Source organism: Chroicocephalus ridibundus, chromosome Z, assembly GCF_963924245.1.
Source record: "Chroicocephalus ridibundus chromosome Z, bChrRid1.1, whole genome shotgun sequence".
Classification (NCBI taxonomy): Eukaryota; Metazoa; Chordata; class Aves; order Charadriiformes; family Laridae; genus Chroicocephalus; species Chroicocephalus ridibundus.
Genome location: NC_086316.1, coordinates 52,443,957 through 52,588,135, shown reverse-complemented (window position 1 = coordinate 52,588,135; position 144,179 = coordinate 52,443,957). Strand labels below are relative to the sequence as shown.

The following is a 144,179-nucleotide window of genomic DNA, read 5'->3' as shown; positions in this document are numbered from 1 at the left end:
TGTGCTGCTCTTCTATCTGTGTCAAAAGGTTTGTCAAAAAAGGACAGCTGCACTTTACAGCCCAATCAGTAGACCTGTTGTTAATTTCATCAAAACCCTAGCTTTGTTTTTTAAGTAGTTCATGAAGCCAAAATGACCATGAAAGTATTGTGCCTAGCAGTTTCACAAGAACATGTGAAAAATTGCCATAAAGTCACAAGATTGAACCCAATGTTCAGTCCTACTCTAGTTATCTATTATTTGTGGAATAGCTGCTACAATGAAGTGTGAAATGCAGAGCTAACAATAGCTCCAGATTTAGCCATAACACATTGGAAATAACCCTGTAGTAAGCCTGTTAACAAAACTTGAATTACATATGTATTAACCCAAAACACTGAGATCAGGTCTTCCCACAGCAGCATTGCATCAGCAGTACATACCGGTCACTTGAATTGCGTCTTTCTAATTTGCAAGGACAGCAGTATGTTTTTAATGGCTTGGTTCAGTTACAGGAATTAAATAATAGGGTCAACTAGCTAATGTGTAGCAGGCACTCTACATTTAACAGCAGTGAATTTGCTTCTAATACACAGGCCAAACCTTCCGCAGCCAGAGGCTACTGACTGTGGTTTGCTTATTTGTATGGTTTTCGTATGAAATTACAGATATGTTTCAATGCTGCTGTGCTGATACATTAAAACCCAACGTTAAATATCCTTGCTATACTGTCTCCTTCACCCTATGATTTGCATTATATACAAGGGAAGAAAATAAGGGGTTACTGTTGTCTATTACAGAAATCAGCATGTGCATGTTAGAAGAGAACCTTATGCGGTGGTAATTTCTGGGCTTGTCACCGTGTCTCCCGGTGCAAAGCAGCATTGTACTTCATACAAAAATGCAACTGAAATACCAGGAGTAAAACAGCCTTGGTCTTTGTGCAGCCCCCTCACTTACAGCTGGAGCACATGCTCTTTTCTCTAGTAGCTCTTCACCCACACAGCAGAGCATTGTCTGGGAAGGCCAGAAGAAATGAGATGCCCCCATGGAGCTTTCATCCTTGCAGAATGAAATTTGTATTGATTTTAAGTGTTTATTCCACATACAAAGTTTTTAACTGCATCCTGCAGAAAGTTTTGGAGTTGTTAATTTAGTCTAGTTTGTCTACCCACTTTTCCTTGTGCTTTGATTCTGCAGCCTACAGCCTAGCACTTAAATGCCCATTCTTCTTTCAATGCATTTCAGTAGTTTGCATTTTTATGTGTAAACAAATATGTTTGATACAGTAGCTGGAGGTTGGGTTTTTTCTCTATCATCCAGGCTTTCATACAGGGCAGGGCCTCTATCATAACAGGGTTCTCCTTTTCCATAGCTCTGCAGTAATAGAGATTTTATAAATTAGCAAGGGTAATACCACTACAACACCCCACCTGGCACACAGGACACTGGCTAGTGAATAACTTCTTAATTTGTTAACGGTAAAATACCATTTCTGCAAACTCAATCTGCTATCTGACATTTCAGAAAAGGGGTAATTTGAAGACTAGCTATTTGCTCTGCTTAAAAATATTTTAAAACATGATCATTTTGTAAATCCTGGCAAGAGATGTCTCTAAGAATGTTGTGCCTGAGATAAAGACGGCAGACCTGAGATGCAAATCCAAGCACATTTCTCCATTCTCATTTTCTCTCCCATACAGAGCTTCTTATCTTTTTTTTTTAAGCTCAATAAAATTAATTTTTTTTAATGTCAGGAAAATATTCAATTATTTTCACTGAAACAGGTCACTGTGTTCCATTATGCCTGTCTGCGACCAAAAATTTACAAGCTCGAGGTCATCAGCAGGACACAAGATCATCAGCAGGAAAAAGACGTGATACATAATAGAACCATAAAAATACAATTCCCTGTTGCTGTAGTGACAAGACAAACAGAAACGAGGCACTGAGAAACACTTTCAGACTGAGATTCCTGTCCAAAGTACACAGGAGGTTATTTGGCAGCTGTCTTATCATTGGGGCGCTCTGAGTGCGGCGGGAGCCTGAGCAGCCGCTGCTCACAGTGGCCGCACAACAAACAAATTACTGCAGCCAGCAGCCTCAGTGCCTTACAGTCACAATCAACAGCTGCAGGTAGCCAGGGCGATGAAATCTGTGCGCAGTCAAGAATTAGTTTGGATTTTGGCATGCAATAGCGAGGAAAAGGAGGCTGAGATGGAGTCCTGCAGTAGCTTGCCTTGCAGTCAAAACGGTTCGTCTGGTGTAAATACCTCTGGGAAATCAAATTTTCCTGATTTTCTTTCCCTTTTTTTTTTTTTTTTTAACAATTTAATTATCAGTGATTTGATTTTGCCTAGTTTGAAATAAATGGTGAAGACAGTGTTTAAGCCAAATTTTCCTTGTACACCTTGCTAATTGACTGATCACCAGTGAGTACCTGACACAGATGGTGGTTTGTTTTTTTTAAACTAGTCATGTGATCTGTTATCATTTTGTCCGGTAAAGTCACACTGAAATTGAATGCTGTCATTTTACTGCAAGCGAACTATTTCAATTTTAGCTTATTTTTACTTTATGTTTGTTTCTGCACTTTTAGAAGATTTGTCCTGGCATGCTTGGCTTACTTTGACACAGATGTCATTATAAAACTATTAAGAATAACTAGGTTTCAGTTACACCTAATATTAATTTACAGAAAACTTTATTTAAACAGAAAAAGGTATGTAAATCAACCTGGCTCAAAAAAAAAAAACAACCAAAAAAACTAGAGGAGTCTAGAAAACTTACGGTAGTGAGAATATGCTGGACAAGAAGGTTTTGCTTATTAAACCTTTGTCTCTGACTTAGTGAACATAAAAAGTCCTGGACTCATGCTAACAAGGTTCTCCCATCCAGCAAAAAAAGACCCTAATTAAGAGATTTGAGGCTTTCACAGATCTTCATATTCCCACATGTGCTATTTGATTTTTCAAAAGTGTGAGAAGCTGCTTCTATTATCAGTGTTAGAGAAGAAAAATGCACACAACAGTATATTCTGTGCAATTAATATGCAAAAAATGCACATAAAATACAATGGTATTGAGATAGTAGGTATATGTGAACTCTTATGAAATTACAAAATAAAAACCTGAAAGTTGCTCATTCTTCTTTTCTCTCATCTCTGTAATATTGCTGTTCTAACATTTCATGGTCAATTGCTATTTAAAAAAAGTGAGCCAACAGATCTTCCTGCTATTGCAGTCATTGCACTGTCTATTTTGAAGCGGTAATACAGAAAAGCACTAGCAAAAAAAAAAAAAATTAAAAATTTAAAACATGATAAATTTCAAGCCAATCTTTAGCACATGCTAAGTAATGGAGACTGTTTATTACCTTGTAATCCTTTCCAAATATTTTTTAAACTCAGGGCAGGAAATTTTAAAAGCATACTTTATCTATCAGTCATCTTAAAAAAATTACAGAGTGATAGAAAGGACCTATAAAAACAAATGGGAAAAATTCTAGCATTCTGGCCTCTCAGTTCAGAGAAGGTGACGGTGTGAAACAGACCCATCAAAATGAGTGGGGTCAGTGGCGTTCACACCAGCTTCAGAGAAAAAGAAAAAAACCCAGCAGCTTAGGGGAGGGCATGTCATCAATTTGGTGGCAGAACAAATAGCATGGAGAGTAAACATCCACCCGCATCCTGTTGTTGAGCGCAGCTGGTCAGGGGCTAACTGAATGCATGACGGTAGTTTCTCTGCTTGCCATTTCGTGGGGCCTTTGCCCCCCCTAGTTGCCTTCCCGTTCTTTCACTTGTGGGCAGATGTGGTGCATTCCAACCACTTCATCCGTTTGCATCCTCACTTGACCCACGCATGTGCCTTCCCCAGAGCATCACTTGCCACACTCCGTGGTCAAAAGACATTTGAGCTTTTGTCCCTTGGAGCCCCAAGCGTGCTCATTGTATTTGTGATGGAAACAAACTATCTGAGCTATCCACAACACTGATCTAATTAAAAGACAGCTCTGTTCATCAGAGACTTAAAAGTAGCCGTCCTGAAGTCCTATAAATTCAACAGACAGTTGTTGTAAAGTGTTTGTTTCAGTGCTCAGTTGAAGAGAAAAGTCAGAGCTGGAGCTCTAAATAGTTTCGAAACTAAGAAACCCATTTCTTCTAAGTTTTAGGTAAGAGTATGCAAATGCCCCAAAGTCAAAACACACCTTTCCTTTATATGTCAGATGCACTGTAATTTTTCTTTGTATGAGAGAAGAGGAAATAGAGTTGATTAAATTGCTGACAGTCCCTAGCCTGTACAATTGTGTTGCATTTCTTTCATAGACAATGTCAGAGATTAAATGGATTCTATCAGCAAACTGATTAGGACCTGATAGGATTCCCCTTAAGTAGCAAATCTGGTTTTAATGGAATAACTCTAACTTCACTGAAAGAAATTCTTAAAAATTACCTGGATTTCCTTTCATTCATATTGCTTAAACATCGCTCCCATGTTTTGCTCTCCATTGTTCATTTTGGTTCTGTTCCCTTGAAACCTTGGTTCCAGTGACAAATCACCTGATGAGCAGTTAGTAAAGCCTGCCGTAAAAGCACAGTATTAAGCACTATACTTCCCTTGGAAGAATTTTTTGTGAATGTTTACAAGCAAAGTTTTCAGTTGGGGTAACAACAGATTATTTTGTGGAATATATGTCAGTTTCCTGTAGTAAATCTGAAAAAGTCTAAAGTGGACTTTAAACACAAAGATTAAATGAAACGCAAAACAAAACAAACAAACTCATGTGATAAATTCAAACCAAATATTACCTTGATCCTATTTATTCACCAAGCCCGTGTACCACTGTTCTTAAGATACTATTATTTTTCAGTCCAATCCGTATATCTCTTTTCCATATCTCAACAGTCTTTCTTTCTGAGCACAATATGTTCTGAAAAATGCTTCCTTTCTTCACCAAGCTGTAGTTACGCTAACGAGAGCTGGTAAATCTTCGTGCAGTACCTATTGCCAACCTTCACTGTGTTTTTTTTTAAGGTTTGGTATAAAATTATCAAGTCGGAATTAATCAAAATGAGGTTCATTAAGATCAAAATATTGTCAGATGAGTAACCAATATATTTTTTTAACCTATTTAATGTACCATCAGGAACTCATATGCCATGTGAGTAAGAAAGGCTGGAGGGAAACATACAGCGGAGTGAAATAGCTCAAAGCAGTAAAAGGTCAGTCCACTCTCATTTTTAAACATTGTTAAGCTATTGTGACCATTTTCAGAAATAGCTGTATTGAAAAAATTAATGAGTTTTCCACTCAAAACTTGCATCTGCTCTAACATGCAGGCAGCCTTGCAGGTCCCATGTGTATATTTCGCACATAAACACGCCCCGTCACTACACACTCTAAATTAAGAAGATGACACAAATACTCAGAGTCTTTCATTGTCCTTAGTTGGTCTGTATAATCTAAAGGAATAAAAAAATTTCCTTTGCCAAAGTTGTGTGAACTTATCACAGACAACGCTGCCTTAAAATGAATTATTTTCTGCTTGAGAAAAATTGTCCCCTTTGATTTGCAGAGTCTTCCTAACATCTGCTTTTAGTGCAAAAATCTGTGAGCTAATTTGCCCCTTTCTTTCCTCACATTAAAATCTTTGATTTTCTCATGTTTATGCTAGCAGATGTTGAATCAAAAGGGTCTGGCAAGTTGTGTTATAGATATATCGTGTACATCTTCCAGTGCATTTTTACACTGAAGTCACTTTTTGGTACTAGCATCTCCTGGCAAACACCAAAAAGCCAATAGGTGCTCCTTTTCTGTATTCTGTGCAGAACACCGGGAGTGGGAAACTCTGTACTGCTGCACTCCACATGGATATGAACTCCCCTTTACAGTGTTTACCATTTGTGACATCGTGCATTCCTGAAAGCAAGAACAAAAATGACAGATTTCCCCACATACAATACACTCAATGAGTTTTTGAAAGCTGAATACATGAATCATACAGAGAGGAGATGAAACAACTCATGTGGAGCCCTTTTCCAACTAACAAGGATATACAGAGTTGCACCTTGCCAACTGAAGGTCTTAGGAGACATAGTGATTTAGGAAAGTGCAACGTTAACAGTCTCTTGAACCCATTTTGGAAGAAGACTGAGACAGACCATGGCTATGCCCACCTCCACGATGACAAGCCACTTACAGGAATATTTCAGAGAATCTCTGAGATCACAGTATCTGATCCACAAAGGCTTTTTGCAAGGCTATTCTCAATATTCTCAGTGATTTGGTAGGCCTTACTGTAACGGGACCTAACTTCATTTGCAAAGCCAAGGCCATCATGTCACGCAAAGCAGAACTCACGAGCAGAGGAAAACAGGAGGTACCAAGATGAACACATATTCGTGGTACCCATAATTATTGTTAGCACTCTCTTCACAGAGACAAAGTGTAGAAGTAGTCCTCATCTTTCAATTTAACAGGAAAACTAAAGGTGATATGAAATTCAACAGCTGTGTATCCAGCTGTACACAGGAAGTCTAAGGGCATAAGGAACTCGGATCAGCTGTTTCTGAGTGTTGGCCCAATATCTTGAGCATAAGTCCGTCATCTGTTCAATACATCCATTTGGTTACAAGTAGTAAGAAACAGATGTTTTTATTCCTTACAGAAACATTCCTATACCAACAAACAATCTTTTTGCCTAATGATGTCCCTTTCTAAGCAAGAACTTCGGAAAGAGAAAAGAAAGAAAAAAACCATCTTATTAACTTGGAAATTTGTTTTTTTATTTCATTTGCACATTTGAAGGAGATTATCCTGTGAATAATGGGAACCAGTATGATCACTTCAACTGAAGGAAAAGTGTAGTCGCTTCTTTACCAACTGCCATTTTTTGCCTTATATCTTGACTGTGGTACTTCATGTAATGACTTTTTATTTTTCCAAGTATTCTTATGCACCTGTGCAACAAAGTTTTCTATCATTCTCACAAACAAGTCCTCAGAAATGCCAACAGTCATTTAAATTAAAGAAAGGAAAACAAAGAAGTGTTAGTACATGTAAGCAGGAACTAACCAAATGAAACAGGTCGTTTCATAAAATTCCAGGAATAGAAGGGGTTAACAATTTTTGTTTCACTCACAATCAAGTCTAGAGCACAGTAAAAATTCTGGCAGGTACTCTCTCAAAGTGAGGTGGCCTTTTGCAGCCTGACTACTTTGTTTCTGTGTGTGTTGCCAATTAGTAGCTGCCTAAAATCAGTATTAATAGAATACTGCCCAAGCATTAAGATGTTTAGAGGCTGTTGTACATTTGCAGCCAAAAGCTGATTTCCACACTACAACACTCAAGGGTATTTTTAAGTCATCATTGCCCCTAGAGATGGCCATTTTCTGTTGTTATTTTGAATACACATGGTGATCTCAGCTCTTGGCTCAAAGATTGCTGCATTCTTTTGTAAGCTCCTACACAAAGGCCTTTGTGCTTTAAAACAGATGCCCAAGGGACTGTGTCATGTCCTCAAGAGGCTGGGCTAGAGAAATCCAGATGCCTGCAGAGACTGAAGTCCTGGTGATACGTGTGGAAGCTCTTCTGGAAATGTTCAAGGCCAGGCTGGATGGGGTTCTGAGCAATCTGGTCTAATGGGAGATGTCCCTGCCCATGGCAGGGTAGTTGGAAGTAGGTGATCTTTAAAGTCCCTTCCAACCTAAACCATTCTATGATTCTCGCAGATTCTGGGTAGTGTCTCCCTGTGAGCCACTGGCTGGGTGGTGGGTTCACACACAGGGTGTTTCCACCGCCAAGAACAAGTCAAGCAGGTTCCTCATCAAAGACTGCTTTCATGCATGCCCTTTGCCAACCAGTTATCCCATGTACTAGCAAAGAGAGCAAATCTTCTGAAGATTTGTAGTGATCTGGACAAACTGGGCCTCTAATCCTCTTTGTTTTAGAAAATTTAACAAATTTTAACTATTCATCTACTTTGGATAAACACATCACTTCTCACCTGGGTAGAAGGATTTTGGCTGGGCAGAGGAAAAGGTTTAATACCGCCAGGACTAGAAAGTGTTTTGGTACAGCCAAAAGGGAGACCTCCTCTGGAGGTGATTCAGTATCAATTACTACTTTTATCACAGAATTGTCACTTGCATCTAGTGAAATTACTGAGCTCCTACCAGTAAAATGGTCTTAGGCAGAAGAATATTTACCTTCAGGATGGCAGAGGAGAGTTTTGAGAACTCTCAGACAGTGAAAGGACACTCACACCGTTTCTCCCTCCTCCCACCACCACATAGTTTATATTAGCTGGCAAATCTGGTCTCCCAGTGAGTTTTACCTACATGTCCAGTTTTACCAGAATAAGGCTGGATCTGCCCTTTCAAGATTTGTTCACATGAGTAATATTGTTGTCAGCAGGACCATTAATAGAGATGAGCATTAGTCACACACACGCAAGATGTACTGGATTAGATCCTTACATGACAATACCGTGGAAACTCCAGTCTGGATTTGCCCAAATAAACACACTAAGGAAGAAATAGCTAGCACGAAAATAAGAAACAAAATAGAAAAAAAAAAAAAAAGCCACACGGTATTAGGTAGTGCTGGCAGGACATAGCTGCTATTTCATAACCCGCCTTCGCCCTCTCATAAATATTTGGTACCCTTCTCAAACCAAATATACACTGAATCCATACTGAACAGTTAGGGCACAAAAGCCAGTGGTTGCTGGTCGACTGTGCCTATGTGTAGGTACAGCTTTTATAAGTCCTAATAAAAAGTGAGCACTGTGGTCACCGCTGGTTAACTTTATGCAACGGCTCAGCACTCTCCTCACCCAGAAGAAAGCCTCATTTTATACTCCATTTGTGGCAACAGTGAGAACCCGGAACTGCTTTTTCCCACAGAATGAAGTTGTTTAAGATTCTTTTCTTTCTACTTTAAATGCACTTTACCCCAACCTAAGTTATTAAGCATGAACATATAATATGAACACACGTAAGTAGCATACTGTCAGAAATTTTCAAAGTTTTGGAGGGTAACGTCATCAGATATAGGTCAAACACAAGGTACCTGCTATTTTTTACCTTATTCCTTTTGTTTCTTATCAAAAGTTAGCATCTGCCAACATCTCCTAAACCCTGGAGATGCTTGCAGGTGTTCCGCAGCCAGCAGCCATTCACTGTCACCAGAAGGTAGTGATAGATCACAGAGCTTCGTCACCAATAACAATATCATCTTATCCCTACTTTCAGTACTGGAGAAGAATATTTGTTTGGACTACTGCGTGAAATGATCAGCCATACCATAATACGTAGCATGGTGCACTCTGGTAATTCTTAGGCCATTTTATTCAGTAATCATTAATTGGGTCATGACTTAGAAGCTGAGGAGAAAAATACTTTTGGTTAAATACAATTCCAGTTCCAAGCAAGAAGGTTCAAGTTCTTCCCAGTTTCCATAGGAATGGTCCTCACAGTAGGAAAAGCAAACCCGTAGCTTGCCAGAATTAACATCACCTGGTTGTCATCAGTAAAATTCAAAGATAAGCATGTGCACTGTTTTCTGCTACCAGTTTTTCAGGCCAGCTGCAGGATCGGGAAGACAACACTGCAGTGTGTCATATTTGGACATTTTCCCAAGGAACAAGGACAGGCAGAAAAGACACCTCTCAGGCCATGCCTAGTGAGGGAAATTTGAAAGCATCCTTCAACCACAAGATTAGCAGCAAGCCAAACAGCAGGGAAGGGCAAAGAAGCAGTATGTTCTGCATCAGCATTGGGAAGAAATTGAACTCGCTCTCTTTCCTGAGAAGATCTCTTCTCATCTGACTCCTGAATTCTGGTGTCACGTTTATTCAAATCCTCTGTGTGAAAGAGGAAGAAGGATAACAAATAAGGTCTCATCAGCTGGGTTTCAAATCACTCAATGGCCGTGCATTAATAACATGCATCAAGCGGATGCAGCCAAGGCCAGCAGAGAAAGGAGTTTGAACTAAATTCCTCTTGTGCCTTGAGCTTTGAGTCTGGCTCCCAAATGCTGGGGTGAAACACAGAGACCCAAAGCTGTGCTGCAAAATGCAGCGTGTTAAGAGATATTCCAAGAAACCTGTAGCATATTTTTTTGCCATGGTGCAAAGCCTCACAGAAATACCGCGTATTCTGGGCTGAGTCACTGCTGTATTTGACCTAACAAGGAGAAGCACCACCCTGAATCCAGAGTCTTGAGTGACATTTTCTTAACAGCACAGCGCAGAACACAGATAAAGTAATGTGTTAAATCACAAACGCCAGACTTTGTCCACACAAATATTGTCATTGCAGTATCTTTTTGTTTCGTGGGGTGGGGTGGACGGGATGGGGGGGGCATGGGGGCAGGGGAGAGGGTTCACTTCAATATGCAGGTATCCTACTGCACCTGCCAAGCAATAGAGAGTATAAGAGAAAAGTCCAGCAAATAGAAAGGGTGAAAGAGGCACAGCTCAAAGGCGTCCTGGCTGTAATCTGCAGTGACAGCTTCCTACTATGGACTTACAACAAATCATTGTCATTTCTAATTTACTAGTATATTTACAATTCCAGATTTTTAACATTCCTTGTGGGAGTACAGATACATTTTAAAAAGAAAAAAAAAAAGTTTTCCTGGGACGTGCTGTGGCAGATTGTCTGGTCAATACAGCTACAGTAATTTATATTAAAGATTTATTTCTTCATGCCTATGCTCTAATATACTCTACCATCTTTTTTTATCACAGGTATTGTATTTCAATTCAAATTTAGTCACCGTCATTTTTATGTTTTAGCAAATTTCTAAAAAACTGACAGTTCAACACATAGGATTCAGCTGAAAATATTCTGAACACATTAAAAAATCAGTGCACACGAATGCATTGTGCATTGCACTTCATTTTAAATAAACAAATCAATGGTGTTCTGTCTGTAACCTCAGCGTGAAAGGTAATTCATGTAGAATAATAAATCAATGTCCCCTGAATTTTTTGAAGGTTTAACTCATGCTCTCAAGGCAGATCACTGGCTTTGTTTTAATGGGAGGGATAACATAACATAACATAACATAACATAACATAACATAACATAACATAACATAACATAACATAACATAACATAACATAACATAGCATAACATAACATAACATAACATAGCATAACATAGCATAACATAACATAACATGTTTGCCACAATCAGTTGCAAACTAAGATAATGGAGCAATATTAGTATGCCTAGACACAAGACCCTAAAACAACATTGAGCAGGGAATAATATGTTCATTTAAACAGATGCTACGTTGAAATGAATATTTCATAGCCCTGATACAAATAGGTGTGCATATCCTTCCATAACTAATTTGTCAAATATAATTTATGTGGTGGCCTTAAGCTAAAGTACAACAGCCACCAGTAACGTGCTTAATTCTTTAAAAAGTGCTTGTTTCGTGTGATAGATGACTTTTCTTCTTTGTTGGCTTTGGCACTTATTTCATGAATCTTACTTTCAAAATCCATCAAGTGCAGTACCTGCAGGAAATAAATTCAGTTCCTAGAAGAAGAACAGTACTGTCCTTGCACTGCATGTGCGTGTTCACATGCAGGTATCACCATGCTACACGGGTGATCAAATAGTTTGACAGTAAAGCACGTAAAAAGATCCCAAAAATAACTTTGTTGGCCCAATTCACTAGAGGAAGAGGAAAACCTTTTATTGCTCTGGCTGATAAGATGTGACTGAGCCAAAGAAGGAAGGCGCAATTTCTTAATAGATACAAATTACCAGAAAATTTAAAGGCAAATGAAAACTCTTTTTTTCCCCAAAACAAAGGAAAAAGATCCATATCATGTCTCTCAGATGTCATTTGTTTCTTTAAGAATGAAACACGATATGAATAATTAGTTCAGAGAGAGGCAAATACATAGGTGTATATAGACATATATAGACATTTGTATATGTTTATGCACATGAAACAGGCATAAATCAACATTTTATGTGCTTTTCATTACTCAAAAACATCTGGTGGAGCTGAGCTGCAATTTGACATTGAATTGAAGGTTGGGGAGAATTTACAATTGATTCTACAAATGATCCGTGTTGCTGACAGGAAAGGAAAAATTGAATTCGTGTAATAGATTTTTGAAAGAGACTATGTAGAGAGCTGAATAATACAAATACAAAAGGCAAACCACGTTGATTGTTTGAAAAATGTATAGAGCCTACGCTAAAAGGAACAATCACCACAGCAATTAACCTACCACAACGGTATGAACAAACATTGAGCAACGCAAGCTGTAGGACAATGCCACAAGTCTTGAAGACAAGCACTGTCATTGAAATGCTTACCTAATAGAAATCACTTTTGAGAATTTCAGCAGTGCTTTAATGCTAAATACCTCCCTGTTCCCTTGGAAAGAAAAGTTATGTATATGCGAGGGCCTGGGGGGGAAATTTTCTGAGAAGTACTCCCGTCTGTCACCTACTAGTTACAGAGGTCGTGTTTAGAGAGTGTGAGCATGCCACTGATCGCAATGCGATCTGAGTCACGGACGTCATTGGAACTGCGTTTAGCAATATGTCATGTATCAACATTTTGTTTTCACGCAGCAGTGGGAAACAGCTCCTCAGAATGTCCAGGCCATTCAAGTTAGACTGAAACATCTGGAGCTGAACATTTACATGAACAGACTATGGTCCAAAATTAAAAGCTATCTTACTGAGCTGCTCTTTAACTTCCAGAATCTGAACCCAAGACCAACAGCTCTTGTTTTTTCTTCCTTGGCCTGTAAGAACAAAAAAGAAAAAGTTAGGCATACAGCATTATGAACAGGTCATGCTGAATTCTGAGAAGTGCCATACCAGAATTAATCTATGACTTCCTACCTATAAAACCCGAGCATGGAACCTTCCTTGGTGCAACAGTCTGAACTTCTGAGTCTGTATGAATGTAATATGTTTACAGGTAACATAATGCATCATTAGACAACTGTTACAAATTGACTGATGGAAAAAAAATCAAGCAAAAAGGAGAAGAAAATAAAAGTTATTTATAGCTGTAAATCACCAGGTTTCAAAAATATCATGAGGGACTGGTGAAGTCATACCAGCTGTTTTAAATACGTGAAGCTGGGGAAAGCTTGGTTAATAATTGATAAAGTAATAACAAAGAGGAGAGAAGGAGAGCATACTGAAGAATTAAAGAACCAAAAGAGAGGGGGAAAAAAAAAAAGGGGGGGGGAGAATATTTCCATAGAGAAATTTTTAAGTTACAAGGCAGTTATTGCCATATGACTCATTACAGAAGTTTGCCTATTAGCATAGTAAGAGATAACAACGCCAAACATATTTTTGCTGACCCGATGCGTTCTCTGTCGTTTCCACCCTGGAGCCATTTGTTACCAGCTTGCTTCAGGCAATGTGTTTTCAGCAGCCACTCAGTTCAGACATCCAGTGCATTCAGGTCCAGCAAAATTTTGTAAATAAGTATTGATTCCTTAAAAAAAGTTAAAATGTTTATTCACTTTGATATTTACTTTTTAAACTACCTTCTTCTGATGAGGCCAGTTGGGCCCCCTTAGCCATATGAAAGGACCCTGCAGGCAAGACAAACACAACAGAAAAATATGAAACAGCTGTTTCTCAATTGACGCACAAGAGAGGTAGGATTCAGATTTTCTTGCAACCCTGATAAAGCACTCAAACATCCTTTGCTGATGAGGCAAGCATCAGTGAATGGGAGAGAAGAGCCAGCGCCTGGAGCTCCCCAGGCCAGATCCTCAGTGCTGCTGAGCTGCCCTCTGCCACCAGCTCCATCCACAGGTCTCACGCTGGTGACTTAGTGACACCAGGCAGTCTTTAGATTAACCTCTCTGCTTTTCTTTAGACTTTACAGTTCTCATGTAGGTGTTTTCCCTCTTGGATCCTCACACACCTGATTATCCTGCACCAACAACCCTCCCTCTGGCTGTAAATCTTATCATCCTTATCTCTCTGCAGACATTCTTTCTAGTTGTCCTCACATCCTCTTAGTGCTCTCACTTCTCTGAGACAGGGTTGTGCAGCTGAGTTGGATCAGAGCTGGATCTTCGTCTACTAACAATCCCATGTCAACAGCAAGGGCTACTGTGTGCCAGGGCTCCTCATCTGCAGCAGGCACATATTCCCACAACACAGCACACTTTCCTTATGAATGTCAGTGGGCATGTATCCAGATATTTGCCTCCAGGAATCCTACCCGCAACTTTCTACGTTATCTCAGGGGAAGTGACAGACTTGGGAGCAACAGGAGAACCCATCGGTAAGAAAATATGAAGTGTCAGAAACCAGGCTGGTCTGCACAATGTTCTTACTGAGACAGAAGGTTGATGCCAGTGCTTGAATTCAGGTTTTAAGAACCGCAAAAGGAATGCCCCAGAAAAAAGGCAGACATTTTTTGCATAACACAATGTTATTATTTACTATACCTGGCAACCAAGACTGTATTAAAAAATTCAAATGATCTGTCTGGTTTAGAGATTTCAATACACAGTCAAAATGACTAGAGGTAGGAGTGGCTGTAGTTTCTTTCTACTGACTCATTTGACCGTCGCCACTTCCTTATTCCTGATTTTCTTTTTTTTTTAGTGGCTACACTGTCCCTAGACTCACAAGAAACTTAAATAAGCCAAAAGGAGAGAAGAAAATTAATCACCTGCCAAAGTTAAGACTTAAGAGCAATGAACTCAACAAGGCATACTGGTGCAAACCTAAATGTGTGAAGAGAGTTCAGCAAAGCTAAAGTGCTTCCATGAATTGCAGACAAATTTCCAGAACCTCAGGACGTTATTTAGGCATCTTACTACCCTTGAAATCAATGGAAAATCAGACCCTAAAAATGTTTTGATTTCCTTTATCTGCCAGCATTGCTGCTCTGAAATGTAGTTAGAAGCAGACAGATGCATTCACAAGCAACGTTCAGGATGATTTCTGTCCCCGAGGAACTGAGTAGGAAGCATCAATAGTTCCCTTTTCACAAGGCTTCCAGATTCTTAAGTGGAAGGCACAGCAAAGCCTTCTTGGACAAAACAAACACAGAAAACAAATTTTCTTGGGCTGAATGGTCTCTTCCACCCCAGTGGAGGTGTCTGAGATAAAGCACCTTAAATGACACTGAACAGTTGTGCTTAAGCAGCTCAGTTCCACCTGTACCTTTTTATCACTGATTTTCTGCCGGCCAGTGTATTTTTCCATGACTCGGAGGCAGGCAGCTTCTTTAGTTTGGGCTTAAGCTAGAAATTTCCAAAGCACTAAGACTTTCAGTTGAGAAAAGGAGAACAGACTCAGGACAAAAAGTTGTACTCAATTTTATGAGAGCCAGAGAGAGACAGAGAAAATCCTTTTATGACCTCTTTTTCAAAAAAACAGTGCAGTAGCTAAACATTAAATAACAGCTCAATAAATTTTCATCAATGCAGCAAAATAATTATCTGGGAAAAGTTATATAACCTCCAACAAACAAGGTCAGAAATCAAGATATTTTTATACGTGGTTTGTAAGAATCCATTCAAATAACTTCTCGGATAGAAAAAACTCTTCATCTTTACAGTGCTGGATGCAAATGACCTATTCTTTTAGCACCAATTAAGACTCCTTCATGCAGAGATTAATAGAGAAATTCATTATGCAATCCCATCGTTTATTCTACTTCTCTGCAACAGGTATATCCATAATTCCATCATGAACAACCAAACTGCGTCTTTCTTTATTTCAGAGGAGCAAGTTTAAGAGAGTTACTTTTTGCTCTTTATTTGAAGCAAAATACCAACAATCTGTTCCACTGGCTTGTCCTTTCTCTTTTTCCTGGAATGTGTAATTACCGCCCATTTAACAGAAGAGATACCAGCGCACAGTTAATCAAACCCACTGCTTAAGACCGATTTAGCAGCCAAAGATCTGGATGTGAACGAAGGGCTGAACAGCATGTCCTTGCAACAGGGGCGGTGAGTTTCAATTATTAACCCATCACAGATACTGCATTAAATAGATTGTTACTGTTCTCGGCAACCATAACCACGTCACCATCACATGACAGTTGTAAATGCAGCTTATCTGAGGGCTGCTGCTTACCTGACTCCACATCTTCAGGGTGGATACGGGAACAATTCTGGCACAATTTTCTCCTTCTTTGGAGTGTTTCAGCTGAAGAGGTTTTATTTTCCTCTTGCCGAGATATGCAGTTTCTGACCCTAAGCAATAGACTTCCCAGGTGAAATACTGCCTCTCTTAAAACCAGCCGGACTGTTGCAATGAGGTTCAGCGTGGTCGGAATTTATTTGGCTGAGCTTGGGACTGCCCATTTGTGCCGAGCAATAGGTGCTGTTGCATATCCCAGAGCTGAAGGACCTAGAACAAGGGGCTTTTTTTTTCAGTCTTTCAGAAGGCCTTTGCCAGGTTTGGGGCATCTCTGCAGGCTGCATGGATAATCCTAGTTTAAGCCTAGGGCTGTGAGCTGGCAGAAAGAAATGTTCCGCTGGCATGTTTCAGATGCTGTCCTGACAGTCATTTCCCACCACCTCCCTCCCAGCCCTCAGGTCCTGACAAAGAGTAGCTGCCCCTTGGGCTGGCAGTTTGGCCACGCTGGGAATAAAGGGTAACATGAAAAAATCCAAAATAAATAGAAAGATTAGGGCTCCCCCCACCACTGAAATTTGTGTGTTTACTTGAAGCATGAGGCCACAGGATTCAAGCTTAAGAACAGCTACAATGGAATTTTTAGCCTGTGTCTGTGAGCCATTTTCTACGCCAGCCACATCAAAACCAAATCCCACCTCAGTTTGTTAGCAGCTGCCCCAAAGTCTATGAGGACCCCAGATATGACCACCAATTTTTAAATTGTGCTTCAAGCTTCCTTGAATATTTTAACATTTGTCTTGTGATAACATTTTCAAGACGAAATACAACTTCCCTGGTCAACTCTGTATCAGATCCAGTATGTTGTTACAAAACTCTAACATTCTCCCACTTGAACCCTTTTATTGAATTACGTTGGCTCTGTTATTACAGATTTTCCAGTCCTATTTACTATTAATAGGGGAGAGCTGCATCCCCTTCCTCCACTGAACATCTTACAATAGCTTATATAGTTTAGGTCTGCTAAACAACTTACATAGCTTCGTAATTCCCTCTTTTACGTTATGTCTTTTACTCTACCAGCTGGTGGCCCAAAGAAAGTTTCAGTACTTTGCGTAGGGCAGGACCTCATATCCTTAAGGCAGCCACGAGCTGGTACCTCCCCTGGTACGTGCTCCCATGGTGCTTTTGGTAAAACAGCTCAGGGGCAGCCCTTTTCCTTACTGCGCTGGGAAGTAACATGTTCCTGAATGAAAACTGTTATGTGCCTACCCTGAGGAAAACATTAAAGATTTTAGATCCTGGGAGGAGTGAAGTTCATAGTCTAATTGGGGTGAGGGGTGAGGTGGTGGGTAAGATCTAAGAAAGCAGTTCAGTTAACTAGTGTAGATGGGCAGTATGTCCAAAAACTGTTTGTAAGCAGTCTGCTTGTGCGTGTTTGATTTTTGTACAGAGACATTTGGTAGTCTCACAGGATGTACAGTTAAAAAAGTATTTAGAATCCTGAGAGTGAGAGCTCTTCTAAGTTAAGAAAGTGCCATTTTGAATAAAATCCCTCCTTTAAAACATTCTAAATATATATATCTCTCTCTCTCCAAGAAATCTCTAAGCCAAATACTATACTGTCATACTTTCTGCAGCTAAAATTATTTTGGAGCTTCTTTGGTTGCTTTAGCTGAACCAATTTTTATTCTTTATTTTTTATTTTTATTCTTTAGTGGTCACTGCCATGTGGAAAGGATCTGCTTCTGTTGGCATCTTCCTGCACATCAAGCACGGCAAATGGTAATTTCTCACTTGTCCATGATAACTTTTGTTGAAATTGATGTTTTTAAAGGGGCAAGGGGAGTGGGGCCTGAGGGCCAATATAGTCTGCAATCAAGCTTAGATTTCTTTTTATCTCTACTGACAGGTCACTGGCCGTTTCCAGAATGCCAGCAGTCACTGCGTGGTGCTCTTCCAAGTTTGATGATGGCTCTGCTCTCAAATCCTCTCTGAACGAGCTGTCCCATAAGGTGGCAACCCCATGACACATTGCATGCTGCTTCTCACGCATCCTGGTGTGCCTGATCCGGCCCTGCCTGCTGCAGCAGCCCACTGGCGCTTGACCCGCCTTTCCTCTGCTGCGTCGTGCCACGCAGAGCGCCAGGGGATGGGATCTCTGCCGACACTGCGAAAACAATGCTGCTGATGGCAAACACGCACCATCTTATGGGCTAAACCAACTGCTGCAATTCGAGCTGTAAAGCCTTTTGAACACAAGCAAGGGGCCCGCACATCTTACCTGGCAAGCAGAGGCTATTATCTGATCCTTTTCATTCCCCTAAAGCAAAAAGTATATATAATATAGATTATAGGTTTTAAATTATCATTGTAATTTTTGAGTTGTCACAGTTCGTTAAAATGCAAGACTTGTATGCAGTAGAGTAAATAATGGCTATGTAATAAGACAAGATGGAGAATAGCTTTAATAACCTGCAAATATGTACCCATGGCATTGAAAAGGAAACTATTAAGATAGCTCCTGAAAGCAAACACTTTAAAGGTACTTGGGAGAAATTATTTGGAGTTTTGTAACAACAAAGTGTGTGAGGATCATTTGACTTTAAAGCATTGTGAGAACTAACTAACCCAGCTTGTGCTAAAGACACTTTATAATGAGACATTGCAATCTGCTTTATATGGGCTCATGCTCCTAAACATTGCATTGAATAGCAAGCAGATGAGGCTATGTGTATATATACACACTTATAGAAAACAATATATATTATATATGCTTTTATATAGAGAGATAGTATATAGATATACTATTATATATTACACATATTCTATATGTACACTGTAGTACGATACATAGTATACTATATAGTATATATAATACATATACATATATATAAATATGTATACTACATGTACACTAAATATACTCTATATACTGTATACTCTATAGGTATACCATATGTACACTAAATATATACACTATATATAGTGTATATTTATACTATGCATATTTAAATATCTTTCACACCTCTGATTCAAACACCTAATTCAGGATTCATGTATTACTATGTTAGAAATATTGAAGCGAAAACACAAAGAGTAACCTGTGGTTTTGTGAGCACTCACAGAGAAACAGCAGAAAGAAGAAAGAAAATCTATCCTCTTCCTACGATGTCTCTGTTAAATAAATGAAGCATAAGATGCAACATCAGAAGCTACTAATCACAAAAGCAGCAATCTAGTCAAGGTTGTTCCACTTCACTAGATCTTCCCTAAACCGCTCCAGCAGTGTCTCAGTAATATCTTCACAGCCAACCAGGGCAAGGTGACATAAAGAGATAAGAACCCTTGAAAAACTAACACTGCCCTGTGCAGCAGCTGCTAAAAAGCCCAGAAAAGAAGTGTAAGAAAGCCAAAATTTGTGCTAGCCTAGCAGAGCCGACTGGCCCTTGTCCCGCGTATCTGCAGTTTTGATTTGTGAAATGCGGCCCCACGTCAGCGTGCAAAGCCCACTGTCTGAGCAGGACATGACACCCAGTGTGTGGCAGGGCCAAGCGGGAGCACAGTGCTTCGAAAGTCCTCTCCCCCCGAGAGCGGCACGGCACCATTCCCTCCCAGAGAAACACACTGGGTTTCAGACTTTGGCAGCATTGACATCTGCACTACTTCTACCCAGTGTGGGCCAAACACTGCTGCCCACTTCATCTGCCTGAACCCTCTTGGCCATTCCTTCCCCATCGCTGACTTTCTGGCTAGAGCAGACGGTGTTGTTTTCAACCCACAAAGCTCTAAGTAAAATTTGAGGCTTTGCTGATTTTCCAGTTGTTGCTCCCTTTAGCACTGCAGCTTTCCTGGATACAGAAGACAGACAAGTGCACCTTCTCAGCAGTTCTACATTACAGTCTTGTATGTGAACCTCTTTCCCTGTATATTCCTTAAATAAACTAGAATTGTTGATGGACTCAGTGTAACTGGTACTAAGTATAGGTCCTAGGTCCAATTCAAAAAGGTGGTGATTAATTTTTGGCAAAGAGACAAGAATGCCACTTCCCAGATGCTGTTTATGATTTGTCATAGTGGCTTAATACATTAAGCTGAGGACTGATTTGTGAAACTGCAGTGGCTGACTAGTAACTTGGAGAGACAGACTCTACATGTTGTAGAGATATACATTTCAATGGCATTTCCTAACCACCATCTAACATTTCCTTCCTAAAACACGTGCACAGAAAAAGGATTCGTTTTTTATGGCCATAAAACATGGAAGCATCTATGTTGAGGACAGGACTAACGCACATATTTAAATCACATCACTCGGATGCTGTCCTGTGTAAGAACACACAAGCTTTACCCAAACCACAGCCCAGTTCCTACCTATTTGCATGCAACTTCTTACATGCAAACACATTCATTATGTCCTTCATTTGGAACAGGTTAGACTTGGACCTGAAGTGAACGCTACCTCTCGTTATCAAGGCATAAGATACCACAATAACAAATCTGTTGGTTAAAACAGTTTCTAAAAATTATAAAAAAACCTGATTGCTAACAACTACTACCTTGTGTTGTCAAAACTTTATTGAAAGTATATGTATTTTTGTCTGTGTTTCCCTGCATTAGCACTTCAGTCTGGGTCAGGAGTTTAATCCTAAAGTATGGTTTTGACCATACCAATTCACCTCATATAGTGGTTCACCCAAACTGAACACCTTTTGGAGGAGACTAAAGGTGACGCTGTACCACAAGAGCAGTCCACACGAGAATTAGTCGAGAATAACTACACTGAAAAATAAGTGGGATGGATATCTTCAGTAACAACAGTTCCACCCTCCAAATTCAGTTCTTTGAAACATGTACCTTGTAAATGCAGTCTCCAGTTTACCTGTGTCTCCAGTTGGAGTGCCTTTACAAGTCTCCTGGAATAATATAGTCATAACTGAACATCATTGTGGCAGATATAGATCTCAGCAAAGTCAAGCCATTGGAACAACGTGAACTGGTACCTGTGCCTATATTTAACTGTATGACTTCATAGAACCAGACATTTTTGCCTGACTTCCTCTTTGTTGGGATGCATTGCTCCTGAGCTTGGAGGAGGTGATCCTTGAATATTAACCAGCTTTCTTGGTCCCTTCTTCCCTCCAGGGCTTTATCCCACAGTACTCTACCAAGCAGATCCCTGAAGAGGCCACAGTCTGCTCTCCTGAAGTCCAGGGTAGTGAGCTTGCTGTGTGCCCTCCTTGCCACCCTAAGGATCTTGAACTCCACCCTCTCATGGTCACTGCAGCCAAGGCTGCCCTTGAGCTTCACATTCCCCATCAGCCCCTTCTTGTTGGTGAGAACAAGGTCCAGCATAGCATCTCCCCTTGTTGGCTCCTCTACCACTTGGAGAAGGAAGTCATCATCAACGCTTTCCAGGAACCTCCTGGATTCATTATGCCCTTCTGTGTTGTCCCTCCAACAGATACTGGGGTGGTGGAATTCCCCCATGAGGACCAGGACTTGTGAACATGAGGCTGCTCCTATCTGACTATAGAGGGCCTCCTCCACTTGGTCTTCCTGGTCAGGTCTGTAGCAGACCCCCAGTGCAATGTCACCTGTCCCGGCCCTCCCTTTGATTCTCACCCATAAGCTCTCAGATGGCTCATCATCCATCCCCAGGTGGAGCTCATGCACTCCAGCTGGTCATTGACACAGTGGGCAACACCCGCGCCTTGTCTCCCCTGCCTGTCCTTCCTAAAGAGCCTGTATCCTTCCATTTCAACACTCCAGTCACAGGAGCCATGCCACCATGTCTCCATGATGCCAATAAGATCACAGCCCTGCAGGTGTATGCGTTTCTCTAACTCCTCTTATTTATTCCCCATGCTACATGCATTTGCATAAAGGCATTTAAGTTGGGCTTCAGGTATCATCTTTCTTGAGGATGATACCTGAAACCTCTATCAAAAGTGAAATAAACTCCCAAGTTCCATCACACTGTCTGGAACAGCAGACAGTCCTTAACATATGGCAGGACTTTTCTGGCAATTTACGTCCTATTTGTCCCAGATAAATAAAAGTATTTAGTAAGGATTTTCTTTATATTCTGTTGGGGTATTTGAACAAGTTTCTTAACAAAGTTCATAAATTTATACCTTTAATGGGTGGAACTGTGTAGCTGGATTCACATCACAACTACACTTTGGCTTAAAAATATACATTTGGATGAAAAATGGGCACTTGCTCTGGCTCCTTGACGGCCAGGGAGCCCTGATGCCACCCACTGGACTGATCATGCCTTAAAGCATTTTGACCGTTTGTCAATTATTTTTCCATAACAGTAGTTCCAGGAGATGTTTGCAGCACGACTGCTGGAAACTTTCATTGAGCAGATGGTAAGGGTTGTGTTAGTTTTAGTTGGTTTGGCTACAAGGTAAATTTATGCTTTACAAATCTGATTCAGATCTGCCCTGCTTGATTTAATCACTAATGCAAAGACAGCTGCTTACTATAGTTCCCTTAACTCCAGTTACAGATTTTATCTGCTAAAGTAGTAATTATAGGTCTTTGGAAAAAGCAAGGAGGGAAACAATAATTATACAGATGGAGAGGGAAGACTTTCCAGCTGAAAGTCAGATTTATTTTCCCACCTTGCTTAGGAGCCTATCAATAAAGCATACAATACACATACTACTTCTCTTTAGAACTGAACTTGGCTTTAAACTTTAGCTGTCTTTCAGACTGCCTGCTGCTTGCTTTCAGCTCGCCTCATCTCTCCCTTGAATGCCACAGCCTAACCTGGAGACAGTTCCTTGGGGTAACTGAACTTTGCAAAAGACACCCCCATTTGGTTTTACTTTGGTGATGTCCCTGCTTAATCTTCACTGGGCTTTAGGGATCAAAATGCACAAACCTGAATCTCTGCCGTGTCTGTGAGATGTGTGGGAGACAAATGAAAACAGAAAGGAGTTTGCTTAGCAGATCTCCCCACTGATTCTTAAGTGATACAGCACAAATTTCCCAGACAACCCGTTGTCAGCAGAAATACCTAGGCAGGAAGTTTCTTGACCTCTCTGAGCCATGCCTTACTCAGGTGCGCCGTAAGCACTAGAGGAGTGATTATAGAGCCCCGGAAAGGTAATGCCAAGCCGTCCTGCACCTCTCCTGAGGGAGGATGGCACAGTGTGTGGTTCCTGAAGTTTCCAGTCAGATACCTTTGCTCATCCTCATTTCTGGGTTGTCAGCAACCACACAAACCACCACTTATGCAGTGTCTTACCATCTGTCTTTCACACGCTTTCACCCCACTTTTTCGGGAACCACATGGGTTGTTGACAAAGATTCTGTCTTTTCCAGCTTCCATCTCCCTCCTGCCAAGCACATTTTCCTAATTAAGCAATGCTGGGCAGTATACACAAGCAAATAATCACCCACACAATTTTGGTGCAAGCAAGTTTAAGACCACATGCACAGTGGAGAGGAAGTCGGGTTTAATCAACACTACTAAAACATGTGAAGTGTGGGTTCATCAATTGGCTTTGGTCAACAAAGCAAACAATTTCATTGTGTAGTTGGCTTTCCTGGGCGAGGGCTCGAGCCTACTTCAAGCTTTAATGAAAGGCACAGCTTTCGTGACCAAATGGAGGGCCATCTCCCTATTTCTGACCCTTCTTCCGTGCTCTGACCCTTCCTCACAGATGAAGACAGCATTACCCGTCATTTTGAGATTTCACTGCATCGAAGACACAGCCTCAAAGACAGCCTTACCTGCCTTTGGTAACTGAACACGATGAACAAGGAGGATATGTGACTCCCCGAAGACTCAGCAGCAAATGGGTTATGGAAAATATGTTTGGCCCTCCAGGTCTTGAGGCTGTTCCGCATTCTGTTGCTTCTGATGCTTCTGCCTATATCTTTCTCACCTGGCCTTACCACTTCACCCAGCAGCTGGCCATTGCAATTCTCTTTACTGAACTTTTAGCTACAGCAGCCTTCCTGGGATTTTGAGTAATAGTTAATTCCCGTGGCAAAAGGTGAAACAAGGAAAGATTTCCCCATGGCAATTTAAGAAGCAGTCCTGCATGTAAGGGAAGTTAAACCCAATGCTAATGGAACAGCATTTGAAACCAAAGGGGGAACCAATTGCCTCGGGCCATTTTATCGTCTGAGGTACACAGGTGTAAATATGAAAGGTCTCTGATGTAGATTAATAGGTATCACAGGTATGTACACGATCTCTGAGTTTGGCACATTATAGAGCTTACTTGTTCTTAGATCTTAAAATATCCTAAAGTGTGACTTTACAACACAGAAAAAAACCTGTTCTTAATTGCATACAAAAACTCCATGTCCTTTTAAAATAAAATTAATCAGAAGAGAAACCTTATATATACATTAAAATGAGTATTAAAGATACTAATTTCCAAGGAACTATTAAAGGTACTTACCTGGAAAAATTCTTGCTTCAAGTTTCACTACAGATAAAGAAATATTATCAGATATATAAAAAAAAAAAAAAAAAAGAAATAAAGCACCATACTGAATTCTCATTTTTCCTAGGACACACTGGTGCAATCCTACAGCTCTCAGGAGTGATAGTGCAGTTTATCTAGGCACATGTGTCTTTACTTGCTTCTCCTCTTGCAGTAACTGCAGGTGCTTCACAAAAAATAGCATCCAACAGCACATACTCTTAAAAACAACGGCCTAGAATTGTACATGGGCAACTCAACTAAATTATACCATCTGTAAAAAGGTAAATGCATGCTGCCCTTTGCCTGAGTGTACGTGTTGTATCCCTTTGCCTTTACTGAGGAATCTTCCCAGCTCAGGCCACACGTGGGCTTCTGGGCACAACCTCACTACTTCCCCAAACTCGCACGAAAAAGGTTCTCAGTGCATTGACAGCACTGCGCATGTGCACTGACAGTGCATTGGCAGTCCCCAAAACGAGGACTCTTCCCCCAAAAGAGCTATTGAATTACGTAGCTCTCAGTCTGCAAGGCACCATCCCCCCACCCCACAGGGAAAAAGCAAACCACCGCAACATCCAAGATGCTGCAGGAAGGTTTCTGTGATTCTACCATAACCTGCCTAGAAGTTGTTTATGTACGTATGCACAGACACACACACGGAGGTTTTACATGTCTCTTGGCCTTTTCACTTTCCAGCTTCAAGTTAATGGGTGTGAGAACAATGTCAATATGTGCCACTTTAAGAACAATCTTTTATGTAACCCGGATTAAAATTTAACTGGCCTGTTTCACTATTCAGTATGTGCAGCCTTTTCAACGGGATCTGATAAAGATCAGTTTTGCTGGAACTTGTTTTCAAAGCACTTACAAAAACAGCTCCCCTGCCACCAGCACTTGGAGCAAAACACATCACAGAACGAACTCTGTAAAACCTGCTGCATTCGAGAATGAAGTACAGTAGCAGCCTGGACGTGCTTAGTATAGTTTTGTACGTGCAACAAGTACGTAAGGCCAAAAAGGGGCTGGAAGGATTTGTGACACAATGTTGGTCGCTCATCTTGCTTTAGCTGCACTATAAGGCCAGTTCACCTTCCAGTCCTGTAGGTAACGGGCTTCGCCGGTCTGCCAACTGCAAATAGCTGCCGACTGGTAAAGGGTGCCTGAAGCAGGCTGGAAGCGTGACTGACAAACCTTACTCTGTTCTATGTTCGTATAATTGACTCTTATCACTGAGAAAGCTCAGCCCTCCGAGCTGCAGTTGAGGGACTGGCGCGGGAGGCAAGAAGAGGGCTGCAAAATCTTCATTTAAATTGTGGAGAAACAGACGATCAGCCTTCAGTGCTGCTGAATTTCTTATCTTGTTTAAACATACGCCTCTCACATAGTGACAGGAAAAGGTGAATTTCTATAGAAAGCTGGTAGGTAATGATATTCTGAATGTACTCTAAGTGTAAGCAAGCCTCAAATGTAGCCCATGCATCTCTTGATAACCGGCTGCCTTTTCTGCAAGGAAGAGCTTACCGGGTGAAAGAGTTCACACATGCATCGGCCCAGTCTGCTGGGAGTTCCTGCGAGCTTCTATCAGTGGCAGTCACGACTGCGGTCCCTGAAGTCCCTGTACCTAAGATGAAGCAAGCCTATAGCAAATAAGCCGCAGTACGGTTGCTTGTTTTGATATCAGTCTGTCTGATGTACCTTAGAAGCATGCCACAAGAGCCAGATGCCCTGAGCTGGTTATGAATCTGTCCTGCAAGACAGGCATTTTAGGAGAACTCTAGGAGTTCAAGACCTTCAAACTTCAAATTTTAGATCCTTGCCAAAAACTCTTTGAGACATGTTATCAAAGTAGGATGTGGCATTTGGGCATACAAACCCTGTTAATAAACAATTATTATCACCTACGCAGCATTTTGAAACCGAAGTCGGGAATGCAGTTTTCAGAGGAGATCACCAAGTCTCCTACCTCGCACGGCACCATGCATACCTGCGTGTATTCCTCAGGACTGCCAGAAAAACTGTTTATGGACGTGCAGATCAAAAGTACATATGTGCATAAAGCATACGGTTTGCAACAGGAGTGCAACGCCTATGAAAAGGCACGGCACAAGCAAGCACAAACCCATGCCTTTCTCCTAAAACCTTTTCACATTTCCTAATCCCTTAGAGAAAACTTCATGCAGGGCTTCTTGAAAAGCTATCAGTAAGTAATTAAAAGTTGTATCCTTACTGCTTTTCATAGCAGAGATTAAAAACATCAGTTCTTGGCTTATCACAGAGATGGTCAGTAATGATTTCTTCATTACCTTAAACTCTCCTTGGAAAACTAAAAATGCCAAATAATTTTGCAAGGGACAGGGTAAACTTCCAGAAAGTGACAGGCAGAGACAAGTTTTTACCCGCTCTGCAAATGAGTTCTGTTGAGGATATGTTTTTGAAGGCATACTTTTGGAAAGCACATAACCCTATGGATATTTTTAGAGCTGTATTCTTACTTCAATTTTAAAGCATTCGTTTTGTGATGGCCAGTATGAAACATTTTTGATTTAATGTACATGTTGTTGAAGCTTGTGGCCTTCGATAAAGATCAAAAGTAATAAAAAGAGGGTTGGAGTAGGGTAACTGTTCGTGCTACTTCTATGAGTTATTTTGCTTGGGAATTCATCAGTGTAGACATTTTAAATACACCAGAAGTTGAAATAACTTCCTCCTGATTGAACAATTTCCATTAGGCTGCCGATCAGAGCTGAACACCAACCAGACTCCAGTGGTTGTTAGTTTTGGAGTGCTCGGGTTCGTTTAAATCTTTGCAACCCACGCTGTTTGAGATTTACCTTGATTCTCTAGTGCTATCTAGTGGCTAGTACTGAAAATGATTAATGCGTAGAAGTGCAGCTACACAAAAAGCATCTATGGACAAATCTAGGTCCCTTTTCATGGCTGGTCTGACTTCAAGGTGTGTGTGTGTAAGGGGCTGGGTACCACCAACAGCCTCTCCCACAAAGCTTCAGCACCCTCAAGGTCCCATGTTAAGTGTCCAAGCTGAAAACAGCAACTGAATGCATAAACACGTTTTATTGTTCTTGAAATACCAAAGAAATGCTCATGCAGGCAGTATTATCTTGACTGCTGGTGGCCACCTCCAGGCCTATTTGTGCCTAAATGGGTAAGCACTTCCCCTCTCCTGTTCTCACTCTTGAGCTGTAAATTCAGACTAGGGCAGTTCCAGCCACCCTTCCTTACAGAGAAAAGCACACAGGCTGCCAGGCGCCAGCAAATACTTTGTCTCCTTGCTGCTCGTTGCCCCGAGACTTTTTCTTGGTTCATCTTCTCCTTGACATTGAGAAGGAAACCAATCTAATTCAGGGTTGACACTTTTGGGCTTGGTCAAAGAGGTTTGCTAGCTTGGCCAACAGATTTAAAGTTTAAGCTGAAGTCTGAGTGTCAATAATATACACAGGTATACGAGTTCAAACTATCAACTCCGTAAAATTGAGTGCAGTTCCGATATATAAAAGGAAGAGTCCTATGAACGTGGGATCTTTGATTAAAGGGCCCAAATAAAAATATTTTAGCAGTGAGGAAGCCTGGAGTGTTTTTGCACTTCATGAAGTGCCCTTAGCCCCACAAACACTGCATCGGTATCCCAGACCCAAACATTAAATAGGATTTCATTGCCCTGAAAGCACAAACTGTACTGTAGTCCATTCTAAAAAATACCAAGCTAATAGAAAATATGTACACTCGCATTAGAAAAATGCTCATCGGGAATCACGATAATCACAATAATCACAATCTAATGGAGAAGAAACAGATAATCTCTCTGCTGCAGTTTTTCCTGACATTAAACTACATCAAATATTTAATCCCTTTTTTAGAATCCTTTGAGACCTAAGGATAAAAAAAAGGTTGGAGTGCCTATTTTAATTTCTTCCATGAAAATGAAAAATCATGCCCGGGAGGAAATATCTACAGGCTAATAATTAGCACTTACACAGTACTATTCCCCACACTACAGATATATATGCATATATATATATATACACACACGTGTGTGTGCACACACAAAGCGTTTGACATCCTCCCCTCACACATAACACCTTCCCCCAACACACATGCAAATCAAAAGAAATGGGAGCAGGGGAAGTGCAGACAGGAATCACTTGGCTGCTGGCAAAATAAATAGCTTTGAAGAGTCTCTGACTTAGGGCGGAAAGAGGTGGATGCCATATGACAGCAAACAGTAAACTGTTAATGAGTTATTTCTACTAAATGCTAATATTCCGTAAGTCTGCACTCAAAGACAAAGGTCCAATTACATTTTTTTCTTCCATCTCTAGTGACTACAATAGAAAAAGCAATGGCCTTTTTCCAGAGGGAAAGGGACTATATACACAGAATTCTGATGATCAGCTACCACTTGACACAAAAAAAAGCCAAGGAGCCCCTGAGGAGGTAAGGCACAGATAGAAAAGACAGTGTGCTTAGTCATAATAGGAAATTAAGCTCAGCTCAGGAGGTTCCCACCTTGTCTCAAGCAATTAACTTCCCTGGCCAGGACAGACTAATACTTTATGCAAAGGCTCTGTTAGACACAAAATTTAACACAAAGGCAATCACTGCTGTGGTTCAGCGTTATGAAAGGGGTTTTAAGCATCACTGTGAGACTGTGACCGCAAACATTTTTGTGAAGTAATTAACCACATATTTGGTTAGAACAACCTGATTCTGCATTAACAATACATTTTAGTGGATTACTTCTCCTTATGTATATGCTTAGAAAGGGAAGTATATGATAGAATTGAAGATAAAGGTAGAACAAATGCAGGTTCTCTGCATAATCTTTAAATTAAAGCCAAGACACTCAAGGCTAGATCTTAAAAAAAACACCCCAAAATCAACCAACCAACCAACAGCCCCCTGACTTTTAGGGCTGCAAGTTTGTCGGATTTGTGGTACACACCTGCATGCCCACCGAGGAGAGCTGAGCACGCATCAATCCCATCAGGGAGCGACCCTGGAGCCTGCGACGCCGATGGCTGGGTTCCTGACCACCACATCTGTCAAACAGCAAGTCCATGAGGAACAGCATCAGAGTTTTTGTCCGCCTGGGACCTAAAACTTAGAACTTCTCATACAAACAGAAACCTACAGTTGTTCTTCCAAAATGCTGCTGGACTTTCTTTTCCACTAAAACATGATTTGCAAGGGAAATGGTGGAGCCTAAGCCTTCACTTTACAGGGACTTTTCCAGGACATGGAAATTCAAGCGGTGACCATCTAGGTGTATGCAAAAAGAAGAATCTGCAGATGCAGCTGGTATTATCCAGCATTTAAGATCATCATGAAACAAAACTAATTTACTACACTAAACATGTCACTTGTCCTATTTAAATCCCCAGCTACCAAAAATGAAGTCTCCAGCCCAGACATTAGGTTTGGAGTTGCCTGGATTCCCCAAGAGAATTCTGACATTAAGAGTGATATTTTCCTTCACTACCTGTATTTGTATATATTCATTGAAACCAAGAAAAATGACGTGTCTGAAACAATGACCAAGTCATTTTTTTAATTCCAAGCACATCAGAAGAATACACCCTACTAGCTCTTTGCAGGAACTTTACACTTGTAAAAAAGTATAAAATCTGGGAAAAAAAGTTGGTGTGGACTTAGTAAAAAGGCATGACACATATATGAACACTATCACTTCTAACCATCTTCTGGTCTTGGTGACAGTAACAAAGGTTAATGCTTTCCCCATATGACAGTCTTTATTATCATCTGTCCTCAGTGGTTCCTGTTACAAACAGGAATTCCAGTGAACATATGCTGCTTTAAACGTTAGGATCATATTGATATTATTGTAAGTCATCTGCAACACTGACCTTTCTACTCCCATCAGACATATTCCCATTTAACACTGAGTAATGAATAAATTTTTTCAAGGCAAAACAGAATGTGTATGTCTTTGACAGTTTCAGACACAGACTCTCCCAAAAAAGAGAATAACTAATTTCCTATTAAGTACACAAGATGCTGTTCCCAATGCTTTTTGTAAAATCCCCAATAATGTGAAACTTTGAAGTGTTGGACACAGTGGCTATGGCTTCCCTGTGATGAGAAGGTACTTGAAAGTTACAGCCTGCAAAGACCTTTAATGTGCTTCAGTCTAAGTGCATGTGTGAGGTGCTCAACATGAAACTCAGGCTCCCTTATACCCGTCTGGTGTGCAGTAGTGGAAACCTGACAAAGCATCCTGAAAACGTGCCCTGTGGTCTCAGTCCTCCCAGTCCTGGTATCGTGCACTCTTGATGGAGTAACTATGAACAGTGAGTCGCAAAAAAAAACCCACTATGGAAACACACCAGACTGTGACACACTGTTGTTGACCAATGCTGAGAGTCTCGAACAGGTATCCCACATTCCATAGAAATACTCACAAAGAACATTCAGTCCCTTTTAGTTATAATGCCTACCTTGCTCAGTCAAAGTGTACTCTTAACCAAACTGAACTACAGTTAACAAAGTGTACTGTTAACTAATAAACTGCCAAAGGCTGAAATATCAGAAAACAGTAACAAATGCCGAGAAACTCAAAGCTTCCCATCTTAGACAAAAACCTTTCACTTGTCTACCTTCAGGTAAACTGGACATCTTACTTAAGCACTTAAAATACCCAATGTAGCACTCTCAGCTAAGAACACAGATAAGATTTACTGTCTGTGATTCAAACATCCCCCTTATGTAATAATAATTTTAAAAACTTAATATAGTTTAAAAACCTATCTGAATATGAAAAAAAATGGACTGACCAAAACGTAGCTTGACGAGAAAAAACTATGTGAAAGCCTACTTAGTTCACTTTCTAAAAACAATTTGCTGCTGCAACTTAACAAACAATCTTGAGTTACAAATTCATAATCCAGTTTGGATAATTCTGTTATCCTCAACTGAGACGTACATAGCTTTCAGGATTAGTAGTTTACCAGAAATTATTCTCCTTTCTGCTGAAATAAGAGAAGTAACACCTATTTTTTTCTGTCCATTTCATGTGACCATTTTCACTGTGAGTAAAAAGTTCAATAACATCGTGGAAGACTTTACCACAGCAGAATGAAAACATATGGCAATAAGTTTCGATTGTGCATCTCCTTAGGTATCATCTTCCATTAGTAGCTATACTGTTCTCAAGTGTTTGAAATGGATCTGTCTAATCTGACACTGTTAGATTTTCCCGAGTATCGGTGGCACAACTTCACAAGCTAACACATAACCCTGCAATAGTGGCTATGAACTAAAATGCATTAAACCCAAGATATACACAGCTATTGAAGAAGATGCATGAACTCCAATTCCGAAAGAAATAAAAACAGCTGTATATACCCTGCAGGTGCTGAATATGCTAATGACAATAGTGTTCACAGTTTTAATTGCATTTGTAAAGGAAGTGAAAATTTTCATCTATTCTTAGTAGTTTCAAGTGGTGCCTAAGACAGAATTTCTCCCTGCACATGAATATTTTAGATGCTTCAAAGCATTTACTTTTAAAAAGCAAGAAAAAGGTGTGTGTGGAAAAGCACTACCAGCCTCTTCCCAATGTCACTCTCACTTTGAGATGAGGCATTCTCTGCAAAACACTATTAAAAGTACCAAGTTCCTCCACACTACTTGCAAGTCTGTCAATAAAACAAAACATCTTTTTGCCACTTCAGAACACAGATGAGTTTTTTCTTCTCTCGTTATTTTTTTTTTTTCCTTTAGGCACATCCATGCCTAGGTCTACAGAACATACAGCTTCTTTTTTTAATTTTAAAAAAAGGCTGGATAGGTTGAAGGGAAGGGGATTCTCAACGGCTACTAAATTCCACCCACTCTCCCAACTGAGAATTACCAATACCGTTGCTTCCATAAAGCTAACCCAGAAATAAAATCCGGCAGAGCAACTAAAAGGAAAGAAGCCATGCCAATGATACCTGTTCACTGCCAAGAAATGAAATGTGTGCATTCCCAGGAGACAGCTGTCCTTTGTTCAGACCCGTGCTTACAAAAAGTGACAATCTCTTTCATTAATGCCACTCTAAGATCACTAGCACTGAACAGGTGAGAAGTAAGCAGAGTTAGAAGAAAGGACTGGGTATCTGAACAGACAAAGGGCTGGAGTCTTTAAGATGCCAGGCCTTTCAACTCCAACCCTGTCAAGTCCCATAGTTAACACAGTCACATGGAAAAAACACTTTTGGTTAAAAAATGGAGGACCTGGTAGAACTGGAAGCACAGTACACCTTACAGGACTGACCCCTGTGATATGAAAGTTGCGTTGAATGCCAAGTGATAAAGAAAACCAAACATGCTAAGCCTGCAAAGTTTATTACAGCCCATGGTCCAGTGCACGGCAGCTGCTAAACAGTGGTCATACAACAGCTTTCCCGGTGTGGCCCTACAGGCAGATCCTGTGTTCTGAAGCGTCAGTGTGAGCCACAGCTAAACGCAAAGTCCCAGGCTCCATGGCTCACTGTTTTGATCCCTCATGGCAAGTCCCATGCCTGAAGGAATGCTTTTTTAACAGACTGAACAACGGTTAATGCCATCTGTTTCAAAAAGCAAGGCAGCTTCATATTAATTCCCACACAGAATCATTTAGGCTGGAAAGGACGTTTAAGATCATCAAGTCCAACCATTAACCTATCACTGCCAAGCCCACCATTAAACCATGTCCCTACGCACCATGGAGAAAGTCATGACAAAGTGCTGTGCTGTCATTTTTTGAGGTGTTGAAATAAATTCTTCTTGTTCTGCTTTAGAAATAGTTTTCCCATTCACAAACATTTGAAAATTATACTGCCTATAAAAATTAAAAATACAGAAATATAAAACCACATATAGAAATACAAAACCATATATAACTTCTCTGGGAGGAAAAAGACAACAAAAAAACCCCCAAAAGACAGTATAGTGACATTAACATTTAATTAACCAAGCAAAATCCATGAATTCCACATGAGCAATATAACCAACTGAACAGTAGGTTACCAGCCATCTGCCCTGTGGGGTCAAGCATACTCACATAGAAACACCCACTTAGGAAAAAGTTTGTTCATAGGTGAAACAGACACCAAGAATAACTTTTTGCAGAGTCCTCCGCTGATGCAGAAGTGACCCATCCCATCTATGACATCATTACTGCTATTCCTAATATAATTTCTTCTTCCTTAGAAATGGGATGTGCCCTGCCATTGCCTTTTGAAGTCTGCAAAATCCTTTTTTTCCCCTCTGCTTGTCATAGTTTTGGCACCTGGTCTCATGGATTTGCTAAGAGTTTGCAAGCAAAGATAAAATCTTAGAATCCAAATAAAGCCATTTTTAGTAGATGCTTTAAGGTTCATATAAAGCGTAATGACTTTTTTTTTTTTTTTTAATTAATTTAAATTGTTTTGAATTACTCTTTCACAACAGAACAAGCATGATATTGTAAAGGAACAAGAAACACACCTGCAACTTCATTTCTTCGTTGTGACAGTTTGGAATTTATTCACTTAAATCCTCCATTTCGACACAACAGCAGTAACAAAGTATCTGTACACTACTTCTGTTACAAATATAGATACTATTTAAAGTGACTTTACATACTCTAATGTAGGCATTTCTCACTCTAACCAAGGCATAAGTATAGAAGAGCAATTCAATAACAACAGCATCCAGTAACAGTACCATCTGTTTCCTTTCATCTTAGCATATCACAGTGTAACTTCTAGAACAGTTAAAGAGACAGAGGGTAGCTTTTTTTTAGTTAATTCACTTAGACATAGCTATCAATTTGTTAATACTATTTCACAGACATTCCTAATACTGTTTTTGTGTTCCACTAAAACAAATGCTAGTCTTTTGTATCTTCCCCTAATAATGGCCTTACCATTGCCTGTATTTTCAGTTCAGATTCCTCTTAAATAAAAACTGACAGGGTGGCCTTTTGATACAATTTTTTTTTGCTAATTAACACAAAGGGTCTTGCTGCTAATTAGCATGCTTATTAGCTAGGTATCTTTCTCCCTCAAAAGACTTGGAAAAATTTTTCTGCAGAAAGGTGAACCATTGGCAAAGTGTGCTTTATCTGCCAGATTCCTAAGAGCCCGTTTGAAGGAGCAGAGGCAAAGGCAGGCTACAATCCGCTAAGGGTTTCAGTGAGTGCAGTTTTTGGATAAAGTTTTAGTGAGGATCCTACTTAGGAAACTGAGAATGTTGATAAATTTATTGACCACACTGCTACCCAAAGAACAGCTCCATGGTTGCACTGTACTTACTAGACACCGTCTTCTATTTCTGCCTCTAAAATTAATAATCCCCAAACAATATTTGCAGCCCTCAACTCTCCTCTTCTGCTTAATGCTCATGCAGAAACACCTGCACTGCTGTCTTTTATTACTCACCTTCACTGGGAGGAATTTTCAGCCCTTTACTCCTGGTTTTAGGCCTCCTTCGTCCAAGGAGGACTCTATCTTTGCTGCTACCGATAATGGCAGCAACACCATAACATCAACTTCTTCCACCTTGGCTTAACCAATATCCACAAGTCTCTGTCTGCAGGAAAGTAAACCTGCCCTGAGTGGTTTGTTTATGGCTCTGATTCAAGTGTCTCACAGAAATGTCTGCAGAGCCTGAAGTTAATCTTGCATGTTGTAAGAGGACAACCTTCACCTACATACATTTCATATTGGGAAGGTTGCTTTCACACTCATAAATGCTAGAAAACACTACTATTATAAAAGAAAAGTATAGTTCTTCTCATACTGCAGTTGCTGGGTGCTTTCACTCACCAGAGTAGTTTCCACTAGCAAATGGATTTTTCATCCCTGAGCACAAGCCCTCTCCTTTAAAAATAAACACATACTTGTTTATTTTGCCTGCCTCAAACCCCCCCGCCACAAACCTAAGCCAAACTAAACCACAGATTTTTATTTTTTTTTTTTGATATACCATGACTTAGGAAATTTAAACACATGAACAGACAAGAAAAAAATGCACCAGACAAGAAAAAAATGCACCCAAGTCACCTACCCTGCTCCTTCTACTTGGGAATGGTGAAATTAATACAAATAACCATCTAAGTCCATTAATCATCTGCCTCCACATTACATACTTTTCCTTTTCCCCAAATTCCATATTTTGTTAATACTTACTTTCTCCAATAATCTTATTTCTCTTTTCTGACTACTGCTGCCCATGCCACCCCTTGTTGACTGGTGACTTTATCATTTTTCCAACATATTTCAAATATCCAAAGCCTCTTAGCAAAACATTCTAGTTTAGTTGTGTGGTTATTAATGCAAACATTCCTTTTTTTTTTTCTTTTAGTGGCATACAAGCATTCATTATAATACTAATGTGAAAAATATCCCCATGTTTCCATCGTTGACATAACATAATCCCAGTGGTTTGACAGTAAGAGAAATACTTCTATTGTGTACAAAAATATGGTTAAATGCTATTTTTCTTCAGTGTTGTTGTGACACAGCCCTGTGAAGCTGGAAGAGCAAGAAGGCTATATAAACATTTCCATTCTCTTTGCTATGTGGAATGTAAATAATATAGTTTTACTGACCCTGCCCCTTTGGGCAGACAGTTCACGACAAAACAGTCAAAGTGACTGTTCCTTTTGTCCTTTTCAGAATAGCAACCGCTTCCTCATGGGTCACCCCTTCTAAACTCTGCCCGTTCACAGCAATGATTTGATCCCCCCGCTTCAGGCGTCCATCTTCTGCTGCTGCACCCTGAAACGATACAACATGTAATTGCAGACTCATGCATTTCTTTTTCTCCCTGCCACACTGTCCTTATGGTCTGAGTAAGATGGATTCAGTGCACAAAACCCCCTTAAAACTGTTTTGATTTTCAATGATTCAAACACAGTCAATTGTAGTATAGCCTGCTAGTACTGCAGTATGCTCTGCCTTGTCTTAAGTTTCACAACATCTAGAAATCAGACCTACAGGAATTTTATATTCCCTTAACCTTTTTCGTCCAGCTATGACAACATTTAAACTCTACTATCATAGCAGTAAAATTTTCAAGACCTGAAGATGTTTTCAGCAGCTGGTATAAGAAAATCAGTAATCAATATCCAGCTCTGTACTCTGATTTACCATAAAAGTTTGGGATTCTTAATTCCAGTTTTCTCCGACTCAGGGCTGTTTCCTAGGACAGTCCAAACTATCAAATCCAGGTCAGTACCTGAACTTCTCCAAAGATCCAGACTGAGTTCAATTATTTTATCTTGGTCTACCTTTCAGACTCTCAGTCAAAATAAATAAAACAGTCCCTTCTATTAACTGAAGAAAATACACTCTAAACATAAGGCAGGGGAGCTGTTTTTCTAAGTATGGGCACAATTTCAGTTTTGAGATTTAAGGAAGACTCTGCCATATGCAGAATCACATGCATTTGGAAATTCTGAATCTTCCTCTGACTACAGCCTTCAAATGCTGCAAGCACATTCTGACGAGCACTTGCACTAAGGAAGAAAAGCTGAGAGAAACCGTAACAATCCTTTGGCTTCAAACTCAGGCCATTATTTAAGACAGCAGCCACTGTGAACTAACTAATAAATGGATTGACTGAACAAATTTACACTTACCTTCGCAAACACTGTCTTCACATAAATGGGTAAGTCACCGTGGGGACTGCCATAACCACCCACAATACTAAAGCCTAGGCCGTCTGGTCCTCTATCCAGAGTAATGGTTTTGTACTGAGGAGGTCTAAGAAAAAGAGAGGGAGTATTGAGATGTCGTCTGAACTTATGATTTAACATGCAGAATATTCAACAAAAAGCATTTTTCCTTTCAAGCTAAGCAATACATTTCCCTTTCCACTAAAACTACAAATGCTTTTATTATCATGAACTGGCTATTGTACTTCATGTAAAACATTGTTAACTGTCTAATGTGCTCGCTGTTACTTGAAAGTAGCTATTCCAAACACCTCTTCTGCACAGCTGGAGGCATAGTTACACCTGCAATGACGCACTACCAGTGCGCGCTAAGTGAAGTGGAGATGTAATACCAGTACCTCCAATTACCACAACACATAAACACTTACTTTAAAAAACTTGTAGCCCATTACAACTCCTAAAAAACGTCTAAAACTAGCCCCAATAGTTGATGTTGCAAGGTTGAATTATGTATCGCCTCCTCTAATATATGATCGTGATAGACTATTTGTACAGACCATACAGGAACATTTCCCCAAATATACTTTGACTATAAGAAATTCTGAAGTTCTGTCTTTCGAAGTAGATCTATGTGGCTAAAGAATCTGCATTCTCTCTTTTCCTGTTTCTAGAAGAAAAATGCCTCGGGTTTATAACAGAGTTTGAGGCAAAGCTTGTTCACACAGCTGTACCTTGCAGCATACCAGAAGCAGTATACCTTGTACACCAGAACAGTTCAATGCTCCTGATAGCCCCAAGCTAGGAAGCACAACATGGAAATGCAGGTACCACTGTGGAAAGGGGCTTGCCGTTTAAGTCTGAGAAAAAGTGTTTTGGGTATATCTATTAATTCCAACTACCAAGGCTCAGTGAAACAAAGGAAGCTGTATTTACAGAGAAGAAATCAAATCACATCATAACTCTACAGAGGGGCAAAGTAAAGCAGCACAGCAAATCACATAATGAAAAATGCAGAAGACCTACAGCCTAAAGGTCCCATGTATACCAAATGTGGTATGCCCATGTATATCATGATTAAGCCAAACAATTGATCCATTATTTGCTAGAATTTGTACGTTTTTTGGGTTGAGTTCCACCTAAAATAACAGGCTACAGAGGTTGTATGTCTATAGTCACTGACCCTAAATCATCCTGAAAAATGCTGGTTGAAGTTAGTCCCGCAAATGAAAGATTGGACGTAGGTGGATCCTGTTGTTGACCAGTTATGACACTCACTTCTCCTCCAGCTACAACCTAGGAACAGAGTTTGTAAACCAGTAAAATGAGAATGCTGACACTAAATAATTCATTGTAGCAGCTGACAAAATATTATTCAGAAAATATTCCAAATGTCACTGAAGATTTTTTTACCTGCAACTCAATAGTGCCTGAAGCATTTTTTAAGAGACTAACAGCTTGGGAGTGTGTCATGCCTTCAGTAGGTGTTCCACAGATGCTAACAATCCTGTCCCCAACCTGCAGAAGAAAGTGTAGAAAATCTAACTAACAATAAATTAAGTTACATAGTTTCATTTCTCACTTTCTTTCAACAATATCAGATCTGTGTATATGCATTTAGCCAGATTTTATCAGTGATACTGGACAGGAAGAAAGAAATCAGCAACTGTTCATGGTACATTTTCTCTCTAAGGCAAATCATCTTTGAACTACATAATAACACAATACAAAAATAGAAAATTCAACACCATAATTAGCAAATTATACTGGTTTAGTGTATTCAGTGTAAAAAAGTAATGATGCTTTACTGAACTGATCCTAATACTCTACGAATATACAGCATGTAAAAAAAAGAGATGCATTTTGCACGCCACCTGAAGACAGGCAGACTGAAGTAGTAAATTATCATCAGAGATTATATGTTTGAATTAATCCTGAAATAGCACCATCCATTTTCCAAGGACCATGAGTCAAATTCAGCCACCTCTGGTACAGATTGGATACAGTATGCATGCGAGTGCTGTATCAGATAAGACCTCTCACTTTAACTAGAACCTAAAAAGTACTATCTCTATCCTAAGGCAGATAAGAATAGAAAACATGAGAGATAAACCAGACTGGATACCTACAGTTGCAGGAATGACCACCATGCTCATCAGTGGACCTCATTTACAGAATCCATCATCCTGAACCATTCTCTCTACTTTTAACTTTCACAAGATGACTACCTCTATAATCCAAGAGGACTGTCTTCCCAAAGTTAGTATCTTTCAGCAATTACCTTTTACCATGCTACAAATCTGAGTTACTGTTTCATCAATCCAAACAGCAAAAATTCTTGTCACAGACAGAAGCACTTATGACTGTATCATTAAACTGCTGATTTATTGCCTGCCTAGAATAATTACTGTGCATTACTCATGCAATCTTTACAACTTTCTTAACAATTAACTTACTCTGAGTTTCTGAGTCTGAGCTGCAACTCCATTCGGATGCATCATGGCAATAAATATAGGAACATCTCCAAGAGGACTTCCTACACCTCCAGCAATGCTCACCCCTAGTGAATCTGCGGGGCCCTGTTATTGTAATGAAAAAATATTATATTTTTCTGGAAAGAAAAATACATGCAGAGAACTGTAGCCTTATCTCAAAAAATTACTAAAGCCCCTAGCTCAGGAATATCACAACTCCTATTTCTCAAAACATTTTTTAAGCTAATACATTTTGCATCATTTAGAGAATGCACAGAGAGCAACAATATATGTTTCTTCCTATCAGTGGTAGGTGACAGTTTGCTTAGTTGGATGCTTTATCTTAACCAAACAAAATACATACAAAATTCAGCATCAGACCCTTAATGTCAGCATAGAAATTTGGGAAAGGAAAACTGGACAGATGGGATTGCTTGTCCTTAATATTGTCTGTATCAATCTCCTATTATGAACCTCACGAAGACTAGAATTAATCTTTATGCTCCCCCTAGTGTCCTATTGCTGAAGAACAAAACTAGCTGTTCACTACCATACAACAACCTACTACCTAACTGCGAAAACTGCTATCATAAACTGGTATTTGCAGATTCTACTGTAAAAAAAGAATAGCTAAATACAATCCATGTAATCAAGTGAACTAGATGCCAGGCAAAGTCAAATGAGTATAAGTATTTTGGACAATCAGAAGCCGCCTGAGACTCGGATCTCATGCTCCTCTAAGTAAGAAGTCAACTGAATTTCACAGTTGAAAACCTGGCAGCTGTCATGTAAGAGTCTACCCATTAAAAATATGTGTGGAGAAAAATATGAAATACCAAATAATGGGCTTGCAACTTTGGTGCAGTTCACCTGACCTCAATAAGTGGAATCTGGTTTTAACTCAGTTTAATAACAGTAAAACTAGGTCCCATTATCTCTTACTAATCCTTCCTCCTTTTGCTTTCAAAACAGGTCACAAAATGTGACAGCATAAATCACACTGATTTTACATAAAAATATAGGCAGTAGAGATCACACAGGCTTTACCTGAAAAAACAGGCAAATTAATTAGCTATTGCCAGAGCAATTCCTCTCTCAAAATGATTAGCAGGGCCAGATTTCTTCCTTTCCATAAATGCACCTATTGACAACATCTACAAAACCTGTTCCTTTATATATATCACTTGATGCTGTAACTTACCTTCTTTATTTCAACTGTTCTTAGTCCCTGTATTTCAGAAGTTGCTGTCAAATGAACGTTAAAAAAGAAAAGTTAAACTAGAATTTTTAGGAAACTTTTCCATTAAAGTTCTCCAAACCACTATGATGATTCTAACTTTCTGCTGGTTTATTATAGACATACGCTTTAAATAGATTTTGAAAGTGGCTGTCATTAAATTAATATGATTTAAGTACTTCTAGAATAGGTGAAAAAGTTATTCATTGTCTCCATTTAAATAACTTTTGGAATAAGGCTGCTAAGCGTGGTCAAATGGAACAGAAAAAAACCCCTATTATTTGCTAGCAATACTTTGGTCAGAAGTAACTTTGTTCTACATTTAAGCATGAGACAGCTGTCTATTCTCATCTATTCTAATTTAACTACAGAGTATCTGGATTTCTATGAATAGACAGCTTGACTGAAGACGTATTTAGATTAAACAGAAAATTATGGCTCAACTCATATTCTAAACTGCTCGTATAATAAGCTGCTAGCTTCTTCTATAAAAAGCTATTCAAAGATATATATGATGTACTGTACAATAACCACCCCTGCAGCATTTTAATGACTAAGGAATCACTTTTACACTTACAGTACATGATGACAACATTTTAGAGAAAATGAAAGATCTTAGCTACAAGTTCACACGTACAAAATACTGACAGCACCAAAGAAACCTTACTGGTATTCTTCTTTAGACCACTTTCAAAGACCTCAGGAGCACTGGACCCAGAAACCGGGACACTGAATGATGACAGACTGCCACTTCCTTCGCTGACCTAAATACAGTGTTAGACCAGGATTAGAGATCAGCTTCAGATACCCAGTTGATAAAAGTAAGACTGTAACCCACTGTATTCAGTGGATTTTGCTGTATTTTACTTTTTCTGTGCCTACTTAAAGCTGACACAGTGAAACTCCATGTATTTCTTGGTCACTCTAGAGGGCTCCTTGTTTGAAAAATCATAGGATCAGCAGAGGCTGCACGCCTACCACCCCATGCAATGCTTTCAAGCTCTGCTTCTGAGGGCCAGACTGTGCCCTTTTATTTGCACCTTTTATCAATTCATAGAGATGTTCTGGTGCAAAAATTAGCCATCATTATCAAGGTAGGAACAGAATACAAAAGAAAGATCTTTATACATCCTCATGTATACATTCATATTCACCCACTGCATCAACTGAAACAAAGATTAGGCTCTCCACTCAGCTTCACCTGCAAAATTTCCAGAAATATTTTCACTATACCTGCAGAGCAATATAAAGGAACAACATGGTTTCTAGAGAGACTAGTTTGCTGACTGTTAAAGACTCTTCAAAAACATTCAACATTGTGAGTTTCTTCTTACTTATCAACTTAGATTAAGACCACGCAGAGCCTGCATGTTTTCATCTTGTTTGGCGTTACCCGTTTTGAAGAGAGCCTAACATTTCAGTCATACCCAGTTTTAACCTAATCACTTTACACTGTTTAATTAGGATTTTTCTTAAAATTATTTATCTGCATTACTTGATGATCTGCATACTCAGTTTATAACCAGAGAAAGTTCAGAGATAACTAGTAAGCTCTCAGAGATGTAGCTCCTACTGGAGAGAATCACAATATATGCTGCTACCACATGAAGGATGCATTCCTGCATACAAACTGATGTTAGTTTGTAACACTCTACCATTAGACCAACAATAAAATAAACTTGAGAGAAGCCTGATGGAAAGGGTGCAGGTTTCCTGCTTCTGATGACCAAGACTACGGTAAGAATACACAAGGAGTGGAGAAATTCACTAAGTTTACTGAAACAATACTCCACTGCATGCCAAGCACTCCTAAAGTAACAAAGAGATTTAAAGTCCACTCCAACTTCTCCTGGTATCAATGAGAATCAGAGCGCTCTCTGCTCCCCAGGCTGAAGCCATAAAAAAACAGACTTGGCAACACAGCGAAGCCATTTCTGGAATACATTTTTGTCTCCATCATGTTTTTAACAGGTACAATATGCTAAAGTGAACATATAAAACGGTTACTGAAAAGCTGCAAAGTACATAGAAACTACTTTTCTTCATCTTGGATCAGGTATGTGGAAAATCACTGTCATCCATTTAACCATTTAACCAAATACTTAACCATTATTTCTTCCAAACTAGGTAGTTTTACAGTTACACACCTGGCTGCTCTGGGATGTTCTCCTCTCAGAGTGGAATGGACCAGCTTTTATTCTTCCGACCTCTAGTCTTACTGTACCTAATGAACACTAAAGAACCAGTCACTTATAACACATCTTTTCTGTTTACAACATTGAAGCCTATGACAATATTTAAGATAGTCAAAGAAGAAAAAAACGTGGACAGAGGGGAAAAGAATGGGCTAGCAACCCTGCAATGAGCATCAAGCAGACAGAGCTCACGGCAGGATCAGAGCCACACAAACTAAGTACACCATGATACTGAGCAGAGTACTTTTTGGATTAACCACTACTAGAATACAGATAAGAAAATTGCATAGGAAGACTAATTCTGTCACCTTTCACTTAACAGGAAGTAGTTCTGGCTTCTCAATTGTAATGTCAACATATATTTTCAAATGGCATGTTTCCAGGAGCAGTGAAATTGACCACTTTCACAACAAGCACTAAAAATAGTACAACACCTAGAAGTATTAATCGTTATTTCTGTTGATATGACTGAGAACATGTTATTTAAGCTGGTAGCTAGTCATATCTCTCTGGTTCTTGAAATTATCTGTTACTCTGGATCCATAACTAAAGAAATTTGGGCAGGAGGTTTTCCAAACACCTATCTGTAGTTTAAGTGACATTTCTGCATCTGACTCTCCACAGGAAGCTGGGTGATACAGACTGTCTGCATATTGGAAAATCCTTTCACTACTCTTTAAGCTTTTAATTATACTGTTATATATATGAAATATACATTAAATCCAAGTCTCAGAAGAAAATTCGCCCTGCAATCAAATATTTAGAAACCAAGACATTAGGCTGGTTTTGGAAACACACAGATAAGTTATTATCACAAACAAGATTTAGAAAACTGGACTTCTGAAACACTACAAGTACTGTCAAAAGAGAACCACCTATCTGCAATGTATTCAAATACAGAAATTTCACGGGTTTGTTGCTTTTTTGCTTTTCCTTCTTTCTACCACTGGGAAGTTATTAGTATGAGCTTCTGCATCCAAATAACTTAATATTACATAGGTTTGCCTTTATTTATCATGCTTTAGCTGTACTACCCTAAGAGAGGTTCATGTATTTGTCAGAAAATTCACAGTAAGAAATAGACCAATATATCAAAACCAACAACAGGACATATCCATTCAAATAAGGTTTCCATACCTCATATCCTGTTGCTATTCTCTCAGGGATGACACGAGAGGAGATTTATTAATAAATTGCTTTTTTTAAAAAAAAATAATGTTGACTTCTCTATGTCCTGGGAAAGACTTGATCAAAGCTCGAGCAAACCCATTCTTTCCTGCTTGTATGAATTGACTCATATTAAATCACATGGACAACTCTTGTCCAAAATGGAAAATTGAGGAAGTACCTATGTACCTAAAATTACCACAGCCTCACATAAAATGCAAACCCACAAATGAGCTTTAAAAATTATGTATGAAAGTGGGAGGTAATACTTTCCAACTGAACATGTGAAACATCAATTCACATTTAGTTTTATTACAGCTTTCTCTCTCTTCGCATTTGATAAATCTGTAAGTCAAATGAGGCAAAAAAATTACCAGCTTTTCATATGGTTTAGGGATACTTACAAAGAAACACTGCAAGAACAGGTGGAATTCTCAGACTGACAACACGTTCTAGTGGTCTCATGCTACTTATATTGGGATTTTCCAAAGATTATAAATAATTTTCTAGCAAAATGCACTTCAGGCACTTTAAGAAAATTTGCTCCTAGATCTTACCCTCGTGAACCAAAACAGAACAAAACAAAAATGGTGACTGCCTACATGTGAGTGATTGTGCTTTACTCCATTTATACTGTGTGAACAAAACAGAGTTGTTAACAATAATATATTTGAGGTATTTTAAAAGCCTCATTTCTGAGGGCTAGGACAACTAATTACAAGTACTACTGAGTGATATGAAGTATTTAAAACATGAATATACAAATGATAAATGGGAAACAAGAATCTTCAATTAGATACTCCAAAATGCTTGTGAAAATGAAAGAAACTTTACACATAAAACGGCATTTTAATATGGAGGAGCTGTAAAAGTACAGCATATGAAGAAGAAATGCACTGTCCTTAGATAAAGTATGACATAAGAATGGAAAAGCACTATTACCCAAGAGTGTGTCGAGTTCACTGTCAGAACACAGATGCCAGTTCTGGCATTCTCATTTACACATGTGCTGAAAATACTGAAAAAATTCTCCTACTTCCTCTTTCTAACCTTCCCCTCACCGCTCCCCCCCCAAAAAAAAAAAACACAACAAAACAAAACACAACTCGAGGAAATGTTCAAGAAATGGAAAAATATACCTTCGAATGTGAGTGCAAATAAGCATGATTGTGTGTCTATGTATCCAAGCGTCAGCTATAAGTAGTGGCTGTTAATTTTTTTCCAGTGGAAGCGTTTTCCATTGGAAAATGCTGACTTGATAGAATTCTTACCATGCAGCAGGAATGTCTCAAAACCTTGGATGGAAAACAGACAAGCTGGCTGACCAGCTGGACTTCCTGCCAGACCACAGGAAATGTTGTGTATCTGACTTCATTCTGATTTGGAAACAGGGGGAGGACATCAGAAGCACAAAATATGTTGAGAACAGAAATTCTGGTTCCAAGAGCTGCAGATAGGAGTCTACTTCAGTTATCTCTCTGAAACAGCAATTTTTTATACTAGATGCCTCAGTAATTGGGAAATGCATTATAGCATTTAATGCATGTAAGGTGACACTAAACACACACAATAAAAAAAAAAAAAGATGAACATTATCAATTATGAAAGTAATCACTTTTTTGGCACAACTACTCTGATGAATCCTCCACCATTTAAAGCCAGTTTTGAGTACCTGTCTAAAAATGTGAGATAGTTATCCAGTTATCAGTTTGCTGGAGAAAATACAGTGTTAAGTTTTAGGTTGTTCTAGCTAATGGTATTCTATTGCCCTATAAATATATGGAACTCTTCATGATCACTACTCCCATTTTCATCAGGCAAAGTGTCCAAATCTGAATGCTCTAGACTTCAGGAAGCTTAAATTTGGATCCACAGCTCATTCTCACTGACATCTCAATAACAGTCTGAACTCAGCCTGAATAAAACTAAAGCTTTCAAAAAGTCTGGATCGCAATTCTTCACTGTTATCCACCTTCTCTTTTCCCAATACCTTTAGCAAAGCTGCAACAGCCTCCTGGTTAGCATTTCGAACATCTTCTCCATTCACTGTCAATATCTGGTCTCCTTGCATCAATCTCCCATCTGTATCTGCTATTCCTCCTTTCACGATGTCTGACACAAACACCCCCGTATCATTTCTGCAAATACACACAGGGATTTTGCATTACAGTATTGTCTGAAGGCCATTTTTACGGCTTGCTTTGGGAACATAATAAATATTGTCTCATTTTTTTTCCTGAGTAACGTTGGGGTAGGTCCTCTAGGAATGGCTAATTAGATTAGGCACAAGAATGACATGTACAGCCTTCAAGCCCACAAGATCTGAGCACCAGACCCCAACAGAAACACAAACATGCCAAGCAAGTTTCAGCCATTGACTCTCCAGGTACATTCATACCTTTTCCCAACAATGCTCAGCCCAAGGCCTTTGCCAGGCTTCTTTTGGAGTTCTATACTGAGTACATCATACATGTCTTCCTCCTTGTACTGGGCCTCATCTCTGTACACAGTTAGACGAACTTTTTGAGGAGTCTGTCGGAGGACATTTATCGCTTCATCATGTGTGGCATTCCTGAGGTCAATCCCATTCACCTGCAATGAAAGCACAGAATGATAAAATATGCAGGACCTTCCAGCAGCCAAATAGAAGATGCCTCGATAGCAAATGACAATAAAAATGACCAAAAAACCCACCACACCTCCAATATCTGGTCCCCAGCCCACAGTCTCCCATCTTTAGATGCTGCTCCTTCTTCATATACTTCATGGATAATGATTGCTCCCTGCAGAGAAATAAAACAAAAATAAACTGCATATCGAAACAATACGCCCCTACTTTGAACCAAGAGCAACTGAAAATTCCTACTATAATTAGCCAGTGATAAACAAAAGTCAGATATATGAACAAATTACCACAATATTTAAGAAATTCATTTATACTTTCCATTTTAAAAGTAACTTTTCCTTTCTTTTTTCCTTTTTATTTTTTTCTGAACTGGTATCTTTGGTATCTTTCTATAAATGCTACAGAGACAAATGAAGAAAAGAATTTCTCTTCTATCAGACATTTTAATTTCACTATTGTTATTTCACTTGACACACTTATTTTTCCAACCAACCAGCAAAGTGTCTGCTCCTCCAACAATGCTCAGACCAAGACCAGTCCGCCCTTTGGAGATATCAATCGTTGTTTCGCATCCAGGAATGATGGGACAAGTAGCTGGGTCAGAGGCTAACGTGGCTGGGGTTGAAGATCTGCTTGTGTCTAAAACAACAATTTAACATCCTGGTTACAGTAAGAGTGCTCAATATTAGAAAAGTGACTTTAAAACAGCATTTTGAGATTCCATCGACAGCTCTACAGCAACAGCTGAACAGCTGACCTACACAGAACGATGCTGCAAATTCTCCCTTCCCCTCAGACAAGTACTATCCTGTAGTTTTAATTGCAGTTATCCTGTTTTCATACCATCAAATACCTTGGATCACAGTCTACATAGCCAAAGAAGCTATTGCACACAACAGATTGTACTTAGGATAGAATTTAATTTAAACAGCTATACCAGCAACTATGCAATGTAGATCAGAGATAAATGAAGTACATAGTATGTACTATACACATGGATTCAAGGATGTCATCCCTGCATTTTTGCAAAGGGTCAAGTCAAGATCCACCTAACCAAATATTCCATCTCAGACTCAGATCTGTACCATAAAAAAGAATGTTAACTATGAACCAAATGGAGCGGTATTTCACAAGTCCAGCAATTAATGCTCAAGTCAAGGGTTTTATACACATCATTATACTTCCTGGCCCTCAAAAAGAACTTTTTACACCAGAACTTTTAACTGGACACTGACATAGCTTTTGGAAGCAGTAAGTTTCGTGGTGTAAACATCTATTCTTATAGTACAAATATACATAGTGTCCTTCCATAGCATTTCATTTGTAAATTCAGTATCTTTGGTATGTCACAAATGGATCTTTGCTTCAGTATTTTAGTCAGTTCTGTATGCTTCACAGAAAAAAAAAAAAAAGCTAAAAATACTAAGAGGGGATATTGTGTAGCAACTAATGGAAAGAATCAGCAACCAAAACATCTGGGATGTTCTGATCATCTTTACCACCGATGTTCTTTAACATCAGTGCTTTAAAGAAAAAACAAAATGACACTTTTTCCAAACTGTAAAAGCAGGCATCAAAATCTTTTTGAGGCACTTTAGAAGGGCACTGTCCTGTCTGCTCCTCCCCATAGGTGTGACCCCATTATGCTCTTCCATTTCTGACCCTCCAATTTGGTACATAACTAGGTTAGCTGACCTTAGTTCTTATAGCAATAAGCATAAACAGGAGCCTCTCTGCATACCACCCCTTAGTATTAACATCAGACTTTATCTGCTAGACGCAGACACTCTGAAATATATGCTATTAATTTCAGAAAATGCAGTTAGATAGAAGAGACTTAACTGAAAAGTAAAATTACTGCAAAGGAAATCGGTTCTGTTTTACCTCAAACCAGGACAGAAGGAGAGTCAAGGCTTAAGTATAATTCTGTACAGAAGGTATAAAATGTACATGAAATACATGAACTAAAGAACTGGAAGGGAGTCTTGGTATGCAAGGCTGACCTCATCTAGTTAGCTGCATTGGTATTGGGCAAAAACTGGCCTACGCAGCACTGCTGGAAACACTGAAGTTGGGTAGAGATGTAGTAGAAAGCAGACCAATAGAGAAAATGTAGTTAGGGATGGGTTGCTTATCTGGAAGGAGTCTGTGCAGAGAAAACAAGGTGCAGTGGCAGCAAACAGGTGGTCTTGGTAAAAGGAAGTGGGGGAATAAATTATAAAATCAGGTGGAGAACCAAGAGGAGGGAGATCTTCCAACGGTTTGGTTGCGGGTGCCTGTAAATTGTAGTGAAGCTAAGCTGCAATCACAAATCCCCAGAATGCTGGCGGGAGCACTGCTGAAATCTCCTCAGGTCTTTATCCCAAAGACTTGCTGTGGCAGGGTGGAGATGGAAGGGATAGACTTCGACAAAGCAATAGATTTTACCCTAAAACTAAATGCAGAAGGGAAGACAATAGAATTATTACCTAGTAGCTCTCCCATGTGTTTCTTAAGATTTCTTTAGAGTAATATACTATAGTATATAGTATAGAATCGCGTATCAATACTAGTATTAGCAATAAGGAATAGAAACGTGACTCAGTAATACTTGCAGTGATGTACATATAAATTAACTGTGATGTGCACGTTACTCAATTAAGTTATTATTAGCTTCTTAGTAGTGTGTTGACAAACCAATAACCATCACCAATCAGTCACATCTCAACTCCCCACTCTAAAGTGGGAGAGTCAAACATGGCTAGTCATAAATGGCAAGACAGTCTCAACCATTCCCCTGTTCCAGGAAAGATCATGACTTTTCTCCCTCATTTATGCCTCCCACTCAGTTCTAGAAAACCATGACAGAGGCACCTGCTGCACAGTCTTTGGGAGGGAGGAGGAAATCCCTCCATCCTCTCGCTTCTACAACAGGACAGTGGGAAGGCAAGAGGTAGGTCTTCGGTATGGAGCCTCACTGCTTTATTTAGATGGATCTGTAATCCAAAAATACTAGAAAACGCAACTCAGAAGATAGCTAAGTGCATACAAAAAGAGAAAACTTGTTTACAAGCTGGGTCTTCATTTTTATGTCACAACCCCAGTGAAGACAGACACACAAGGAGAACCTTACTTTTGACTGCTTCTGGTTCTGGTGAGCTGGAAGAGGGGATGGTTGCTGGTGGCTGCATATTCCTCCTCTCTGCTGGCGCAGTGCCGGAAGGGACGGGTGGTGCAGTCAGGCTGTCTGTCTCTGCTGAGTTGATTGTAAGCCTCACCATAGTTTTGGATGTCTTCAGCAGACTAATAAACTAAATGACAAAGAGAAAAGCTGGTGAAGTGTGTAATTGGACTGTTCAGTTGTAAAACAAAAATAAAGCAGAAGAACCCTTCTGCAGACTGGAGCTACTAGTCACAATCCTGCAGGTTTTCTTGGTAATGAACAAAGACAAATATTGATATTTTTTATAAGAAACAACAATAGAGTTAACTGTGGGCTAGTCCTGGCTGATGTTAATCAAGTAGCTTCCATGAAACTCTGCCAAACCGTACCTGATGAGAATTTGGGAGTGTTTTGATGGACAAAATGCTATGTTTATAGCAATTATCAGAAAAATCAGAAAACTAGTACTGTCTTTTAATGCTTGGGTAGAGCCCAATTCTGATCCCACAGAAGTCAATGACAAAACATCTACTGATTTAAATAAATGTGCTACTGCCATCTTAGCTCCTTAATCAGATGCACAGCTGGAAGGAAAATCTGAAAATATTATCTGAACAATGTGGGGGAGAGGACACTAGTGTGTAACACAAAATCTAGTTTAAAGAGATACTGAAAACCTTCAAAATTAATTTGCCACCTCACAGAAAAGACACCAAATCCTCCTGAGACTTTACATCTCAGTAGAATAAGAAGTATTTTCAGAAATTACTTAATCTCTGTCTCGTCTTCCAATGCATACCTACTTCCCTGCAGACAACTTCACTATCTCTTACTCATTTACTGCTTCAGAGGTAGCAGCGTTTCAGAGTAAGATGGATGCTCTCCTAATTGCCCTTTAACAAACAAAAAGTAATCTTCTCATGCCTAAAGAATCACTCTTCTTGGTAGCAGGGCAGGTGTTAGAAAAAAGCCCTCCTTGATTCATTACAGAACCAAAATTGAGTTTGCAGAGCTAGAAGTTAGGAATAAATCCTGTTATTTAGGAATGGAGAGTTTTCTCCAAAGGGCTGAAATACCAGGCTTGGAATAGAATGACGCCATTATTACAGACACTCCCCATGTATCAGCTCAGTTCACAACCAGATTTACCACTGATGCAACTCACCCGTGTGAACTTACACGTATTAATTTTATTGGTTCTAATACTTTTAAAGTGGAGTAGCTATGAAGAGTCATTATTAAGCAATAGTTCATGGCTTTTATCCCACAACTAAGTGCCTCTCAGTCATCAGATCTGAACCACAGGGGGGGGAAAAATAATCACATTTGGAGCACCGAGAGAGATGATTCATTAGTGCATTAATGTAAAACAGCAGCTGAGTTTTAAATTCAGGATTTAGCTTATTCTGCAGTAGTTTCCTTATCCAAACAATGCCTGCGGATCTTTGGTTCTTCAGCCAGCTTTCAAAATGCAGTCACAAGTATAGTCCTGAAAACCTCACTGGTTTGTTTAAGACACAATCACCTCCTACATTAAGTGGTGTGATTTCTACAACATTCCTGACACTTCAGAAGCACCTTTTCTACTGGATATCCCACAACAATTTCATCATCCACTGCCAGGATCTGATCTCCAACTTTGATTCGTCCATCCTGGAAACAACACAGAATAAAAATATGAGCTCTGGTTGCTCATTTTTCATTTTGCATTCCCTATTTGGATTTTAAATGTTCTCACACCTTTGCTGCTGCACCATGATCTGTTAAGCTTTTAATAACTACTCCATTAACTGTGTCTTCTTCACTAATGGCAATTCCAAAGCCTCCTTGATCCTGGGCAAACAGAGAAATGCAAATACTTAGGTACTGTGTTTATCAAAATGTTAGAATACATTCATTAAAGACTAGCAAAGCCTGCTAGAACAAAAGTTTGTGTTTTCCAAATGTATCAATGTTTTTAATTAATCTATTTCTGAAATAGTCGTTGCCAACCTACAAACAGTATATCAGTTTCCAGGATAAATCTGAAATACTTCTGAATTCAAATCCACTCCTTTGAAACTTACAAGGTCAATTGTGATTCACTTGGTAAATTCATAAATCAGAGTAAGAAACACAAAATGTTTGGAAACTACTAACTCAGGTAAATAAAACTTCATGATATAGCTTAAATTCATTATTTGAAACCACAGGAAAAATACATGCAGGAGGGGAAAATACAGAAAATGGAAAAATGTATGCTCTTCCCATGAAATTAGTAAATGTTTGTGGTAGAGTGAAATTTCCTACTGCTTTCACCTAGAATTAAATCATCCAGATACCATAACCTGTAAGATATTCTCTTGGTTAATAAGGGGAGGCGAGATGCCTTCCAAGGAGAAAACTTAGAAACAGTCCGCAAGCCTCTATCCTTATTGTCCACTGAATGCAATTGGCTTCTCCAGGTCAACAAGCAGAAGCAGCAATTTTTCCACCCTCATTTGGCAGCTTCAAAGTTACAGAACATGTGGTCATTTTCTCCCAGCTGCACAATTTCCACTGAATATCTATGTTGTTCAGGGGGATTTGGCACTGATAATGTGCTAGTTCATTTACTCTGAACAACTAAGGCAATGATTTTACCTGAGGCACCATGGGTAGCTGGTTACCAAAAGTTTTGCAAATAGGACAAGAGGTCGCTTCTTTTAGAGACACAGGCAAATTTATATGAAGTTAAACAGAGTCGTGAGGTTGCCAAAGGCAGTCATTACGTCAGGAAAACTCTGTGGTCCACTCACAAATAGGAAGAGAAGACCTCTAGAAATCTCTATCCTGACTTACAGTAAGAGACAGTTTGTTTGCTGTAAGAGGGACTCCATTACAAAAATGCAAGCTAGCAAATACAAATATGGCTGATGTAAATTTAATTTTCAGCACATACCTTAGGGAGTTCCACATACTGAATGTTTTTACATGAACTGAAGTCAGAAAGAGGACTGGAGTTTGCACCACTGATATCAATCTAATAGAAAATGAAAACATAACCATCAGCAACTATATTCAACATTTTGCATCAAAATAAAGTGGTGCACAAGCCTTTAAAGTGGGTATGATCATTTTCTGGATTCCTTTAAACTGCTATACCTATTCACAAGAATGTTAGATTTACTTCATAGTTTAGATGAACATAAAATAAACCAGAATTGAGCACAGATGTATTAAGTTTAGCAGCTTTACTAACATCTCATTTGTTTTTCCCTTGGATAACTTTTTCTTTTGTAGTAATTGCTATGCAGGGAGGGCGCTCATCTATCCAGAACAATGTTAGTATCTCAGTGAAATGAGAAAAACAAGAAATTACTTTACCTCTTGATGTTGAAGTGTCCCTGAAGTACAATGTGAACCCTCTACTGACTTTGCAGGGCAAACAGCCATCTGATTTACTGCATCTTTACTTCTACAATAGATTCAGTTAAAGTACGTAGTAATCACGTAGTAATACAGCACCATATTTCTTAGAACAAGTTTAAGTCTAATGCTTTCTTTTACTTCATTTTTGGCACTCACAATGCAAATACCAAACCAGAAAACTCAAGACATATTTAACAACTACTAAGAACTGGGTTCAAAAGCACATCTACCTTACCAAAATGAAAACAGAAACACTCTGCAAAACTTGAGCATATTAAAAATAAACTTTTTTAAAGAAACCTGTAACCAGAACTTACCTGATAAAGATTATTTTTACTTTAGATGGTGCACATTTGATTATTGAGGAAGCATTCTGATGAGTCCTTCCATAGAGTATTTGCCCATTTATCTATATAAAGGAAGGTCGCAATTATTTCTCAAAATATTTTAATTCCCTTAAAGTAATTTTTAAGCCTTAAAAAAAACCATTATCCCACCTCACTGGCTAAAGCAGAAGTTGTATTAAAATAACAGAGTATGTTGTGTCCTGCTTTTATTCCCTTCTTCCAGTAAAAAGTTCCTTATAGTTTGATTTCAGACTAACACTGTCACTGTGCTACAAATGTCATTCTCCGAGTTATACTGCATTGACTTGGCACATCATCTATTTCCACTTGCCATCGATCACCTCATGACTGATGTGGTGATAAAGCAGGGCCATGGGAAATTCTAACCATAACAAATAAATGAATCGCTTATATCCAGACGCGAGATTACTATTATTTATCGAACCTCAGCTCTGAGACAGGTACTTTATACACAGGAGTGTGAACACTGGCGCATTTACAATCTGAAGATTTGACCGGACAATCATTGTGCTCATTTGGCAGAGCAAACTCACTGGATCCCCTTGAAGTTCCTATGATTCAGATATGATGGAGGTATCAGTGTGAATGTGCAGAATAATTTTGGTCACACTTTATTAATTGCATTTGTTCTTGGAAATGAAAAACTACAGCGCAGAAGTTCACACTAAGAAAGGGGAAATGACTGGAAAACACAAAGGGAAAACAATGCAACACACACTGAGGTAGTACCAATATAAACACAGAAGCTAAGCAGAGACGCAGCAACAGTGAGCAACAGATGCAAAACATAGAAATGAGGGTTCAGCATAACAGCAACCCCTCAGCTCCCATGCAGGCAGTGACCACCAGGCATGGTCACAGGGATACTGAGCCCTATCATTTACACTGGAGGTGACAATCCAGATGCAGCACTGCTTCCAGCGTTTGTGATCGGCTTGTGAAAAAACACAGTCAGGTTATCAGCTAGAGATGGGGCATGGCCCACCACAGCTGATGGACAGCTACTCGGGAACGTAGGGAACAAGCTCAGATGTCTCCTCTCAGAAGAGGTGAGACAATCTCTTGGCATCAGTTTGCAGGTTTACAGCGTGCACAGTAAGCAAGAAACTACATGAGAGCAGACTCAGACAGATGTGTTGCAATGTGTTCTGAGGATACTCAGCATCTGCAACATCAAGGTTTTAAAAACAGACGTTTTAAATGATTCAAGAAAACAGTCTAGCACGTAACAACAGACTCTGCAACTAACAGGTCCCCCCCCGAGACTAGGTCCACGGTGCCACAAATCCCTTAGTTTCTCTCCTAGTCTGCAACTGCCAACCTACATTGTTTACTCTCTCAGTGTCTCCCTCAAGCTTTGTTCAGTCTCACCACTCCTTCCCTGTACCATCTCCCCAGTTGCATCCTCAAACACCTCCACATACAGTTTTGAAGTTACACAAAGCATCTCTGCTATCAGAAAGAATGGGAAAACCTATAGCACAGAATATGTCTGCAAGTATCATCAACTGAACTGTGGTAATATAAAAATATATCTTATGCTCATATACATATTGGGAATGTTAGCTGCACATTCAGTGGTTGGGTCCCTCCACCAAAATCACTAGAAAACTGCCCGAATGTGTCATGACATAAAGGTTCGTAATACAGATGGATCTGTTTCTGTTTCCCCAATTTAATTTCCATTTTATATGTTACACAACATAAAATATTCTGATATTATCACACTTCCAGTAGACAGAGAAGCAATTAGAAAGTCTGGAGCACTCCACAGATAGATGGACTAAAGGACTTCAATATTTTCCATGGTCTGCAATGCATTGTCCTTCCATACATCTTCATAACCCAGAAACTCCTGTCATCCCCCATTTTTATCCATTTTTAATACACACACATCTTTACTTAGTACTATTATAACCAGGAAAAAAACTCCCAGCTATTTGGCATACACCAGAATTAAAATCTGGTAATATAGTGATGTCAACTGGGATAACTTGGGGATTTCAAATTCTACTGAAGAACACCTATATTGCAGCAAGAATCTAATATGTTACTGCATTTTGAGTCACTATGTTTAGGTTTCAGTATAAATTGCAAAAACTCACCTCGAGTAACTCATCTGCAATCTGTAACCTGCCATCTTTGCCAGCTGCTCCATTTGGATCAATTCCCACTATAAAGACACTCATTCGGGATCGGTCTTTGTTACCAGCAAGACTAAGTCCCAGACCTGTCCTTCCTTTTTCCAGCTCAATCATGTGTAGCTCTCCCGGTAGATTTCCATAGCGCTGCACGATCTTTTCTAAATGTAAAATTTTGGGCAGCAGAGGAGGGATTTACATTAGAAAGTTTTACAAGTCACCTAGACAGTCAAGATCAGTGTCCAGTGGGCAGTATCTGACAGAAGAATCCCAAACTGGATGAGAAAATTTTAACTGTATATCAAACTTTCTTTTAAGCTAAGCCTCAGGTGATTTATAACAGCATTTCTAGTTCCATGTTTTCCTTCTAACTTCATAAAACATTAAAACTTCTTTTAAAAAATAAGAGACTTTTCACACATAAAAGCATTTATCTTCCCTCTGGTAACACCTTCAGGTAACAGAAGCTATCACAGTAATCAGTGTCATCAGTTGCCTAGAGTACACTGAAAGTCTTCAAGTAGTCCTACATGTGAAACAGTGAATTTGGACCACAGAGGAAAAGAGAGATGAAGAACAAATTAGTTTTATATTTCACCATGTGGATCTGACCAAGCACAACTGAAAGCTGGCAGCAACACTTAACACTCAAACCACTAAGCACATGAGGATGAAGTAGTTCAAATTGGGCCCCTCATATTTTCTGCTAGAGTGCTATTTCAACACTATTTCAAACATTATCACAAAGAATAAACTTACTCCAGCTATAACCGAACTCATCCTCCTTCTCCACATCCTCTGGGACTCTGCTAGAAGATGACTGTGCAACTTCACAGCTCATTCCTGAAAATGCTGAAGGAGGGGGCAGAGGCAAGTTACAAAGCGAAGTCTTTTCTGGCTCTAAATCGGATTGACCAAATGCCTGTGGAGAATAAGAAAAATACAGTGGCTAAGCAGACACAGAGTCTCTGTAGGGAAATTAGTATACAAAAATGTCAAATGGCAATGACTACAGCTTTGAAGTTTAAATACCAAGCAGATGGAGTTCTAAATTAATAACACGACACAGAAAGGCTGCAAGAGATCCAAGATAGAAACAAACACCAGGCAAGGTAACATCACTCCAAAATGTATTCGGAAGCAAACAGAACTCACAATAAAAGCCCAATTCAGTAAAGTTTTATGTGCCACTTCACATTTCAGAAAAGTCTCTTACAAAGATTGAAGTGATTTTTTTTTTTTAATGCCATATTTGTAAAAGACTTCTACTTAATTTTATTTTTAAAAGCTATGGCATATAATTTCTTCCTATCATATACTTTGGACACCAAATAGGAGGAAAGGACAAGGAAACAAAGAACTTGGTGCTTTCAAAAATGCCTCCAGAAAAAAGAAAATAACTGGCATATTAACTGAAAGGACAAATTAAAAACAAAATGAAACCGATGATAAGTGAAGAAATCCACAGTAACTAGACTTTTTCAGTCTTATTTACTGGTTCCCTACAAGCTGCACAGGGGAGATACAGGAGGATACAGATTAAATCACAAAGGAGAAAAATACTTTTGGTCTTGATGTATGTGGTCTACTCACATTCACAAAACGTTAAAAGTATAAACACACGACTACTGCAATATACTGGTTAAATACCCAAATCCACAACATGGCAAGCCTCCATTCAAGTCAGTTTCCCTGAGGAATATGGACTCTGATCAGGGATTTGGCTAAGTGTTTGTAATTTATATCATTTTTGATTGCTCAGAGCAAACACACAGGCAAGAAACTCATGTCCGAATATCATCATTCTGAAGCATATGCATGCCCAACAGACTTTGATACTTGGCAGATCAGCTGCTGATGTAAAAACCAAAAAAAAATAGATGAAAACCAAGTATTTTTCCAATATTAGTATTTTCAGGTGTCACCGTAGCTTCACAGCCCTGTTCTCATAATTTCAGCTTTCATTGCCTTCATTAGAAAAAGTTTGAACACAATAACTCAGATGGTGTCTCTGGGTGCCAAATACACTGGAAACAATTTCTTCATCAGGGGTAACAGTGAAACGAATAACAACACACACCCTGGAAGACTTCAATGCGCTTTAAATCTAAGGTGTTGAAAAAACTACAAAGTTACCAATTTAGTCATACCGAGATTTAAGGACAGTCCCATCTCTCAGGGATATGAGTTACCTTCATTCTCTCTATACTCCAAAGATTTAAAGAAAATGCAAATGCCCTGTTTCAGTTTCTTTATTCTGCTTCTGCTTGAAAAGAGACCTTCCTTTCATTCAGGAACTTGTTCTAGGAGCTTAACTAAGAAGTCATTAAATGTTAGAAGTGTGGGAAGTTTTAATATGGCACCCAAGCCAATCATTTTTATAAAAAACACATATAATTGCTACATAATTTTTTGTATAATTTTATCAGTCACATTGATCTGTGCTTCAAAACTAAGACAGTGCCATCCTGCTGAGATGATATCTTGCACACTAAATTTATGTAGGAATTATTTATAGTTTATGCAAATTGTACTCCAAAACATGTTACTAGTTACAGGGCAGACATAAACTTCAACTAACGCAGCAAAATTATAGCAAAGACATCATTACCCATCAGAACGAGAGTAGGATGGAAACACTACTTCATAACTTTCGAAGTGATTTTTCATAATCAAAAATTCATGTATCCGCCATAGAGAAAATTTGGTGACAGACCTCTACCTCAAGAAGGGGTGAAGAGAAGAGTAGTTCTAGAAACACTGATTTTTCAGAGTGCTTCCTAGAGTTTTAACTAGAAAGCTACATAACATACTGAAAAATGAGGAAATACAGTGTGAAGCAGACCAGATCACCAGACCTTACAGTAGTCTCTGTGTTTTAAAAACAAAATGAACATATCACTTCAATGGTACTCTTGGTGAGTGACAGTGACCAAGAACTTTGCAAAATTAAAGAAAACATGACCAAAAAAAAAAAGAACAAAAAATTGCTGTCAAGGACCTCTGGAAGAGCTATAAAGTGTGGATGTATGGCTACATCCTCAGAGATTAGTACAAACTGCAGCCACAATAATTTGGTTGACAAAAAAATGCTTCTTTCTGTACTTCTGTGCATGCATGCATAAAACTGAACAAGTCTGATGTTTAAGGAAATGCTGAAACAAAAGTAAAAGCAAGGCGCCTTTGTAAGAAGGGTAAAAAGGGTGTTACAATGCCATCTGGGCAGAGGGGACCACATCCTGCCTCCAGAACTCAGCCTGCCAAGCATGCGCTGCCAGCAGTAGAAGCTGTCCCCCACAGTTTACACACACATAAGACTTTTGCTCCCTGAATCGGGCCACACACAAAAAACCTAAAATGCTTTAACTCATGAAATACTTTTAGTGTGCCACAACACAGTATTTCATTTAAAATGCAAAGCATCAGACAGTGCATGAACCCATTTGGCTACCAGGGTCACTCTGATCAGACTAGCAAATATAAAAAATGGCAGCAAGTTTGGAGCAGTATCACTGTCAACACAGGAGGCACACGTGGAGGAAGAAGCAGTATTCCAGAAGGTATCACAGGCCATGTACAAACAAACGTACAGCACACACATGGTAGGACCCACTCACTGGAATCAAGACAAACCTTGAATGGTGTGGGAGCAAAAGGGTTAGTTGGGGAACAACGGAAGGTAACCCTAATTGGATTCGATACCTCCTACAGTAACAGAAAACAGCAATCCACATGTTACAGCACCTTTGGCAATACACAGCATTATTAATGAATTACTCATTTTCAATTACAAATTCATTTTGCTAACTGCAGCAACTTTATTAATTCCATTTATAAAGGGACAAAAATATTTAAGGGGTTATTAAGGACCCTGATTCAGCAAAGTTCCTTGCTGTACGTGAACCTTAGTTCAGCAGAAGTGACAGAGATGACAAAAGGCCATTCTTATCTCAATGCTAAAAAAGGAATTATGCAGAAACTGCAAAAACATTAAGTTTTCTCTAAAACTCTTGTGCATTTTTTTTCAGAAATACTTTTGAAAATATAGAAAATACAAGCCATTGTTTATGTTACACTTCTACTACCTTTCCTCAGAAACAAACACAGATTTCAAAAGCATGCATACAATTACACACCACATATCATATCATAAATGTTTGCTGTACATTCAATATATTTGACAACATGGGAAAATAGACAAAGGGCACAATCACTCCCAAGATGTATAACCACCTAGAAATGATTTTATGAAATCATAAATGCATGCATCTAAGAACTAAACCTTTATTTATTGTTGTGTTAGAAGTTAACTCTGTTCCCAATCTGAATAACATGCAGTAACCACTAACCACAAAAAAAAAAAAATCTGTTTTCATATTTCCAAAGATGTCAGCATCCTGTTCATTGTGCATTAAAAGAATTTTCATGAAGCAAAGGGAAAATATTCTCAGCACCATAAAATGAAAGCTGCTAACGTGGGGTTTTTTCATGCAAAAAGAAAGAGGAGATATCAAAGCTGGAACATCCTTACCACATAAAAAGAAAATGAAGTGCATAGCAGCAAAACACCTCATACTGATGAGAGAGTTACACTCAGGTTAGTATTTTAACATATACCACAGGAACTGATTTTGTAATTGAGAACCTACTCCTCTGGCAGCTCTGATTAGATTAGATTTAGTGGTTACAATTAATGGAGCTGGCATTTTTTAACTTCTTCCAAACTCTTCTACGTGTGTGCGTGTCTGTGTCTTTTTAATTCACCACACAGAATTTCCACTCTCATCAGCACAATATTTTACCCAAATTGTTATAAAATAATTTAAGTGAAGAAAGACACTAATGGCAAAGAAGCATACATATGATGTTCGGTGAGTCAAAAGCAGACAGTGTGTTATCATCCAACCTTGTTAGTGTTGAACTGAGAAGAATCAGCAAATGGGTTAGTGCTGCTGAAGACAGCTGGCCTACAGAAAAGACTGTTCTGCGACAAAGGCAGGGAAGGGTTCTAAAAGGAAAACATAATAGAAACTAAGGAAAAACGTTTTTAAATTAACCCTCTGTGACTCATGAAACAAAATTACTTATTAGCAGCCTGTGCTAATCAAACAAGGTCCACTCCCCGCACTTTGCTACAGACATGTGAAGGTAAGCAAAAGTGTATTTGCCCTGTGTTTGTATCGGCTATATTTAGCAGAGCATAGAGGAAGCACCGATCCTCATACCTGTTCTAGCCCACAAAGTGCATGAAAGTGCAGAACTCAGCAGCATGAACAATAGAAAATTTACTTGCTGTGATATTTGTACAATTTTGTTCAAGCATCTCAGCATATGGATACTCTTACACATTAGTTAGTTATAAAATTGTGGATTTCTGGATTAGAATAAACACAATTCTTTGTAATAATGTAACAGCGTTAGTTTTATTTTGAAAACCACAGATTAATTCTCATAATTTGATTCACCTCTTGTGGTAACACACTCACTGCATTCGCAAAAGAGAAGGTTTAGTAACATTAGGCATCTCTAAGCAGAATTCATATCTAAGAATAAATTTTACAGATCACTTTGTGTGTGCATACATCTATAATTTTCTGAGTGTATAGTTTAATGAAACTGAATTCTCTGGTCTCCTCCTTAAACAACACAAGGTACTTCCTTATTATTATTTAACACAAAAAGAGTTTTCATACTTAGACAAAATTAAAGGATGTATTTTGATCATTTATATTCCTTATGCAGTTTTTGTATTGTAATCTATTTTGAGATCAGAACCTTTTTAATAAAGAGGGAACAGCTCTGATTTTGCATAGTATGTTGGAAATACTGTTCAATATATAGAAAAGTAATTTCTGTACTAGGGGCATCCGTCTGGCAATTGCCTAAATGTCTTAGAGCTGTAAGTTTAACAGTGCCAGAAAATAAGCAGCATAGTAACTGGAAAGGAATGTGAAAAGCTCGCAGCATCAACTGATACATTTATATCACGGCAATTTAATAGAGATACCTGTTGCTGTTTAAAATTTTCTTAAAGCATTTTTCGTTTTTTAAATGCTTCTGAAAATAAAAAATGCATCCCTAAACATTTATTTTCAAATATTCTTTTGCAAAACAAAAGTGAAGTAATTTGGTAAGACAACGTATGTCTTGGTTCTACAGTATCTTCAGCAATGAGAAAGCAGTGCTGTGCATGAACAAGATTTCTCCACTGGTGAGTCACTGAAAGTCAACAGGCAGTTTCCCTACAGTAAAAGACGATCTTCTGTTTACACATGCGATTCACATTTGATTTTGTCTTTTATAAAGAAAAGTTTGGGAAAAGTAATTTGCCAGTGTAATGATCCTATTACACTTTAACCATTACATTTGTCATCAGCATAAAATTTTAAATTGTATCTTGATAAAATTTTAAGCAACTAAAATATTCATCACAAACATTTTGCATATAAACAGTGAAATCCTAGTAAAAGAGAAAACAAAAGATCAGCCACAATAATTCAAAATCCTGCCTTTTGTATTTTAGGCACAGCACCTAAAATACTAATGCTAGCTCAAATTCTAATTCATGCAACAGCATTGTATTAATATGGACTGACTACCGTGCGTGATAAAATATGGATCATTTGAGTTTGCTTAAACAGTTGGGTTTAGCATGCACAGTCTAGGACAAGAAAAGCAAGTGTTAAAATAACAGGTATTTTTCCTTTTACTGTTGTTTTTTTTTTTCCAAAACTAGTTCTAAAATAACAGCATTTGTTTTACCCTCTTTTTTTTATTTTTTATTTTTTCAACTAACTTGTAGTCAGCATTTGCTAAGGTATCTTGTGGTCCAGGGTGCTAAGGTATCAGAAACTAGCTATCATTTCTTTTAGCACAATGCTTTAACCCTACAAATTATCTGGGATGATAACCATGGTGATAGACTAATTGTTACTCAGAAATACCCAAAGCAGTAGTAGTATGAAAACACGGATTGGATGGATAACTGCTTGCTAGCAAAACTATCAACCGGCTTTTCACAGCCTATTTGCATTATTTGAGTTATTCTGGAGTACACTTAGGATCTCTTTAACTACTAGAACAGCCTGAATGAAAAAAACAAAGGGGAAGAAACCTACTCATTAGTAACATGTCACTTGAAACTGACTGCCTTGCTAAATACACAGCAGTACCATATTAAATATAGCTACTGTGTGCAGGCAGAGCTAGCTATCTGGGTGACTGCACATGAATGAAGGCAGGAAATTCCCTTATAAGATCTTATTATAAAGTACAGATGCAAGTTTCAAAAGATGAAAACAATAAATATAATGCCATTTACAAAGATCACAACACAACGTGTACAGTAAGAGCATTTGCAGTGTTTCTGCTTACAGAGAAACAAGGGTTTGTTAATAAACAGTCAAGAAATAACCAAAAAGCTTAATAATTGGAAAATAAAGAGAACAAAGAACTACACTTAAAAATAGCAAAGGAGCATTCTCTAAAGAAAATTAAGTTGTGATAAAGTAATGGCATTCCCATCCCAAACTGTCCTAAACATTCAGCAGCGGCAATCTTGTTCACATCACAGCAAATGCAAAAGCCTTACTTTAGTAGCTTGAGCATCAATAACCATCATTCAATAGAGCTTTTTCATGCAACTTTACCTTAGATGACTGACGATAAAATGGGTTAGTAGTTTTCTGCCCACAGGGAGCAGAAGCTGAAGAAGGGTTATAAAGAGACTCTGGCTGGGGAACAAGAGTTATGAGACAACTAGTAAATAAACGTGCAGCTTACACAGACTCTACAATGAGGAAGTTTAGTTTCTAGTGATGCAAGCAACTTATATTAAAGCTCAGTAGCTTTTATCTGCAATGTCCATGCAGCTTAGTGACGGAAAACCTCCATGTACTTCTAGGTCCTTTCATTAATGTCCAATGAATTTTTAACAGGTGCTGTATTTCTGCATGCGCTCCTCAGACATGCTGTCAATCTCTAAGAGCTGGTTTTAATTAGATTCCTACTCTGCCCCCCAACAAATTATCTTTCTTGAGGCTTTTCAAAATAGTTTGAGGACGGCGTGCTGGAGGGTAATTCCAAATCCAAATCGATTTCATTCTAAATGGAAATAATACTTAAATCAAATCTTTGTTCCTAAAATAGCTGAGACGGAACTTTCAGGATTAAATATCCCATTCCCAAACACCACCACCTTGAATATTTGTTTCATCTATTACTACGCATTACATCTCTTTTCATATTCTTTATGCTTACCTTTGGTCTGCTTATAATGCTCTGTACCATAAAGACTACAGGATTGCCTGCCTTCCGTATGGCTTCCACAGCTTGTTCATGGCTGGCATCTCTGAGGTCAATTCCATCCACCTGTAATTGGAAGACCTCATCTTAACGTTGCAAGAAGCTACAAGAACCAGGAGTCAGCTTTGGGTTCTGGTTAGGGAACTTTGACTAAAACCTAAGTCCAAACCTCCATTACTGGTGGAAAGATTTCTACTGACTTGGCTTGAGGTCCCTCACACACAGGTCTGACTTCCAAGAGCACTGAAAGAACATCAAATAAATATTCTCCATGGTTTTAAAAACAGTTTTTTGAACATTCTTGGTTCGGGCTCCATTTGTTTTTCCAAAGGCAACGTAATAGAAGAGATAAGGTAATCTGAAGAGTGGTAGCGTTTGCCAAATACCACTTCCTGTAAATCCTATCTTGGAATAACCTACCTCTGAGGACTTTAACAGATTTACAAATTGAAACTTAGGTGCTGGAGGGTCTTTCATTATGGGGTATTATGCCAGCACAGTGTACATTTTTTCCCTTTCTTTTGATTCTTTTTGTTTGTTTGTTTGTTTTTTTAAAGCAAGACAAGATCAATTTTAGCTACTAGTCACTTTCCCCAGAAGTTAAATTTTTAGGTCAGAGCTGAAAAGCTTTCTCTCTTCTAGAAGAAAGCATTTATAAAGGATGGCTAAGGACAAATTTTTGCCTGGTTGCTGTTCTTCATGCCTTCATATGCATTGGTGTGTAAAACAGTTTGTCTTGCGATCCAGGTAAGAACCATATTATGGTGACGTTAGCATCAGTAAAGCATTCTCACAATGACCATAATAAAAGCTAGAAGCTAACACAGAAAGGTTATTTGTTAGTGGCAATTCTTGCACACAAAGTTATATAATGAGGATTACCCCTACCTTTTTAATTATCTAACTCAATACACTTAATCATCCAATGTAAATAAAAAGAGAAAATAAACAATCTGAGAGAGAAAATTCTAAACCTATGCGGAACTGAACAGTAACACCAAGGGTCTACAACCCTCCATGCCTGAAATACTTTCTGCACTAACAGAGAGAAAAGCCTAGATATGCCACAACTTGAGAAACTGAAATAATACATTCAGAAACAGCCACATTAACAAAACATTCGTTACTTAATTTCACTCACCCACTCCAACTTCTGCAGGCATCACTGTCAGAGACAATCGCTGCATTCATAAAAATCCAGGTATTCAGATATAATGAATGTTTTTTAACTTTGTGGCCATCGAGCAAAATTCTACCTCCCAACTTGTTATGCACTAGAAACTCTTCCATCCTGTTTTAGAAACTGCTACCTATGTTAATACCTATGTTATTTCAAGAGCCTTTATATGAATCTTGAAGCAGACAGTAAACTGCAGTTTGAGTACCACCACGTAAAGCAAGCCCAGTCTGATCCAGGGGAAGAATCACCACCTCTATCACCCTGCTTGTTATACTCTTACTGATGGACCGTCAGCAAAGGACATCCAGCAAGGTTAAGAGGAATGAGGTTCTTAATGGCCTGCCACTGGAGAGAGGGTAATGTATGACGTACAGTCATCACAGGAAAGATACATTCCTTTCAGTACACTCACTCCTCTTTAAGCGAGAAAGCAGAAGTGGCTGCATGAGCGCAGAAGTGGCTGCATGAGCACAGAAGAGAAATCTAGACAAATTCCTCCCTGCAACACCATTGGCTACCCTATCCTCAGGCATGAGCATAATGCTCAACTTTCTTCATATCAAATCCAGCCTTCTTCATGTCAGCAGGAAGAAAAAGTCTCCCTTAATTCCTGCACAAGAATAATGTGATCTGATTAAGATTTAAGAAGGAAATAAGCTTGATGGTTATTTGCACTCTTTCCTCTTCAGTGGGCATTTCTGTTGCTATCCAATATGCAAAGGTAAAACCTTTTAGCTTCACCAAGCAAGCTTTTTCCTACACATGCTGACTTTAAAACAGGCAGGTAGAACTGCCGGCTTTATAGACCAGTGCTCACAGTGTCAGTCATCTATGCTTTAGGTTGTACACTGAAAGCTGTCTGCACACAAACGTTAGTGGATGGTACTACACTGTATGGCTCAAGTAGTGCCAGCTGGAGTAATTACACAGCTGCTGGCTCAGGATCGCACATCCATCTCAGAGGCTCACAAGATGCTGGGGCTATGCAAGCAAACGCACTCGGCTGGTACCTCCACGATCCGATCTCCGGTTTTCAGTGTTCCATTTTTGCCAGCTGGGCTGTCTTCCAGGATGTGCTTGATAAAGATCCCTCTCATCACTTCTCCATTACTCAGGCGGCTCCCCATCCCTCGTCCTCCAACAATGCTGATTCCCAGTGACTTGCTAGGCTCTCTCCAGAGTTCAACCCTGTTGTGCCAAAACACGGACAGAAATAAATGAAAATCTGTTGTGATTATGACAATACTGCACACTGAACACACCTAGATTTGCGCAATGGTTTAAAAACATTCAGAAATAACTCCACCTTGGGAAGTTTTGCTTTTCATAGAATCACAGAATTGTCAGGGTTGGAAGGGACCTTAAAAATCATCTAGTTCCAATGCCCCTGCCACGGGCAGGGACACCTCCCACTAGATCAGGTTGCTCAGAGCCCCATCCAGCCTGGCTTTAAAAACTTCCAGGGACGGGGCTTCCACCACCTCTCTGGGCAACCTGTTCCAGTGTCTCACCACCCTCATGGTAAAGAGCTTCTTCCTAACGTCCAATCTGAATCGACCTATCTCTAGTTTTAATCCATTCCCTCCAGGCCTACCATTACCCGACATCCTAAAAAGTCCCTCACCAGCTTTCTTGTAGGCTGCCTTAAGATACTGGTAGGCCACTATAAGGTCTCCTTGGAGCCTTCTTTTCTCCAGACTGAACAACCCCAACTCCCTCAGTCTGTCTTCACAGGAGAGGTGCTCCAGCCCTCTGATCATCCTCGTGGCCCTTCTCTGGACACGCTCCAGCATGTCCACATCTCTCTTGTAGTAGAGGCTCCAGAATTGGACGCAGTACTCCAGGTGGGGCCTCACGAGAGTGGAGTAGAGGGGGAGAATCACCTCCCTCGACCTGCTGCCCACGCTTCTCCTGATGCAGCCCAGGCTCATGTTGAGCCGCTCATCCACCAGCACCCCCAAGTCCTTTTCTTCAGGGCTGCTCTCAAGCCAGTCACTGCCCAGCCTATATCGGTGCTTGGGATTGCCCTGGCCCAGATGGAGGTCTTGTTGGACTTCACGAGTTTGGCATGGGCCCACCTCTCCAGCCTGTCAAGGTCCCTCTGGATGGCAACCTTTCCCTCCAGTGTGTCAGCTGCCCCACACAGCTTGGTGTTGTCTGCAGACTCGCTGAGGGTGCACTCAATGCCACTGTCCATATCACTGACAAAGATGTTAAACAAGACCGGTCCCAGTACTGATCCTTGAGGAACTCCACTTTTCAGTGGGAGTTATCTCCTGAATTGCTCAGAAAGTCTGTAATTCTGTCTACTGTTGTTCTCTTTATTTTGGATTCTAATCAAAACTTTAAATCCTTCTCTTCATCTCTTCTTACTGGCTCCCAGAGAGTCAGCCTATAAAGATAAATTACTAAAGCAATCAAGATACTGCTAGATTGCATGGATTTAGTCCAATGGCAGTAAAAATCAACAGCAAATTACTCCTGCAATGTACAATATATGTAAGTGCAGCAATTCTGTTGTTTTCTTACTCCTCTTAAAATATATTACAGGTTTCAAAATTTTTCCATTTCAAATGAGATTTTATACTGTGCAACTAGATCTGCACTTACTTTCTGGGCTGGTTCCAATTACTAAAAGCTGCATTTTGGAGTTCACTTTCTTCTCCCTCCCCTTCTTCACGTTCTGGAAGCTCTGGAAGTTCCCTGCTAATGAACAGGAACATGCAATTAATTTTTAAAGAACCCACATAATCACTAGATTTCACTGCAAAATTTCATGTATTGGATCACCCTGCCAGCATTAGAATTTGTACACAGGATTTGTGTAAGGGACATCTTTTTCAGACGTCTGTTGGAACGCATATTGTGTTTGGAGATTCCCTGTCCACTTGTCTCTGCAATTAAGTTGCTACTGGTTGACAACCACAGAATAAAAGACTCTATATTTTGAAACTATAACCAAATCAAAGTTGAAGGTAATTACTTATTGTTTCCAAAATGAATTAACAGCAGTATTCAAAAACAGTTACTGCTTTTGGTGATTAATTTCAAGAGAACAGAAATTATTAGTCACTTTGAGTATTTTGGCCTGTAACTGTAATAAGTATTTGTAACTCAAGGAAAAGGACAGCATAATTCATTCCTTCCAGTATACATTCTGAAAAGACCATCAATGCCAAATTCTTGTGCTGGAGGCAGTGAGTATTTGTGGCGATACCTAAATCAAATCCCATGGTATTAAGAGAAGTTTAGGAAGAGGCAGCACTCAATCTCCTTTTTGGTACATCCAACAACTATAAAACAGCCTTAAAAATGTCAGAAAAATTTGCTAGCCAAAACAAAAACTGTATTCTGAACAGCTTTCTATTGTAATGGCTCCTGGTCTGAAGAAAATCATCCACCTTTCAGCTCTTCTAAAATAAAACCTATCTTTCTGAACTGTGCAAAGTGTATGGAAAGAGTTACCTCTAAGAGCCCCACGGGAGAAAACAGTAGGTCTTTTGACTCACCTGACAGTATGTGAAGCAAAAAGTTCAAGTGGCACAGCTCCCTCTGCCTGTTGTCCCAAACTGGCCCTGTACTCGTCTAAATTTTCTGCTGGCACATACGTAATACTGCAATAAAATGGGACATGATTAAAGTAACATGAGGACCACTGGTCCTGCCTTTGGTGGGTGTGAGGAATGGATATGAGGAAGCCACTCAAGACCAATTCATATAGTTATTGACTTGAAAGCCACAATGCTGGTACATTGAGAATAAGGGGTTATACGAATCCTTTGTGACTTTGCAACAAACATGCATTTATGGTCAAATGAGGCAGCTGACCAGCACATGATTTTGTGAGGGCTGGCCACTCCATTTTAAGTAAATGGTGGTTGAACAATGACGAGAGTGTAATAGAGTGAATCCAGCTTCAGTTAAAACAGAGATTCCTCGTGCAAAGATGAACACTGAAGGATCTATGACGTGTGAAGCACCATTACCATCCTAAATACTGGCTGAAAATGCTTCTGGAACTTGGTCTGCAAGAGGTTTTGTGCTTTCCTGGGCGGTTTTGTATCTATTTTAGGTTTCTATCCTTTTGGTGAAAAATACTGCACGGGTTTCAACACACAAATGTGTTACAGTTACAGCACACCATCTATGCTGCAGGGAGCAATCCCCTGCTCAACTCCCTCCTCCACCGCTTCACGCACTTCCAGCCAGCTTGGGATAGTCAGACTGCCATGTCAAATGACATGCGGACTCCTGAAGCCCTGGTGCAAGCCAATCATGTTTGAATGCCAGAAGAAGAAATGGCCCAATAGACTGGGAGGAGGAAATGAAGAGAAGAAAAAAAGATTAAGGCATGACAAATATTTGTTAAGAAAATTCCCTCTAAAGGCAAAAGGACACCATTGCTAAACAGAGCTACTTAGACAGTCCTCCTTTAATGATGCTTTGTCTTCTTAAAAACCTTTAGTTGTTCAATAAGCAGCCTGGCTATCAGATCCAGGACCGCCAAGAAGTAAGTCTAATGGAAAAAGAACAGACAAAAAAGGGCTGTCCTCCCATTCATCTCATGGTTAAAAGAAATATGAACATATTTCCCCACAGAACAGACATGGGGGGACAAAAAAAATCTTGACCACTTCACATGGACATATAACCTGCCGAGGAGAGACTCCTTCAGCCCTGAGTCTCTCACTTGGAGTCCTCTCCTGTCCATCACTCCCTCCTTGGAATCCTCTTCTGTCTCTCACTCTCTGACTTCCATTGGTTCCCCCTCTCATTCGTTTTCTGATGAATACAGCAAGCAGCAGAAGAAAGAGCAAACAAACTCTTATATGACTAATGCTGTCTGTCCAAAACACTCTACCAAAATTGCTGGTATGTGAACTATTACAGGAACCTGACCCCTACAAATCAATGGGCCCTAATGCTATCCACCTGAGGGTGTAAAGAGAGCTGGCTGACGTCATTGTGAGGCTGCTCTCCATAACCTTCAAGAAATTGTGGGGATTAGGGGACGTCACAGAAGACTGGAAAAAGGCACTCCCATCTACAAGAAGGGCTTAAAGGAGGATCCAGGAAATTATAGGCTAATCAGTCCTTGAGAAAGTTATGGAACAAATCCTCCTGGGGGCTATCACAAGTCAAATGAAACACGTAATTGGAAAAAAACAGCACGGATTCACCCAGGGCAAATCGTGCTTGACAAATCTGATCACCTTCTACAACAAAGTAACCTGATGGGTTGATGTGGGGTGAGCAGTGGACGTTGTCTTCCTGGATTTCCTCCAAGCCTCCAAGGCTTTCGACACGGTTCCCCACAGCCTCCTCCTACAGAAACTTAGGCGTTACGGTCTAGACAAGTGGTCTGTGCAAGGGTAAGGAACTGGTCACTGAGGGTGGTGGTAAATAGCTCCTTTTCAAACTGGCAATCTGTCACAAGTGGGGTCCCCCAGAGATTGATACTGGGCCCAACACTGTTTAGTATCTTCATAAGTGATCTGGATGATGGGATCAAGTGTACCCTGAATGAAGTTTGCTGATGATACCAAACTGAGTGGGGAAGCAGACACTTGGGAAGGGAGAGCCACCCTGCAGGGAAACCTGGATAAGTTGTAAGAGTGGGCTAACAAGAACCTTGTGAAGTTCAGCAAGGACAAATATAAGGTCTTGCACCTGGGAAAACATAATCCATGAGTACTGCAAAGACTGGGATCTACCCCGCTGGGGAGCAGCTCTGTGGAAAGGGACCTGGGGATCCTGGTGGACAAGAAGCTCAATATGAGCAAACAGTGTGCTGCTGCAGCAAAGGAAGACAACAGGATGCTGAGTTGCGTCAACGAAGACATCACCAGCAGAGATAAAGAAGTCATTATCTCACTCTGCTCAAGGACTTCTCACGCCACACGTGGAATCCTGTGTTCAGTTTTGGGTCCCATTATACAAAAAAGATGTGGACAGGCTGGAAAGGGTCCAGAGAAGGGCCAGAAAGGGAAGCCTTCCATGCGAGGAAAGGCTGAGAGAACTGGGTTTGTACAGCCTTGAGAAAAGAAGGCTTAGGGGAGACCTTATCACCATGTTCCAGTATTTAAAGTGTGGCAACAAAGAAGATGAAGACTCCATTTTTACAAGGAGTCACATGGAAAAGACAAGGAGTAATGGGTACAAGTTACTCCTGGGGTGACTCTGACTGGACACAAGAGGAAAATTTATCACAATGAGAGCAATCAGCCATTGGAATAATCTCCCCAGGGAAGTCATGGATTCCCCAACATTGGACACTTTTAAGATTCAGCTGGACAGGTTGCTGGGCCACCTTGTCTAGACTGTGCTTTTGCTAATAAAGATTGGACTAGGTGATCCTTGAGAATCATCTTGCAACCTGGTAGTGTATGAAAATCACCATAAGCGCCATCTTTATTAGTCTTCTTCATCTGTGCTCAAGCATGTTCCCTACCTCCTCTCACATCTACCACATCTAGAAAAGTGCAGAAGATGATCATTAAGAAGGTGCCTAGGGTGCTGAACAGGAGGAACTCTCCAGTTCTTTTAATGGAAATTTCTACATCATCCATACTATCACCAGCTGTTTCCCTTCCTTAAATCTCCTCCCTCTTCTACCTTGGCATTTTTTCAAACACGTAAGTGTCATGTGCTTGACACAAGGCGTTTTCATTTTGAAGTGCTGGGGAGTTAACATACACTAGGGAACAAACACTCAGCAGGTCACTGACTCTTATGTGTCATTCATGAGGGCATTCCAGCACTGGGAAACACGCAAGACACACAGCAGTTATTCTGTGAAGGCCTTGCAGTGAAAGGGAGAGAAGCAAGAGGGAAAAGAGTTTTTGAAAAAAATCACTACTACTTCTCAGCCATCTCCAACTCCAAATGCATTGAACTACAGCAAAGTGCTAGTATTATGGTCACAAATCTCTGACAGGGCAAATGCTGCTGCAGAAGCACCACCCAGTAAGTCCATAAGAATACCCTGCCTCTGCAAAAGCTACAAGATGTGCAAGCTGCATTTCAATGAAAGAAAAAGTATTATTTATCCAGTTACATACATCTGTTTCATCCCAATCAAATTCATCAATTTTCACCTTATAAAAATAAGTTGGAAATAATGTATTTTCCCTTGAAAAACAGCTGCATTAAAGAAACCAGAATTGCAAGCAACCCTTCTGCTGGCTAGAAGGCTTGGACAATCTCCTGTATGCTAAACTGCAGCTGGAAGCTATTGTTCAAAGTATGGAAAGGAGAATGGCAGGCTCCTAAAAAGGAAACAGATATGCCCAGACTCAGCCTGGATAAAGACTGGTAGTAGTAGTCTTTACCTCATACTTCTGTACAACATCAGCATCAGAGATCAGCTAAGCAGGAGGTAAACCATATGCACTCCAACTTCTTGGATATCCTGTTGTTTTTCATTATACGAATGAATAACTGACATCATGCTGGGACATTCAAAAGGTATGGCTCAACGGATGCTCTCAAACAGCCTTATATGCTACTTATAAACATCTCCCAAAAGATTTCTTAGGTGGATAAGCTTCCCTTTCTGAGAATAAAAGAGGTTCACTCCCCCATTTTGAAATATGCATCTAAAATTAAGCAACTGAATCACCTAATTGATTTCCACAGATGGAGTCAAATTTAGATAGCATCACTGGGAGCTGTTACATTTTAGCTCTTTGGAAAATGACATTATTTCTATTCTAGTGCTTAACTACAGTTCTAATTGCCTGATTTTAAGTACTTAAAGGAATGTTCAGTATGTTTTTAACTGTTCATTCTTATCTGCAACTAAATTTCAATAGTGCTTCAGCTACTTCATAAATATAACACTAAATAGAACACTTACTTGCATTTTGCAAAAAAATAGCATAGAAAAGAAAACTAAACTGTATGGATCAAATGCATGAAAAGGTATGTTCTGTGTAGGAGTTCAGCTTTGTTTCTTGTTCATGATTTCCAAAGTTCAGTTAACTGCAAAGGGTTCCCTAGCTGCTCTTATTAGCTAAGCTGTGTTACCGATGTGACTGTCCTCCTCCCCTCTCTCGTTTGCATGTTGTTATTGAAATGAAAAGTTATACAAAAAAACTAGCTCTGCTGAAAATTAGTTTTAGGAAACATGTATACCAGAAAGCCATCTTTGCTAAATGGTGGTCTGTCCTTCTCCTGCCTTCTGTGACACACAGCAAGGTCAGATTGTACTAAAGACCTTGGATTTATACCTGCCAAGAGTTTTTTCCCTATTTAGTACTTCATGGGCAGACACCCCACAGTTATCAAATCCATCACTTGCTGGATCACTACTGTAGCTCACTTCTTGGAGGTCACAGTGAGGTCTGAAGATATCTAACATCATCCTGAACAGCTCAGCATGTGACTGGCCCAGAACAAGAAGGGTATTGGACATGCCTGGTCAACTCTGTTGACTTTTTGCTGTAAAGTGGAAAGAAAAGTCCACCCAGGCACCTGAACGGTTCATCTGCAAAAGGGACTGATAATTGCCTTAATATGGTCACAGGGAAGACGGAAAGAGAAACAAGTGCCAGGAAATAGGGATTAAGACACAGAAAACAGGAAAGTAAATGACTGCTCTACTATTGTGTTGTAATTCATATCTGCAAGAGAAGTTAAAGTTCAACAATTTCAAGGGAAAGTATATGCAGGGTTTAATCACTTCCTTTCTTTCACAGCTGTACGGCTTGAAGGAGAAAGTGTTATGGTTTCCTTTCTTGAGAGCTACAACCACCCTCTTTTCCCCAGAGATATGCACTAGTAATGAAAGCAGTGACAATGGAAACACCAAAGGGTGTACATAGGAAAATATCTTGTAAACACAACACTGCATGCAGTACAGAGGAACATTTATCACATGCTTGACTGAACAGCCACACAAAACCTTGAAACACCAACAAACCAAATAACAAAGTATGGAAAATGTTCAGGACAAATTACTGTCATTGACATTTAAGGTCTAACTTGAACCTTTTTATACATGAAGGAAGTAAAATGTAATTGCCACAGAAAATATGACACTGAGATTAATCCAGATATCAGTACATCGTACTCATGCCAGTTCTAGCTGTGAACCCTGTACACACACACACAGCATACGTATGTTCTCTGAGCACGTCTGCGGTGGCTGTCACAGATGAAATTTAAAAATATTAGCAATAATTTTTTAGAATACAGGCGTTTTCATTCCAGTCTGAGGAAGTATGCTCCAATCTTCAAGTTTAAAGCCATATCTATATATATACACATACACGTACATGTACACACAGAGTCATACCTTTTTTAAAATTCGATATATACACATCCACGTGTGCAGCCACACATGCATGCACACACACACACAAAGAGTATGTACCTATATCTGGATATATCCCTGACATTACTATGGATGTCATAAAAGCATGGAATGATTTTACAGACAAGTCGCAACACAGAGTCATAATGAGTTTCTGAATTGCCAATACTCACACATAACAGAGGGCCTGATCATCAGCAGGTGCTGGAGAAGATCTAGAATGTGAAGCATACGATGCAGCATCTTTTTACAATGATGTTAACAAATGTCAATGTCTCACGCTGAATGTGAGAGGCATACTTATGTAGTTAAAAGTGTGAGCTTTTTCTTTTTTTTCTTTCTTCTTTTTTTTTTCCCCCTTCCACCTCCACTTCATCTACACCTCCCCCAGAAAGCATCTGTTCTTTATTATTGTCTACAGCAGTGATTATTAACAAGCATCGAAAATGGAACTGCAATCTGTCTTTTATTTCTTGATCAGTAATTCATCCCCACACTTTAGGCAGGTGAATTCTGATTCAGCTCTGTAATTATCTGACAGATGTTACAAGCAGCTGCTGCTGAGCACAAAACCCTGGCTATTATTACAGAAATACAAGAGCTCCTGGCAAGGTGGAGTGAGAAGTGAAACAGAATGCATTCTGGTAAGGCCACACACCTGGTTTTCCCACACACAAAGAATAAAAAAAATTAAATACCTAAGTCTGAAACTCAGATTGCTGCTTCTTCAAATATTCAAAATCAAATTTCCTTTAATAAAATAAAACAAAGCCTTTATGTGGCAAGTACAAACAGCTTTATGTTTTCTCAGCAAATCATGTTGTTTGCCACTGAAATACAGCTTTGAAATGAAATACTTCTGCCTAATCACCTTTTGGGGGCACCCTGCTACTCAAAAAAAAGCTCAGTCTAAAAGTTAAGGTGCCAGCACTGCAGCCCTGTATGGATTAATAGGAATGACATCAAGATGGCCACACCTGAGTGCTTGTGCACCCTTGTTTCCTGAGGACAACACCAAAGAGATTCAACTTGCTTATTTGAAATGCTGGCCCTTAAATTGCAAATCCTGCACAGTGGTGCACCGCATTAGACCTGAAATGACATCTATACAGCTGTGTATCCCTCTCAGCAACAGGAAAAACTATCATGAGATAATGTTCCTTATCTCCAGATTTCTGAGTTGGGACATTACCCACATGTTTGTATTGTATGATAGTATTTTTCTGGTATCCTGTACTGCTCCTGAAAGGACAAATTAATAGAAAAGTTTAATTATGCTGAATAATTTTGTATCAAAACTACGTAGGCCCAAAAATATTGTCCTTATTCTTGCAAGTCTTCTTTAGAAGCTACCAAAAGATTTGATCTTAAGTTCTTTGAAGTGCAGACACCAGATTCACTTTAAACCCTTATCATGGGAGTGCACCGAAGAACATAAATAGAAAATGAAAGACAAAAATCTAAAGTAAGAATATGAATAGCAACTGCCCCTTTTCTGTGGAATCTTTCAGAAAGGGGATGTACTTTTCTCTGGAAAATCTGAATATTCACGTCTAAGACAAGATTTTGGTATTTCTAATGTATCTGCAGAAGACTAAAACTACAAAACAAAACTTTTAGTCACATAGTGTAAAATGCAGCAGCTACAAAAGGATAAGCACAAATAATGAACACGTCTGTGTTTGATCATGTAACTATGGCACTAATAAAGACTCCTCACAAAAGAATGCTGCTGTAGCATTTGTGTATCTAAGCAGACGTACACACACATGCATGCACACATACTAACTGATCTCAGTCATGGTAGTGGGAATTATAATACAGTTTGAAAGCCTACTATAATAATCAATGTCACATTTCATCAATGCTGACTCGCTCATATTCATGACAGCATTGACAATAATGCAATTCATTATATGAGCACATCCCACTATTTAAACAAGTTTGCATTAAATCATAATCCGAAATGCATGACACCTAAGGAGCATACAATGAAATCTACCACCCACTGTGAAGATACTTTGCCTATCTGTTCCCAAAATGCCAGGTCTCTTCAAAGCTAGAACACTTCTGGGGAAGAACGGAATGCCCTGCAGTCCATTTTGAACTGGCAGAAACCACACAGTTACCTGCAACCACACTGGGATCCCTCTCAAGGCCAGCAGCCTCTTAAATAAATAAAGGCTTCTATTAGCAACAGCTCCATTAATCACGTTTGCAGATCTGACCCAATCCATGTTACCATGGGTTTGAGAAAAAAAAGCTACTAGATTTTTGTCACTGTAAACCCAGCATTGGTGTGTCCAAAGCTGTCCACAAGCTTAGGAACAACTTAATTTCTAGACGGTGCATGTGGGCAAAGTTAACTCCACAACAACAGTTATACAGAATTGTACTTTAAGGGAAAGTTAAAATTTGTAAATTGAGAGGAAGAAAATTTTCTTCCTTGAGAGGAAGAAAATTTCTCATCAAGCCCATGGATTCTTCAAAACTTGTATTAATTACTGCAAGTTTAAAGTCTTACTCCCAAGAGCACATAATTATGCACCAGAGCAACAGCTCCTTCATATGTACTAATAAAAAATTGGAAGTGACTTCACCAGACTGTTTCTGACGTTTGTCACAGAGGTACTGAAAATGTTTTAAGTAGTACTTTTGTGCATTAACATCATGTGTCATACTTTCTGTCCGGCAGTCAAAACCAAAATCTATTACAAAGATCCCCATCACATGAAATCACTTGTGCAACGGCCAGGACCCTCCACCTTTGAGGAACACAAACGTCTTGAGGAAATCCTTACTTTCTTTACTCTGACTAATCCCATTCCTTCAGTAAAACCAGGGCAGTAATGACGATGATTACTAATGACAGTAATAACTTTTCTAAGAACATCCAAAGCCTCTCACACAAGTGATTTTATTTCAAACCCATGAAGCTGTAATCTGAAGGTGAATTATCCATCTGAAGCTGTAACTTAAAAGGTAAACTCATGTTGTAAAAAACAAACAAAATTTTCATTTAGATTACTTGCATAAATAACCAGATTTTGATTATTAGCATCTTCCTACTACAATACACCATCTAGCTTTACCTACTTTATATCTGGTCCAATGAGTGAATGCCTCCTTAGCATAGCCCGGGCTTGTGCATTGGTTAAGTTAGTGGTTGACTCTTCATTAATGGACAGGATGCAGTCCCCCACACCAATCCGTCCATCACGACTTATTGAACCTCCATGAATGACGCTGCGGACTATCATTCCTGAGCCATCTTTATTGGAACTTACCGTCATCCCTATAGTGAAAAACATAAAACAGTTAATAACATCTTTGAGCCCCAGCTCTGAGTGCCAAGAAAAAGAAATGTAACCTGGAGCAGGGAACGTAAACATTGCTCTTATTCTCCCTTGCATTTCCTTCTTTCCAACAGGAGATAGCAGTTACAAATCACAATCACAGTATCTTACTTTACCTTGTGTCATTTCACATATCAGGCTCAATATGAAAAAAACTAAGTCGAAAATTTGAGCAGAAAATATACGAAAAATATATGAAATTGCTTCTAAAACAGCCAAATTTACCACTCTTCTGGATGGTTCACTGAGTTTACACACCACATTTCAGTTTAGCTTATGATGGTTCTCTTTGGAACAGAGCTGAAATGATTAAACAGTTAATTAGGTGCATAAAGTCAGTGCAACCACACCCTTATTTTCAACAGAAAGCCTGAATTAGATTTCATTGACACAGTAGCTGCCCTCCTGCTCTCCTAGGTGGGCCATCACTTAGGCCCAGAAGAGCATCCTGACTTGTGTGAGAGACCACGCGCTACTGATGGATACACTCCACTACCTGAGTTACACCACCTGCTGTAGCACAGTAGGACACTACTTCTTAATACGCACCATTTAACTCCACTTTCTTTTCACTAATAGGAAATCAGACGGAGATTCTCTTCCCCCTCCTCCCCCATGGGGAGCCCAAAGGGACTTACTTGTAGTGCTGGGCTTCACGTGTCTTTGTGACTGTTCTCACATGCATGAATTGTCACTGTTATTTTCAGGGCAGTTGGTGCTCATGAAATCAATTCTACTCACAGTTCCAGGAAAAACCATTCTTCACTAAAGCAATGGAAAGGGCCTGAAGGGAAGTTAGCTGAAGGGCCAACACCCTGGAAATCCACCCAATGGACTTCCAGTATCTTAATACTGCCAATATCTTTTTATTCTTTTTTTGCATCAACATGGAAGCTTTGCTTTACTAAAAAGAGGGAGCCACTGGAGTAAGAGCGCCTTAGAGTGTAATTGGAGGAGGCAGTGACTACCACACTATGTGTTCTCCTGTTTTTTCACGTAAACATCAGGCTAGCAAGCACATCAGGGAGCACAGTTGTGTGTCTGCAAGCCCTTACACTATTGTCCAGGCTGTCAATGGAAGGAAGACGATACCTACCCAAAGCAAAACCATCAAGGATACTGACTATGAAAAAATACTAACCATTTATATACAAACATGGCTACAGAAGACAGAGATGGAACACTTTTTTCAGTGACCTTAAACCTTGGCAGACAGATGGGCTGAACAGAGTTTAGAAGGCATAATTATACATATACATATAAGCCCCAAGCTACCCAGACTCAGCCAACCATACAAACATCTGCCTTTATATCTCTCTCAGGGAAAAAAAAATAAATACTAAGGACAACACTAATCTGAATATTCATTTGTGCTTTTTAAGGCTCCTTCCAGAAAATAAAAACTTCTTAATGGCGTTAGGTCCTCACGCCCATTTGTAGTGAGATCAACATAGCTGTCCTAGTATGAGAAGGTGGACCTGACTAGCAAGGAATAGCCCAATAAGCCTCTTAGACACAGAAATACATGTACCTCTCTACTTTGATATGCGGAATTCAAAGTTTATCTTTTGGAAAAACTGCAAAACCCATCTTTATGATGGCACTTTATATTAAACAGGAGAAAGAATATGATGTTACCATTGACTGGCGATCTATATTTATGATTTGCCAAGTAACGATGTCGGCTGTAGTCAGGCATAATTTAAACATGGGAGTATCAGACTTGCGATAGGGACACACAATGCCACTGATTTACTGCCTTGCTATTAGAAAAAGTAGAGGTAAACTGCCTGTCCCCTAGCCCTCAGATTAGTAATTGTTACAATGTTGAGCACATCACAGATGGCATTTACAGATGCCGTCCTGGCGTGGATGCCCCAGCGTTTACACTCACGCACTCCTTCCAACAACCATCTCTTGACAGATATGCTCACACTGGTTACTCAGTCAGATCTGAATGTAAACACAACTCAGCAAGATAACAGTCTCCACCAGAATAGAGGCAGCGTGCACAGAAAAGCAAACTGCCAAGGAAACAGCTGAAATGTGGATTGAAATTCTGAACCTAACTTTGCTGCTTGGTTAAGCCAGCAACAAACAACAGTGTTACTGAGGGTAGTGTAATAGCACTTTAGAAAAACATCACTCCCGGCTTCTATGCTGACACCCTCATTACAACAGATCTGAAAGGCTGATGTCACACTTTGGACAGCTACAGTTTCAGATTAAAAATGCAAATTCCACTCTCAAGTTGCCAAATGTGTCACATAGGACAATGGCATTTCAGCTCATCCTGCATGTGGGTGCTCCGTCCTCTTACCTTTTAAAAATCACAATCAAAAGGTTAGAACTCTAGCTGCGGCTGGGTTTGAAGAGCTGTTGCAAGCTATGGGTGACACCACTTAAAAGAAAAAAAGATGTGCCAGTTTTCAACTGAAGTAATTGATGCAGCTGCAGCTTTCGAGAACATTCACAGCTCTTGATTTAGCTCCTTTTATAAAAATGAAAGTTAAAAGCAGTGCAGCCATGTGTGTAAATTGGTCACTGTGCCCAGGCAGCTTCGCAGGCCAGAGCACGCACAGACTAGAAGAAAAAGACTACAGTCAAAAGCCAGGAGAAAGCGTTATTCACACTCATACTCTGCATACATGAGAGGCGAGTCTTACTTTTCATGCACGTAATGTTTGCCAATGTGCACCCTGCCCCAAATTTGTATTTTTATGCTGTGTTACTCTTGACATGAAATTTGCTTTGTACGTTCACTGCCCTTAAAATACTCGTTGACATACTGAAAAACACTGCTCCATTGAGCTAAGAGGTTATTGCAAACAGAACTTTAACAAAATCCAAATGGCTGGAACTGCACTGTGACCTGCACTTTATACAGCCTGGCAATAAGGCCAGTAACGGCAGTAGTTACACAAGGACCTCATACCAATGAGAGTCAAAACTGACACCCGCCATCAGTCTTGCCTCCAGCTTTACGTTTTGGAGATCACTTCCTGATCCAGTTTTGTGTCTGGCTGTATCACAAAGGAGAACGTGGTATGGGCAGACAGAGCATCCAGACACAGAGGGCTGTTTATTCCAGGCAGATGCGCCCACTGAATTACAGCATCACAGCACCTCACCCACCTCTGCAGAGCAAGGAGTCCTGAGTGGTGGCTGTTTATCAACAAGGGGCGCATGGGCTGCTCTCACAGTGCTTTCTGTGGACAACCCATCTTAAAGCATTTGTGGAGTCAATGCAAACAGCCAGCACCCACACGAACTCCTGCCCTACCAAACCCAGAGAGTCTTCAAGGATGTGAAGCTGGGAGAAACAGCAACAGGAACCTAAACCAAAGCAAATGAAAACACACCGGCCACGTACAGGAGCACCACTGCCTCACATTGCCCACGTACGGGAGCACCACAGCCTCCCACAACAAAGCCTCCCTCACGCTGGCTCTGGGAACTGGCTGGGGAGGATGATAACCCCATGCTAGCCCTCACACTGCCCAGGGCTGCACCAGATACCAGGAGAGGGCAACAAATAATGTTTCGATCTGTCATGCCTGTTCAGTCCAAAATGTGCCTCTGGTCAGTATGCTCAAGAAGTTGCAGATTGAGGATACTTAAAACTCTGAAATTCTCTGCAAAATGATAACATCATTGAGCTAAAAATACCACCTAATAAATTTATCAATGATCTGATTTTCAGACATACTGAGGCACTTAAGATACAAGTACAAATATGTAGCAAGGAAGTGAACAGCTTGTTTAGACCCTTTTGTCCGTCCTCAGAAAGCAAGATCATTTTGTGCTTACATACATTTGAAAGTCCAGTCTGCAACTCTTTGACCAAAGTGGTTTTCTACTGCATTCCTTGGCTCTATCTCATTTTTCCACTATATTATATAAATGTATAGACATTAAAAAACAGTGTATTAGAATGGTTCTGTTAACACTTAGGAAAGACTAAACTCCTTTATGGGGGAAAAAAAAATTCTCAGTGAGACTCGTCACTGTACTGTTGTGTTCATGGGGACAGCAAATGGATCGCCTGACATATAGCCAAACGGGGCAAGAGCAGCAAAGAATGAATATCCTGTTATGCCTTCCCCACTGAAAGGGAAATGTTTTGTCTTTACTAATAAAACAGGAAACACAAGCGAAAACCAGAAAGCCATGTTCCTGAACAGGCTACAGAAAATGTTAGCTACCTTACCTAGACTTGAATTGCCTTTTGCAATAGTGATAGTCTTCTCATACATGTTTTTGACCGAATTTGGGGTTGTGGTACTTCCCTCCAAAGATACTGGGCATCTCTTTTCCATTAAAAGCACCTGATCCTAACACAAGGGAAAATAACATCAGTTCAGAATACAGAGATAAAAATACAATTGGACATACTGACCTCAACTCCTTTTACCTTATACAGAAAGCTAGGTGCATCATTAATACAGATTCCTTATACAGACATTTGAAAAGTTGGTCCATTAAAGATCAAACCGACACACATGAAATTTCTCTTCTCATTCAGGTAATAAAGCAAATCTACCACAAAATACATGCTTTTAATTTAGGGACATCAGTTACACTCTTAAAATTAGTGGGGTGAATTCAAGGGCGCTCAGACTCGTTCACCACACGTCTGAAAATATGCCAGTGCTAAAGTAACAAATCTTGTAAGAAATTACAGCTCTTTTAAGAATTTCTTAATAAATCCCTGCATGGAAGGAAAAAAGAAACACATGTCACAGTAACTGTCATATAACGGAATATTATATTTGCACATTGTGGCATCACAAGCCAATTTGTGTGCTGGACTGCCCAGGCTTGCGTGAACACCAGGATGCAGGACCATCACACCACTGCCCCTCAGCTTCCTAGGCCTGCTTTCCAGCTGTTCATGTCCTCCTTGCACACATGCCTCTGTGGAGGTTAACAGGAGTTAAGAAAAGCTCCCTGGCCCATCCAACTGTGGTCCATTGTGGTCCAGCAGTACCTACTGCTGTGACATATGAGCAGAATTTTATATACCCTCATATAGCCAGACACTGGGAGATGACTATCTTTATGCCACAAATTATCTCATGTTTTGGATAGGTCTATATCCATAGGTTTTGATATGAGTTACCACATAGGGTAGACATTTATAATCACACCACCATACATGGCTGTTGGCCAGCGTCAATTTCTGTGGGAGATTTTATGGTGTAATATGGCCTTTCTGTAGGTTTTTGCTATTTATTATTTAGAAAAAAATAAAAAAATCTTTACATTTCCCGTGGGATCAAGCTGCGCTGTAGTAGCAAGGTTTGTAGTCAGTGCTATTTCTGCTGCTGTCTGAGGTCCAGTCCATGTTGCTGTGTTTTCACTTTCAGTTTGGTTGATATCCGAAACATCTAGAGGCAGAAGATCCTTTTTAGTAAAACCAGTTGCAGTTTCAAGGGTATTGTCCACTACGGACTTCGTCTCTCCCACTCTCTGATTCAGATCCATGTTGTACAAATTCTTGTCAGATACACAGAAATCAGCTGCAGCATTTGAATGTTCCTCTCCAACAGACTGTTAAAAACAGGAGACAATGAACAATCAACATTCTTCTACAGTATAAATAAAAAGTGCATTTCATGCTAAAATCTTAAACAGAAACTAATCTCACAGAATTTAAACATATTTAACTTATGTGTCTTCAGTAGATTCCAACAGGTATTTTACTACAAAATGTACTTGATTCCTCAGACAATTTCTTCTGTTTTAAAATACCAGAAGTCAATGAAAATAAGTTATTGCTGAAGGCCAAATTCTAATTTAATACTCATCAATAACTCTCCACTAACTTCAGCAAAGTAACATCCACTCATACATTCTCAAACTAGACGTAACTCCGCAAGCTATTAAAATTAAAGCATCCAATTGTCTTTCTCAGGTAGAAGAACTTTGCAAGACCAAGGTCTTTACTTTCAAAACACTTAGCAACCAAAGAGCAATTTCAAGCAGCTCCGACAATAAGTATGCAATCTAATTATCCATTTAACTGAGTAGAAACAGATTTAGATATCCCTTCCACACAAAGAAGGAAAAGTAAAATCTTGGTGAAATCTCAGCAAAAAATGAACATGGAGGTTTTGAAGTGTGACAACAATGAAATACAATGATGTAGTTACAGAAACTTAGCAGTTGGTACTTATTGCAAATATATTGATATGGCTGCAGTGTGAGGATTAAGTTCTCTACACAAAATTTGTTTTGACTTTCAAGATTCCAAGGTCCTGCATTTCCAATTTTTTAAGGGATTCCAATAATCACAACCTTCTGAAAAAAAATTAAATCTTCAAATATTCTCTAGCTGAGCTTACAAAATGAGTAATTTTAAAAACATGAAGGCCATTAGGTATTAGAAAGATATATGAAGGACTTAGAGGCTCTGTATCAGTATTAAGGATTATTCTCTGAAATGTAGTAAATGAAGCCACAAGAAGGTCTACCTCCATATGTCTCAGTTGTTATCCACTGGTCCTATAAATTTTTCTATTCCTTTTCCAAAAAATGGGCTAAATCCTGTGATTTTGGGATATTTTGTGTGAAGGGCCTTAGAATTAGGTTTTTTTCATATTTCATGAAGTGCATACATGCTTGCTCTGTCCCCAGACAATCATCAAAAAAGGTTCCCCTGTAAATAAGTGGTTTAAGTAGCATCTGAGAAGATAATTGAGCAAAGCCTAAATACAACTAATCTGCATGATGTAATCAATGAAATAATTTCCTATGTTTTGCAGAACAGAACATTAGGACTATAATCTATTTAAATTATTTCATAAGGTTTCAAAGACAGCTGAGACACCTACTTTTAAGTCTGTTTTGTATTCATTTCCAAATCAGCGAAAACAAGACCCAGATCGTGCTCAACTTGTGTTCCATATGCCATATATACATAGTGTAGTTGCAGCATATGCCCATTTTTATTTTTGTTTCACTTAAAGACAATGATGTAATTTTTGAATACAAACACAATTTCAGGAATTTGGAGCTACAGCAACATGTGGCCTCATTAAAGTATTTGCATTACTTTAAGTATTATTTTTTTCATCACCTATTTTAAAAGTGACACCAAAGACATCCAGAACCCCTCAACTTCCCTGCAGTCAGAAATAGCTGAAATAGCTCTGCATTCCTAATAGCATCAAATAGCATTTTTTTCATTTTTACCGCATTTCACTTGCTTCAGAAGTCTTCTTACATGAACAGATTTTCTCGCTATGTTTACTTTGTGAAGTCACTCATAATTGCAGAGTAAAAAACATTACTTGATGAGAACTTAATACTCACTTCATACTGGTGCACAGAGATGAATACTGAAGAGTAAGGACCATAATCTTTAAAAAGCATGTAAACTGAAGCCGTCTTTAAGTCAATGCTGAAAATAACTTAAGACTTTCTACAGCCTCAACATGGTATATAATGTAAATCCAGCCTCTATCTCATAAAATGCTTCTCAGCATGCCAAATGCATAATCCATTTATGTAACAATTACAGGGTGAAACAATGCAATCTGTCCCACTGGCACGGCAGAGACGTGCTCTTTTGTGGATTAGGAGAAACCATTAGAAGATGAATTTAGCTTTCCAACCAGTGCCTCGTAAGGGCTGAACATATTCCAGAAGGAATAAAGGGAGTTACTAGAGCTCAGGTGTGGATAAAAAGCAGCAGCTACTCTATTCAAGACCACAGACCGCAAACCTGGAGAAATCCCTACAATGTTGCTTTCAATGATGACTGCTAGGAGAAATGATTTGGAAGACTCTCGAATGGCAAAATAAATCTACAGATTGCCAAGAAAAAAGCATGAAAACTCATGGAGAGAAACAAAGCAACAGCTCTGATACAAACAATCAAGTCATTATGGGTATGCGACCAGCAAGAAAAAAAAGATACTGATCTTTGTAATACTCTTTAAGAATTTATCTTCATTTATTGACTTTAAATAGAAATTATTAGCAATTAGAGGTTTGATACATACAGACTTAGAGTATCATTATGAACATTTCATTCAAGAACACAGTAAATGAATTAGCAAACATACTAAATATGAAGTATAAAAGCAAAGCTTAGGATGAAAACTTACTCTTGCTTTTCCTACCTAAAATATTGTAAAATAATGCAGTTATTTTGTGTTACCACTCTTTTCTGTGCTCTGAAGTAACAGCAATTAAGTTTTTGTAGCAGAGTACTCACCACAGCTTTAACACTACAAACATCTCACCATACTTTATCTGGCTATACGAAACAAAAATCCAAGCTTTCATCCTTCTAGCTGCCTCTCCAATACACACATCTGAAAGACACCACCGCTAGCCTAAACAAAACTGCACTTTAATCTTGTAACAAATAGTGCAGTTTGAATCAGGATGGCATAAAACATTTATATCTAATAATACAGCCTTTCAAACTCATAATCAAAGTTTATCATCGATAAAATCATCCTCCATTTTACCTTGGGAGTTGACAATGGAAGAGAGAAGCTGAAGTTCAGCTCACCGCTACTGGTACTGCCATGCAGAGCTATCATTGAAGCCTGGAAGACGTCACCCTCTAGAGAATACTGCGATTCAAAGGTGGACTCATCCGCTAGATCTGCCTCGCTGGAGTCCACCTAACAACAAAAGCAATTCAATCAGCCAGGCTATCTGTTACCTTCACACCACATAAGCCCCGAACACATGCACCTCAGCTGCTACATTCTGACTGACACTTTTTTTTTCCCCCTCCAGGTTTTACATTGAAGTTACATTTGCAGAGCACAGGAGGAAAAATTTCTGCTTCAATTACAATTCATGTTACTACATCTTAAGAGGCTGCAAAGAACATCTGAAGTAAAGTGAGAGTCTCAACTGGAATGAGCTGCAGGGCTGAGGCAGGCTTATGCCTGTTAATAGAAGTACAAGGTGTCAGGAGAATTCTGCTGTTCTCTGGCATCAATATTTTGATTTCTTTAAAGCTTTTTTTTTTCTTTTTAATTTTCTTTTACAAGAATTAGCACTGAAAAAATAATGAGTTTCACTTAGTGCCACCTGTCAGGCATGTTCCCTCCACCCAACTTGATAGGTTCGGTTGATTTCAAAAGGGTATGAAAAATAATCTTCTGGAGACTGCATTGCTTTTCAATATATTTATAAGAAAAAATTATTACATGATCTTTTATGATTTCCAAAATATTTTACATTTGAAAACAAGATTAATATGGACAATTCTGCTGTCTTACGTGAGAAATAGAATTCTAAAAAGAGTTCCAGACATGGACTTCAACAGTATTTTTTGCCTTTTTTTTTTTTTTCCTTACAGGAAAGACCATTTTTTTCAAGACTCATATACTTTCAAATACTAGAAAAAAAATTAAGTCCTAAAACACTTACTTTATGGTGCTTCACATACTACACTTTGATTATAATTTCATTTTCCCTGGCACAGCTCAAGAAAGCAGTGTATGCTAATAAAAATGATCAGTGAGTTAACAGCCATGTCCATACCATAAACTTGTATGAAGCAGCCAAGTGCACCTATCTGCAGGCACAGGACCTAACTGTTGTTTTTCAGCATCTGCGGTTAGTAATACTATGAATTCATTATGTTGTACTCACAACAGCAACAATCTGCAATGATTCAACATATTGGTTCCTTTTTGGGGTACATACGATCCATTTTTTTATTTTCCCAACCCTAAAGACTTAACAGCTAATTCAAACTGCTCCTTTGGTGTAACTTACTCTCAGCCCATCTTCTCGAAAATGCAGACTAGTGTTACCGAAGCTATGCCCTGTAAAAAGGCATTGTGAAAAATGGGGACAGACCTGTAGAATCTGAGAGGAGATTTATCAATAAAAACCGTATCTCACGAGATACTCTGCAAGTATCTCTTGCGATAGTGAAGATGTGTGCAACTCTGCAAACACATCTTCAACTGGGTGACTGCACATTCAATTTTGTATTTTGCACATTTAATCAGTTAGTTGTCAGAGTGACAATGCCGTATTATGATCTGCCATATATTTTCATTGTTCTTTCACAATGTTAATTGTTTTATATGAATCACAGATAGAAGACAAATTTTAAAATACTTAAGTTTTAATCTAATCTTTTCAACACAGCTTTAATTAAAGGATATTTACCATACATAACCTGGCTTCTTCTCAATTAAAAGAATAAGGCAAATACTATTATCTAACTAATGCACCAAGGTAACAAACTGCCAAAGAAAAAACAGGCATTCTTGTTTAAAACCAAGTTATTAAAAACAGCTTGTCATTCCCAAATGTGAAAAAAGTAGCAAACATACTGGAATCAGTAATTCAGAGATTTTTGCCTTGGAAGGATCTATTTCAGGTTTTTCTTTGTTGGGTTGTTGTGTTGTTTTTTCTTCCTAATGAATTAAGTTCTGGTGTTTAGTAGAAACTGCTTTCCTACTCATGTAGGAAGATGAGGGCCCCAGAAGATGAGGGCCAAACAATTTCAATACCAGTCCCAGATCAGTACAAATAACCATGAGAAGACACACTCAAGATGTGTTTATATTCTGGGTTTTGGGGTTTTGGTTGTGTTTTTTTTTTTTTTTTTTGTAGAGGCCTATTTCCTTTGCCTTTTTTACCTGAGTTCTTATTGGTAACTTTGGGGCTATTTAAGGCACTGAATGCCCAGGTAAGCCACCTCGTTTGTACAAGTGAACACCTTTTGACCTTGCAAATCTCATAATCACTGATGCTGAAGCCTAAAGAATAGTATCAGGAAAAAGTGTTGGCAGCTTTTGAAGACCGACAGCATTCCTTGCAAGGCTGACTTACGTGCAAAAAGAAAGTTTCAAGATGGAGAAGTAATGTATTATGGTATACAGGCAAAGAGATTTATTTACAAAATAAGCATATGAACCTTTTTCTACACAAGGTGAGATTTTTGAAGCAATATTCAGTGCATGCAAGAAGTGGGTAGCCATGTACTTTTGAAAATCTCAGCAAAATAATTCCTTTTTTTTCCAGCAACTAAAGTATCATAGGTCAGATTCACAGCTCATGCAAACAGTCAAAATCTCCAGATGCCAGTTTCAACCATGTGGAGATCCATCCCAACTACAGTGGACGAGTAATGTGGTGATAGTAAACACTAAAAAATATGTATGAACACTGACAAAGCAACCCCTTTCATTACAAAATGCAAAGACTTAAGAAATCTTTGTTAAGTTGGGCCACTAACCAGAGCCAGCTCAGCATGGAAGAGGGCTGCATCAGCTGGCCCCTCCTCCTCAAGTGACTGGGCAGTGTAGAAAAAGCAATCTTCCTTAGCAGAGACATAGCCCTCCTCTGGTGAAAGCTGCAGAAAGAACGAAGCTCTGAGTTGGATGAGTGGCCAGGACACAGGGTGTGCAGAGTGCATTATGTATGTGGGTTTAAAGCAAATGCAGCAAAGAGTTCATTTCAATCACAGTCATAGTGCTGGACAATTATTTTTTTTCAAATTTACCTGAATCGATTCAGCTTCACATCTCATTTTACATCCCCAAGTAATGAAAAAGGCCTATCCAGCTATACCATAGAGCCCCCAGCTTAGTCCAAACTCATTTCAATTTCTGCTCTTATCAAACATATACTAAAACTGCCATCAGAGCAGCCACCAGGGAAAGAGCCAAACAGCACAGGCCTTTACGACCTTGCTAGTTGCAGAGTAATCTTGTTAGTGGACAGGAAGACTGCATCCACTGTATATGTTTTGAGATAGTATTTGCTGGGTGGAACAGCCTCAAGAGGACAAAACACGATTCTGACTATAAACTAGCAGCTTTTTCCAACAGAATTTGATACTAGGTGCATTCGGCCAGTATTGCAAAGAAGCCAGTGATTATTCACAATGTTTAATTAATTGTCAAGTATAATATGGGAAATATTGAAGTGCAAATGCTATATGTTTACAAACTGCTGGGAACAGAAACAAAACCCCCATGCATTTTCTCTTTTCGAGTGACGTCTTCTTAAGTGTGAAAATGTTGATTTGCAATACATTTTAATATGTAACACAGAGCTTCCACTACAAAAAGCAAATTTAACAAAGAAAGTTAAAAATGTACCCTCTCACTATGAAAAGCAAAGTTTCTAGTGAAACTTAAACATCAGCCATTCCCTTCCACCCTCTCCACAAACTTCTACTAAGAGGGAAAATTTGATATCTGCATTCACAAAAATTACAAGATTATTATTTCATGGAAAGAAAAATGAACCCCAAAGACTGCACTTGGACTTATAAATATAGCGAAAGGTATCTTCTTCGTATGTAAGAACGGATGACATTCTACTGATTTGAATTTAACACACCAGGGACACTAGTCCACTAGCATCCTTACTGATACACTATTTCGGTTACCCTAGGTCTCTTTCAACCTCGTTCTTCTAATTGTTACAGACTACTTTCTAAAATCAAGCCTGAAATATTTATGGCTATATTAAAATAACCAGGTTGAGATATATGAACTGAAGACTATTCACCACTGCTTAAATGTAAAGTGTGCAGTCTAAATACAAAGACTGCGTATGTGCTATACCTTGCAAAGGCAATTTCCAGGCAAACCACATAAAATTGACTTTACGTCACCATTTCACAAATTCAGAGAATCTCGTAAAGTGTACAAAATTATGCCTGGCAATTTGCAGCCCTGAAATACTGCTGGTTGCAAGATGCTTCACTGTTTTCTCAGCTGCAAGACAGGCGTGTTAGGTCCCGCAATCACTACACCAGTCATACACTACACAAGCCACTCCTACGTGCAAGGAGATAGAGGAATCTGTTAAAGACAGTTTCTGGATGTTTTGAACCACCCAGCTGTACCCCAAAGCACAGAAAGTGTATGTAGAAGTTAAGATCACCATGCACCAGCTTAAATTACATGAAAAGTACCCATGGAATTCCCAAATCCTTACAGGCAGTGGTTTGGCAACTCCTATTTTAACTATTCCTGTTGGGGCTCCTTTCAGTGCTTGTACCGCTTCCTCCAGGCTGCCATTTTCCAAGTTGATATCGTTGACAAACATAAGCCGATCTCCAGGAAGAAGTCTGCCATCTTGCTCAGCCACACCACCAGGAACTAATGAGCGAATCACAATTACAGTGTTTGCTGGATCAACAGGATCCTAATTAAATAAAAGGAAGAAAAAATTTCATTTTAATTACTCTTACATGTCTTGAAAGGCTAATTTTTATGCATAAGCTTTTAATAACAACCCATCAAAGCTGAGTTATTAAAAAAGCTGGAGCTCTGCTCCACATGAACCCTCAGCAGGAACATACCCTCCTGTGCAGACTGCCCATATGTTTAGACTTCCACCTACTTTTAATTCTCTAATGTGAAAACTATTACTCCTTTCTGGATGATGTCCCATCATATAGCTCCAGCATAAAACAATGCTAAATTGCAGAGTGCTGTTCATACCATAATGAGTAATTACACACCAGAAATTCAAATACTTCCTACTACAATGACAGCGTTGCAGACTTCATCCTCCCTTACACTCAATGGTCTGGGAATACAGTTGGGCAGTGCAGACTGGGGCAAAGTTAACACACACACTCTGGTGGAACAAAAGGCCTATTTTCAACAACTCTCTTATACTTCATGGCACCAGATCTTGTTCATCTGAGAAAGCACTTTTTAAGAGGCAAGTCCTTGTGCATGCCTAATTAAACACTTTATGGGAGACAGGAACATACCAATACTGCACTCCAATCAACAAGACAAAACAAAATGGTGTTTCCTTTTAAAAAATAAAACTGCTTTGAAGTCCCATCCTCCAATGCACTGATTTTTATAAAAAAGCTAGCATCAAATACTAGTAACAGGAACATATGATACTGTTATAACAATTACCACAGATGCACACATTTGCATGATTCTTATAGAATTACATTCACAAGGAATATCATTACATGTTAATACTTCCAACACACAGCAATTCACTTGAGGGCATGCACAGAAGAAAAGGAGAAATGTAATAACGTATTAGCTTTACTGATAACAAAAGGAAGAGAGAAGCAATCGTCTACAAACTGGCATGCAATTGCAACAAGTTTCCATGCCAAGATGTACATCTGAAAGGATGCACGCCATCAAGGCAGCACCCAAAACCACAGGAACTGGAGACTGCGGAATGCCAGTGTGAGAGAGAAGTGTTAAGGGAAGAATGGAAGGACTCCAAGAAGACCTTTTACGCTTCACAGCAGCTAATATGGTAAGAAGAATGCCATGGAGCAATAAAACACTTCATAAGTGGAAATACGACCAGCATTGATGGAGACAGTGCTTAAGCCTGAACACTGATGTGTTCCTCACTATTTTAACAAGTATTTACACTGTCACTTCAGATGACACCGCATGACACATTATTTCAAAAAAATCACCTCTCTAGTGTATGTGACAGCCTTCCCTGGGGTAAGAAATTATATAGACTTTCCTAGCAGTCTGTCATTGCATGAAACAGGTGGAATATATTCGTATGAAGACAATTTTCCTTAACTTTATTCACTGTTTATTGAAAATTAACTGAAAATTTACTGGAAACAGCAAAATATAAAGATAAATCTCACTGTAAACTTATTGTTCACAGTCTTAGATGAAAGCAGAAACTTCAGTGACAAACTGAAATGTTTTAACCACATGTCAAAGGAGAGAACATAGGACAAATCACAAATACTATAACATCAAAAAAAAAAGGTTATTTTCAGAAAGCGGACTAAAACTGTAGGATTATAATCAAAATCACATTTGAAAAAATATATAAAAAAAATTTAAGGTACTTCCCACAATCCTTCAGTATCCCCATCCATAAACAAAATTCAGTAACTAACCACACAGGCAACCACCATTTGTGTCAATGCTTCAAAAGAGGCTGAAGCAAAAATATGCTTTACTTTGGGCTGACACGGACTCCAAGTACTGAGGCTCAGCTATGGTGTCTCACTGCAGAGAATCATAAGTAACACATTAAAGATAATCACTGTTTCATAAAACAGATACTTGACTATGCCTTTATCCTTCAGATTATTAAACTACACTGCTCTTCACCTTTATCAGCACGCAAATGCAAAATATTACTGAGGCATAGATTAATTCTAAGCAGTGCCTTGTGGGCATAATTTCCACCTGGAAGTAACCTCCAGATGCAAATACATATACTCTTAAGAGACAAGATCCAGCAGAGACCTGCGAGGAGACCAGGTCCTGCAGCAGCATCAAACAGCTGGTCAAAAGCCTATGCTGACCACAGGGAGAAATTACTTGAAGTCAGATTAAAAATTATCCACTGTGACACTGGGAACAGGAGGAACATTTGTTCTGGGATCCTGACCAGGAGACAGACACTGACCTATTCATCAGGACACACCAAGAATCACAGCTTGAGATACCCAGGAATTTTGAAGTCAAACAGAAAATGAGTGCGAGCATTTAGGCATGTCCTGAACAGACAGCAGCTAAGCAAGGGATTTCAGAACTGCAGTTCTGGATTTTAGTAAGTCCTTCTTTAAGCACCTAAGTCCTTTATTGGATCTTGCCTTAAGCACCTCAATACAGGAGCAAAATACATGGCTAAGTGCCTGAATATTCTGACTACATCATTAATTTGCCCTGGGGCACTACAAGATGAACTTTCTGAAGACCCTAATATTACAGATTATCTGTTTTTCTGGATGAGTATTACTGTTATCAGTGGAACCTGTAGTCTTAATACAGCAAGAGGAGTAACTAATATACCTAGTGGGATGCCTACCAGCAGTGATATCCATTTAGGTTTACTGTATTCCTTGGTTTCCATTAACATATACCCTTAAAACATGCATTTAGATCATATTGTGAGATCAAAACAACACAAAATATTTTGTCCTCTATTCAAAGAAAGGAGTAGAGAAATTACCTGGTAGTCCAATATGCTAAATCCAAGTCCCATACTCCCTTTCTCCAGCTCAATGTGCTGTACTTCTGTTTCCCACATCGCCAAAGACGAGCTTTGCGCCTCTTCCATACTCTGACCCTCATCAGCGATTTCCAAAGCTGTTCCCTCTGTGTCCGAGGAGCCAATGAATCCAAGTTCTATTCGAGCCTAAGAAAAAAATGTTCACCATTAAAATGTAAATATTTGTAAATCTGCAGAGACAAAACTCTTTTCATGAAAAACAAGATAAAAAATAAGCGATGTGTCTCTCACCACAGAGAAAGTGCAAGAACTCAGCAAAATTAACAAACTAGTCTGATAAATCTATCACAGAATTCACATATCCTTGTAAGAAAATAGCTATGCTGCAAGAATATGAAAGTACTCATTGGAAAAACTATTCACAAAATGTAATTTCTATCAAACTAAAAACTTCAGAAAACTTCATTTGTACATGCATTCAAATATACAGGAAAAATCTTATTAAGTGGTATGTCTAAAAATATGCCTTGATCTAAACATAGCGACACTGACAGGAGTCAGAACACTTGAAAAAGGAAAATACACACACATACATACACACGCATATATGTTCTTCACTTCCCTTGGTTTCATAGAATAGCTTAGCAACTATAGGCTGAATTTGGTGCCTTGCCCAGAACTCATAATTAACTGCGTCTCTTTACATACAAATGCTACTGCCTTGTATGCTACACTGCAGGCCATTCCTACATGTTTAGTACATCAGGGTGCCCAGAGCTTTGCAGGTATGAGTGACAGAAGTGTGTCCGCCAGTGAATGCACACACAGTTCTGCACAACACAAACCCAGGAAGCGAAGCTCAAAAACAGATTAAATATATTCAGATTCTAAAGAACACACGGTTCAGTTTGCCATACCCCCATAGAGCACCTGCAGCACAGAAGTTAAGTACTTGGCTAGATAGCTCTCTATCCCAGAATATTTTTGCCCATGACCTACCAGGATTGACTTCTTCTGGTGGCCTAAAGTATGGTTGATGAACATAATCTGCCTTTTTCTATTTATGTAGTTCAAGTCCTAAAATATTAAAACTTATTTCTAATCTCGTACAAGAACTTTACATGTTTTTTTCTCAAAGAAACGGTAATTTTCTCAGTGATTTTTTTAAAGACAAAATACCTTTTCTGTGAGCTGAACCTCAGATAGACTTAGACTCTCCAGTACTTCTGGGTGAGTGATAGGGGGAGCTACCGGACGACAGCACACCATTGTCACCTTAATAGGCAGTTCTTTCAAGATATTGACCACATCCTTGTGATTTTCTCCAAGCAAAGAGATCTCATTCACCTCAATAAATAAAGAATACACACTGTTCAGAAGTACACACAGTATTTAGAATTACAATGAACAAAAATGGGTTTTAAAAAAAACAATTCACTAATCACCTCATTTAAAAACATACAAACAAACCAACAAACACACAAAAAAACCACGATAATGGACACTGTTAACCCCTAATTTCTACTCGGTTTGGTGCTCAGAATCAGCACCAAGGTAAGCTTCCAACTGAATGGACTGTCTCATAAATTGCATGACACCACACTACAAACACCACATACTCTGTCACTTCATGTTTCTTGCATTCATGTGAACCAAATTCACATTTTAATTCTACAAAAATCATTTAGAAAAGTAAACAGGTGTTTAGTCCCTTCACCGTGTAAGGATACCCTTATTAAATCTAAGTGCTTTTGCTAGGTATTCTTTTTTGGTGACCTTGAACTGTATCTGAAATTCAGTTACCAGCTGAAAAATGCACATAGGCATGTGCATTCGCATAAATATGCCTAAGTACATATGAATTGACTGCTCAAGCACTTCTGGTTACAGCTGGTATGCAGTTAGATATGCTACATTCCCAAAGTCGTAACCTGTGAGAAGCTAGTCAATGCTCAAAAATCTTACTGAATGCAGACTAGGATACAGTAGTATTTTTTTCTTACTTCCAGCAGTTCATCTCCACTGAACAGCTTCCCACTTCGTCCAACTGGCCCCTCTGGTAAGATAGATCTGATGAAATGATGTCCCACTGTAGCTTCAAGGCTTATCCCTAGTCCACTGCTTTCGCTAAATTTGTTAACTACAGCCACCTAAAATAAGATCAACAAATGTTTACTTTTGACGTATTTATAGCCATACCTGTTACTTCCATTTCAATTTACATACAGTGAGGTGAATATTCCAGAAGTGAGAAACCAGGAATATTGCCATGTGTAATGGGAACAGTCAGGTAAAAACTGAAACTTTGATCACATACCACTTCAACATAAACAAGTGTGACCTGTATATGACAACAATATATCTACATACCTCTGCAGAGACTACACCTGTGGCATGTAATTTTGAAATAAAGTCCTAAACTCAGATACTGCTTTTCAACTGTATCTACAGTAAATGTCCTATGCATTATTTAGATCATTACTTCAAACAACTCATTCAGTACGCAGAATGGATAGGTCGTTTCGAGAACTAACTTCAAATTCTGGCTGATGAAGGGAGCTTTGAAGTTCACCTTAAATATTATTTTTTCTCTAATACACATTTATCCTCTTGAAGCTATGAAATATGTGAAACAATACTCATAGGCACAGCAACCTAAGAAGCCTGTGATTATTTTGCGAAAATCAATACAGAAAAATACATATCTATATTAAAAATGTATAAACAAAATAAAATCATCTCAACAGATCAAGGAGCATATGTATGATTTTTATAAATAAAGGAACAAATACAATACAAATTTATTTCCATCTATATGACAGCAACATAACAGGTGGACATTTAATAATAGTCATCAAATTTTACCTACCACTATTTCATAATTCGAGCCCATAATCCTCTGCCACTTTGCCTTCATAGCTGCTTCTTCTGTAGTAGTCAGCTGGAAATCTAAAAGTTATGTCTGAGATTACTGTGACAAAAACTAAAACATCCTGTCTTTTCCTGTAACTGATAAAAGTATACGGACCATGCAAGACTACATAATCATTTCCATGGTGACAGAACTCTTCCAAATATGACTAAAAACTTGCAAGTTTTGCCTCACTAAGCTCTAGTTTATCAGAGGAAAAACTTCCAAAATAGTATTAGATCCAACCCTCGCAAAACTAACTGTGTATTTTGAAAGACATGAAGTTTGAAGTTTGGTGTGCACGGCTGAGAAGAAAGGACACATACTTAAACTAGCCTCAGCGTTGGGTGAATTTAATGCAACTTTACAAGATAATGGGCACAAAGCCAATGAAAAAGTTACATGCGTGCCCTGGGCATTTGTTAAACCTGGCTGTATGTGGGCTGATCAGATTGATTCAGGAGGATGGCTGAAATACTTACGTATATGATACTGCATACTGATCCTTTTGGACAGACCCTGCATTTTATAGAAAGTGTCCAAAGAAAGTTTCCAAACACAATCTGGAGATTTTGTACTTTCAAAACTATGAGCACAACTGTAAAGATTTTTTTTTTTTAAACTGTGGGCCCTAGAGGGCAGTGAGAGAAGTCCTAGCTTTTTTTTTTTTTTTGTTGTTAGATTCACATACATGCACACACACAACGAGAAATAATTCTAATAGCTAAAGAGCAGCAATAAAATTGGAAGGGAAAGAGGGGAGAAAAGTAATGATGCTGCGAAAAATACAGTGACAGGCTAGGCAGCAAACTGCACCAAGTTTTAAACTTGACTGGAACTTTATCTACAGGCTAAAAAACAGAGAAATACTTTCCTCCTGCTTATTTTCCCCTCATTCACCCTGTTCAGATTATAGGGCAGGAAACAATAAAAATCAGTATTTAGATACAACAGCCAGCAAACACAGCAGATTTAACAGGAGCCTACACATTCAAAGTCTATGGACTGTGCTGTGACTACAAGCACAGCAACTAAGTATGAAAATAAACTCTTCAGATATGAATGCTCACCCCAGACAAAGACTAGAATTATCTTCATTACAAAATTAAGTCCCCAATTCCACTGACTTTTAGTAAGAATTTAAAGTGACTAACAGTCTCAGACAGCGTTTTACATCTAGTCATTGCTCAGAAACATTACTAAAAATAAAGCCAGGTATTGTGTGGCATTCAAATATGACAATACTTTCCTCAAAGCAGAGACCCTGCAGTATCTGAAGGAAAGGTGTTAAAAGGAAATTCTTCAGCTATTCAGAATAATGGAAAGCAAGAGTTATGAAAAGTTACACATCACAGAACTCATATGGGTGATTTTTTTCAGTTCCCCTCTAGCTCTGGGAGCAGAAAAGTGTTAGAAAACACATCAACTGCTGTCTCAACCTGGAAAATATATCATCACATAGGACTTCTGAAACGCAGCACAGTGCTCTAGCACCTCAAGAGGGAAAGGAAAATATCTGTTAGATAATAAGAATTTCCACAAAGAGTATGGGAAAAGTCAGAGTGTATCAGTGCAGCAGAACTGAATGAATTTCAAACATTATCAGAGAACACAGACTGAAATTAATGCAAGCACAGAAATTAGTGAAAAGGAAGTTTATCAGAAGAGGCAGAAGTCCCAGAACTGCCACTGGGCAGTTGCAGGCAGTTTGGAAGATAAGGCATGCTAGGGAATGAGAAGGGAAAACGTTTAATACACAACTAGACTAAAAAGAACAGAAATACAAAAGTAGACTAAAAAGAGGGCTAAGCATGTAGCAAAAGCAGACTGCTTCATGTGACATCTTTGACACATAATACACTCAAGCACTCAAGAGTACATGCTTACGTGCATGATTACTTTCACTTTCTAGCTGTACCTTAGCTACACAGCACGCAGGAAATGGAAAGACACACAAAACACCTGATCTTTGTGTAAGCACACCCAAGTGCATTTTCACAGAATAAAATATTAAATGTTGAGAACCTGTTTCCTGTTGTTTTATGTCCTCTCCAATATTTACCACACTGGCACTGCATGGCAGCGATGGAGATCCGTGTTCTGTTTCACTGTTATCTGGAAAAAGAAGATGATGCCTTTTCAGCTATTTTATGTGTTGTAATATTCATCAAGCTCACAGGCATGCCTCAGAGCACCAACTCTCTCTTCCACCGAGCTTCAGAAGATCGATATTTGGCAAACGGAATCTGGCATGAGGAGCCCAGAAGAAATGCCATATTTTAAAGATATTTTGTCTTCTATTAATGCTTTGCCTTCTCCAATAAATTTTTCAATGAAACAAGAAAAAAAAAAAAAGCACAACTACCAGTAGCTGCATCTCTATGATTGAAAGAAAATTTACTGGAAAACATACAACATTTTTTATTACTCTTGTATTACTTGGTTTTTTTCCGCTTTTTTTTAAATTCCTCTTCTTTCCTCTGTGCAATTCAGGAACCTGACACTGAAGAGGAAAATGCTACAGACTTAACATACCTAACAGACTTTTCACTTGCAGAAAGCCTATCCTACCACAGAGTTCTGTTAGGTATGTTGCTGGCTGTCAGCTGTACCTTCAACACCTCTAAACTGGAGAAACAGCACTTTCTAAGTATTTCCTCTGTAATTTTTGCTAAAGGTGGGAATGAGAGGATGCCATACAGATAACATACTACTGTGTCTTTCAAAATCTTGTGCTAGGTAGGGATTATGCCTCAGTCCATGAGGCAATGTGAGACACCATCAACCTATAACACAAGCAGCTGAAAAAATCTGTTTGTGCACGCATCCTCTGTGCAGATATTCTGTTCAAACACAACAACTTTCAAGATTTGGCACATATACCTCAAGATGTGCACAGTATAAGATTAAACTTCCACTAATCTCAACTCATGAGCAGCAAAATTAATATTGTTCATTGGCTTCTGAACTTTGTACATGTATACAGTTAATGCCCTGTCAGATTAATAACCTCCAGATATAGGTCACTCCTCTCATACCTTGAGCTTGTGACACTGACATGCAAGAGTGAAAGGAACTAAGACTTGCTTTTGCTCATTGTGGAGGGTATCTCTTTGCTTGCTCTTGAATGCAGCCCTCACTGTTGAGCACGAATAAAACATTCACTGCCTTCTTACCATCTGAAGATTTGCAGGATCAAAGTCTTGAAGCAAGAAGCGCAATGCAGTACAGAGCTTTAAACACTCACTTTGAAAATGGAGCAAATAATGCCATTGTGTCTAAAAGATTAATCAAACCATAGTAAACGAAATTCTCCCCTCATGTACAACAGCTCTGCTATCAGTAATACCTACCCAGAATAAATCCAGCGCATTTTATTTTCAGTTTGCATTTGAGAAGAAAAATGTTTCAAGCCAACTCTAAAGCAAAGCCAGTTTTAATTACCTTTGGCTGTGCTACTATCCATTGTTTGGAACAGTAAGTCCTTTTCAACAGCAGCACTGAAGTCCTCCTGGGGCTGAATATGATTTTCCTGCTTAAACCCTCTTCTGATCAAAGTGAGCCGAACCGTCTGTCCTGTGTGCCGCAAAACATCAACTGCTTGCTGGTTAGTAAAACCCTGAAGATTGGTTCCATCCACCTGCAAGATTAAGCAGCTTTTCAGCCCACAAGACACTACCCAGGGAAAAAAAAAAAAAGAAAAAAGATGTCCAGGGCAAAATAATATGGTGAGCTCTCAGCATCTGTTAGCCTGAGCACAAAGCAAGCAGAGGGACAAAGAACAAAAACCTGGATGACTTAGCGACATTGGATACACTAAGCCCTTTCACTGAGTACCCCACAGCTAGGTAACAACCTACCACAAGAAGTGGGGAGAAGTGCATTGGGTGCCCACCACAGTGAGTCCAGACAGATCTGCTCTGCAAGGTGGGAGAGGAAACAGCATGTGCTGCACAGGGCACATTGTGCAGCCTTCCTGCTCGACTGCTTCAGCCACCCCCACCTCTGAGGATAAAATACTGAGTGAACAGATCAACACAGCCATGGCCGGGACAGATGGGAAGGGGAGGGTGAGGAGAGACACATCCATCCACTGCAGCAGGAAGAACTACAGAGGGCAGCCATTCTGAGGCCAAGCAACCTCAGACACAGTGAAGCCTACTACAGAACACTGGGAAGTCCAGCTTCCCTATCAAACACTGTCCCAGACAGGCAGATGTTATCTCTGGTCCATCATTTTAATATTTTAAAGAGCAAGATTTTGGTCTCTTCTATTTGAAACTACCCCATTACCTCATTAACTCAGGGTTTTTTTTCTGAAACTCAGGACTTTGGCATTGCTCAATTTCATCCCATCACCACTTTTTATTCTCCTTCTTCCTGCAAACTCTATCTTACCTATGTCTATCTCACCCCTCAGTGCCTTTAATTTCTGAACTACTTTAACAATAACATATTCCTTGACTCCTGTAGTTGTTTCACTCTATACAACACACACATTCCATTATTTTACTTCCTCCTGCATGAAGAATGACTCCCCCTGGATACTTAATCTTTTGTTGCCCTTCTCCGAAATTCTTCAAACTCTCTTGCTCTTCTAAATATAAAGAATTTAAAAAAGAGCTGGGGTTATTCCATTTTTCCTCCACACTTAAGCAAACCATATTTAAAAAGTGGTTATTATTCTTTTGTCTGAGGTCACTCAAATCTTTTTCTTCTTCTGCATCTGCAGTAGAAGAAATCAAACTTTGCACTAATCGATTTTAGCCATTTGTACTCAGCATTTAAATCACTATAAAAACCGTATATACTTGCACATACAAGCATGCAGGCATATTTGCACTTGGAGAAAGACCATAACTTGTTCTTAGTGCTGCCTTCCCACAAACGCAAGGACAGATCTATGACAGCCAAAAAAATGTGGTTCCTGCTTTCATGACCTGATTTTCACCACACAACTAACATTCTATGCATGAAACTATTTTCTTGATTCTCTGAGCATCTAAAACTTTAATGATATACTTTTAAAAATAATTTTGAAAACAGCCGCTTAACTTGAATCAAACTTTGAAACTTTGCCTTTTCTAACCAGTCTCAAAGCTCCTACTGATAAGATATAAATACACAACACAGACTTTCTTAACTACAAGTTACACACAGGTAACATAATCAGAAAGATAATGTGATCAAATACTTGGTCAAAAAAAGGACTCACCGTTTAAACGCCAATGCTAGATGTTTTAAGAAAGTACTGTATGAGCATATTTTTAAAACTTGAAATAGAGTTTTGCAGACAAGCAATCTCATTTCTTTCCGTGTTTACTTACAATTATAATTTGATCTCCCACATGGATTCTGCCATCCTGTTCAACAGCACTGCCTTTTGTAATGCTTTTCACAAAGATACCAGAAGGTTCTGGGGTGAAGAAGCAGAGAAAATTAAATTAACTAATTTATTAAGAAACAATTTAAATAATGCAACCATCTCCAACTAATGCCAAAAGCGAAAGGGAGAAAAAGAAAGAAAACACAATCTCTTTAAGACAAGGAAAGAATCGTCAAGAAAGTATATGCTTTAAGCAAAACACATGTATTATTATTTTCCTAAAGGATGAGCCTGATTAATGTCAGCTTGCATTGGACCAGACTTCATTCAAAATCTTACAATGCCAAAGTCCCAATTCTAGCTGCAAAAGAAGAAACATTCTAACTTATTTTAATCTAGATGTTGAAAGCAACATTGACAAATAAAGGTATCTCTGACTCTTGGTCAGATTTAAAACTGCAGGACAGAAAATTCAGTTTGAGTACACTAACTTGGTAAGTTACGGTTTTTCTATGTATTTAAAAACTGCTCAGGAAAATACATGCTTTGATAACCAAATGCAGAAAATTACACGCAATCGGGACTACAACCTACATTTGAACCAGCTTTTTAACTACAGCTGTAAGTAAGTATTTGATCCAATTAAAAAAAAAAAACAAAACAACACATTCAAGAGGAAAAAAGAATCCAAACCCCAAAAGAGAAGCATTTTAGACAGTTACTGATTTTGAATCAGAAGGAAAAATCATATATATATAAAATACGCCTACCAAAAGGACATTTTACAAAAAGAAATCTATTTCAGGAAAAACACACTGGAATTTGAAAAACTTCAACAGCTCAGTAAAATGAAAATCTCTGGAGTTCCTACATGCACATTTTGCATAGTATACATGAAATTGAGAAAACTATTAGCAGAAACTGGCATGAAATGAGGTCTGAGGGTCTGTACAGGCCTGTATCAGAAATCTTAACAGAATCTACTTTCTCTCAACAAATATTCCAACTCTGTATGTTTGATGGGAAGATAGTCCACTACAGAATGGGTTTTAACAGCTGTCAAGACATCCCAGTGCTTTTGCAGACCTGAAACTCATCATTTACTGGGCCTCAATACAACAGAAGTTAGCAGGAAGGAGGGCTAAAATCTATGTTTTGCTCTAATGACTACATTAATCTTACAAAGAGTAAGACTACAAATATATTTAAATCACAACACTGACAATTCTTTTCTGGTTCTTCTTCATTAGTTGCTTTTCCCAGTTTTGTGAATAATTAAATGGCTGGTCTTACTAACTTCCAAACGTTTTTATATCCTGTAACAGCTATATGGTAACATGACGAGTTGCTATTTGTCATTCATGAAAGATTCAGCCGCAGGTCTTGTCCAGTAGTTTTATTGCTGCTTCTCTGACAGCAAAGTTGTTCTTTAACTAAGTGTTAAGTCACAAAATTTAGTAAGATGCTCAATTAGTTCCTAAGGAAAGAATATTTTCTAATGCAGCTACATGCAGCAGAATAACTTAAAATTGAAGATTGGTGACAGCATATTTTAACTGGTTTAGCATTGGAGTATCAGATCTATCACATGTTCTACAATTTAATTTGCCTTTTAAAGATTCATCTGGAAGTTGCTAAAGAGTGGACTTGCACAAACTGTGACCATGCTGTCCTATGGAACAGATTGTTGAAGTTTAGCCCAGCTTCTCAAACCCAACAAATTATGTCTATAAACTGCCAATAATGTGGGATATATCTATCCATACATTTTTCTAACAATAAATACATGGGTAAAAGTAAAATGAACAGCTCTTTGAGAAATTACAGCACATTCAACAACTGTCCCTTCCCAGCAGTACTGCATTTGCCAAGTTTCTCCTCGGGAGGCCTAACAAAGTTCTGGATCGTTTTTCTGAAAACTGTAGTTGAAATTGTAAAGTAAAAATACACAACTGTACATGAACACAGCTGCATTTATTTAAATTAAGTTACTTACTGGCTGCAACAGCCCAGAGGTCAACAAACATTTATTATATCCAGAAGTCACTAAGGAATTCTTGATCTCCCAGCAGTACTACACACACTGTTTAAAAAATAACAACACCACCTCCTAAAACTACTCAGAATATCAATGTATTATCTTGTAAGAGCCTTTTAAAAATGAAAATGTAATTTAAAAAGCCCAGCAAGTTCTAACAGAAATGGCTCAATCTATTTTAGAACTGTTTTGCAAAAACACATAAGCACAAGCTTTAGCCAAGAGTGAATATAAAAACTGATTAAGAAATGCTGAGTTTGGATTTTATAATAAAACTGTTTGTAATCTGAATGTCCTTCTCACAAAAGGAAACAATTGCTTTTTCTTTACAAACTGTAAAAATATTTTAGATGCTCAAGGTTTTTAGAGATGCTATACGAAAACTAAAATTACGTCTTTGATGCACATACACCATAGTATGCAACAGATTGTACAGTAAACTGCATGAATCAATCATTACCTGATGTTTTGTCTCCAATGTAACCAGCAATAGTTATTCCTAATCCCTGGTTGTTTTTAGTGAGTTCAACATTAAATTTTTCCCCATCTTCACAGCTATCAACAGAAGCAACTGCCTAATAAGAAAAGAGTGATTAGAAAGGAAGCTTTTTTTTCTTTAAAGAGTCACCACATTCTTTGATGTCATTAACAAGTAAAATTAGACACAAATGTAAAAAAGAAAATACCAACTTTGCTTCTGCTCTTACTTGGTGTTCAGCAGAGAAAGTAGACATAGGTAACATTCCTCACTGTGAGGCAATGCAGGTCATGTCCTCCCCACCCCACTGTCCCTAGGATATTACCCTCTAACCTATAAAATCATTATTTGATGACTAAAATGACTGCTGAAAATTTTACAAATTGAACAATGAACCTCTTGTAGAGTAAATTACACAAACCATGCTTAAATGTTAGAATATGTAGTTTGCTGCCCTTCTGGAACCTCCTCAGAACCAGCTTTATACTGCTATGTTATTAAAAAGAAGAAAAAAAAAATCAGAATTATATTCTGTATTCTGGTTGTTTAATAACTATAGCTATTTTTTTCCTATGCATGCCAAGTTTAAAACATAATAAAAGCTATTACTAGTGAGGCAATTATGTTTCTTGGTTTCGAAAGACTTAAAAATTCTGTTTTAGAAAGTAGTGATTATGCTTCCAGCTAGTTAAATAATGACAATCTCCGCTAATATCTACTACAATCCTGTGAATTTCAATAACAAAGAATTTTGGGGGTAATGAATTCATCTATTTATTGATGATGAACGTACAATAAATATTAAAATCCCATGTCAACAATATTGGTTTTGTATTTAAAAAAATCAACTTATAAAACTTAATTTCAACTTTTAAAAAAGGGTTTTTTTTTTATTTTTCATCTTTCAGCTGTTTAAAATAGATAGTTACTAGCCACTTCCATAGCTGATATATATCACTATATGATTACATATACAAGGCTTCAATTTCATTGTATTTACATGGACATCAATATTTATGCATGTATTTAAAATGGGAATTCATACAGTACAAGTCTATCAAGATCCTATTTTATTCTGTCTCTTCTGCATGACAAATAGCAGCTAATATTTTTTGAAGTGCCAATGCGGCAACGAGGCAGATACTAACTAAACCCAGTTTGACTAGATGAGTATGCATGTGCCAGGACTTCAGGGGAGCAATGATGCTACTTGCCAAAAGAGAATCTGACTTCAGTTCTTTATCTGAACAACTCCACCCAAAACTACAATCAAACACAAGAAAAATAAATTTCTACTGCTTTAACTACCTCTCTGCTTGATAATGCAGGGTTACTTTAGCCACAGGTAATGCCACTAAAAAACTGCTCCAATTTCTATAACCTCATCAGTTTTCACAGGATAGACACCTACAGGGAACATGATAAGAAGTGTCCACTTTGGAAAGCCATTCTGCTCTCACTAACAGCTTTAAGAGCATCATAAAGTCTTCACCCATCCTGTATTTGCCAGGAAGAAAGAGACAAACCAAAATGTTTACATCATCATCTTCACTCCGGACCTGAATTAATGAGGCTTGCAGCACCATTAACTGGGTGCTCCTTCCAAGAGCAGACTTTGTGCAAGCAGTTTAAAAACAGCCTGTCTCCTGCCCGGAGAGATAAACCAGGAATGAGGTATTGAAAAGGATGGAAATGGAGAGGAAGGTGGCAAAAAAAGTCAAATTTTGCCACTTGGTGTCTTTCAGCTGTTTCCTGGATACTAGAAATCCTCTACATTCTGCAGCTGCAGATACAGCCTTTCACATTGCATCATATAATCTCAGAAAGGCAAATACTGAAGAATTATACACAGATGAAATGACCAAATTCAGCTTCTCTTTTGAGACTGCTGCTTTTCAGATAAATAATATTTGGGCTAAATGTTGATGCCTTTATCTAAAATATAGCCAGGTTTTCATGCCTCTGAGTAATGTAAAGACACAAAAGACTGTCTCTCCTCTTAGATGTTCAGAAGACTCTATGTCAAGATTAATTTTCTTTTCCTTATAGCCACAAAACAGGGGATGAATATATGTTTGTTTTCCATAGATTCCACTACAGTGGACAGAGGCAAAATAATGGTCATCATGACAAAATTGTTAAGGCTTTTTTTCTTCCAGCGTGACCTACCTGAAATGTAGTTTGTAACTGGGGAGAAAATTTCTAGAAAATCAACAGGAAAAAGTAAAACAAAAAAATTTTTCTAAGACATAATTTCTATCTAGTTGTAGGCTCAAAAACAACCACCGTTTTCTCTCTCATTCACTTATTCCCCATGCTCACATTTAAATGTATCTGGTCATAAGTATATGTAACAAAACACTACTCTTCCTGGCTCCCATGAAACCAGGCTTTGCTGCAAACATGCAAATGAGCTATTTTGTAGAGGTTTTGAGCTGACAGAACATGATAATATTTACAGCATTTTTTTAGTGGCTGACAGTTGTAGAGGAGAAACGCCACAGAGCACAATCATCAGCAGGGGAATAAGGGTAGCAGCTGGCTGCATTTTTTTTGGAAGATGTCTAGCAAATGAGCAATGCCAGGTGATGTAGGAAAGAAGCAGCATCTGTGTGCTGGTTGGCACAGGGAGGAACTGTCTGATGGATGGCTGCAATGATATGGAAATAAGAAATGTTCCTGTAAAGGAAAAGGACAGGTGGACAGAGAAATGCTACAGAGCCAGCTTGCTATGTCTGAAGAAAACACTGCATGGCTTCAGTTGTTCCCAACGTATTACTGCACAACCACAAGCAACCCAGAAACAGACATTATTCACATCACACTCATGGAAGTCTTAAGCCTTGAAGGGTTCAAGCATATAGCTCCTGGCATTGTGGATTGATGTCATTTAAATTCTCACAGTCACCGCTACGGGGAAAGAAAAAAGAAAGAAAATCCCGGCTTTTGAGACCGTAAGCATGAAAGACATTCCAACAGCAATTAAAAGAAAAGGAAGTTTGAAATAAAAGTTTGCCATGAGTTAAGATATTCACTGTTGCTTACCTGTTTCTCTGGTGTGGAGGTTGGTACTGGTGTACCTGGCGGGACTGATGGTGGAGGTGGCTCCTCAATAGGACCTCTTGCAATTACCAGTTTCACTCGATTTCCACATTGCCTCAGAACTTGTGCCACCTGTTCACTGCTCATTCCAGCTAGGTCTGTATCACCAATTTTCAGGATGTGGTCTCCACTACACAATCTCCCATGCTGGAAGAAGAATAATGATGAAAAAAATCCTGCCATTTCTCCCACATAACATACAATTAGAAAAAAGATCACATAGCTTTAGTCACTTTTAAGATAAATGAACCAAGTGACTTTTTTTGGGTGCCCAGTCAATATCTTGATAACATGGAGAAGAAAAGTAGGTTGCCTAATGGCACATTAATTTTACGAAAATTTCCCCAGGAAAATCCAGGACATCCTTTTTCAAGCAGTCACCTGAGCACAGAAAAAAATGCATATAGTTATGGTTACTACCTACTGATATTTAACAACTGCATGTAGATTGGAGAACTTCAGGTTTCATTTCCAAACACACTTCCAAAATCCTGTACACAAATGTGTAACTCAGCTTTGCATTTCTATTTAAAAACTGGTCCTCAGGATGAACCGTAACTTCAAAATAAAACGCATTTCTCCCTTTCTCTGATCCAGTTATTTATATTGCTTTACACTGGTTTACTTTCCTAATGATTTACCTTCAATCAATTAAAAAGCTTCACATGAATTTAGTCCATATGATAAGTATTAAAGAGACAGGTCTGTAAAAGAAACCCATCTACCTGCTCAGGGAAAGAGCGCAGCAGTAAATCCTACCCATGCATCTCCGGGATCTGTTATCAGGCAACCACTTTTGTGGTTCCAAGACTGACTAGTGTCTGTGCCTATTCAGTTCTTGACCATCATTAACACAGCCCTAGATGCTTGCCCAATGGACAAACTTGAAATGAGTTGCGATCACCAAGTTCAATTTGCAGGAGCCCTTCAGACAGGAGCAGAACCTGTGCCCTCAAGCAGACACATGAAGCCATATGCCTGCTCCAAGCTTCAGTAACCCCAGAGGGGAGAAGCAGATGCTCTTCTCAGCTGGTGGGGCAGAGCAAGTAAGTGTTTGGTGTGTCCCCCACCCCTGGATAACAACCAGTATATTCATGAAAGAATCAGGACTCTAAATGCATCCACTCCAAGCATGTATAATTAACAGGGTTGAAAATGCGATTTAGAGCCTAATCCAGCTTTAACATTCAAATGCACAGATCCGCCGCACTAAACACACCTTTACTGAGAATAAATTTCACCACTTGCTCTCTCTTTTTTACACTTATGAGGAAAAATCTACCACTGCTTAGCATGCTTATGAAAGTAAAGGGTAACTTCACACCTTACTGAACAGTAAAGAGAAGGGTAGGCTGAATTTACCTGATCAGCCACCCCGCCTGGGAGGATGGTTTTAACAATTACTCCAGTTGACTTTCCTCCCACTATCCCAAATCCCAGACCTGAGCCATCATTCACCAACTCAATGGTCTCCACATGCTGCCAGTGAACCTAAAAGAAACAAATATGAGCTTGCAAATAATTAAAATAAGGACATATGTATTAAAACCTGCAAAGTATTTTCTTATTTCTTGGGTGTGTTTTGAAAGGAAGGTGAGAGGAAGGTGGAAATATGGGATCTTTCTAAGAATTACTATTAGGTGTAAGATTACATAATATTTAAGCAATAAATTACTCATTCCATAACAGTAGGAATTTCTCTGCTAGAAACTAGAGCTGGGTAGCGGGTCAGGCCTTTCAAGAACTTGCTGAATGAATTTAAGCATCAACCTAGGACTGTCCACCTCCAGGGCTCATCGCAGTCAGGGAGAAAAACACTGCTGCTAGGAAATCTCATAGGACTGGAAATTAAAATCTCCGGACAAGTATATGTTCACATTGGCCATTATAACAAAGCACAGGAGAAGGCACAAACACAATTCAGAGGTTAAGGCTAAAGGCAGCACCAGGTATTGCAAGGTAGGCATTAGCAGAATTTCCCTGTCTAATGAACAAAGATTTCTGGGTTTTCTGATGTCAACAGCACGAGAATGAAGTAGCTCTGATGGCAGGCTTCATGTCGTGACAGGAGCGGAACTTCTCTGAAAGAAAGACAAATGCTAGCTCACTCGCATTGGGCAGCACTGAAGGGATAACTGGAAGCTCCTGCTATTGCTTCTCCTGAAGAACAAACTACACCATAAACCCATCTGAAATTTAAAACTGCAGCTGGTGCTCCACCAGCTAGGATCTTGAAAATAAGCAGGTACTTTGTAATAATCAAGGTACTGAAAATTCAAAGCTCTGCAAGTACCTGTTTGGGAATCCACAGTCTTAACATAAACCAACGATGATCAAGCAAAGCCTGAGTGAAAAATAACAGCTGCTTTCCCCCAGCATTTGAAAGTGAGGTGAACACAAGGACTGGGAAAGGCATGATTAAAAAAAAAAAAACCAGAAGGAGCTGTGGGCGCTTTGAAAGGAACATTTTTTGAAGCAAGGGAAGCTGTTCGGAGAATACGGAGGCAACCACACAGAGGAAGAAGTGTGCCACAGGAACACTGGGAGGGAGCAGGCCTCTCCTGTGTGCTGACAGGAAAAGTCAGGCCAATCAGCTTTACTTCTGCACACAGAAGACAAGAGTAACTGTGAAATTTCTTCACTAAAGGTTTTATGCTAATGATTACAATCAACACTGAAATAGATGCTTTTTCCAGCTTGATTCCTCTGTATACTTCTGATTATCAATTCCCTTAAAGAAAAGCCACAGATGACTGAACAGTGAAATCTACAGAAACCAAAGACAGGTTTTTTCATCCCAGCACATGCCATTACACAAATAAGACACCAGGAAAAGAAAGTGCAGTTAATATCACCATGTCTCTGAGCCTAGATGTAGCCTTCTCTACACCTAGATGCGCAAAAGCTTTCAAAAGAAAGGAAATGCAGGAGAGCTGTTTTCTGTGGGTCCTGAAGTGTGTCCCTACACATGGCATTTTGATGGCTCGCTCTTGTTGCTTTACTTGAGCCCCACCACTAACAGACAACAGAGAAACAAACAGAGAAGCCCCCATCCAACTGGGGGTGCAGATCAATTGCAACGCCTCAAAAACTTCTGTTTGCCCACGCAAAAGGCAAAGAGAAAAAAAGAAAAAAAAAAGATCCTGTTTGTTTACTGCTACCTCAAAATAAAGCTTCATGAAGTATGGCAAACATGCTGTACTTGCATTGGTGGATACAGAGAATTTGGCAGATGGGAAGAATGAATGTGTTCAAGATCAAGATCCCCTCCGGCAAGCCTGAATATTTTCTACTCTTTGCATGGGAAAGGGTACAACAAAGATAAACAGAAGAAAAACCTCAAGAACTTTGAAGGAAACGTACATACAAGCTACAAAAAAATAGCTCAAAATACTAGATGCAGTAAGCACATACATGCCTAGAACTGAATACACAGACGTTTGGGGTATACTCACCGGGTTGGAATGGGCTGAAACTGTGCTAGCAGCAGATGGAGACCGGGAAACTACAGGACTGATGAGCTGAGGGAAAGTGCCCCTGGCCACAACTAGCTGGACATTATCTTTTGCTTTCTGTAGGATGCTGATAGCCTGTTGATGTGTAATTGTCTGATCAAGGGCTTGTCCGTTAATAGCAAGGATTTGATCTGCTTCCTTCAGCTTTCCATCTCTGTCACATATGTGTAAACAGGGAAGAGGATGACAAAATAAACAAACTAGAAAAACCAAAGAAGTGTTGCCACACAAATTACAATATTTTGACAATTTTCCAATATTTTTAATAACCTGTTCTCTATTCCCCACACTTTTTAATCTCTCCCTGCAGTTTTGCTGAAAGGAGCTGATGCGGCACCCTGGTGATCGCTTCCTTTGAAGCTAATCCCACCACCACTCTCCCCTGGCTACTACCCTCTAGCTAGCTTTCTTCTCCCTGTACCCCCATGCGAGACTAAGCATATTAGATCTTAGTCGCTCCCAACCATAGCCTGGGAACTTATGTTTATTCTTGACTTTGAGCCTCTTGCTTAACAGACCAAGTGCTCCACTTTGTTCAGTGCGCCTATTCTGAATATTCAACAAACCGTGGAGTGGAACACACTTTCATCAAGATGTTACGGAAACAAATTTTGTTTTGCAGAAAACCAAGGGGAAAAAAAAAAAAAAAAAAGAAAAAAAGAAGGGGAGGCAGCGAGAGCCACAGAAAGAAAATGGTAAAACAGATCCCTTCTAAATGGGGGGAAAAAAAAGCCCTGAACAAATTAAAAAAATAACTCTTCACTTTCTGACAAAGGAAGCACTACTGTAAAATTACATACTGAACCCTTGCCCAGACCTACTTCAAAGGAAGTGTATGAAGCCTACACAGATGAGTTGCCCTCTGCTTCCTCCACTGCTTCTATTGCTTCTGCAACAAACCAACAAAAAATGTGGAGTCTTGTCTTCAACATCCTGAAGCGGCAATGCTTTGAAAACAAATGGCAGCACCGAAAACAAGGATCCCTGTTACACCAGCTTTTGTGAGCACCTACAGTGTAGAAGCCAAGGTACTCAACAGCATTCAGGAAAAACACTATTTAGCTACAACCCATAATATTATACTTGTGAATTTGAAATGGTTTTAAGAGTGCTCTCGAAGACTTATTACTGCCGGGGCCTTTCTGATTTATAAGCCCTGTAACTGTTGTTGAATATTTCACTCTTCACCAGTGAATCAGGCAGGGCCTGATTCAATAAAGAGAGGTCTCAACTCCATGGAATAAGAGAAGTAAAAGCAAAGACCCCTTGAAGGGGAAGGAAAAAAAGAGAAAAATAAAGTAAGGGGAATTTAGGCAGATTAAAAAATATTGTAATGACACAGAGCATGCCACTTTCCATAACTGTATTAACTCTGTAGGCCATGCTCTGCACTCAGTTAAAAGAACAGTGTTCAAACCACAAATAACCAGAAAACTGCTCCCTACAGCACAGCGAGAAATAGCACTGAGACGACGCAGCCGCCCCACACAGCGGGTACCCCACGAAGCAGCTCTGGCTAGGATCCTGATCACCAAATACACACACACAGTGATACACCCCACCATTCTGCAGTGAGACAGTGCTGCTGCCATTCACCACTGAGTTCATTTGCTCCCTCAAGCTGTTCTTAGAGCAGAAATCCCTTTCTCTCAACATTGCTTATGGAACCGGGATTAAACCATAAGCATACTTTTAACAAGCTATTATTATTGCTGAGTTTCCAGTAACATCAGCTGAATATCTCCTTTTAAGAGAGTCCAACAACTTTAGGTCAAGCCTCGCTTGACTTAAAAGCTGGGTTTCACGCCTGCTCTGTGGGACACTACCTAACAAACAACCCTGCTAGTTACAACTGATTTTTTTTTGCACCGAATTGTTTTTCAATACATTCAAGGATGCCAAAATCTATATTCCAGCTTTAAAAGGCATGACACAAACAGTAACCTCCCCATTTTCCCTCTTGGAAAGGAGAAATTATAAACAAACAACCGAGAAACTGCATGTGTAGTTTCCAGAAATTCAGAATAGATCATTCACTGCCCTGTTCCAACATTACATAAATTGCAGTGATAAGTAATTTTAAATCTGCTATGATACATGGCTTAGAACACAAGAGAAGCGTGCCCTTGTACCACAAAAACAACAGCAATAACACAACTAAATTGCAGTGTCATGTTAACACTTGCTACAGTAAAATATTCCAGTAGTAACCTTACCGATGTGCCACACTTCCCTCCTGGATTTCTTGCACAAATATTCCTAGTTCTCCCCTGTTTTCACTCTTGAGTCCTACGACACTGAAGCCCAAACCACCACTTAAAGGTTTAATAAGATCAATGGTCTCAACAAGACGACCCTGTCGAGCAGAAGAGGAAAAAAAAAAGGCACAAATGTTAAAAATGTTGAAAACCAGCCTTAATGAATGTGGTAAACAACTTGGAAATGAGTTTCTAATTTGACAGCTACAGCTGTACATGGCTACGCTAGCTAATAACTGAAACATATTTGTTCAGTTCTGATTTCTCACTATCATACAGAAATGTGACAATTATGAAGGACTTGAGAAATAAAGATTATTACAGCCCAGAAGAGGAAATCAGGAAACCACAGCTAAATATACAGAGCTTAGGCTCAGTAGTGACTAAAGTAGGATACATGTGTCTATAAAATTTTAGAGGCTACAGGCCAAGTCTCAAGCCAAACTAGAAAAAGAGGATGAATTTCAGAAAGGGAAAAAGTAGGACAGTACAAAAGGCTCTCCAGGAGAACAGCAGCAGAATTGCCCTATCTGGCTCCATTACCAGTTAATTCGAAAAGTGCTAGAATATATACGCCTGGCCATTCTCAGCTCCAGCCACTAAAGGGACTCGTACATCGTTTTTGCCTACCACAGGAAAGCAGTAAGAATACAGAACAATGAGTAGCAAGGCCAAAAAGGAATCTTGCATCTTATTTCCAAGCTAGTCACAGAACTAGCTTTCATTAGTTATGCTTACAAGAGCATACTCTGATAAAGCATCTCCCTCACGCACAGAGCGGCAGGCCTGCAATGAGCACGGAAAAATAATGGCATGCTGATCTGTGAGAGGCACACTGCCCAGCTAAGGACAATAACTCAGCAGTGACAATGTCAAGGCTACTTTTCCAACTGTTTTCTCATTTACCAATTGTTCCTCAAATTAAAAGTTTATTTTTATTTTACATAGCAAGTGAGCTCTGGTTTGCTTAATGACTCAATTGCTTTTAATTAAACATTAAAATAGATGTATTTTAATCTTTCAGATAATGAGTGATAGGCATTTCATGGTTACCAGATGACATGCTTACCTGGGACATATTTCTGATGAGCTGCTCAAAGTCATCGCTAGAGGACTTCCCATTAATCTGAGGAGTAATGGATCTCATCGAAGCTTCTAGCACGTTAGCTGGGCTGCCATTCTGCTGAGCCAACAAATATGACTCGTTATGTGGCAAGGACCCCACGTTCACACCATGATGGAGAAGCTGGGGGAATTCACCAGTGGAATGTATGGAAGGTGCAATATTTACCTGTAAAAGAGCAATGGCAACACAGATTTACAGACACAGCAGAAACCTCCTCCTTATCCAAGAGCATGATGACAGGCCAATTGCTTGTTAAAAATATTTGAAATCCCAATTTGCAATTTTAAAAAGACTTTTTAAAAAGAAAAATTATCTTTTAGTTGTGAATTATCGGCATGAAACATGAAAGAAATTGATGAAAATAATCTAAAATTATTTTCCATACTCTGCCTAAAATTATTTTGGTCATAACAGCATAGCAGCCTGAAGAACTCCAACACAATGGTAGAGATAAACAAGTATGAACAAGACTTTTCTACAGTATAGTTTTTCAAAAAAAACAAAATTATCAATTATTTTACAAGAAAATAAACAAGTATGTACACTTGGATGAAAAAAGAAAGAAACCTCACCAGCTACACAGGGAACAAATTTCACTGGTCAGAGTTCTCCAGCATTATGCACTCTGGCTGCCAACGTGACTGTCTACATGAGCTAGAATTAAATACAAAATTACTGAACAAGTCTAAAATCACCGGGCTGATTTGAAAACCACAGTCATACCTTTACACAGACAGCCTTGACAATACACTTCCCTTAGAGCAGAAAAGAAAATAAGAAAATTCTCCGCTTTCCCCAGCCGTAGTAAATTACCTATTTTCAAGCACATCTCTGCCAACCAGTCTAATGAGTGGCTGGTGGTGGTATAAAGCTCAGGTGAAGCATGAGCCCTCATTTGGCTGTTGTCCCACTCACCTGTTGACTGTCGACAGGCACTGTTTTACTCCACATCTGTTTCGTACTCGCCTGGCACACTAACCACAATTTAGGACCACAACACTGCAGCCTCAAATACTTTTCATTTTTACAGTGCAAGTTTTCTAGCATTCTGCACCACAATACAAAAGACTAGAATTCCCTTTCCTCGAAGCCCTATTTTTTAACTTCAAGTATATAACAAAAAATTTCAAAATTGTAAATGTATTCTAAAATGTCTAGTGCACCCGTCTCCATTGTTTAAGCATGCTACTTCCATTAGGTTTATCAAATCATTCTCCCAACAGTCTGGTCATTAAAAGGTCAGTATTGTTCTTCATCACACAATTCCTTCTCATCCATGTGCTTTAGGAAAATACAATAGAACAGACATCATTTGTTGAACACTTTATGTGCCTGGAAAGACCCTCAAGTTACAGAAAAAAATACCAAGAGATAGCACTGGAAAGAAAAGTCCACAACAGCACTTAGCCTGCTGTGCCATAAAAATCTGGAAAGAGGAAAACCAGGATGTTTGGAACTCAGTGATTTCCATCACACGGTGGTTATGTTCTGTTGTCCGTATTTGTGAGGAATCACTTGAGTTATGTTTCAAACAAATAATAATGCCTAAAATGTGTACACATGCACTTCCTTTAATCACATACAGTCATTTCAGCAAGCCTGTAAGGCACAGGTAGATAAGCCTTGTTTCGCAGTTCACTACATGTAACAACACCCAGAGACGTAATCAAACTCTGCCCTTCTGTGAACACAAGATTTCCCCTTACATTATATGCATGGATTTGAAACGAATAAAGGCTATGCCACACTGCTTTTATTATCTGCATGAGTCTATATAATAGGTTAATTCACTTCCACCTCTCAATGTCATCCACTTCAACATACAAAAGTTTATCACTGAATTCAGTCAATTAACGCGCTTCATTTCTTTTTCTCTTTCAAATTTTCTTATACAGCCCGCTGCCATGTTCCTTCCCACAAAAAATTGTCATGGGTCAAATTATTATTTGTAAGAGTATTTAACACCTCTGTAATTAGCCAGTCTTGCACTGCTTCTATCTAAAAACATTTTTGCATTTCCACAGCAAGATAAAGCAGTCAAAGAGTATATGAGATGCAAACCCAAACTACTTCTCATGTCTACTCAAAGGCCATAGCATATAGGTCTGATATCACAAATGCTAGTAATTCATGGATATACATTCTTTTTCTAAGTTACAGTGCTCGTTATAGAAAATAGCACTGAACTGCCCCTCCTGCTGAAAGCTACCATTCTCAGAGCTCGCTTGGTGAAAGGAGTCCTGCTCAGGCAAAGCCAGCAAGGTTAGCCAAAACAAGCAACGGCACAGTACAAGCAAAACCTGCTGATTTTGCCCAATGTAGATTAGTGAGAGCTCACATAACCTCTTCGGTGCAGCCTTTGGAGTGGTAACCTCAAACTAAGTAGGCAAAGCTCAGCAGCTGAGAGGGGTAATGATTAAACCCAGTCAATATGATTAAACCTAGAGAAAAATACATGAAATGTCATCAATTTCATTTAGCACCGTTCTAAGCACAGCCATTATTCCGTCTTGGGACCCTTTTAATACGACAGGAGCTTCCTGAGGTTTCATCCTTCAGGATGGCAGAAGGGGAAGGGTCACTGGTATTACCGATAGTCCCATAAAACCCAACTATGCATGAATTCCCCATTGGAATGGAGTGTGCAGTCATCTTCTAAGACAAAAAAGGGAAAAGAAGGAAAATCCTACCACAATGCCGAGAGCCAAATTCAAGACTATATCCAGAGAGCTAGAACCCCTTCTGTTTTACAAAGAGTCATGCAGAATTTTAAGGCACAGAAATTGTAGCTGAGGAACTGCTACTGTGCCCACCCCACTATTTTCTCTCCATCTTCCTTCATGAATTTCACTTTAAGCCTTTTCCATGTTACCACGTAGTGTGCAGACTGCTAGCATAGCAACAATCCCAGGCTGTGGAACCTTTCTCTGGATAAAAAGTCTTTCCTGTTTCTAGAACACTCCTTTACACAGAAATGTGTAAGGAGCAAGCTGCAACACTACAAAGCTCATGCAATGCAAAAAAAGTAGACCAAGCAAGACACAGGAGTTCTAAAATATGACATTTTCAGAATAGTATGAATGATACAAAAGGTGATTATGTCATGACATTGTTTTTCTCTAATATACAATAAGACACTTGCCTGTATTCACGAACAGCAAACTAAAAAAAATGGAGCTACACATAAAAAATAAAAGGTTATTGCCCTTACGATGAATTGTATTATATGCCTTCTCTGAATCTAAAATACTTCTTGTGCCACTCAATATCCCATACAGCACAACCTTTAGTGTGCAGAGGAGCTCTGTGCCCATCCTGTACTATGTTCTATATATGTTCCGCTAGTATTGCTTAACAGAGGATTGCTTTAGGCAGCTCATTTCACTGTTTGTCATGTTCAAATGGCAGTCTAATGATGACAGACACATTAACTTTCAGCTGAACATGCGCCCAGTATAACTCCTCTAGCTAAGTTTGAAAGAGTTCTTCAATTAAGATATAACAGTCTCCTTAGGGATTTTCATTTTTCTCTCTAACAGAAAACTCGTACAACTTCATGCTAAAATAGAAGCAGCACCAGGTTGATTCATATTTTAGTTTTACATTGTATGTTTTCATAGACCAAATCCTGTTCAAACTGGCAAAATAGTGCCCACCTTTTCAGTCTGACATTTCGTCCCTTCTGCATACTTGTATGAGCTGGGACATCACTGCAAACATATAGGAATTGACTGACCTCTCCCGTTCCTTCTGACTTCCAAACCAGAAGATGGAAGTTGTTCGGGTTTTTCTAAAACATTTTCCATAACTAATTATTAACTCCTTTATTCTGAAAACGCTGGATGTTTTTTATTTGCATGATGGTCAAAACAGAACTGAAAAGAAGTGCTGGATACTATATATAGTAGGAAAAGGCAAAAATAACCCTCCAATTCACACCAGTTCAACTACAATTTTAAAATGCTTCACCTCACATCTTCAGCACAACTACAATAACAGCACAGCTACAATACAGTACCAAACAGCAGCTCTTCAATAGCAATTGATAGCAACACCTGATTTTCATCACACCTTTTGTATACAGACATAGCTATACATTCAACGGAAGATATGCTTAACATTGGAAGCCTACCTCACATAAAGTGGCTTCTGACTCGTGAAACTCCAAGAAAAAAAAACAAAACTCTAAGAAAAAAGGTCAAACTCTTAACAGAATAAAGTTGTGTGTTTGTGTGTGTGTGTGTGTGTGTACAAAAAACTTAAGATTTCAGAAATACACACACACTTACATTTTAAAAACATTTTGTTTTATAATGACATCTGTAAAGATCCTAAAGGTAGAAGTTCAGAATCCACAGAAAAATTACAAGCAGAAATGTGATGACCGCTCTCTTCCCTGTCCCCCCTGAAATACAGGCTTATAGCATGTAAAAGTTGAGAACCGGTGTATATTCTTGCTAACCACAGAAGTACAGGTCATTCCAGAGGGAGCAATAAACCGCAAGTGGAAATCTTAGAAAGATGGTGCTCTTGTGGTTGCATTAAATGTTTTTCATAACATAAAAATTGCACTACTTTGCAGTAATAAAATCACCATAATTCCATCAAGTAGCTCTAAAACACTGTGATTGTGTAAGTACCGTATGAAAGAATATTGCTTTGTTTTATAATTTGGTTTATGCTAATTTTCCTTGATTGGCTTTCTCTTTACTGTATGTAACACCTGCAACGTGGACATAATTTGGCATAACACAAAACGAAAAATTCACAAATAACACCGAGTATAATAAAACTTACATCAGAGTCACACAGATAGATGCTAAATGCAGTCAAACGGTGCTTACATGCAGTCACTCAAAATATTTAAGAAAATAGGAGCTACCCAAACCATGCCTGCAGCTTATCAACATTTAAATATAATCAGCATTGCTAGGTCTCAACTTGGACAAGAACAACTTCTGGGTGTCTGCTGGCTGATGGCTGCTGCTTGACCTCTCCATCCTCAGGGCGGCAGAGCAGCAGACCTCAAATTAGCATTTCTTATAGGAACTTTGTTTCAAAGCACAGAACAAATGGTATTGCTGCAGAAGGGGGTTCAAGATAGGAAATAAAGGCCTTCTCCAGTTGGGCAAACCGCAGAGCTAAGCGACTGTTCACAAAAGACACAATTTCTCCACTTCTCCCTCTAGCTCTTCTTTTCTTCTCTCTCTCTCTCTCTTCTCTCCTTTCTTCCCTAAATCCCCTCCAGCACTGACACCCATCTATCCCATGCAACCCAGTACATGCTGCGCTGTGGAGGCAGACTCATCCTCACCGCTACATTGCGAACAAAAAACTCACAAGCAAAAAAAAAAATCTGAGGAATGCAGCGCAGCCAAGGGAAGGGTATTTTGTTCTGGCAGAGCCCTTAGTGGAGTGGAGGCGGGAGGAGGAGGGGAAAAGGGATAAGGGAGAGACAAAAAGGCAAGGAAGAGAAGCAGAAAGACTGCCAGCACGGTCTGAATATTTTCTTTAAAATACTTTACAAAGAAAATAAAATATTATCGAGAAGGTCAGAACATCACAATCTCTATTTTTCTTTTCTGTCACTCCCTTATCTTCAAACAACAAGATTGCTCTTCAGCATGAGAAAACAAGCATTCGCTGAAAAATAAGTATATGAAGAGGCAGAAAACAGTTTCCTTCAGTGCTCCTTAACTCCAGTGACTAGTGAAGTCAGGGCAGTAACTCTCAAAAAACCATCCCTTTGCTGTCCCTAGACTTCTCCCACTCCGCTTAACTTCACAATGACATATTTGCAGGGCAAACAAATCCTGCTTGCTTGTTTAAGAAAAAAGACTCGTTTAAGAAAAATAAGCACCAAAGCATCAGATTTGCTGACTTGAGCATCATGCCTCACCAACATCCAAATGAAGCAACATACCACTCAGTCCACACACACTGCACAGAAATGCAAACTCAGGAGGCTCTCGTTAAACACACACCAACAATTAAGGGGATCAATTTCCAATTAACACACAGAAGCTTTAAGGGAATGGGACAGCAAGTCTTAAACATGTCCATGCATGAAGAAGCACACATTTTTTCAGATCTTCTTTACGTGTTTAAAAGATCCCTTATCTGTAGGGGCCGGGGGGAGGGGAAGCAAGTCTATTTTAAACCATAAGAAACGGCAGCAACTCTCACTAGAATGCAAGGAATATTTGTCTACCAAAACTGTATACTTGCATCCTATTTTTTGCTAGGAAAACATGACAGATGTTTTCAAGATTTCCCAGCTCCCTTTCCAGAGTCATTGCACAAACAGAAGACTGGGTTCTCACTATCCTGTCCATACCTGCTAGACAGGGTGCCTCAAGACAGGAATACATCCTACTCTCAAAGGTACTGAGGCCTCTACAGGCCCACAAGTAGGTCTCACTTACTGACCTACTTCTGCTGGGATGCTTGCAAGGAATCAGTTTGATGTAGAAAGTAAGTTGTCATTATTGGTTCCCATTGTTCTCTGTTCCCATCCTTTTAACCTGTACTTTCCTAAAAGATAGCCTTCTGAGAATCTTGCAATAGTAGCTCTTTGAAAACTCATAACTAATTAAAGATACAGCAGCAGTTTTAACAGACTGCCACTTACACTTCACCTTGAAAAGAAACAGACCCCCATTCCACTTGCAGTGCAGCTTATCACGAAACATAAAAAGAATTCCAGCCATCTTAGTCTCGAGTGGGTAGGGACTGCAACACCTGGCCACTGCAGAGCTCAGCACCGCTTGTCATCCTGTCTCAAACACAGCTCTCACTGCACGTGCTTGGGAAACAACTTGTCTCCTTCCTCAGTCTGGCACGGCTTGGCCAGAAAGCCTGGTCACTATTCACATGCCTTGCAGTTTTCACCAACATGTAGTTTAAGAGTTTCAAGAGCACAATGCCTTCCGAGCCATAAAAAGAAAACTAAAGGGTGTCCTTGAACAAAACTGTGCCTTCGAAAATGCCAAGAAACATAGTTTTTTGAACATGACTGCCTATTTCATTATTTTTTTATTTGTCTTGTTTCAATATGCTTTATAAACAAATAATGGACAGAGGAGACAGACAATCTCACGTTAACACTGTAGAGAGGCAATGATTCTATACAGAAAATAGAGGATACTTTCTGAAGAGCTGACACAAATCTAAGGATGGACAGAAGCATACATCTGCACGTGCAAGTGTTCATGTAAGCACATATCAAGAAACGAATTCACATCAAAGTAGCTCCCCTGTCAACTAGACTGGATATGTACCAATCAACAGGCACAGGCCACTAAAGTTACTGCACAGATAAACCTACGGGATTAGGGTAGAAGGTAACACTATTATTTGCTTTTTAAAAAATACACATCTGAAATTACCCATCTGTAGTATCAGCTGCTTCATCTTACTAATTTAGGTGACTGTATTTAAAAAGAGAAGCATCCTTTAACTTCACAGCTAACGTCTGGAAGTGAAAATTTAATTTTCCTTTTCACCAAGTTCCCATTAATGCCCAGGCACACTTTCATATCTCACTACATGTTCCCAGAGTCATCACCACGTAATTCACACAATTTCTGGATGTCACTGTTAAATTCTCCTTTTCAAATAGCAAACGAATCCTCAGAACAGCTTTTTTTTTTACATATTTCAAATCACTCCAATGTCATCAAGTCTCTACATACCAAAACATGCAAAACCTGAAACACACAGTAACGTATAGCAGTGTAGACACCATCCTAACTTATTTCTTGTCTCTGCAAAATAGCAGCAAGATGATCCACAAGAAGCAATAAAGGGCCAGATTGTGCTCTTCTGCCACACAGTTGAAGCAGCGTCAAGATTCCTCACCAACTGCAGTCCGGTCAGAGGCCAGATGCAGCTCCACACTGACGATAAGGTCAGCGTGCAGGGGCCGCATCCTCCCACTTCGTCATTTCTGCATACCAGCCACAGAGCTGCCCATCTTGCAGGAATCAACAGGAATAACTATTTGCAAAGCCAGATACACGGTTTAATCCTAATTCAGTTACAGAACTACTTTTTGTATTCTTCAAATACCTATTCTGCTGACAAGGAACTTAAATTATGGTAAAAAACAATCAAGTCAATATAGCTCAGTGGCTGACCCTTTTCTCACCCTCGCCAAAGACACACAGAAAAGTAATACTTTTACTTTAAACCTCGAGCAAGGAAAAAGGAGGTTGGAGCTCTTGTTTCTCTTTGATCTTTTATTCCTATACAAAAAAAATAGGTCTTCATGTCCTTGTGAAGTCAACATTCCACAGCTTCCTTATATATTCTCATTTTAGCAGGGTAAGACAGGAGAGAGCAATAAAAGGCTCCTAGAAAAAAAAATCCTTAAACCTCATACAAAACGTGTTCCTTTTGAAGGACAGAGACAGAAAGACGTATGTTAACTCCCTGCCCATGCACATCGTGCGTAACACGCAAATATATAAAAAACACATACATAAACTGTGGGCCTCAATAAAGCCCAGAAAAATCAATGGGTATGTCCCCCTCAGTTCCCTGAAGTTTTAGATCAGACATTTAATTTAGGCTATTTGATTTCACTACTCAACATGCAGACACACACATTTTTGCACCTTCTTAGCAATTTTTCTCTTGCACCTGGGCGGCTGCTTTTCCTACCTGATCCCTCAGTTGTTGAACAGAAGTCTGGAGATTGAGAATTTGGTTAAAGAGAGGACTCTGCAGCACTGATTTTAATAAGCTCAGTTTCTCCTCATTTGCAATGTCGCCTCGATCCCGAAGTTTCGCCTGTAAGCGTTCCATGGCCTGGAGGGCCCGATGTGTATCTGTAGCAATAACCATTCCTAGTCAGTAGCAGTTCAGAAACAGCCACATACAAGCAGGTAAAAGGTTTAAACGTGTCCCTTTCTACTGTTTAAACTACAGAGGACTTGAATGGCTCAGTTCTGAACAAAAATCCCAGCCCAAACTTGTCTAATGAATCAGGAAGTCAGAGGCAGAGCACAAAATAGAAGCCAACAAAAATTACATTTTTATCCATCAAGAACTGGGTTACAAACATGAAAGAGCCTTCATTAAAATTCAGTTACAGGAACTGTGGCTACAGACTACTGTAAATAAGTAGTGACAAAAATAGCCATAATAGAAAACATTTTTCTTTTTCAAACAAACATTTTTTTATTTCTAGTAAAGATTAAAACAATGAAATTAAGACACCAAGCTAAAAATTAAATAAATTAAACAAATGATGTTACACCTTTTGTTTTCAAATACAAATTACAAAACCCCAAATGCATCATGTATTTCTAAGCACAGTAGACATTTATTACAAAACCTCCCTCAGCAGTATATACCAATGTCCTAAATCTATCATGCACACTTGATTTGGCCACAAAAATATAGTGATACAAATAAAAAAAGATTACCAATTGTTTCCAACATGTTTTCTGCTTCTCAGCTTCTATTCCAATAATGGTAAGAGGCAGCAAATACAATATTTCCCTGAAAAATAACAGAAAGGCAAAAGGGTCACATTTATAGAAGTACTAAGATCTGAAGAAGAAAAAAGCCTGACTTCTGAAAGCAGCCCCGCAAAATAATAATCCATAAAAATGCATCTCCCTTGGATAATTAAAATGACCTCAGAGGTGATGATATTCTGAGTCTCTTTGGAGCTTAAAACCTACCTGAAAATTGCTTTTAGAAATATACTTCATAATATTTTTGCATTTCCATATCAAAGCCGCTCTCTGCATACTGTTGCACAACGTGTCCTGCATTGCTTTAATCAGAAGCTATGAATCATAGCTGTCACTGATACTTTACACAATTTCATTGCTTTCCTTTTCAGTGATTCATAAAAAAACATTCCCTGCGGGACCACTTTTCAAGCTCTATGTTGACAATTTCAGGTGCATGAATCATAGCACATTTTTTTAAAGTAACCTTTTAAAAAGAAAAGCAACGTAAGTCACAAAATCTTCATGGTACACAGACTTGCAGGATTCACACTACAGCCTCCACTATTAACGCCTACTGGAATTGACACTTAGCGCTGGAGGATGGCTGGGTTTTCACCAGTGCGGATTTCCAGGCAGGAAATTCTGTACTGGGAGGAAGAAATTCTGAAATGGCTTTGTATTTTCTTTTTTATTGCTTTTTGGGTTGTGTTTTTTGGGATTTTGTAGGATTTTGGTTTTGGGGTTTTTTTTGGCAACAGTGTCTCTGCTATTGCTCAGAAATCTGTAGTGATGAAATATGTCTGATGGAGATGGATAGCTGTGGAGAAACGAGGAGTTCAAATATCACTGAATGTGTATGAACTGAGCTGTGCATTTTATCATCTCGTCTTTCACAATGGCACCTTTGTTTTCTTGATAATAGGAAAGCACTTCAGTATAGCATCGTGACTTGAATCTAGTGAGCTTACCAATATACAGAGAGCTGTGATCTCTAAGCACTCTAGAAAAATGATTTTTTTTCTTGAAACTTTGGAGAAAAATAGGGAAGGAATGGTGTGGTTAGAACTCCAGGTAAAACAGCCTAACTAAAATTCAACGGGACCATTAGTTACAGAACCTGAGCAGGACAAGCCTGAATCAATCCTCACAATAAAAGCAAGAAAACAGCCATTAACATAGATTCACTTAGGAGGAACGCAAGCCAGGACAAACATTCTGACAAGCCTATATTATTTGCAGTTTATGCAGAAAATCCAAATCAAGTGAGTTTTAAACGGTTTCAAGCTTTATCACCAAGACTTCCCTATTTTCGATATGCCTAAGGCTTCGTATCAGTTTATTTTATTGCATTTGAATTTGCCAGTACATTGATACAGAAACACTGATTATCCTGTTTAGGACAATGTACCACTTAGGGACAGACACTCAAATCCCTTGAATCTGACTTTATCAAAGTACCCTTATTCCATGAGCCAAATTACGCATATCAGTAATAAACAAAAACAAGCCGTTATGAATTTGTTTTCTCATTGGCAAGGCAAATTGCCGTACACGATTACCAGATATGAAAACTAAACCAAGTATCTTGGGCTTTCACCTTAACACTGCAAAACCAAGACAAAAAAAATATATCTATTTTACATGGGAAGGGCTGGATGAGATTATTTAAACGTTATGAAGGAAGGTAGCTTCCCCAAACCTTAACCACTCATAGCTTTTCCTTCTAGATTAACAAACTACTATCATGTCCGCTATTCAGAACGCCTGTTTACAAATAGAGGCATTTATGTCATGTTCACAGGTGTTTTTTCTCAGTGGCAATGCCAACCAAAGCACTTCTTTCCCATTTCACCATTCCAGTTCTTCCTCTGCAGCTACTCTTTGGGATGTGTTGTGAATGCAACAGATAACTGTGTGAAAAAAACGTGGAGTATTTTTCAGCCATCTCAGTGCCATGATCCTGTTTACCACAGCACTACATGCACAAGCATCATATGTACAACTCTCAGCTTCCAAGGAAACTGATGGGGAAAAACAGAGGGTTACTGTTCTTCTGCTTTAGCTCCCTGAGAAGAGATGCAGCTGTAAAATGTCCTTATCTCTTGGAGTAGCTGGATATTGCTTTATATTATGATTCAGCTTGCCTAAAATCTTGTTCCGGGTGTACTGTGAAAGGCATGTTTTACAAGTGACAGAATGGACAAGGTCACCACTGTGTTCGTGCAATCCCAGAGGTATGAGCTCTGATGATTTATAATGGAAGCTTTCCAAAAGCAGACACCAATCTAAACATACTCTGCTCTATAGATGGAGATGATCCTATCTAATTTGCAATGAAAAGAAGTCCTTAGCTCTGCTGAGACACTCATACTTCCTATTTACTTCATGCTTTAGAAGTAGGAATACTGCCCCAGAGCTATCTTAACATCAGCAAATCCATCTTTAACTCTCAGTTTAATTCTCCTTATTTTGTGTTTATATTAGCAGAGAATCCCTCCTTAGCTGACCAGCTTAATGCTTTTGTCGATTGCAGCACTAAGCGGGAGCAAGACCGAAACTGCCATCAGGATGTTTTCCTTCAGGACACTTCCTCTGACGCAGAAGCAATGCGCTGAGGGACACCAGCCTCTCTACATGTCACAGTCCAAGATGACCCGTTTGCTCTGCCCGCACTCTGAAATGGCGAAGAGCCACATGACTGTGCTCCTGCTGTGCCACATCCATGCTAACAAGTGGGATCTGTCAGCACCAGCTTAGTGCCGCATTAACATCACCAAAGTACAGGGGAAGCAAGCAACATCTGCCCAAAATGCACCACAGAGACATATTCATAACGACCACCACCCACTACAGCTGCAACTCCTGGCTTTTAAACCAGCTTGCTTCTAGGTAGTTTAACAATAATGTGCTGGGGAGAAGTATGGAGGCATGCATGATTATTTCTTGAAAGACGTTAAGTCTATGATTTGCTATAGTGAGTATTTTTATAATGCCACCCCAGACTTCCAGATGCACAAATGAGTTTAGTTCTGACTCTCTTAATTTTGCATACTCCTGGCAGTCTGTATCACAGGAGTCTGAAGTCAAAACCAGCTCTTCTATACACGATACAAATACTGCTCATGCCTCAAAGAGCTTATTAGCTTAGCTGAAAGTAGATTTAACTATTTTTGTATTTCAGTGCTAAAGTTCATTAATCTCTTCGCAATAATAAGAACACAGACCAACTGAGTTAGACTGTTTTATTGGCAACTTGAAGAAACACTGTTAAATGAATAGCAAGTTAAACTCACTTTCAAGTTTTTAAAGGCACAAGTACCTGAAAGATGTGCCTTTAAAAGAGAAGAGAAGAAGAGAAGAGAAGAGAAGAGAAGAGAAGAGAAGAGAAGAGAAGAGAAGAGAAGAGAAGAGAAGAGAAGAGAAGAGAAGAGAAGAGAAGAGAAGAGAAGAGAAGAGAAGAGAAGAGAAAAAAGAAAAGAAAAATAGCTTTATTTTTCCTCCTGTTTTATAACGAAAGTAGAAAACACAAGCAATTTTAGACAGGTACATCATGAGAAATATGCCATCTTCTACTAAGCATGCACAAAAGTTGAAAATGATGCCTTTCAAACTTGCATTTCTGAAACTTGATTCTTCCCATGCTAACATACAAAAATGTGTTATATACATATTTATCCACTCTTTATGCTGCCCTTCTATAAGGTCAGTTTTCAGAAAACAGTTGGCGTGCTGCAGCTCTGGTTTCTTTGTGCCCACTCCTAAAACACTAAAATCCACAGGTGTCAGAATTTTAAAAAACAGACATGAAATTTATGTTGATCACTTCCTTTCCACTGCAACCGCACATGCCACTCATCAGCTGAACAGCCAAAACACCCATGAAAAGGGAAAGATGACCCACTTCCAATGACTACTCTTTCACACCTGATCATGTAGTTCCCACAAGGAAACTGACTCTTTTTCATTGATGGATACTCCATCTACTATTTCACAAAGCCATTTCAGATAATACCCTGGAAACTAATGCTGATAGCACTGGATTAGCAAATATGCAATGCCAAAGATAGAAAACACAGTAATAGGCTTTGCCCTGCAGCTCCTGCATTACTTGAAGTGCTCTGAGGGTACAGAGGAAATGCCTATCTTAAGAGTGATCTCTAGGCCCAAACTTTGGCTAGGAGTTGCTTGAGATTAAAACTAAATCTGTTTCAATTAAACAGCATGGCAATCACAACGTGCATTTTACAGCTGTTAAAAAGAGTATTTCAAAAATTCTAATCTGAATTTCAACACCTGGGCTTGGATTTGGCTGGGCTAGAGATATCCTTTTGTACTTGATTTTTTATCCTGTGCTGTTTCCCTCCCCTACTTTCTGGCTATCTCTCAAACAAGCATGTTGTGTTAGCAACATCTGGCACGAGCATGGAAACCAAAAGGCACAGGAAACGGAAGACACTAATTACTGCTAAACTTTCTGCTTTCCCTGCAATTTCTAGGAGTTCTTCCATTTCACCCAGTTACCTCCCGCACGCTGGCTGCCATCCCTGGGAAGAAAATTAAGGTGAGCCCCAGACTTCTCTGGGGGAGTCTTGTCAGCATAAAGGCAGCAGAAACCATTCACAGTAAGTTGAAAGATCTCATGCTTTTTTCTGTGCTCTTCCACTGGCACAAAGGCAATTTTACAGTTGCACACAGCACTGTCTAGGATTGCTACCAATATCACAAGGACTTAACAACTGTAGCCTGACTGGTATAGCCTTCACTACTCATAATGAAAGAGAGACACCTACTTGAGCACGCAGCAAAAAGGTGTGGAAGTAAATGCGGGAGAGAGCAGTGACTAACAGGGCAAGGAGGATAAACAAAAAGTGGAAAGGAAGAAAGAAGGGGAAAAAAGGCTAGCCTACCATTGTACTGACAGGACATAAGCTTGCCAAACTGACATCAGCCACTGGGTTTCATCAGCAAAGAGACCCTGGACTGCACACTTCTGGATGACCGAAGAGAGAACTGATTCAAATGAAGGATTTAATACAAGCAAAAGTAACATGCGCCTTTCCACAAGGAACAAAGCAGACTTCCACTGACTACCTAAAATGTAACAGGCAAGCACAAGAAGCCTGAAATTTACATTTAAAAGCTATGCTAATGAAAATTGTTCTGCAACATTCAAAGCAGAAATAAAAAGGCAGTTCAGAAACTAACACACAGCCTATATTGACTATAAGCAGTTATGTTTGAAAAGTGACATTATTAGCCTCTTGAAATTTAACACAATGCTGAATGCATCAAAAACACGTAAAAAGATGACAGTGGTGGCTCTGTATGTTAGAGAAAAGTACTATGATAGAGCTGAACGCCATTATGTATTTTAAAATATGAAAATAGAATTTTGAACATTCAACTATTTTTAAGCTTCTGTACACACATCACACTAATGTAGTAACGAAACTCACAATGCTTTTGGATTAACAAGCAATCTTTCTGCTGTGTTTAATTAATAATGTTCTGTAACACTGTAAGGAGGCCTACATGAGCGTAATATCCATTTTAGTTGATGTGCAAGTTATAATTGCAACTGGGAAATGGGCCTAAATTACACTTAATGCTTTCAGTTACTGCTAACCATGGGTGATTCAAGAGTCATTTGTAAAAAGCACGGCAAAAACAACAACGGAGTAGGGGAAATTATTCTGGTGGGATTTTGGGGTTAAGGAAACCAACAGATCATTTGTTTACCAAAAAAGAGATCTTGCAGTAACTATTTAAAATTGAGATTAACTGAAATCACTTTCTTTTAACTCTTGAAATACAGTATTACCTTCAGAAACTGAAAATCAACTTTTTAGTATATGCAGAATATATGCAACACTACCTATGTAGAATTGATGTATGAAACCCAGGCATGGTTAATACTGCCTCTTTATGTTTTCAGCATAGGCAATTGATTACCATATTCATTAAACTCAGTTAAACATGATGAAATATATTTCCTACAACAGTTGCACTTCTTAATATATACTGGATGTTTCACAGAGGTGACAACAGCATACATAAATGAATAAATAAGAAGCCCCACCGAACAGCTGCCAGTAAGCTTCAACACACAGTCGCCATTGTCCTTACAAACTGAAAACACAAACTTCTCATTGTATATTGTGACAGTAACAGGTGAGTAATGCAGAAAATCATTACAGCATGTAACAAGACTACCGTGTGTCTCAGATGCAAGGACAGGGTCTGAAAAGCCCACAAAAGAAATCCTCCAATACTGCCTAGGCAAAAGTGGCGTATTTATATATTGACTTGTTGGGAATGCCAACAGTGAAGCAAAACTGTCCCTACCAATGATGACACAGTAAACTGCCAACATGGCATTGTATTGGCTTAAGCTGCTTCAGCAGGGTGCTCAAATATAAAGCCAATTAGAAAATTTACTGGATACACTCCACAGAAATTTAAATTTTCTTACACAAAGCATGGACCAGATGATTTAAAAGGTCTTTATAAGGGCTCTCAATAGACTGATTAAAGTGTTATCTATTAAAACAAAACCATTTACAGCAACCTGCGCAACTGAGGAGTTGTATGGCACTCCTCTCTGAAGAATCCACAGACACAGAGCCAGACAGAATATAAAGATCATCCATTAGTATGTTAAGTAGTGCAGCTCTCATTTCGCTAGTGCTGATACTGATCTAACTTTCCTAGTGCACTTTTGTGCGAGGAGGGGGTGAAATGTATCCAGTTCCTGATGAAAAATCTCCTTGAAACCAGAAAGGAAACCATTAGAAACACCAGTGCTAATAAGTAATTGTTACATGCATGTTAGTGTTAAAAAGTTATACTAAAAATGGATAACAATTTTGAAAAGAAAAAAAATAATGTGATTCCTCTGTCATAAAAAATGTTGCTAGTTAAGGTGGGTATGTCCTTACATATTCTCATTCTGCATTCTTTTCTTCTAATGTTACATTACTTTCCATTTCCACAGAAGCATCAAATAACATTTCCCAAAAATATTCTGCCACTTTCCCCTTTTCCAGTTTAGATTCTTCCCTCCCAACGAGTTGCTGTTATCTTCGAAAATGCAGTGCTTATATGGAAACCACAAGGCATTACACAACAGACTTCTGCAGCGGCAAAATTCAGAGCCTTCAGCTTGATTATGGTAAATCACTGCTCTGCTCCGGCAAAAGAATCCTGATGCCCTTTCTGGTACCAATGCCAGTAAGGACGTTTTCTGTTCAACAGCTTATACTAAGAAAATCTTCTGCATATGTTAAGAAGCAAAAATATAAAGGGATGAGGCAGTGTTTATATAAGCGAAAGGGGGGCAAAAAAAAATACAACACTCTTCAGTCAAGTGGCAAATCAAATCTGTTAAATGTGGAACACGGAGTTCAAATGAACGGCTTTTTTGAGAGTTCTGATTATTTTTTTTTTACTTTCTTTCTTCCTATTCCTCTTCCCAGTAACGTAGGGGGTTACTGGCAGCACGGGGGAGGGAGGGGGGCCCACCACAGGAGATAAAAAACACCCCAAAACGCAGACCCTTTCCTTTGCACAACCAGACCCACCACAAGGGATACCTCCGCTCCCACCCTGCCAAAACGCTCACGTTTAAATGCAGAAGCCGGGGCGGGGCGTAGCGGGGCAGGGGGGGGAAGGAGGGATGCAACAGAGACACGGCGGGGTTCGGACCTGCGACGAGCCCCAGCGCCGGCCCAGCAACAGGTACCGGCACCCGCCGCTCCGCCCGGCGCCGTCTCGCCCGGGCCTCTGAGCCGCCCTCGGCTCCCACCGAATCTCAGCGCCCCCGATCGCAAGCCCTGGGCCGCTACCCCCCTCCCCCCGCCCCCCATCCGCGGGCCGCAGCCGCCCGCAGGTGAGGAGCCCTCCCCCGGCATGACAGGCTGCCACTGGGGTTAGAAGCAGCCGGAGGAGGCTCGGCTTTTGTTTACGTGCGGACGGCTCCCCGCCAGGCCGCCCCAGCCCCGCCGCCCACCCGCCGCAGGCCGGAGCCGCGGCCCGGCCCCCAGCGCCGCTCCCCGCCGCCGGCTACGGCCCGGCCTGGGTCGGGGCGGGGGGGCAGCAACAGGCTGAGCCCCACCTCCCCCCGCGGCTCCACAGCCTCCCTCTCCTCCTCCAACCCACCCCCAAGCAAAACCCGCGGATCAACCGAACAATAATAAATAAAACTTCGCGAGGTAAATACGTTTTAAAAGGCCGCTCGAAACTCCAGCGACACGGCGGGCCCCTCCCCGCAGGACGACGCAGGCGGGCTTCCACCTCCCTGGCCCCCCCGCTCCTCGGCGCCCCGCTTACCCTGGCGGCTCGGCGGGCCCCGCGGCCCGGCCCCACTCTCCGCCTTCGCCCTTCCCGCCCCCCAGTAACAGCGCCCGGCCGCGCCGCGGGGGGAGCGCGCTCAGGCACGCCCCGCCGGCCTGAAACCTAATCCTGCCCCGCCGCCCCCCCCCCGACCCGGGCCCGGCCCGGCCCCCCGCCTCCGCCGGCGGGTCTCCGGGCGCGGCGACCGCCGGCGTGGCTGGGGCGGCGGCCGAGCGGGATTGCAGCCACCTCCCCGGGAACCAAGGGGGTCCGGGGGACACGTTTGAGGGGTCCCCCCCCACCCCGGCGTGCCGCGTCGCAGCCCTTCCAGCAAAGCCCTTCTCATCCCGCCGGCGGCAGACGGGGCTGAGCGGGGCTGACACCGCGGGGCTGGCCCTTCTTGCTGCCCCGGTGGCCAGCGGGGGCCCTTTCTGTTTCAACTGGCTGAGCCTGAGCTGGAACGGAGGCAAATGGGAGACGTTAGGAAATGTTTACAAACAAAAACACAAAACCCAACAAACAACCCTTGATGAAGTCGGACAAATGATGACTAAGGTCATAGCGCTACTGCAGGGATGTTTTTCCCTCTTAAGCAACCTCTGGTTAGCTTCTGAGCTAAGAGGATGCTGTGTACCTTTCATGTACGTATGTACATCGTAGGAATAAAGCACGTAGTGCAGGAGTGTTTGCAATGACCACCAAAAAAAAAAAAAAAAAAAAAGAAAAAGTAAGTTCTGCAAAGGAGTGAATTTTGCTGTTTGTTAACTTTGCTTCACCCAGCAGGAATGCCAGGAGATAACCCATTGTGGCAGATTTTTTGTCCCACGAGCAATTTAAAGAAAGTTACTGTTCCGGAGAAAGAATGGAATACTGTCATTATTTATGTAAGAGGGGATCAATAAATGCAATCCTGGTACAAACACCTTCACAAGCAGAATATTTATCATGTAAACTTTAAGAAACACAGCTCTTTGTACATTGCATGGATTTTATTTTTTTTTCAATTTGGAAGATTAAATTCTAAAAAAACTTGACCCTCCAAACAATATTTTTCTTGCTTAGTATGGTTGGCAGATTGAAGAGCTCCAGATGATAAGCTACCTTTTCCTCTGCTGTGCGTTAAAATATGCCTGTCATTACACCTGTTTAACAGTCTTTCTTCCACTTCTTGACTAAGAAAAATTGATTTTCATTATTTTATTCACAGATTACGTTCTTTGATCCAGCATGTGCTGGGGAGTATATTGCTTTTTTTAAAATCAAATATAGAGGGTTTGTTTGCTAGAGGTAGGACATTGAATGCTCCATAAACTGTCCCACGGGCTTTCTGTGTTACGTGAGCCTTTATTGAATCCGGAATGAAAACTTAAAAAATAAGGTACAATTTGTTTGCATGTGTAATTGTTCAATAAATAAGCCACAGTAGATAACTGCAAAATCAGACCGCTATTGTTATTTTTTCTGTTGCTCAGGCTTTACCATGGCATCCCACTAAAATAAAATACAGTGATTCTAGTAAGTTTATTTGGAGCTAACAACAAATCAAAATGAGGTGCAATGGCACTTTACTCCAGATGTATATCATCAGTTGTGCAATAGTTCTTCCCGGTGCAATTTGTGTTTTTATGGGATATACCTTTCAGATAATTTTTTAACATGCAAACTGCTATTCTCAAGTAGAACTGCGTTTTCAATTATATTCAGATTTTGTCAAGTCCCTTGAAGTAGATATTAAGTAAATTATACCTACAGAAGTTCAAAACATGATGCTACCTTAGGCCTTGCCTGTATTAAAAATATTTGCATGGGTGTAATTATGCTAATATAGCTGTACCCACAAACCTAGCCCGCTCGGTAAACATGCAACACATCTGTAAGAGGAATTTGCATCACAGTAACATAATGAGCTGTCATGTACAGAAGCTGATGAAGAGTCACGCAGACACAGTTCTAGCAAACAGCGAAGGAAACCATTAGAGGCTGGAGTACGCTAGTGGTTTTGTGGATATACACGCTAATAGCTTTAGAAAAGTAACTAGAAAGACATCAGCAATTTGTATTTACTCATGTCTTCTTTCTGCAAGAAGTGTTATAAAGTAGGACAAAAAGATAGCCATTTCACTGATTCCACAATGAGGAAACCATGTTACCTCTCTAGTCCTTTCCCAGGAAAAGAGGGTCTCCAAGTATTAATGATTCCCCGGGGTGGGTTAGGTGATGTACTGTGACACACAATGTTTAAATTACAGCTTCGTTAGTGTAAGTACTGAGGCCATTAATGTAATTTTGAGAGATGCTGTCCTTAAAATGTAAGGACAGAGAATCTATTTTATATTTCACGACTAAATGTGTTTACAAACTAAAAAAATAATGGATATATCTACATACGTGCATCCACATGATTTTAAATTAAAACTGCAAGCAGTTTTTTAAAACATAAGCTTTCTACAAAACACCATTGCAACCACAAAATCCATAATATAATATTCTGTCAGAAAGGACTCTTAAGAAGATGAAAGGGAACTAAAAAAAAAAACATTTTATCTTCTCAAGTATTAATCTCCAGTAACATTTTATTTCTCAGGCCAATTTATAATATACTCATGGTAGAAGTATCAATATTGGATGAGATGTCTGCCTTCCTGATTTACTTACTGCTGGTGAAATAGCAGAGATTAATATTAATGAGCTACTGCTTAGATTTATTAGAAAACATGAAGGAGAAGTAGACTCAGAAAAGCAGTCGTTACAAAAATAACAGGAGCACCAAAAACAAGGCTATGTGTCCCTTAAATCATTCATCAGGCAACTGTTGGGAATGCAGTCTTTTAAAATAGTAATGGGAACAGGATCTAGCAAATTAAATGAGAGCGAGAGTCTGATCCTGCTGTATCTGAGTCGCAAACATTGACCTCACTGTGAGAACGATATTGCCTATGAAACATGTTTGACAACATTTATGGCACAAGTCAAATTATTTCCTAACAAAAAAGATGCATTCACAACAGTAATTGTTTAGTTTCATTGCTCTGGATATAACATTTTGGCATGGGCATTGGTATTGCATGCCCCACTGCCGAATGGGTAGAATATATATTTAGAGACCTAGAAGAATTCTGAAAGACTCAGAAATATTTATGTATTTTATATTTATGCTTGAAAATTTCCATCGCAGAACTTAGAATAAAGCATAAAAAGAGACCAATAAACCCTTTTCATAAGCACTACCTTAATTAAAAATTGAACACATTTCTGCTTTTATAACCTTACTCTTCAATATTACAGCATCATTTTGTTAATGTATATTCATGCGTCTTTATGCATACGTAGACACAGTATTACACTTTTCAGCAGAGCTCTTACTCAAATTTTAGGTTAAACACAACTAATAACAATCTTCCTTGTTGAAAAATGGTAATAATTATTATAGACCAGTTTTTTTTTTCCCTAGATATGTAAACATCAATTGCAATAAGTGGAATTAAACTGTCGGAAAACAATCTGAGATCAAAGGTAACTATGATCCTAATTGCTATAGCTACTAATCTAAATGTATTAAGCATGTGGTTATGCATTCTGTCCTTATCTATCCAAATAAGGCTGGATCACCATTTTTCTTCTTTTTCATCAAGTTCTTTAGAATACAATACTTTTGAACTACAATTTCTAGAAGTTATACTAGCAGAAGCATACAGTCAAATTAAATATAACACTCTTCTCCTCCATCACCTCAACATACAAGTTACGCTTCGAAAGTCAGATGGCAAGAAGTAGCTATGCAGTTGGAGGTAACACCATGTATGTTGTTATGCAGAGTTAAAATTAGGAACTTTCTCTTAACTTTGGTGCTTGGAATTAATTCAATTTTTGGATTATTATGCTGGCAAGTACAGAATATTAGTTTCACTTACTGGAGCATACATGTTGGCAAGAATGGTGCATAGATTTACATTTTAAAGGTTTTTAGGGAAATAGTCTACCCTGGGGACATACTTCATAACTGTTATTATTGCTATTGGAGGTTACACATGTGCGTAGAAGAGAAAGTATGCCCCGTAAGGTAAAACAGAGTAAAAAAAATCATAAAAGGTATGTTAATTATTTATAACTACAAAACAAAATACTTGAAATGATGGCAAATTAAAAGGGCATTTATTTACACACAAACAGGATTGCTTAAAACCACAGGCCTTGCCCATAGCAGAGAAGTGAAGCCAAATAAATGACAAAGCATATTAACCTTATCATAGATTTTTCAGACACATAATACCTACAAGGAGAGTCTGGTTTCGTCAGATTAAGGCTTTTTTTTTTTTTTCAAATGTTGTGTTTTGCCAAAGGTGGTCATATATTTGACAGACCCTACTCTCAGAAAATCTAATTTAAAGGCTTTTTTCTCAAGTGCCTCAAGGGGCACAGTCCAGAGCAACATGTGATCTGGAGTACTTGTCAATGCAACAGTTGTTCCAGTATTTGAAAAGACAAGACGGTATCTCTTTAATAAATTTTGTGTTAGAAAAATTGTTAGGTCCTACATAAGATTTCCTTGAGTTGTAAAATATTCAGAAGGGGAGGATCTGACCATAAGTTTGTATGCGACACATAACATATTAATGTTATGTATTGCACCTCTTCCTTATGTGTTGAGGTGTCAGAACAGCGATATAAATTTATCTGAAAAAATGCTATGTAATTAACCAGTGTTACAGCCAGTTAAGCTACAGTACGTTATGAGGGAGGGAGACATGTTTGTAGGAAGAAAAGGAAATATTTCTCTGGCAGGTTGATTTATGTTTAGAATAAATCCCCTTGAAGATGAATTGGTGAAACTAAGGTAAAGCAGAGCAGTATGTATAGATCAATTTGTCATATGGCTCTGCAGTTTATCACTGTCCAAATAGTTTGTATTTTCCCCTGTATGCACTGTTTAGCTCATCAGTGTGCCTGAGATCCTGCCCTATACAGTGTATGACGCAGATTGACTGTAAGAGTACATGTAGCCTTCAATTCTTTGCTTCTGGTCCAAACTGTGAGATTGGAGAGGTGTTTTCTGTTTCAGTGGTTTTCGGAGCTAAAAGCTTAGGAAAAAATACAGCTCTGCCTTTGCAGTGTCGAGCCTTTTGTTCCCAGAGAGTCGAGATATTACCCATTTTGGATAAACAGTTCCCTACCTATTGGACCATCAAAATGGCATCTCGCAGTGCCAGACAAGGACCAGCATCAGAGACGTAGTCTGTTTGAGAGGGGCAATGAAGACTTACACATCGCTTTACCAAGTTGTGGTGTGTACAGAGAGACCTTGCAAACAACCCTCTTCCCTGACCTTCTGCAGATAATTTTCAAAAGGGGCTTCCACGTGGCTCCTTGTGATCTCCTTCAATTTTAAATTACGTGTAGAGAAGAGGCTGAAATGTACATCTGTGTCCTTCTTTCAGCTTATTTATGATGTAGCCACACTTTGGTTTAGGACTAAAACTATTAGTATTACTAGTATTATTAACTACAGTAAATACCATTGGTAAGTAGTTGAGTTGAATATCTGATTATTACAGACTAGGAATTACCAAGACTGTTGATGTCAGTATGGAGATTTTGAGTCTAAAATCCAAACATGCCAAGTACATATCCCTCTGCCTAGGAACTTGAAAACTATGCATTGCTCATTCACATCAGCCCATTCATTTGTGGAGGGCAGGTGACATCTCCAAAGGGAATAGCTCTGATCTCTTGAAGAGGCTACCCAGAAAAAAAAAAGGCTTTATTAGCCATTATCCCTGTCATCCTATCAATGCTATTTTGTCTAGCAAGATCAGCACCTGTAAAAACAGGAAGCCGGGGCGGGGTGGCTGTTGATATTGAGAGTATCTCCTGTTCAGTGAGCTGGATGAAAGGAGGAAACTTCTGGTGCTTTGTGCTACAGACTAAGCCCAGATGTGAATGAGCATGTCTGTAACTGGACGAGTTTTTTAAGGTCTCAGTCAAGTTCACTGATGTAAAAATCTGCACAATTTGCCTGGTTTGGCGCTGGACTTGTTCTCCTCTGTATGCACTTGGCTGCTACAAAGGAGTTCACTGTTCCTACACATCATCAAGAAAGTACCAAGAAAAACTGAAAAAACCCAGTGAGGAAAGAGGTTTGATCTGACTAAAAGACTTAAAAATGTTGGTATTTCTGGAATAAGCCCATTTATACAAGTATATGACAAATGAAAGGTCCATTTTACTTTATTCTTAAATAGGAATTCAGTACTAAGTGAAAATCATTTTAGCAAATGAAACTAATAATAAATTTGGTTCAACTGTACTCTCACCAACATTAAAAAAGCTATGTGAGAGCAGGAAGCTGATTCAGTAAGTCCCTTTTTTTGTGTTAAAATGCACTTTGGTTTAGGTCAGCTGCTTCTCTTATAGATAAGGGTTCCTCCTCACAGTGCTATTGCCATGAAGAGAGCTTTTAAAGAATTTGATATTAAATGTAAAAAATTTGTCCTTAGCTGCTCAGTAAGTGCCAGAAACGTCCATCATAAGTAAAAATAAAAATGATTATTCCATATAAAAAACCACAGCTGTAGTAAGCTGAACCCCTCGCAGCAGTAAAATGGTTGCCCATCTGTACTCACAACTTTGTATGAAGAAAACGGTTCATTTTCTAGCTAGATGGTGCTGCCACTGTCATTGGCTAAGTCTATACTTTTTTTCTCTAACCTCTAAGGATTCATACAGTGTGCAGGGCACAGGACAAGATCTCAAGGCACTCATAAACTTCTTCTAGTTTTCTGGCTTGAGCCAACATCAAGTCTACAACCAGCCAGAATTTCAAAATGTGTTATGCAAAGACAGACTCAGATGAGCTGCATTTTTTTTTCATCATATGGTTGCCTTTTAATTTGTGTTGCCAAGGGGACAAACCAAGAGGAAATGGATTTAACAACTGCAAAGTGATGAATTTTAAAGCTGCTGTTAATAATATTTGAACTCTGAATCTAATTTGTATGCAGCAGGAATGAAGAATAATAATGTCATTTCAGAAAATAAACAAAACCCAACTAAACAAAAATCACCCTTTCCCTCCCATGCTCTTCTTTCTTCTGTCTGTATCATTTGAGAAATTGAGCTTTGAAAAACCGAACTCTAAATGCCTAGGCAGCTACAGAAACATGGGAAGGTAAAGGGCATAAAAATATTGAACCTATTGTATCTCATAACCCTGTATTACCTTAGCATACACAGACATTCTTGAACATGAGGAACGTCCAAAATGCACATCTGGTTTATAAAATGCTACTCTAACAGCAGAAAGGAGCTGCTGCAGACAGCAAGAGCGACATTTCTATGCCTCCCCCGACCCCACCCCTGGGTAGGGTATTTTTCAGTAGGAAAGACTTGACAAAAGAGACATGAGGGAAGCCAGCAGCAGGAGAAAAACCTATGCCGTTTTTTGGACTGCTCTTTGCCTAAACTATCTGTAACTAGTTGTATGCAAACTTAGACCACTATTTTGCATACAACGCCCTGCACCGCAGCACAGAGCCCATCATCCCACTCATGTGGCTGCAAGCAGCCGTTCTCCTTCCCTCTTCCAGGTTACTGTCTGTGTTCTCCTCTTCTGGGACCTAATGCATGACAACTCGTGTGGATTTCTCTGCAAAAACATTGCTGGTGCCTTCAGACATTTGTACCTGCAAGGTCACACTCACTGCAGATGTCTTCTACAGATATTTTTTCTAATAATGTCACTGTCCATTCCTCTGTAGTGAAATAGATGTTGGACCTCGGTATTGAAACTATCCTCAGAAAAGTGGGAGAGAAACAGTTCTTACAGAATTTACTTAAGCTGGAGAGATCACAAAGCCTTTCTCCAGACCTGTGTAGGTACCTAGAGGAGGCTACCAGTGTTGTTGCACCCAACACTCAGCCACATCAGCAGGCCTGCAGCCTGGGTCTTCACACCTAGAGATCTGTCAGCTTTATGCTTGTGACATTGAATTTACCTAGATGACTCTGTCTTTGTTTCCTGAGATACTTTTGATCTACCCTCAGGTAAGCCCTGCTTGAATTCATAAACCCTTCATTTTTCTATCCAATTTTAAGAACTGTACCCAGACTTCTCTGTTAGAAGATACCTTCCTGCCCAGGTCCCACAATGACCACAGGGCATCTTGCTACTTCACCATCTTTGAGGAACTGAGATCCCTCTTGGAGGGGATTTAGACTCACAGTTCTTGCAAAAATAACCTAGACTGTCCTAGCTAATGGTATGCTGAATCGGACACAGTCACTGCATTTGACACCAAGACTATTCCATCTCACAGTCCTCATACATGGCATTATTGGCATTAAAACCACAAATTTTTAACCTAGCTCACTCCAGGAATGTCACAGTGGTGTCCTTGGTCAAGAGAGCCCTCAGTGCAAAGAAAGGGAGGAATGAAAATTGAATCAGGGTCCACTACACTCCAGGTGGAGAGTCTGCCCACAGAACTATTCTGTGTATATGTGGACATCTCTACTCCATATTAAAAGAAGCAAGCTTTTCTTTCAGGTATCAGCTACCCAGAGAACTTCATTATTCATAAACCTTACATGATAGGAAATGCCTCAGGCTGAGGACTGAGAAAGATTTGATACCCTTGTCTATGTTCTTCCTTGACAAAGCAGATTTTATCCCATCATTTTGTAAGACAGATGATCTCTGCCCATATCTCAGTACTTCCATCACGGCCTTGAAAGCCATAGCAAGGAGTCAGTATGTAATATATTTGCAAGTGTATACCAAACTGGACTAATCACATTTTCTTTGGGTCTAGGTCCATATTTGTTACCTTTACTTTTTTTTCTCAGGAAAACATCCAAACAGGTCTCTTTCTTACTTCTTAAAATGCTTTCAACTTCGGAAACATCTTTATTTCAATATTTTTGCATGAATTTTAAAGGAAATGCTCGAAATACTTTGAACAGGCAACTTTATCTTCCAAATAGTGTAATAAGACTTACTTTGCCTCTGCAATTTTATTCAGGAACAGTATGTTTCTACCCAGTTATAAACAGTTTTGAGGGGAAAAAAATAGATATATACCATTTTTGCCTTCTGACTTTCAGCTGCCTCAAGCTTTTATTAAGCCAAGAGCATCAGCAGTTTGACAGGGAGTGTGTACCAAGTGCAGCAGTGACAGTCATGCATTGCTTAAAAGTGTATTTTCCTTACAAGTGTGGCAGGGGATAAGTGATTTTTCAACCTTGATGGGAGATTTGAGAAATCAAATTTTCTGTGGGAACATAAACGCCTTGTAACCCAGAGGTACTGAAGACACTCATTAAAACCAGGGGGGAATTGCAAACTCTAGAAATTAAGGAATTTGAACATCTGTTAAAGCTCAATAAGTGTTTATCCAATGAGTGAAATAATAAATCTGATAGACTTTCAGCATAGAAGCTTGGAGAGAATCAACAAAAGAGATTTATACTTCAAATTAATCTGGCAGATGGCTCAAAGAAAAGAGTTTTTTAATTTCTCTTCAAAATTGTAAATAAATCAGTTGAACACCCAAGAGAAACTAAGAGAAATTTGAGGACTACATTTACCAAGTGTCAGATGAAGAGAGGCATATAGTGTAATGGAATATCCATCACTACAACTTGCTGAACCTATAACAAGCCCATAAAGCAGGGAAGGTGTCAGGTCCCTATCAGTTTCTCTGTAGAATTAGTCCCCAGGGTGGTGCAAACTGCTGCTGGGACCAGCCCTGGCTTCTTGTTGCTGCTTAGGACTTCAGATATGCCTGTGTGGCATGATGTGGTGCTGTGCAGAGATAGGCAACTTAGTTCCAGGTGTGCAGAGATGGCTTAAGTACCAGAAACACTAGATCAACGTTGGTGCAGTATCTTGACTCAGCTAATTAGTTCTGGACAACACGGCATTTTAGCCCAGGTGGACACTGTGCTGGTGCAACCTTCCTGCCTCTGGTACCCATTTAGTTGCATCATGTAGACACACATAATTATCAAATATACACCACAGGGAATGAAAAATCCATAATGCACGCAGATGGTTTACATACCGTCAATATTTTACAATACAATAAAATGCAGGTGATTTTTTTAGTGAAAATGATTGAAATTGAAGATATACAAATTAGTTGACTGGTGCAACATGAAACATTTTTCCCCAACATATGCTATAATAGCTGCTACAGTCCATACTTACAGGAAACCTGCACTGATTGAAGGACACTGGAGAGCAGAAAATGAGACAAAGAGGGAAAATGGGAAACAAAAGTTCATTCTCTCTTCCACTGCAAGTACTAGGAGACCTCAAATTAAACTAAAAGTTACTAATTAAAACAGAAGGGGTTAATGCTTTGTTCAACATCTGGAGCTGCTTGCCACAGGACAGAAGTTTACATGGGATCAATACAAGTTTAGGAAACCTATTAGGGACTCAAATATGAAGATATGAAAAACAGTAAGACAGAGAGAAAATATTCATTACATTTATGATAGTAATTTTCTCAATCTGTTCATTAGAAAAACTGTCAGATAGTGCCCAAATTCCTTACTGGAATAAGTGCGGTAGCTAACTAGAAAGAATTAAAATAGATACCAATAATCTTCACAAAAGAAGACACTATGTAAAATCATCTAATCATGGAATGGCTTGGTTTGGAAGGGACCTTTGAAGATGGTCTAGTCCAACTCTCCTGCCACTGGCAGAGCTGTCTTTCACTAGATCGGGTTGCTCAAACTTGTCCAACCTGACCTTGAACACTTCCGATAATGGGGCATCCACGATTTCTCTAAGCAACTTGTTCCAGTGTCTCACCATCCTAATTGTAAATAATTTCTTCCTTATGTGCAATTTAAACTTAGCCTCGTGCAGTTTTAAACTATTGCCCCTTGTCCTGTCACTACAAGCCCTAGTGCAAATTCTCTCTCCATCTTTCTTATAAACCCCATTTTAACTACAGGAAGGCTGCAATAAGAGCCTTCTCTTCTCCAGGCTAAACAACCGCAACTCTCTCAGTCTTTCTTCACAGGAGAGGTGTTGCAGCTCTCTGATCAATTTTGTGGCCCTCTTCTGGCCCTCTAACAGGTCTAAATCTTGATGCCCCAGACTACAGAGGAAGTCAGGCTGGTTTGCCTAAGGTTACCTTCATGGTCACAGCATCAGTGAATTGACAAGTCCATGCTGCAACCCGTGTTCTGTTTTGTGACAGTCTTTCAAAGATGGGTGTCAAGTCTACTGTCATAAAGTACGTGGTAGACTTGACCATTGGTGGCAAAATTTTACATTACATAAGGCATATGATGGAAAATTTAGCTGTGCAAGGATTATTTTGTATTGAAAAATACAAAAAGAATGTAATTCTCATAAATTAACACTGCAAAAGAACTGCTTTTTAAGTAATACTTGTGCAATACTCAGTTGGAGGGCTCCACTAAAAGCTGCTTTTCATATGGTTACTATCTATATTAACAATAAGTTAGTCTTTTAAATACCTTTTCAAATACTCTTTTAAATATTTAAAAAATAATAACCATTTATTATAAATGAGTTTATGCTGAGAATATCATGGCAATATGGTTAGATTGGGCCAGA

At 39.3% G+C, this 144,179-nt stretch overlaps 1 protein-coding gene across 29 annotated transcripts; it reads right to left on the bottom strand.

Annotated features, from left to right (window-relative positions):
* Positions 1–33,993: 33,993 nt before the first annotated feature.
* MPDZ (multiple PDZ domain crumbs cell polarity complex component) lies at positions 33,994–132,641 on the bottom strand. Of its 29 annotated transcripts, none has more exons than XM_063321459.1 (50): positions 132,581–132,641; positions 124,217–124,292; positions 123,450–123,616; positions 114,729–114,950; positions 113,618–113,757; positions 111,342–111,555; positions 109,249–109,377; positions 107,830–108,033; positions 104,767–104,881; positions 102,270–102,358; positions 100,387–100,582; positions 98,968–99,057; positions 96,901–96,980; positions 96,035–96,181; positions 95,211–95,378; positions 94,032–94,217; positions 91,047–91,256; positions 89,332–89,448; positions 86,585–86,743; positions 83,367–83,654; positions 82,312–82,435; positions 77,842–78,040; positions 74,919–74,960; positions 68,939–69,043; positions 68,040–68,135; positions 66,440–66,617; positions 64,205–64,315; positions 63,595–63,678; positions 60,852–60,953; positions 59,579–59,650; positions 56,705–56,867; positions 55,910–56,106; positions 53,754–53,845; positions 53,392–53,482; positions 52,967–53,047; positions 51,787–51,879; positions 51,625–51,699; positions 50,017–50,194; positions 47,398–47,543; positions 46,978–47,061; positions 46,677–46,870; positions 46,269–46,416; positions 43,064–43,150; positions 41,554–41,680; positions 40,881–40,924; positions 39,662–39,784; positions 38,619–38,723; positions 38,389–38,501; positions 37,173–37,296; positions 33,994–36,309 (listed from the first exon to the last, which is right to left on the bottom strand). In XM_063321459.1, exons 2-50 carry the CDS (start codon positions 124,230–124,232, stop codon positions 36,163–36,165), a joined length of 6,462 nt encoding a protein of 2,153 aa, XP_063177529.1. In that variant the 5' UTR covers positions 124,233–124,292; positions 132,581–132,641; the 3' UTR covers positions 33,994–36,162. The 29 variants fall into 29 exon arrangements, with proteins under 29 accessions (XP_063177529.1, XP_063177528.1, XP_063177531.1 ...); XM_063321458.1 differs by lacking the exon at positions 132,581–132,641 and adding an exon at positions 132,471–132,561; XM_063321461.1 differs by lacking the exon at positions 132,581–132,641 and adding an exon at positions 132,471–132,561 and having other exon boundaries at positions 68,040–68,132.
* Between the last annotated feature and the right edge of the window lie 11,538 nt (positions 132,642–144,179).

What these genes read in the sequence shown, in the direction of transcription:
- MPDZ (XM_063321459.1), bottom strand. An exon ending in AGCTTGATCCCACGGGAAAT is followed by an intron (nt 82,436 to 83,366) that starts GTAAAGATTTTT and finishes CCCTTGTGTTAG; the next exon opens with GATCAGGTGCTTTTAATGGA. An exon ending in TGGGATATCCAGTAGAAAAG is followed by an intron (nt 50,195 to 51,624) that starts GTGCTTCTGAAG and finishes TTTGTCATTTAG; the next exon opens with TTTATTAGTCTGCTGAAGAC.